General features: G+C 49.7%; 2 protein-coding genes and 1 pseudogene across 18 annotated transcripts in view; 1 reads left to right on the forward strand and 2 right to left on the reverse strand.

Moving 5' to 3' along the window:
* Positions 1–15,243, forward strand: part of PPEF1 (protein phosphatase with EF-hand domain 1) — a 123,899-nt gene extending 108,656 nt beyond the window's left edge. For all 10 annotated transcript variants that reach the window (XM_051826962.2, XM_008272402.4, XM_070067280.1 and 7 more), the window contains 4 exons: positions 7,244–7,350; positions 11,957–12,120; positions 13,427–13,511; positions 14,374–15,243. In XM_051826962.2, coding sequence (XP_051682922.1) covers positions 7,244–7,350; positions 11,957–12,120; positions 13,427–13,511; positions 14,374–14,561 — 544 coding nt within the window. In that variant the 3' untranslated portion in view covers positions 14,562–15,243. The remainder of the gene's footprint in view (positions 1–7,243; positions 7,351–11,956; positions 12,121–13,426; positions 13,512–14,373) is intronic.
* Positions 1,096–1,218, reverse strand: LOC127485082 (U2 spliceosomal RNA; annotated as a pseudogene).
* A 34,695-nt stretch (positions 15,244–49,938) lies between the features above and the next one.
* PHKA2 (phosphorylase kinase regulatory subunit alpha 2) lies at positions 49,939–121,563 on the reverse strand. Of its 8 annotated transcripts, NM_001135681.1 has the most exon segments (36): positions 49,939–50,368; positions 50,371–50,541; positions 51,131–51,331; positions 51,937–51,990; positions 53,503–53,673; positions 55,218–55,268; positions 56,607–56,636; positions 57,295–57,413; positions 60,028–60,129; positions 60,664–60,793; positions 60,886–60,964; positions 61,153–61,232; positions 61,997–62,153; positions 62,845–62,959; positions 62,961–62,967; positions 62,969–62,980; positions 64,333–64,418; positions 68,461–68,640; positions 70,802–70,971; positions 73,539–73,617; positions 73,828–73,972; positions 74,968–75,077; positions 75,730–75,864; positions 78,262–78,340; positions 78,891–78,998; positions 82,695–82,790; positions 85,830–85,952; positions 86,508–86,561; positions 88,617–88,763; positions 89,614–89,712; positions 90,993–91,073; positions 93,010–93,092; positions 95,125–95,293; positions 96,115–96,162; positions 98,596–98,754; positions 121,085–121,239. In NM_001135681.1, coding segments are annotated over 35 exon segments (3,708 nt in total). In that variant the 5' UTR covers positions 121,163–121,239; the 3' UTR covers positions 49,939–50,368.
* Between the last annotated feature and the right edge of the window lie 333 nt (positions 121,564–121,896).

The following is a 121,896-nucleotide window of genomic DNA, read 5'->3' on the forward strand; positions in this document are numbered from 1 at the left end:
AGACAAGCAGTTATTCATTTATTGAAGGAATAATTCACTTATTTTGAGCACCTACTATGTGTCAAACACTGTTCTGGGCACAGCTTTCTGTATCACAATACACAATCACAATAGGCAAAAACCCCTTCATCACACACACATCTCAGTGTGAGGAGGACATGCGCACCATATGTAAGGAACTCATACAGCTACTCAATAGCAAAAAAGGCAAATATGCCAATTTACCAAATGGGCAAAGGGCCTGCATAGATATTTTTTCCAAAGAAGCCATTCAAATGGTCACTATGTATGAAAAGATGTCCAGTATCACTAATCATCAAGGAAATGCAAGTATACAGCAAGTGGTATATAAAGTTGACCCACTTAAAGTATGTAATTCAATGATATTTAGTGGATTTAGAGTTGTACAGCCATCACCTGTATGTAATTTTTAAAGTGTTATTTATTTGAAAGGAAGAGTGATGGAGGACGGTAGGGGAGAGAGAAAGAGAGAGGGAGAAAGAGAGAGAGGGAGAGAGGAGGAGAATCTACCATCCACTGGTTCACTCCCCAAATGTCAACAACAGCTGGGTCTGAGCCAGATCAAAGCCAGGGGCTAGGAACTCCATCTAGGTCGTCCATGTGGGTAGCAGGACCCCAAGCACTTGAGCCATCTCCTGCTGCTTCCGAGGGTGCTCATCATCAGGAAGCTGGATAGGAAGCAGAGGCGGGACTCAACCCCAGGCACTCCAGAATGCCCCCCACCACCACCTTTATGTAATTATTAAACACTTGTACTACTCAGTGAGAAAACTCATGCCCATTAGGGGTCACTTGCCAGTCACCTCCTCCCATCAAAGCTCCAGGCAACTACTAATCTATCTTCTCTCTATGGATTTGTTTATTCTGAACATTACTTATAATTAGGACCACTCAGTTTGTGGTCTTTTGTGGCTGATTTCTTTCTCTCAACACAATGGTTTTGAGGTTCATTCTGACATGTTGTCACATGTGTCAGCCCTTCATTTACTATGGCCAAATAATATCACATTTCCTGAGTGGATCACATTTCGTTGATAATTCATCAGCTGATAGACATTTGGATTGTTTCCGGTTGGAGGCTGTTACGAATAATGCTGTTACGAACATTCATGGACCACTTTTTATGTATATGTATATTTTTTAAACTGATAAGAACAGATATTACACTTGATCTTAGTCAAAAGGCCGAGAAGCAATGTGCATAGGTATGTTTTTTTTTTTTTTTTTTTTGACAGGCAGAGTAGACAGTGAGAGAGAGAGACAGAGAGGAAGGTCTTCCTTTTCCCGTTGGTTCACCCTCCAATGGCCGCCACGGCTGGCGCGCTGTGGCCAGCGCACCGCGCTGATCCGATGGCAGGAGCCAGGTACTTCTCCTGGTCTCCCATGGGGTGCAGGGCCCAAGCACCTGGGCCATCCTCCACTGCACTCCCTGGCCACAGCAGAGGGCTGGCCTGGAAGAGGGGCAACCGGGACAGAATCCGGCACCCCGACCGGGACTAGAACCCGGTGTGCCGGCGCCACCAGGCGGAGGATTAGCCTAGTGAGCCGCGGCGCCGGCCCATAGGTATGTTTTTATTTCTCTTGGGTATATACTTGAATCGCTAGGTTTTATAGTAACTCTATGTGTAACATTTTGAGGAACTTTTAAACTGTTTCTCTAAGGGATTGCACAGATTTCCATTCCTGCCATCAGTTTGTGAGGATTCCAGTTTCCCTGCATTCCTGACGACCTTTGTTACTGTCTGTCGTTTTGAGTACAGTCAGCTTAGTGGGTGTGAAGTAGAGTCACACTGGATCTTGATTTACACTTCCTTAGTGATACATGATGCTGAACATCTCCGTATGTGCTTATTAAAATATTGATATATCTCCTTTGGAGAGATGTGTATTTTACATTCTTTTTACATGTTATTACTCTTTTCTTATAAGAGTTCTTTGTGTAGTCTAAGTACATGTCACCTATTAGATATATAATTTGCAAATATTTGCTCCCATTCTTCGGGAGTCTTTTAACTTTCCTGATGGTGTTATTTGTAGCACAAAAAAAAATATTCATTTTGATGAATTCCAACTTGTTGCTTGTCCTTTCAGTGTTTTATCTAAAAAGTTATTGCCAGGGCCGGTGTCATGGCTCAGTTGGTCAATCCTCCGCCTGCGGCGCCGGCATCCCATATGGGCGCCGGGTTCTAGTCCCGGTTGCTCCTCTTCCAGTCCAGCTCTCTGCTATGGCCCGGGAGTGCAGTGGAGGATGGCACAAGTGCTTGGGCCCCTGCACCCGCATGGGAGACCAGCAGGAAGCACCTGGCTCCTGGCTTCGGATTAGTGTAGCTCCGGCCATAGCGGCCATTTGGGGGGTGAACCAACGGAAGGAAGACCTTTCTCTCTGTCTCTCTCTCTCACTGTCTAACTCTGTCAAATAATAATAATTAAAAAAAAGCTATTGCCTAACCCAAAGTCATAAGGATTTATTACTGCCTTTTTTCCTAAGAGTTTGATAGGTTTAGCTCTTATATTTAGCTCTGACCCATTTTGAGTTAATTTTTGTGTATAGTGTGAGGTAGGGGTCCAGCTTTATTATCTTACATGTGGATAGCCAGTTGTCCTAATAACATAGTTGAAAAGAGTATCCTTTTCCTATTTACCCATCTTGACACTTTGGTCACACATCAACTGACCATAAATGTAAGGGTTTATTTCTGGATTTTAAATGGTGCTCTATAGATCTCTATGTCTATCCTAAGGTAGGGACTACAGTATCCTGATTACTGTAGCTTTATATGAGTTGAGCATTCCTAATCTGAAAACCTGAAATCCAGAACACTTTCCATGCCAGCAAAATCTATACAAATATTCTAAAATCTGAGCAGCTTTGAAATCTGAAACCCTTTTGATCCCAAACATTTTACATAAGGGATACTCAACTTTCAGTAAGTTTTAAAACTGGAAAATGTGAACTGAACTTTGTGCTTTTTAAAAATATTTATTTATTTGAAAGGCAGAATAACAGAAACAGAGAGGAGAGAGAGAGAGAGAGAGAGAGAGAGAGAGAGAGACAGAGAGAGAGATCCTATTCCCTGGAAATGGTTTCACTTCTTTTCTAATCTGCATGCATTTCTTTCTTTCCCGTGCCTAATTGCCATGGCTAGAACTTGCAGTACAACGTTGAATAAAACTGGCGGAAGCAGATATCCTTGTCTTGTTCCTGATCTTGAGGGGAATGCATTCAGTCTTGGACTATTAAGTATGGGGTTAGCTGTGTGGGGTTTTTTTTTTTTTTTTTGGTTGATAACCTTTATTAGGTTGAGGAAATTCCTTTCTATGCTTAATTTGTAGAAAGTTTCTATCATGAGAGGGACGAATTTTGATAAATACCTTTTAATGCATCTATTGGGATGATCATGTGGTTTTTGTCTTTTATTCAGAAACCCTGATTGATTTCAGATATTACCTAAAATGTGCATTCCTAGAATAAATCCTGTTGCTGATGGTGTGTAATGCTTTTAATATGTTCTTCGATACAGTGTTATAATTTATTGAGGATTTTACAACTTTATTCATAATTAAATTCATATATTTGTAAGAGATATAGGTCTGAGTTTTCTTGTGATCTTTGTCTGATTTTAGCATCAGGGTAAAACTGGCTTCTCATCAGTATTCCCACCTGTGGGGAGCAACTGGGAGCAACTCGGACTAGACTAAGTTACTGGAATTAAGACTTATTCTATGCATCTGCTCTCCCACAATATGGCGCTGGGAGAGGAGGAAACAGCTTCTACACAGCTGCCTCCAGTTCAACCAATAAACTGTAGGACCTGCTCCTGATTGGAGGAGAGCAGCGTACTCGGCGTGTGGGTAGCAGAGTTGGGATTGGTGGAAGAGGACTATAAAGGAGGAGAGAGACAACATGCACCAGGAACATCTATCTGAAGGAACACCTGTGCAGCCCCCGAGAGAGCCGGCCAGTGGTGTGCCGCTCCCCCACGGAAGTGGGGAAAGTGGCTAGGGGGAACCGCCCTTCCATGGAGGTGGAAGGGACGGTAGCCAACCCGGGAAGAACCAGCAGCAAACCTGGGGAGGGCCGAGCAGACGAAAGAACAACGCAGGGTCCTGTGTTGTTCCTCCACGAAGAGGGGGAGCGACACCCACCTCTTTTATTTCTTAGAAGAATTAAATGTTTAATAGAATTCCCCAGTGAAGCCATCTAGCCTTAGGCTTTGCTTTGTGGGTTGCTTGATTACCTATTCAATCTTTTTACTTGTTACAGGCATGCTCAGTTTTTCTATTTTTTCTTAAATAAATCATGGTCATTTGTGTTTATCTGGGAATTTGTCCATTTCATATGGATTACCTAATTTGTTAGTGTACAATCATTCATAATATTCCCTTATAGTCTTCCTTACATTACTGGACAGCAGTGATGTCCCCTCTTTCATTCCTGATTTTAGACATTGGGTGTTAGACATTGAGTCATCTCTCGCTTGCTCGCTCTCTTTTTTTTTTTTTTTTTGGCCTGTCTAAAGCTTTGTCAATTTTTTTATCCTTTCAAAGAACCAATTTTTGGTTTTGTTGATTTTTCTGTATTGTTTTTCTATTGTGTTTTCATTTCTTTCTGTTTTATTATTTTCTTCCTTCTGCTTACATTGGGTTTAGTCTACTCTTTGTCCAGTTTCAAAGTAGATTATGTTGTTATTTTGAGATCTTGAAAGTTTTTTTCATTTTATCTGAAAGGCAGAAAGAAAGGGAGGAGGGAATCTGGGCCAGGCCAAAGCCAGGAGCTGAATCTGCGTCTCCACACGGGTGGTAGGGACCCAAGTACCTGAGCCATCATCTGCTGCCCCCCAGGGTGCGCTAGAATCGGAAGCAGAAGAGCTGGCACTCGAACCAGGCACTCCAGTATGGGATGCTGGCATCCCAAGTGGTGTCTTAACTGCCGCACCAAATGCTTACATCCCTCACCCCTTGTCTGTCTGTCTGTCTTCTTAAATTTTCCTGAAGTCTATTTTGTCTACTATTAATGTGGCCATTCTAGCTGTCATTTTTGTTACTTGCCTGGTATTTGGGTTTTTTTTTTTTTTTGTCCTTTCCTTTTGTATCTCTTTGTATCTTTGAAACTAAAATGTGTTTCCTGTAGAAAACATAATTGGAAGGCCGGCGCCGTGGTTCAATAGGCTAATCCTCCACCTTGCGGCGCCGGCACACCGGGTTCTAGTCCCGGTCGGGGCGCCGGATTCTGTCCCGGTTGCCCCTCTTCCAGGCCAGCTCTCTGCTATGGCCAGGGAGTGCAGTGGAGGATGGCCCAGGTGCTTGGGCCCTGCACCCCATGGGAGACCAGGAAAAGCACCTGGCTCCTGGCTCCTGCCATCGGATCAGCGCGGTGCGCCGGCTGCAGCGGCGGCCATTGGAGGGTGAACCAACGGCAAAGGAAGACCTCTCTCTCTGTCTCTCTCTCTCACTGTCCACTCTGCCTGTCAAAAAAAAAAAAAAAAAAAAAAAAAAGAAAACATAATTGGAAGTTGTTTTGTATTTGCACAATGTCACAATCTCTACCTTGTGATTTGCTTATTTTAATCTATTTGCATATCATGTTATTGTTGATATGGTTGGATTTACATCTGCCATTTTGATTCATGTATATACATGTACACACACATATATACATATATATACATATATGTACACACATATATATCATATATATGACATATAATATATATGATATATGATTAGCCCTCCATATCCACAGGTTATGCATCTGTAGATTTAACTGACAACAGATAGAAAGCACTTTAAAAAATTGTGTTTCAGGGGCTGGTGCTGTGGCATAGCAGGCAAAGCCACTGCCTGCAGTGCCGGCCTCTCATATGGGCTCTGGTTCAAGACCCGGCTGCTCCACTTCTGATCCAGCTCTCTGCTATGGCCTGGGAAAGCAGTAAAAGATGAGACTGCACCCGTGTGGGATACCTGGAAGAAGCTCTTGGCTTTGGATCAGTGCAGCTCTGGCCATTGTGGCTATCTGGGGAGTGAACCAGTGGATAGAAGACCTCTCTCTCTCTCTGCCTCTTCCTCTCTGTAACTCTGACTTTCAAATAAATAAATTTAAAAATTAATAAGTAAATCTTTTTTAAAAATTGTGTCTGTACTCACCATCTCAGTTTTTGTCTTTTCATTATTCCACAAACAATACAGGATAATAACTATTTTTTTAAATATTTATTTTATTTATTTGAAAGAGGTAGAGACAGAGAGAGAGGTCTTCCATCTGCTGGTTCACTCCCCAGATGGCTGCAACGGCCGGAGCTGCGCTGAAGCCAGGAGCCACGGGTGCCACATGGGTGCAGAGGCCCAAGGACTTGGGCCATTTTCTACTGCTTTCCCAGGCCATGGCAGAGAGCTGGATGGGAAGAGGAGCAGCCGGGACTAGAACCAGTGCCCATATGGGATGCCGGCGCTTCAGGATGGGGCTTTAACCCACTGCATCACAGTGCCTGCCCTGATAATAACTGTTTATATAGCATTTAAAGATGATTGAAATCACATGGGACAGTGTCCACAGGCTATATGCAAATACTAGGCCATTTTATAGGAAGGACTTGAGCACATGTGCATTTTGGTGACCTTGGGACATCCCGGTGTGCATCACCTGTGGATCCTGAGTGGTGACTGTGTATCTCACCACTATTTTGTTCCTCTGTTCCTCCTTCATTTCAAATTGGGTTTTGTAAATAGTCTGAGGCAGATGTTAAGTCCAGCTGATTAGCTAACTATGTTAGCACTATTTGTAAAAATTATTCCTTTCTATTTGCTTGTAATACCACTGTTGTCATGTGTGTTGTTCCCATACATCACTGGACATATTTATGAAACTTCCGTTCTGCCTGTACATCAGTCTTCTCGTGTCAATACCTGTTACTTTGTTTCAGTAACTTAATGATAAATTTCAATATCTGGTATAGCAAGTCCCTCTTTATTTTCCTTCATTTTCAAATAATTGTTCTTGTGAATCTTCAAAATCCAAAAGAAAACACTATTTGTCACCCTTTTAAAATTTCACAGAATGCATACATGCGTATGTATATACATATGTGTATGTTCTTTAGTTAATAACATGGCATGTGTGAAGCTAGGCAAATCATTTAAAGTAGAAACTGGTAAGCACATTAAAATGGATCAGGACAGGATGGCTGGTATAACTTTCACCTCATGATTTGTTGTCTTAACACAGGGTGAATACTATTGAAAGCAGTGCCATTAAGATATTAAAAGAGAGGATAATTGGACGAAAAACTGACCTCATCCGTGCCTTCCAGCTTCAAGACCATAGTCGATCAGGTAATATAACTCTGTAACGTGCACCGCTTATTGACACAGCATGTCACCTCCAGATCGGTGTTCCTTTGCTTTGTTTCCTTAGGATATCAGTTCTCCATTTTTGCTGGAAAAGAAATGATAGTGATAAAAATAAAATGTAATTCATTATTTGCTCAAGAAAAGGGCATTTTTCTCCTTTTTAGATAGCATCTTTCAACTCAGAAAACCAACAGTAGCCCTGAATTAGACTTCTATTCTGATAGTGTGTCAGACCAGATACTCTGGAGGGCCCTCCTGTTAAGCAGGTGGGTTCGGGAGGATGTGTAATTTGAAAGCATGTGTCAACCTCACAGCAAGGTAGATCTCTTAGCTGTACATCTACTCCCCGCAAAAGGTGAGTTGAAAGCACGTGTGGAGGCCGGCGCCGCGGCTCACAAGGCTAATCCTCCGCCTAGCGGCACCGGCACACCGGGTTCTAGTCCCAGTTGGGGCGCCGGATTCTGTCCCGGTTGCCCCTCTTCCAGGCCAGCCCTCTGCTGTGGCCAGGGAGTGCAGTGGAGGATGGCCCAAGTGTTGGGCCCTGCACCCCATGGGAGACCAGGAGAAGCACCTGGCTCCTGCCATCAGATCAGCACGGTGCGCTGTCCGCAGCGCGCCAACCGCAGCGGCCATTGGAGGGTGAACCAACGGCAAAAGGAAGACCTTTCTCTCTGTCTCTCTCTCTCACTGTCCACGCTGCCTGTCAAAAAAATAAAAGCCGGCGCCGCGGCTCACTAGGCTAATCCTCCCACCGGGTTCTAGTCCCGGTCGGGGCGCCGGATTCTGTCCTGGTTGCCCCTCTTCCAGGCCAGCTCTCTGCTGTGGCCAGGGAGTGCAGTGGAGGATGGCCCAGGTGCTTGGGCCCTGCACCCCATGGGAGACCAGGAAAAGCACCTGGCTCCTGGCTCCTGCCATCGGATCAGCACGGTGCGCTGGCCGCAGCGCGCCGGCCGCGGTGGCCATTGGAGGGTGAACCAACGGCAAAGGAAGACCTTTCTCTCTGTCTCTCTCTCTCTCACTGTCCACTCTGCCTGTCAAAAAAAAAAAAAAAAAAAAAGAAAAAGAAAAAGAAAGAAAAAAGAAAGCACGTGTGGGAGCAAGGTGCACCAGGCAAGCACCAAGGGCTGCACTGTCCCAGGAGCAAACTCTAGTATCGGGCAGTCCTGAGACTAAACTGGTGTGGTAGAAAGGGAAGCCGAATGTGTGGCTTCCACTTTAAACCTGGACCCGCAAAGTGGCTAAAATGGTACCAATCTGTAATGCTCCCTGACCCTGACGAGCAAATGCCAAGCCATCTTCGAGGGAAATATCCCAAATTTGACCCCTAGTATAGCTGAGATAAGATCAGCCAACATGAGCTACAAACAAGGAGACAGACTACCATGAATGAAAGTCAGCAGAAATAACAAACAATATATTTAGTTCCCCAAGGGACCAGATATTACAGTTATTGAATGTAAAATAAGTAAGAAATGTTTAAAAAATAAGATGGAACCACAAACAGGCATTGGAAAATGATTTGAGGAGGAACCAAATGGATATGAAAATATATTGGCTGAAGAAGAAGCATAATAGATGGGCTACAAAGAGGCTTAAACACTGCTCAAAAAAGAATAGATTGAGTTACGAACAGTAAACTGAGAATATTTAATGTATATTTCATCAGAGTATGAGGAAGAGAGAATATGAGAGGCCATATTTGACAGGATAACGACTGAGACTTTTCCAGAACTGATGGAAGACTCCAATTCATAAGTAAGGAGGAGAATGATTCCCAGGCAGGATCAATAAGATTCAGTACGCACTTGTCACACGCTTGTGAAACCGCAGAGCACCAGTAGCCAAGCAGGCCGAGAGGAAACACACACCACTCCAAAGACACGACAATGAGACTGATGGTTTCTCAACAGTTGGGAAAGCAGCCAGTGCAGTGGATTTACACACACCAAACACTGAAAGCTACATTTAGAAAAAGACGGATCACGAAAACATTAGCAAAAACAAAGCTTGACGAGCGCTAACAATAGCAAAGTAGCCTCTGAGGGCAGGTAAGAGGGTACTTCTAAAAGTTCATGGAAAATAGAATTAAAAGCTATGTTAGTTTGGTGCAAAAATATTGTGAAATCCGTGCAGTCTTTTCATAATACATTTTTTTTTTTTGTCTTGAGTTTTTAAAGACTCCTCGGACATTGCAGTCAGCTCTCCATATTCGTGGGTTCTGTATCAGGGATTCCAGCAACTGTGAATTCCTGAAAATATTTGTGAAAAGACAGTTGCGTCTGCACTGGATATGTGGAGACGTCTGGGGAGTCATTTCCCCTAAATGAACTGCATGACCGATTTACATAATATTTTCATTGTATTAGCTATTGTAAGTAATTTAGAACTGAGGTAAAGTGTGTAGGAGGATATGAGGTGCTATGCAAATACTACCACATTTTCTAGAAGAGACTTGAGCATCCATGGATTTTGGTTGTGTTTCCTGGAACCAGTTTCCCACCAATTCAGCGGATACCAAGGCTGTCAATATCAAAAAAATCTTACAAATCTTGAGACCCTTTGATCTTGCAGTACCACTTCTGGGAATGATCCTAAGGAAATAATGGAATAGTACCATACCCATTAAAATGACGCTGTAGGGGTGGGCATTGTGGTGCAGCAGCTGAAACTGCCACTTGGGCCACCTGCATCGCTTATCCCAGGGCCTGGGGTGGAGTCCTGCCTCAACCTTCCTGTCCAGCTCCCTGCTAATGCACCTAGGGGGCAGCAGATGATGGCTCAAGCACTTGAGTCCCTGCCACCTCTGTGAGACACTCAGATAGAATTCCTGGCCTGATGGAAAGCCAAGACACTGTGACAAAAAATGACCTACATGAAAGATCTCTGTGAGTGAGATCCTGGTGGAAAGAACGGGCCATCAAAGAAGGAGGTACCATTCTCTGAAGGGAGGAGAGAGCTTCCACTTTGATTATGGCCTTGTCTAAATATGATCGGAGTTGGCAAACTCAAGAGGCTTCCATAGCCTTGGCAGCTTGTGACAAGAGCCTAGGGAGATTACTGATGCCATAAATAAGAGTGTCAGTTGTTAAATCAACAATAGGAGTCACTGTGCACTTGCTCCCCATGTAGGACCTCTGTCCTTGATAAGTTGTACTATGAGAATTAACAGTAAAACTGGTCTTCAAACAATACTTTATACTTTGTGTGTCTGTGTGGGTGCAAACTGTTGAAATCTTTACTTAGTATATACTAAGTTGATCTTCTGTATATAAAGATAATTAAAAATGAATCTTAATGAAGAATGGGATGGGAGAGGGAGTAGGAGGTAGGATGGTTTGGGGATGGGAGGGCGGGTATGGGGAGAAGAACTGCTATAATCCAAAAGCTGTACCTATGAAATTTATATTTATTAAATAAAAGCTTTCTATTAAAAAAAAAAAAAAGAATTCCTGGCCTGGCCTAGCCCTGGCTGTTACAGGCATTTGTGGAATGAACAGTGGATAGAAGCACTCTATCTCTGTTACTCTGCCTTTCAAATAAATAAAAATGAATGAACATGTTTTTTTAAATGTGATTTGAGTTAAAAATATAAAGATAATATAGATCTATGTTTATTAGCATGGATGGCTATCCATGACTTATTGATTGAAAAAAACAGGTTAGAGTAAATGTATATGTGTGTATACACATGTATTTTGTCATATCAATACATGTATATAAAACATGAACAGTGTATACTTAATTTCAAGAAAATATATAGACATTTACATATGTATATGTTTATATACATAGAAAAAACTAGAAGTAATATTGTTTTCTATGTATTCAGAATCATTTAAAATGAGCATATGTAAATAATCAGAAAAAATAAATATATTTGTATTTTGGAAAACTAGAAAATGTTATGGGGAAAGGGATATTAGCTGAGAAAATGGCAGGTGAGAAATTTAGCAAAATATTAAAAACAAAAGTAAATCTTTTGCGCTTTGTATTATTTTCTGTTTTCAAATCATCTATAATAAGCACACCTTATTTTGTTCATCAGAAAAGACGAAAACATGTAGCATCCAAAGTCTAATTTATTCTGTGTGACAGCCAAAGCAAGATGTACGGCATACTGAAGAGGTTGTAGTTATTTCTCCCTCAGGGTAGTGGGGCCTGCTAGGATACCCTAGGCCACCCACTGTTGCTGCCAAGGAGCTTGTGTTATTTTAAAAATCAAATTATAGGGGCCAGTGTTGTGTTGTAGTGGTGTTGCCACCTGCAACACCAACATCCCACATGGGTGCTGGTTCAAGTCCAGCTGTTCCACTTCTCATCCGGCTCCCTGCTAATGCTCCTGGGAAAGCAGTGCAAGATGGCCCATGTGCTTAGGTTCCTGCCACACACATGAGAGACTCGGATAAAGCTCCTGGCTCCTGGCTTCAGCCTGGCCCAGCCCTGGCCTTTGCAGGCATTTGGGGAGTGAACCAGCAGACAGTTCACATTATCTCTCCCTCTCTCTCTCTAACCCCGTCTTTCAAATAAATAAATCTTTTTTTTAATTCAAATTATAAACAAACAATATGGGCTTATTTGTTGTTGTTAGGAAAAATTTCAACGACCCAGTGGGCTTTTTCCATGGAGAACGTTTTGGGGCTGAACTTACCATGGAGATCCCTGAGTTCCCACCTAGTAAATACAGACAAAAATGGAGACATTGACTATATGTCCAGCTTCCAGGATATCCACATTGAAAAACCTGTGAAAGAGGTGAGTGAGATAAAGTCCCAGGTGAAGCCTTGCTGGGGCCGAACACCTTTGCACAAGCTGCAAGAGTGACTTAATCCTTCGAAAAGCTGGTAGTGGTCTGTTCAGCAAATTTGGGCATACTAAGGATAAGCCAAAAGAATATAAAAGAAAATGTTTCAGCAAGCGAAACTACATCAGAGATAGGATTCCAATGCTAAGTACAGTCTAGTGGACATCCATTCTTTCCCAGAACACACCATTTAAAATACTTAGTGTTCTGTATTAAACTGTGAGTGTATAGACTTGCTAACATGATTCAGAGAGTGCCTTAAAGATTTTTAAAATGCAAAATCCTGGGGCTGGCTTTGTGGCATAGCAGGTTAAACCACTGCCTGAGACATCCGTGTCCCATATGAGCACTGGTTTGTGTCTCAGCTGTTCCACTTCTGATCCAGCTCCCTGCTGATGCGCCTCCTGGGAAAGCAGCAGAAGGTGGCCCAGGTGCTTAGACCCCTGCTACCCTTGTGGCAGTTCTGGTCTTGTGGCTTCAGCCTGGCCCAGCCCTGGCCATTTCAGCCATTTGGGGAGTGAACAGCAGATGAGAGATTGATCTCTTCCTGTCTCTTCTTCTCTCCCTGTAACTCTGCCTTTCAAATACATACATAAATCTTTTAAAGAAACACAGAATCCTTTACTAAAAAGGAAGAGTTATCAGATCCCAGTACTTGTTACTTAACAACTCATCAGTGTGAGTAAGGACATTGAGCCTAGTGGAATGAGGCTGTGAGTGGCTATTTGCCGGGAAGGGCAGAGCAGAGACAGAGAAGTCGTTGTCGGTGTTGGAGACTAAAATATCCATGGCAAGGAGGCTTTGGACTTCAGAGGCAGTTTACTGTGGCGACTAAGGTCATAGGCCTGGGCTTCCCAGCACTGAAACTCAAGTCCCACTTACCAGCTGTGAGACCCCCTGAGAAAGTTACTTTGTCTCCCTGTTTTCTAAAGGATAGAATGGTAGGTGTGTTCCTGTCCTTTCTGATTGCAGAGGACCGAAGGAAGTCATCCCCAAGCTCTCCGTGAATGTGGGCAGGTGTTAGTGACTGCGGCCCTGCGGCCCTGTTCACAGCAGCCCACCCCCGAGAGGCACACAGAGCGCAGTCTGTTTTCTGGTCAAGGAGGGTCGGGCCTCCAGGGCCAGGCGTACCTTCTCAGATTTCTATTTAAACCACATAATTTGAATTGGTGATGATGTTTCGTGTTGGTACTTTTGTTAAAATTGATCTGTGTCATTAATTCTATGTTTAACACTTCAAAAAAATCTTTATTTTAGGCTCAGTCTACTGTCATTGAAACTTTGTACCGATATCGATCTGACCTGCAAATCATATTTAATATCATTGATTCTGATCACTCAGGTAAATGAACTTGGTTCAGTAGTAGTAGAAGGCAGAGGCTAGTTTGTCTCCCTGAAATCAGAACTCTGTTTTTACCCATTTCATCCTTCACCCAAACTTGAAGAAACTCAAGGGAAAATAAATAAACTTGTGTTTCATATTATTGTTATTTTAGCTTGGCCATAAACTCTACATTCAAGACTAGAGAGTCCTACAGAGCTGTAGGTCAAACTGAAAGAACACCTTTTATAAGTCACCAGCACAAATACAAAGATAATTTACTGATAGGTTCATTATTTTAGTTACTGTTGCCAATCAAAATCATTTCTAGAGTTCTGATGGTTTGGGGAATTAAGGACTATGAAAACTCAGTTTTTGTTTAGCTTTGATGCACAATTACTTTCATGCTTAAAAAATGTCATCGCCTAACCCCCTACTGCAGAGACCTTTGAACACCAAAAAATTAATCACTGATTCATGAATGTGCATTGTTGGCTATAAGAAGGCAGTGCCCTTGTCTGTCACCCCCTTAGGGCCCCGCATTGCCTGCTGCCTTTGCTGTTCTGTGAGTCTCTGTTGTGGCCTCCTGCCATGGCCCTCACGCTCAGATTTTAGCTCTGGTGATTCCCACAGTCCACGATCCCCTCCCCGTTCCTGCACTGTTGACTCGTTCTGGCTCTGGAACAATCGCAAATCACTGAGCAATCAGAAGTGACACGCGCTTCTTCTCTTCATGATCTCGCTCCCCGCTTCCTTCAGTGTCCTGATGCTCAGGCTTGCTAGTGAGCTGCTAACGGGGGCGATCCACTCAGTGTGCGCTCCCGCGCTTCCCTTAGGCGAGTCTTCAGGTGAACACTCACAGCTTTCTCCTGTCTTCTTTTAGGTCTGATCTCCATGGAAGAATTCCGGGCCATGTGGAACCTTTTCAGTTCTCACTACAACGTTCATATTGATGATTTCCAGGTTAACGAGCTCGCCAACACAATGGACTTAAACAAGGATGGGAGCATTGACTTCAATGAGTTTTTAAAGGCTTTCTATGTAGTGCATAAGTTCGATAAGAAAAATTAGACACCGAGTTTGCTAAAGCCTCCTGAGGGATTCCCTTAGTCTCTTTACAAACAGCTGGGCCCAAACAACAGACACAATCTTTTCCAAGACCCTGAAAATCCATAGTCAACAGTAGAGGAAAGTAGCCCCCAATTCACAGCAAGCAGACGCACAGTACGGATGGGTACTGGGAGTGCCTGGCAAGCTGTTAGCTGTAAGACTAGGTTAAATGTCAGCAGCTAGGATTTGGCTCCAGGTTAGAGCCCACACAGTGCCAGTGAGAAACTGGGTTCCAGCCTAGTGTTTGTCTCCTGGATGCGACCTAACCAGGAGACCACAGTGATTTCCAAACCTACTGAAAGGAACCCATAGCGCTTCAGACAAAACTGCTGGGAGCAACATCGGGAGTGAAGGCTGGGAGGATTACCAAACGATGAGTGCAATAAACCAGTCCCACCTTTCAGCTGCAGTCCTCTGTGCGGATTCCTTACGCCAGTGATCCTCAGCTGTCGGGCAGTGGCCTTCAGGGATAGGCGCCTCGTCACGTCCTGGGGCAGCGGTGGGAGCGCAGTGTTAGGAAAAGCCTCGTGGTCTCGTGTCTGTTGCGGACGTGCATCCTCATTGCTGTGTGGGGTCTCGGTGGTGCATACACTGTGCAATGCTTGCATATCAAAGACAACAAGAAATTTCTGTTTAAAGGTAAGATAGATTTCAGAGTTTTTTTTTTTCTTTTAAGTTTGAATACTTCACAATCTAGCAATGAGCCAGATTAGATAGCCTACGGGCCTGCCTGTTACAAGCACCAGAAATAATGGACAAAATATGACAGATCTTTAAATTTTCAATTCTTTTATTAAACTTTTAATATACAGAAAAAGAACATAATTAAAAATGTAACAATATTAAAATCAGGATAGATTTTAAGTCAAAGAAGTATCATTAGGAATGTTAAAAGGAATAATTTACCAGGAAGATATACTAATTACAAACATATACCTATAACAAAGCTTCAAAATTTATATTGCAAAAAGTGATATAACTACCAGGCTAAATTGATAGAAGATTTTTACAACTCTGTCAGTAATTGATCATGTATATTAAAAATTAGTGTATAGACTACTGGACAACCTACTCAGTCCACCTGATGGGATATCTATTTGTATATTGGAGAGAACTTCAAAACGGTTATGGGCTTTTCAGCCAGATCCGAGTGCCTTTAGGGCTGATTCTGAGGCCAGAGTGCTATTTAGGACATCCGCCATTCTATGAGTCTGCTGAGCATCTCACTTCCCATGCTGGACCACTCTCCCCTTTATCCATTCTATCGGTTGGTGTCAGCAGATACTAGACTTGCCCATGTGCTCCCCTTGACTCTCAGTCCTTTCATTATGATCAATTGTGAACTGAAATTGATCACCTGGAATAGCGAGATGGCATTGGCACATGCCACCTTGATGGGATTGAATTGGAATCCCCTGGTATGTTTTCAACTCTACCAATTGGGGCAAGTCAGCCCGAGCATGCCCCAAATTACACATCTCTTCCCTCTCTTATTCCCACTCTTACGTTCAACAGGGATCATATTTCAGTTAATTTTCAACACTCAAGAATAACTGTGTGATAATTACAGAATTAAACCAGTCATATCAAGTAGAACAGACAAAAAAAATACTATGAGGGATAATGTATTAAGTTGTCCATCAGCAGTCAGGGCTATGCTGATCAAGTCACCATTTCTCATAGTGTCCACCTCACTTCAGGAGGTTTCCCCTTTGGTGTTCAGTCAGTTGTCACCGAAAAGCCCATGAGAGTATTTCAGGCATGGAAAGCCAAGACACTCTGGCAAAAAGATCTCTGTGAGTGAGATCCCAGTGGAAAGAACAGGTCTTCAAAGAGGGAGGTGCCTTTCTCTGAAGGGAGGAGAGAACCTCCACTTTGACTATGACCGTGTCTAAACAAGATAAGAGTCGGAGAACTCAGGGGGTTTCCATAGCCTTGGAAACTCATAACTGGTGCATAGGGAGATTACTGATGCCATAAACAGGAGTGTCAATTTGTGAAGTCAACGGCAGGAGTCACTGTGCACTTACTCCTCATGTAGGATCTCTGTCCTTAACGTGCTGTACACTGAGGCTTAATGCTATAACGAGTACTCAAACAGTATATTTCACTTTGTGTTTCTATGGGGGTGCAAACGATTGAAATCTTTACTTAATGTACACTAAACTGATCTTCTGTAAAAAAAAAAAATTATCAATTCCCAACTTGACTCTCACTGGGATTAAACATGACAATAGGTCTGATCTGATTTCATCATCATTTAAAAAAAATCATCTATTATTTTTCACTTTATGTTTCTGTGTGGGAGCAAACTGTTGAAATACTTACTTAAGGTATGCTAGGCTGATCTTCTGTATATTAAGATAATCGAAAATGAATCTTGACGTGAATGGAGGGGGAGAGGGAGTGGGAAGGGGGGGGTTGTGGGTGGGAGGGACGGTATGGGGGGGGAAGCCATTGTAACACATGAGTCGTACTTTGGAAATTTATATTCATTAAATAAAAGATAAAAAAAAAAAGCAAATCAGAAAAAAAAAAGTAAATAAAAAAAAAACCGGTTATGGAAAATGCAATTAAAAATCTATTTTGGTGAAAAATGTTTTGACCATGCTTGTGAAGAAAATGAATGTTAGGAAAATCATGCATAGATTTCAAAATCTTTATACCAAAATAGGTTTATTGTTTAATTCATTTTTCCACCAACTTTTTGAAGTATCGTCAATACATACATATGGGTGTATGTGTGTATCTGTAACTGTGTTTAGATATGTGTATGTGTGTATGGGTACTCATATACAGACCTTTAATTTTAGAAAATGCACATCATTTTCAAGCACACATGGAACATTTATAAAAATTGATCATGTATTAGACCACAAAACATCTCAAATACTAAATTAAATTAGAAGCCAGAATAAAAAAGATAACTGTATTAAAATGAATAAAAAAGAGATAATAACTAGATCTACAAGAGAATGGTAAGAAAAACATTGACAAGAATACCATGAAGAATTTTATGCCAATAATTTTAAAAACTAGGTGAATGGACAATTTCCTAGGGGAAAATATAACTTACTAAAGCTAAGTGAAGAGTGACAGGAGAGTGCAGAGACATCCAACCATTAAAGAATGTGATGGCTTCGTAATGGGTCAGTTGGCTAGGCTGTGGCTCCTGGCTTTGGATCAGCTCAGTTCCAACCATTGTGGCCATTTGGGGAGTGAACCAGCGGGTGGAAGACCTCTCCCTCTGTCTCTCCCTCTCGCTCTCTGTAACTCTACCTCTCAAATAAATAAACAAATCCTCTGCGTCAGCGTCTCTCACTTCTGGGCTGTGTTTAGCTCCATGACGCGGGCACCTGGTCACTGAAGCCCGAGACAATAAGAAGGGCTCCAGGCTCCAGTTTGTCCTCAGGAGGTGCCAGCTGGTGCTTGTGGCTTTCAGCCTGCTTGTGATTCTCCTTCCTGACTGCCTGCTCTGTGGACGTAGAGCCCCAGCATCGGCCGTGGAGCCCCCAGCCTTCCAGAGCCTGCTGGACCAGCTCCCTCATTTGCTAAGTCTCTTCTCCTGGTTGTCCTGGCTCTGCCTCGGGTGCAACTGTGACTGATAGAGCTTTCGATACGGAGTGGTTCCAGAGGAACAGAATCTTACACACGAGTGCTCTGAGTGCCCTGGGGGGTGGGGGGAGGGGTGGTTCTGGAGTTGCTTTCCTAGTCCGTGCACCTACTTTCCTTTTTGAAAACTTTTTAAAATTTACTTTTATTTATTTGAAAGGCAGAGTGACAGAAAGAGACACAGAGAGCGCGCGATCATACCTGCACGGATCCACTCCCCAAATGTCTGCCCAGCCAAGACTGGGCCAGGATGAAACCAGCAGCCCAGAACTGGATCTGGGTCTCCCACGTAGGGGGCAGGGAGTCAAGTACGTGGGCCACCGCCTGCTGCCTCCCACGGTGTACAGTAGCAGGAAGCGTGGTTGGACGAAACGCTGGGACTGAAACCCAGGCACTCGAGTATGGGATGTGGATGTCTCAAGCGGCACTGCAGTGCCTGCCCCGATGAGCCTGCTCTCTGCAGATAGACTTGCCTTTTCCGAATACTTCACACGAATGGAATTCCCTGATATGTCACCCCGCACGTCTGGCTTCCTTCACCGAACTCAATGTTGTTGAGGGTCATCTGTGTGGAGCGTGTACCCACAGTTCATCCCTTCTCGTTGTTGACTAGTATTCCATTGTATCGAAATAGAACATCTCCTTTACCTGTTCATTGCAAGATAGCATTTAGCTTCCTATTTTTCACTATCAGAGCAAGGCTGCTAAGAACATTCATACCCAAGTCTGGGTATGGCATGGTTTCCTTGCTGTTGTCCTACACTTTCCTCTTTAGTTTCAACTTCATTTTTATTGCATTTATTCCATGCTTTGTAATTTTAAGATCGTCTTTCCTTTCTTCAGCTTCTTTATTGGCTTCTTAGCGACTTCAGAAGGAAACTCAAATCCCTTAGTGTGGTCAGAGAGGGAACCTTCCCCCCTGCTCACCCTTATCTCTTAGCCACTCCCTTTTTGAAGAGAAGTACTTCAAGGTATATCACTTACAAAGTGAAGGGACGTCAAGACAAAGAAAGAAAGAATTGCCAGGCAATGTTCTAATGTCACTTATTGCCAATCACCCACATTGGGTCATCTTTACTAAGGAGAGAATATTCTTGATTTGCTATAGTAGCCAAAAGACCATTTTGGATAGTGCCTAGTGGATGGTGGGGTCCTAATATTGATTAAATATTTATCCAAATTAATTCTGATGAATAGCAGCAAGCATTGATATGAGTACGATAAGAAGACTGACATTAATTCCCCTTTATGATTATGTTCACAGCCTAGACCAGAACTAACGAAAATTAGGAAGGGGACGCCTGTGGCTTCATGGCCACCAATCCCTTGTCCAAGGCATGGAGAACAGAACTGCAGTCTCCCATTGCTATGATTCTTTGGCAGGAAAAGCCAGAGAGGCAGTCACTCCTGCTGCTGCTGCTGCTGCTGTCAAGATCCAAGCCCATGTTTCAGGAAAGCCGCAGCTGTGGGAAAAACTGGAGCCTTGGACGTGATGTGTACAGAACTCTCCACCAGTTCATCACCTCACAACCTACCGAGAATCCTGGCTTAGTGCTTCTGAGAAACAGCCAGTCCCTCAGGCAGGCCCTCGCGGCTCTTTTTGGTCGCTTCCTGAATAGCATTTGGCTGTTTTTTCTGAGGGTTCTTTCTGGAACTCTCATTTTCTCCAGAATTAATTATATGCCTTTGTTGGAAATGTCACCTAAAAATGGACTTTGATTTCCCCAATGATTGTCAATTCGTATCACCCAGCTTCTGTGTGACACATGAGTTGTGCCTAACCACACTTCAGTCTTGCAGTGCCTCTGTATGTTTATCTCATTTTCCATTTTTTATTGCAAATTAGATTGAGCATTTTTATTAGCTGATCAGCCAGCCTGTTTTCTTTATCTGTAAAGTGCATGTTCTTAGCCTCTGCTCATTTTGTCTGGGGGCTGGGTGCACCGCTCTTACTGATTTCTGGGAATTTTAAAGCTCTTCTTGATACTAATCCTCTATCCTCTCTCTCTCTCTTTTTTTTTTTTTTTGACAGGCAGAGTGGACAGTGAGAGAGAGAGACAGAGAGAAAGGTCTTCCTTTGCCGTTGGTTCACCCTCCAATGGCCGCCACGGCCGGCGCGCTGCGGCCAGCGCACCGCGCTGATCCGATGGCAGGAGCCAGGTACTTATCCTGGTCTCCCATGGGGTGCAGGGCCCAAGCACTTGGGCCATCCTCCACTGCACTCCCTGGCCACAGCAGAGAGCTGGCCTGGAAGAGGGGCAACCGGGACAGAATCCGGCACCCCGACCGGGACTAGAACCTGGTGTGCCGGTGCCGCAAGGCGGAGGATTAGCCTAGTGAGCCACGGTGCCGGCCTCTCTATCCTCCCTTCGTGAAGCAGATATTACCTCCCAGTCTGGGACCTGATTTTTTCACTTTCTGGCATCTATTTTAAAGCAGGAGATTTAAATTTTTATTTGTCCAATTTGTCAGTCTCCTTCATAATTTGTGCTATTTCTGTCTTGTCTACTCCAAAAAATTATGTCCAACCCCAGAAATGCCATAAAGAAATTCTTAGTATTCAGATTGTATATTTGCAAATTCACCTACAAAATTTATTTGTAACCCCCAATCAGTATCAACAGGCTGGGTTTGTGGCATAGCAGTTAAGATGCCACTTGGGACCCCCACATCCCATATCAGGGTAGCTGGGTTTGAGTTCCACACTCGGCTTCCAGCTTTCTCCTAATGTGCACCCTGGGAGGCAGCAGTGATGGTTCAAGGATTTGGGTCCCCACCATCCATGTGGAAAACCAACATTAAGTTCCAGGCTCCTAGCTTCAGTCTAGCCTAGTCCCAATTGTTGCAGGCATTTGGGAGTGAATCAATGCAAGGAAAATCCATTCTCATTCCTCCCTCTCTCCCTCCCTCCCTCCCTCCCTCCCTCCCTCTCTCCCTCTCTCCCTCTCTTTCAAATAAGATGAAAAAAAAAAAAAGTCAGTATTTGCAGGGGCCATGTGCAAAGGTAGTGAAAGCTCTGTCATGCACATCCCCAGCTGAGGTGGGACAAGGTGACACTCTGGCATCTTCTTTCAGACCTTGGACTGTAAACAAGTGTCCTTGAGACACATTTAGTGCCGCCTTTTCCACATCTGAGTGCTTTTCGCTGCTGTAAAATGGCTCCCAAGCACAGTGTTCTGAGTGCAAGGAGGCTGTGGTGCGCCTTGTGGAGCAAACACGGGTCTGGGATGAGCAGGTGTTCAGCTGACAGCTCGGCTGGCCATGAGTTCAGTGTTAATGCCTCAGCAAGGGGACTTCAAAACTTTCCTGGCAAACGGAATTAAAAAATAAGTTTCTTTGGTGCAAAACAGTTTTGAAATCCATTCATCATTTATCCATAACATACCATCTCCATTAACTTTTCAAAGACCTCTTGTGAACATGAAATAAAATGTCTTTAAACAGAAGCACACATAAAACAAGGCTATGTATGGATCAGCTGATGAAAATGTGACCACAGGCTGACAGGAACCCAAAGGAGTTTTTACAATTTTGCTTGTCAGGAGCACTAGCGCTCTCAGCTCTTTTTTATTTTATTTTTATTTTTGACAGGCAGAGTGGACAGTGAGAGAGAGAGACAGAGAGAAAGGTCTTCCTTTTTGCCATTGGTTCACCCTTCAATGGCCGCCGCGGCCGGTGCACTGCGGCCGGCGCACCGCGCTGATCCGATGGCAGGAGCCAGGTACTTATCCTGGTCTCCCATGGGGTGCAGGGCCCAAGCACTTGGGCCATCCTCCACTGCACTCCCGGGCCACAGCAGAGAGCTGGCCTGGAAGAGGGGCAACCGGGACAGAATCCGGCACCCCGACTGGGACTAGAACCTGGTGTGCCGGCACCGCTAGGTGGAGAATTAGCCTATTGAGCCGCGACGCCGGCCGCTCTCAGCTCTTGGAAATGAATCTCAGGTATGATGGAGGAGCATTAGCTGTCAAATGGCTCATTCTCTTCCACTCATTTGGAATGCCACCTCGGTTGTCTAGAAAGAACCCATGAATACATGGGCTTGTGATCTGTTGGTCTCTGTCCTCCCACTAATAGCTCATGTATTAAATATTACAGGTTTATAATAGTGTGGTTTCTCCATCTACCATCTTTATTCTTGAAAATTCATTTAGCTCTTCTGTCCTTGGTATACATTTTAGAATCAGCTTGCCAAGCCTATAAAATCCCCTGTTGGATTCTGAAAGGAATTGCCATCCTTACTATATTGAGTTTTCCCATTCATGAACATGGTACACTCTCTTAGTTACTTTAGTCCCCCATAATGTCTTTAAAAAAGAGAAAAAGACGTATTGGGAGCCAGCATTGTGGTGCAGTGGGTTATGCCCACATCCCATATCAGAGGGCCTGGTTCAAGTCCTGGCTAATCCATGCCTCCTGTCTAGCAGCCTGCTAATGTGGCTAGGAGGCAGTAGATGATGGCCCAGGCTGCATCCCATGTGGGAGACCCAGATGGAGCTTCTGGTTCTTGGTTTTGAAGCCTGGCTCAGCTCTGGCTGTTGCAGGTATTTGGGGGAATGAACCAACAGATGGAAAATCTTTAAAAATAAATGAATAAGGCTGGAGCCGCAGCTCAATAGGCTAATCCTCTGCCTGCAGCGCCAGCACACTGGGTTCTAGTCCTGGTCGGGGTGCCGGATTCTGTCCTGGTTGCCCCTCTTCCAGGCCAGCTCTCTGCTATGGCCCGGGAGTGCAGTGGAGGATGGCCCAAGTCCTTGGGCCCTGCACCCGCATGGGAGACCAGGAGAAGCACCTTGCTCCTGGCTTCGGATCAGCACGATGCACCGGCCACAGTGTGCCGGCCATGGCGGCCATTGGAGGGTGAACCAATGGCAAAAAGGAAGACCTCTCTCTCTCTCTCTCTCTCTCACTATCCACTCTGCCTGTCGAAAAAAATAAAAATAAAAATAGAATAAATGAATAGGGGCCAGTGCTTTGGTGTAGCAGCTAAAGCTGTCACCTGCAGTGCCAGCATCTATGAACACTGGTTCAAGTCCCGCCTGTTCCACTTCCAATCCAGCTCCCTGCTAATGCAACTGGGAAAGCAGCAGAAGATGGCCCAAGTGTGTATGCCTCTGCACACACGTGGGAGACCCGGAGGAAGCCCCAGGCTCCTGGCTTTGGATCGGCCCAGCTCCGGCCTTGGCAGCCATTTAGGGAGTGAACCAGTGGATGGTAGATCTTTCTCTCTCGCTCCCACTCTCTCTCTCTGCCTCTGCCTCTTTGTAACTCAGCCTTAAATAAGTATTTTTTAAAAGATAAAAGTAAAATTTTTGAAGATTTATTTATTTGAAAGGCAGAGTGGTTCACTCTGCAACAGCCAGCTCTGGGCCAGGACGAAGCCAGGAAATGGAAACTCCATACAGGCCTCCCCATGGCTGGCTGGAACCCAAGCCTCTGGGCCATGATCCACTGCCTCCCAGGCCCGTTAGTTGTAAGCTGTTATCAGAAGCGTGGACTAGCCAGGGCTCAAACCAGGCACCCTGATTTGGGACACAGGAGTGCCAATCAATGGCCTAACCCACAACGGCAGCCCCTAATGAATGTATGATCATTCCTAGAATTTTTTAGAAAAATTTACTTCAAGATGCATTATGGTTTTTTTGTTGTTCTATTTGGATTTTTCGTTTGTTTTGTTTTCAGTTCAGCCTGTTTTATTTTTTCCTAGGGTTCAGTTCTATTCCTAGGATTTGATTGCTTTTTTCCTAGCCTTTGGTAATATTGAATGCATTTCTTTTTTTAAAAACTCTGCTTCTGGTTCTCTCTGTATTTCGAGGTTGCGGGGAGTAGAGTCGTGGCGGCCCGTTGGTCAGGTTGGATTGTTCACGCGTGGTTGTGTGTGCACATTTCCTGGTCTTCGCCAGGTGCGAGCTCCTCTTCAGAGAAGGGTTTTGTTTGCTTCTGCTTTGTAGCCCCGGAGGACCCGTTCTTGAGGGATCCGTCTTGTGTTACTCGCTAGGCTGGAGCTCTGAACCGTGTGGGTAGAGTGCAAACAGCGGGAACGGGGTCCTGTGGCTTTGAATTCTCAGAGAGCTTTTGTTTGTTTCCCAGCCAGAGTCCTGTGTCCCGGAGTCTCTCTTGTTTACCGGTGCTTTCCTTTGAGGGTCCTGGCTTTACTCAAAGTTCTTGGTTCAGTCCTGCGCCTCCCCCAAGCCCAAGGGCTCATTTCCTGGCCCTGTGTGGGCACTAAATCCCCAACTCCTGGGTCCTGGAGACAAATACCCCCGTGGGCTCCAGCACTCACCTCTCTGCTTTTTCACTTCCCTCTTTGTTTCTGGCACCTGGGGATCTGCTTTGATTATTTGTGAGCTGTACATTGAACATAAATCTGTTGCATTTTACCCAGCATTTCTAGGTGATTAAATAGTAAAAGGCTTTTCAGACTGAGTCCACCATGTTTCCAGCAGCAGATAAATAGGCCCTTTTGTAGCCTTTGCTTTTTGTTAAGCATGTACGGACTCCATGCTTTTCGAAACCCAGAGAGTGAGCGAATGCCCCATGTGCCCTGTGTGCTAGCATGCCGGCTCTGAGTGCTTCTCAATGTCTCTAAGACCGTAAGTGGAATCAGGTTGCACATTCCTTAGAAACAGGGCACATTTTCCCTCTCAACTTCCCCCCTCCAACATCAGCATGGCCCTCAGGGGCCCTCTGTTAGCTGGGGAAAGCTGCGTTAACCTGCTGCTGACCTCGCACAGTGCTGTTTGCCGTGAATCCTGTACAAAGCCAGGGACAGCCTCCCAGATGAGCACACTTGCACACACAGCGTGGAAATGGCGTCATTCCACACAGCACTTTCTGCATCCGGCTCTCCTCCCCTAACTCTTACCTAACTCTCCTCCCCTAACTCTTACCTAACTGCAACTCCTGCCAGCTGTTGCGGCTGGAACTCTTTGCGTTCTGGAACTTTACATGTTGGAAACTTGATCGCAAACTTCCTGTGTCAATTTCCGGGGGGAGCTGGGACCTCTGGCAGACACTTGGGATGCGATGAGGTCAGGAGGCAGAGCCCCCGCCTGTCCCGCCAGGCGATGCCTGCACCATGCTGCGCAGCGCAGCAAGGTCTCACCAGATGCCAGCCCCGCCCTCTGCGACTCCCCAGCCTCCCGAACCGTGAGCCAGGGAAGCGTTCGTTCTTCAGCCATTGCTCTGGCTCGGCTATTTTGTTATTGCAACAGAGGACAGGTGAAGATACATGCACATACCCCTAGTGTACTGCTTAACGAATTGCCACAACGAATGCACCAGGATCACTAAACTTCCCCTCCCCCAGCCCGCGCCACTATCATTTCCCTCCCACCCCCCAAGCCGAGTCACCAAACTGAGGCGGAACAACACAGGTTTCTTTGGCCTGTTCTGCGCTCTATAGAAAAGAAACTATTCGCTTTCTGCTCTCTCGTACAACATTCTGTTTATGACATTCATAGTGTTAGCACATGTAGTTAGAGTTTGTTCATTCCGGTAGCTGTGTGTTAGCCCAGTGACTATAGCAGACTCTTATCTGTCCTACTACTGACAGGCATGGCGGTTATTATGGACAGTGCTGGCTGCTGTGAACACAGTTCTTTTTCATGGCTGTATAATATTCAGTGCTAAGCAGTTCACCTTTCATGTAGCCACTCTGTTTTAATTAGGTATTTGTTTCCCATTCTTGACCATTAAGGCCAAGCTGCAATAAGTATTGACTGTGTGTCCCCACTTAGAATCACTAAGCTACCCCTACGAATGCAATGGATTGCCAGATGTCAAATTGCTGGTTAGTGTAGTAATTCTCTTTGAAAATTAAGAGCTATTTCTTGATTATCTTAAACAAAACTGTAGCAATGCCCTTACCACAAGCCATATATGAAAATCCCTTTTCCCTAATCTCAACCGGAGTTGGATGTTATGGATCTATGTTTCATGAATCTGATAACTATAAAATGCTATCTCATTAGTATGCTATGTACCCTGCTAGAGAATTTGTGCATCTTTTCACAAGTTTCTATGTGCTTTTCGGTAGATTGCATATTCAATATTTGTGATTTTTTTCTCCTTTTTGGCCATATATCTTTTTCTCATCAAGTGATAAGTTTTTTTTTTAAGAAAAGTTTGTTTATTTTTATTTGAAAGGCAGAGTGATGGGGGTGGGGGGAACAGATCTTCCATTCACTGGTTCACTCCCCCAAATGCCTGTAATAGCCAGGGCTGGGCCAAGCTGAAGCCAGGAGCTCCATCCAGGTCTCCCAGGTGGGTGGCAGGAACCTAAGCACTTGGACCACCGCTGCTGCCTTGCCCGGGGAATTAGCAGGAAGCTAGCTCAGAAGCAGAGGAGCTGGGACTCAAACTAAGGGCTCCAATTTGGGATGCGGGCGCCCCAAGCAGCTCCGCCCCTGTGCCACCTGCCGGCCTCTGCACGGAATGTTCCTGGCCTTCTGACTTACAGCAGGCCCGCCCACGTCTCCACAAGCCGCATTTACTCTCTTGGGTTTTCTTGCAAGGTTTTTATTTTTTTGCTTTTAAGTCTTCCCATCCAAGAATTTATTTTTATGTAGTATAATATGTGGTTTATTTTTATATTATTCCATATGGATACCCTGTCATGCCAGCCTCATTTATTGAATAGTCCATGCTTTTCTTCCTGAATTGAATGACCACATTTGTTATATACTAATTTCTCAAATGTATCAGTATTTAATTCTATATTTTCTAATGATTCCATACATTTTGTCTATTTTTATACCAATATTACATGGATTTGATTTTAGTGGTTTTATAGCATTTCCAGATCTTTAGTAAGGCAATTTTTTTTAAAGGACTTATTTATTTATTTGAACGGGAGAGTTACAGGGAGAGAGAGAGGGAGAGACAGAGATCTTCCATCTGCTATTTCCCTCCCTAAATGGCCGCTATGGTCAGGGCTGGGCCGGGCCAGGCCGGGCTGGGCCGGACCGAAGCCAGGAGCCAGGAAGTCCATCCAGGTCTCCCGTATGGCCACCCTCCACTGCTTTCCCAGGCACCTGAGCAGGGGGAGCTGGATCAGAAGTGGAGCGCTACCCGCATGGGGTGGCTGCTTCCCCCGCTGCACCGCAATGGCAACCCCACTAGGAAGGCAACTCTTACTCCACTGCTCCACTGTTCTTTTAAATTTTTTTTATTTTATTTTATTTTTTGACAGGCAGAGTGGACAGTGAGAGAGAGAGACAGAGAGAAAGGTCTTCCTTTGCCGTTGGTTCACCTTCCAATGGCCACCGCGGCCGGCGCGCTGCGGCCGGTGCACCGCGCTGATCCGATGGCAGGAGCCAGGAGCCAGGTGCGTTTCCTGGTCTCCCATGGGGTGCAGGGCCCAAGCACCTGGGCCGTCCTCCACTGCACTCCCTGGCCACAGCAGAGAGCTGGCCTGGAAGAGGGGCAACCGGGACAGAATCCGGCACCCCAACCGGGACTAGAACCTGGTGTGCCGGTGCCGCTAGGCGGAGGATTAGCCTAGTGAGCCGCGGCGCCGGCCTGCTCCACTGTTCTTTTCATACTTTTCTCAGCTATTCTCACACGTTTATTTTTCTGTAGGAACTTTGAGATAATTAATGAAATTCCGAGAAAACCTTGTTAAGATTCTAATTGAATTACATTTAAGGTATTATAGGTTTCCTTTTATGGATCTTATGTCTCTCATTAACTTCATTCCTAAATGTTTTGTACTTTTTTCGCCTATTACAAATGAAAGGCGTATCTCCATTTGTCGTTCTAGGTACTTCTTACCAGAGTAAAAGGCACACTGTTGACTTCTGTGTCAATTCTGTTACCCAAACTCCTTACTAGATATCATCATTGTGAATTCTATACATTTTCTTAATAAGACCTCTTGGATTTTCAAGGTAGACAACTATAACCGGCAAATAGAGTTAATTTATATCTCTTCTGTTAGGGTTGCTAGATTTAGCAAACAAAAATACAGAATGCCCAGTTAAATATGCAATTCAGATAAACAGTCCTTTTTTTAGTGTTATGTGTGTCCCAAATATTGCATGGGACATGCTTTATATTAAAAACAGTGCTCACTGTTTGTTTGAAATTGAGTTTAACCGGGTGTTCTGTATTTTGTCTGCCATCTGCACTTCTTTCCCAATGATGAGTCCTGCTGTTTTCTTTTCTTTTCATGTTGCATTTGCTGTAGCCTTTAAGACCATGGTTCTCACCCCAGGCTACACATTAGTATCAGCCAGGAAGCTTTTGAAAAAAGTCCCAATGCCAGGCCCTCGGGCTCGGAGAGTTAATTGGCAGACAGTCTTTAAAAGCTTCCCAGATGATTCTAATGGACATGGGGTTTCCGAGTCTTGTTCCTGATCTTAATTAAATCCTTTCAGTGTTTTGACATTTACCGTCATATTTGTGTTGGTTTTTAATAAGTATCCCTAGTTTTGTTCACATGGTTTCAGCCTAGTTCTAGTTCTCAAAGTTTTTATTAGAGATGGTAGCTTTGATTCCATGGTTTCCTGCTTTAGTATGTATGTGTGTGTGTATATATTTATATAGACACTCCTATTGCTAGATTGCTTTATATTGAAAAACTTTCTGTTAGTAAGTAGAGTAAGTTCGCTGCTCGAAGCACAAGAATCCAAATTGCCACCCATCTTCAAGAGAAGAAAGGCTCGGCCAGTGTTAGGGTGCAGCGGGCTAAACCACTGTGTGCGGCATCCCACACAGTGCGAGGGTTCAAGTCCCAGCTGTTCCGCTTCCAATCCAGCTCCCTGCTAATGCACCTGAGAAAGCTCCAAGTGCTTGGGTCCCCGCCACCCACGTGAGAGACCTCGATGAAGCTCCTGGCTTCCACCTGGCCCAGCGCCAGCTATTGCAGCCATCTGGGGAGTGAACCAACAGATGGAAGATTCTCCTCTCTCTCTTTTACTTTCTGTTTTTTAAGAAATTATTTATTTATTTGAAAGTCAGACTTAAAGAGGCAGAGAGAGAGAAAGGTCTTGCATCTGCTGGTTCACTCCCCAAACGGCTGCAATGTCCGGAGCTGCACTGATCTGAAGCCAGGAGCCAGGAGCTTCCTCCAGGTCTCCCACGTGGGTGCAGGGGCCCAAGGACTTGGGCCATCTTCTACTGCTTTCCCAGGCCACAGTGGAGAGTGGGATCAGAAGAGGAGCAGCCGGGACTCGAACTGGCGCCCATATGGGATTCCTAGCTATACCACATCGCTGGTCCCTTACTTTGTTTTTTAAAAGATTTATTTACTTGAAATGCAGAGAGAGAGACCGAGAGACCAAGAGACTGAGACCAGCACGGAGACAGGAATAAAACCAAATCTGCTTTTGCAATCGAGAGACTATAGAATGTTTTATGGGGTTGATGTTGGAAGCAAAGGAGCTAGCAGCTGTCACGGTTTTGCTGCTTAGGAACCACGAACCACGAACCTGCCCCAGCTAACAAACATCTAAGACAGCTGACCTTTAGCCTGCTGCAATGTCATTATGATCCAATTACCCTGGTCACCACGCCCACTTCCGAGACTCCCAAAAAAGGGCAAGGAAATGGGCGGTAGTGGAGGCCTGCTCCCCCCAAACTCCGCCCCTGAGGAGTCCATTAAGCGGCGCCCCAGATCATATAAGAGGACCTCCGAAGTCTGGCGGCTGCTCCTTTGTCTCTCTTTCGCTGTGAGCGAGCCTTGTTCGCCTCACTTTTCATTTTGTCTCCTCATTGAATTCCTTCTGTAAGAGAGTCTAGAAACTGAGCCCTGCCTAGCCTAGGGCTACCCCGCAGCAGGGTCAGAAGAGGTCGGGAGGTGGGCGCGGGGCAATCTGATTGGTGGGGGCCCCCTGGGCTCCGCACGAGGACGCATCCTGTCCAAGTCCTCAGACCTCTCTCTTCCTAAAGCTGTCTGGGTCTTGTTTCCACTCCTTTTCTCTACCAGTAGGCTCTGTCCCCCAAGGGTCATGCTACTAAAGGCCTGGGGTGGGAAGGTTTGGGGGAGAAGGGGAAACCAGCAAGGAGCTACTGAGCTTCAGGGGTTGTCCACGAAACCCTACTAGGGGCAACAACCAGTTTCAGTCCTTTGTTCTGTGTCCAAGTACTTGCTACCGCTTGGGGTTCACGCTGATGTTTATAGTTAAGGATCTGCTGTTGGCGTTAGCTTTGGTATTAAGTCAACGCTGGCTTTGTAAACTCGGTCACTGTCTCCTACTCTGTGAAGTAGTTGAAATCCAAGCGGCCTCTAGCAGCAGCAGCAACAGCAGCGTGTGCTCACCTGGAACCTGCTAGAAGTGCAGTCTAGGGTCTACCTGCTCCTTTGAATCCAGATCTGACTTCTAACGAGAGTAGCCAGCTAGGAGTGGACAGGTTCGGTTGAAAAGCAGGTACAAGTAACAAGTGGACTTGTGCACTAATGGCTGTATGGGAGGCCGGCCAGAATCTAGCCCTGCTGTATCACACTGGAGCAGCGAAAATTTGCAAGGCCCACAGCAAGGGACCATAGGCAACTGACTTTTCCTCAGGCTCCCCAAGGGGTTCGGGCAGAAAGGTGGGTACACATAGAAGGTAGGGTTAAAAGGTGGCAGGTGCTCAGGTCCCTGGCTGGTCTGTAATGCCCGTGGCCTCTATCAATTAGCGGTATTGGGTTCTCCTGTGGACTCCGGCAAAGTTGGCTTCAGTCCGTCAGGGCCTGGGATTCCTGGAAAAACCCTCGAGATGGCGAACACTAAGACGTCACCCACAGGGGAGACGAGTGAGCTCATGAGTCTGATCAGGGGGCCTGTGAGACCTGAGCCACTCTGAATTTAGAGAGTGTCAGTAAGAGGTGGGCTTGCAAAGCAACCTGGAGAGACTGTGGGATCTTGGTATCTACACCAAGGGCACGGTGTGGGATGGTTTCCTTAGATAAAACTCAGCTGTGGGCCCATGTGGTCCTGGTACCTTCCTCCTGGTCAGTTGCTACTTTGTTTCCAATCCCTGGTAAAATGATCTGCTTAAGGTGGCAACTCAATTTTGGTAGCTTTAATTTTGCAAAGAAACTATCTGTTCTAAGTCAAACTGGACTCTGAGGCGTCAAAGTGCCTAAACCTGTTCTGTCACGTCTCCGTCCTGGGTGACCTCGTCTCCATGTGCGTTGCTAGGGGTGTGCGCGCATTGGTAGTCTTTAAGTATCGGCTTTGGTATTAGCCTTTGCGCTACTTCAGGGAAGTTTCAGATTTTCTCTAGACCAATTGTTCTTCTCTGCTGGCTTGCTATCTTGCTGGGCTTTTTCCTAACTTAAGACTGCTTAGGTCCTTAATTTTTAGACACCCTTTAAAAACGAAAGTTCATGAGCTTTCCTTGAAGCCCTGCTCTTCTGTGTGCTGTCAGTGGGGCCGCCAATAAAACCCCAAGTTTCTGGATAGTTCGGAAAGGGCCCCTTGCCACACGCTGTGGCCTGTAGACCCGTGTGTATCCCTTTGTGATACAACTTAATGCAAACCAGTAAATACACTTTCCGCAGTGCCGGGAGCCACTCCAGCAAATGAAACCAGCTTCGAAACACAGGTGAAACCCCACAGGGCAAAGCACGGGGCTCAGCGGAGGACACAGCCCTCAGGCCGTGAGCCGGCCCTGTGCCCAGGTGGATGCTGTTGGAGTTAGGGCCCGCCTAACTGCTACCTGCTGCAGCCTTGCTGGCTTTGGCGTGTGGGCAGAGACCCTGTGTACTTGGTCACGCAAGTTTTCTGCGCTGAGAGGAGTAGGAGAAACTGCGTTAGCCTTACAGTGCGGCGAAAGCAAACTTGCTCTTTGTATTTTACACCAAATTCTTGGGTTGTATCAATCACTTTGTCTATGCCTTTTCCTTATTAGGTGTTTCCAGTTGGGAAAGTGAATTGAAACACTTTGTCAGAACTGAACTTTGATTATGATGATAGTATTTCTGCAGTTTGTTTCCTACATCTGTGTCTAGTGCAAGTTAGCAATGGTTCATGCTCTTGGCTGCATATTTTTATCCTAGTCTTTGTCCTTGATCCTGTTTGGCGTTTTGTGCCTTCTTGCCACTGCTGTTCTTGCTTCCTCCTTATTGGCATTTTTCTGATGTTTTTGGCTTTCTACTTTCAGCCTTTCTTCACTCTTAGGTGTTTCTCCAAGTAGCATGTACCTGGATTTCCATTTTTAACTGACAATCTGTTTTCATTGGGTGAATTAGGCTTAGTTGCCTTTGGTAAATTGACCCGTATACTTGATTTTATTTTTATTCATACATCAGTTTTCTGGCTGGATTAAATTGCCATTCCATATTCCCCCTTATTAATATTTACTTGAGATAAATAGACGTCTAACAACACTCACAGGCATGTAGGGTTTTTAAGTCTCACAGGAGATTTTAAGTGAAGTAACAGACAAATGGAGTTGAAAGTCAAACTAAGTGATCTTTGCAAAATACCAAGGATTCAGAACAAAGGCGAGCCTCTGACAGAAGAACCCTGGCGCATGCTCAGTCCAGGGTTACGGCTGGGATCGTTCCTCTGGGCAGCCACGGAGGGTCTGTCTCTCCTGGGCCACACTCCGCTGGGGAGGCCTGAGCCTTGGTCCTGTGGCTTCATGAGCCCGATGTGGCCGGCATTGCGGGCTTGTCCGGGGGTGTTTCTCATGAGTTGCTTCCGGAGGGCCCTGGACCTCCTGCCCTCCCAGGATCCTGTCCTGGAAGGCGGCCCAGCCTTGGATTCTTCGTGCAAGGGCGGAGCTTTCGGCCCTGTGTCCAGAGGTCCGGGAAGGCGGCATCCTTGGGGGGGCCCCTGTGGCTTTTGGAGGTTGCCACCAAGGGAAGGAGGCCCTGAGTAGGTCGTCAGTAAGAGTAGTGCCTGTCCTGGCACAGGCTCTGCACCCCGTTTCCAGAGCCAACTATCCGGTCCCTTCTGCTCCTGCACTGCTGATCAGCCCAAGGAGGCCTAGACTGCCAGGTGGAACTTGGCTCCCCCGTAACTCGCCTCCCTGGGGCCTCTGGGCCTCTAGGGAAGGGGGGTCGTCTTTCCTGGCTTCTGTCAAGTATCTGGGCTTGTCACAGTGCATGGCGCTTCGGGTAAGGTCTCCTGGGCTAATGAAAATGTCCCATCTCTTGGATCTTGGCGGGAATCCCAGCTTCTCAGCTTGGGAGCACCGTCTATTTCACGCTGGATGGAGACTTCATTTGGCCATTATGTTCATCTCCAATTAATAAAATGCAGCAGAACAAATTAACTTATCACTTGCAGCTTGGTAGATAAAAATCTCTCAAAGCACAGGGAATCTGGGGGATGATGTAGAGATCTCTGCTGGAAAAAGGGGCTCCTAACCCACTTACGTGTGGGGGCTCAGTGATTCAGTACCTGGCAAATAGCTCACGGCGATCCACAATAGGACCAGGGCACCCCAACCCCTCCACTGGCCTCCTAAAATGGGTGTGAGGACCCAAAGGAGGAGACGACGTGTATGTGCTGAGTCATGAGGGGGCACTGCCTGCTCAGCCCTGGTGTGGCTCGAAATGGCAGTCCCCTGTCACTGCCCCTGCTGCTGACAGCATCCAGCGAAATCGAAAGGGAGAAACCTCCCCTGTCCCTGAGTGTCCGTGCCACAGGCCCCTAGGGGACCCTGGGAAAGCCGGGTGGGGGCGGGGCCAGAAGACTGCGGGACTTGGGGCTTGCCTCCCGGGGCCTGCCTCCACAGCGCCCGCCCGTACAGCCCAGCGGCTCCACTGCTTGCAAAGCCTGCCGGTGGGTGGGAAGCGAGCGGAGCCGGCTCCCGCGGTGGGTCTCGGGGGCGGCCCCGGGAAGTCCCCTGCGGGGCAGTACTTGGATTCTCACGCAGGCCAGGCCACTTGCCGCAGCGGCTGGGCTGGAGCCCCCGCTTGCGTGGTACCTGCCCGGGAGCGGGCAACCCAAAGCCAAGCGCACATCACGAGGCTTCCTTGCGGGCTCCTCCCTGCCACCAAATTTCACATTAAGGTCGAATACTAACAAAGCGGCCAGATGCCGCCTCCTTTCACGCCCTCCCCACCCCGTGGCTCGGGGACCTCCTTGGGGGGCTGAGGGGCTCCAGCTGCACTCTAGCCATTCCGGGCTAGAGCTTGTCCCCAAGAAGGGGAATAAATGGGAGGGGGTCAAAAATCCCGAGCGATGGCATAAAGACCCCCAATTGAGCAAGTAGCAATGGCAGCTCCGAGGCCGGGTGATTCCTCTCGGCAACGTGACTCGTGCTCGGCTGAGGCTGCGGTGAGCGATCTGTCTGTCCACCGTCGGATTTAATTACAGCCTAGACTCGTGTGGCCGCGGGCAGCGCGTGCCCAGCGGGGCTAACTGCCCAGCATGCTGGCGCTGGCCAGGGCTCCCCGCAGGTGCCACTTGTCACCGGGGCCCCTCAGCCCGAGTCGGGGAGAGCGGCAAGGCAGCGCTGGGGGCACGCCGGGCTGGCTGGGCCCCCGGGCTTCCCCCGGTGCAGAGGCTAGAGCCGAGATCCGCCGCGCGGGGGTGTTCGCAGTGATCGATGGCGAGAAAGAAATCGGATTTAGTCAGAGCTCTGGAGCGAGGGTGGAGGGAACCCCGAGGCTGCCTGCCAAGCGCGGGGGCGGCTCTCGCCGGGACCTGAAGAACGCGGTACCGAGAACGTACAGTTCCTCCTGGGCTCCGCAGTCTGAGCACGCCTTGTAAGTGGTCACGAGGCCACGTCTAAACCCTTGTAATGGGACAGTTCCCCACCCCCCCGCAAAGGCAAGCGTTAGCGTATCCTTCAATTTCAAAGAATGCCCCCCCCCCCCAATCACCACAATCCGGCTTTAAATGCAATTCCCATCCCTAGGCAGCATCAGAGTTACCAGGTAAATACAGGATCCTGGTAAACTTGCATTGCAGAAAAATAAGACACTAGGTAGACAAGAGTGCTCTCTCCCAACTTGCAGCTTCACTCTCCCGGTGGCTGCAATGGCTGCGGCTGGGCTGGAACCAAAGCTGGGAGCCAGCAACTCGATCTGGTTTTCCCACGTGGGTGGCAGAAATGGAATTTGCGCTCTGCCTTCTGTCTCCCAGGGTCTGTATTAACAGGAAGCTGGAGATGGGAGCCAGAGCCCAGTATCCTATCCAGGTGCTCCAAAGTGGGAAGCAGATGTCTTAGCCTCCTAACAGCTGGGCCAAACGCCCGCCCCATGACACCCCCTATTTTAGTACAAGCGTGTGCCCGATATCATACTAAAAACACATTCACTGTTCTGAAATCCAAAGTTAACTTGGCTGTCCTGTATCTGTAGTTCTGGCAACTGTACATGGGCTTGGAAGTCCCACAGCTTTGGAAATCTCCACTTGTCCTGCGAGCTGAGGGTTGGAACTGCAGCCATGTCCGGGGACCACAGCAGAGAGAATACACACTCGTGGGGAGGGGCAGGAACTACTTCCGGCAGCATCTGTTGCCGGCCTGGCTGGGTCTGTTGGCTGGCGTGCCTGTGCGCTCGTGCACAGTAGTGCAGTGACACCCTCGTCTGCCTCTGCTACTTCATGCTCTGTTGGCTCTAACAAAACGCCTGAGGCTGGCTCCTTAAAAAGGCTGTTTGAGCTCACCGTCTTGGAGGCCAAGTGTAAGGTCAGCCTCTGGCGGGTGCCCCCTGGCCGCATCATAGCACGGCAGAGAAGCAGGGAAGTAGGTGTGTGCGGAAAAGCAGCCAAGTGTGCGGGCTGGCCTCCCTTTATAGCAAGCCGCTCCTCTGAGAACAGCATCCATTCTCTCCACCACCTCGACCTTGCCACCCCAAGGACCAAGCTTCCAGCACCAGAACCACATCCCAACCGAAGCACTGCTAGATGGCTCTAGGCTGGTAGGAGGCCCCTGATGGGAAGGTCACGGCCCCTCATCAGTAGCCACCGACCAGCTGTGTGGGCGGCACACTGCCTGTCCCCCTGTGCAATGGGGATGCTGGCTGGGCTCCACTTGCGTCCCCATCCTGTCCATGCCCACTGCTTCCTTGCAGGTTTCTCCTAGGAGCACTGTCACCAGCAGCAGACACTAGGGTCACCGCTGTGCACGGTGCTGGCTTCGCACATTCGCATCAGCACGGGTGCACTCGGTGCTGGGGGCCCTAGCATATCTTGGGCCTCAAGAACTAGGGCGAGTCAGGGGCACGCGGGGCTTGGGCCTGGGTATGTTGCTGGGGGTGCAGATAAGGGACTTGTGTTCCCGGGGAAGTTGGAAATGGAGTGTGTGGAAGATGATGGCTAGGGCTGCCTCAGCCATTGAGTGCGCTCTGCTGAGTGAGACACATGTGGGCAGGGCCAAGGAGGTCTGCGTCGGCAGCCATGGTAGCCCCAGTTGGGCAGCATCTGGGGGAAATGGTCAGGATCCAACTGAACTCAGAAAAGTGACCTAAGCGAGGGGCCCACTGCGTGACGCCATGGCTCTGTCTCCACCGTGCCGACGTGCTCTGCCTGCTGCAAGGCATTGCTTTAAGAAGCAGCTGCAGGGCAGGGTTGCGGTGGGAGCAGGTAAAGCTACCTGCAGAGCCGCCATCTCCTATGGGCATGGTTCGAGTCCCAGCTGCTCCACTTCTGATCCAGCTCCCTGCTAATGTCAGGGAGGGTGGCCCAAGTGCTTGGGCCCATGCACCCGTGTAGGAGATCTGGATGAAGTTCTTGGCTCCTGGCTTCATCCCTGCCTCCCTGAGAGGTGGAGATTCGGATGGAAAACTGGTTTGCCTCCAGTACAGGCACTGCTGGCTGGCTTTGCTACTCTATTTCAATCTGAATTTCAAAAGCTAACAACAAGGCCAGACACCTAAAGAGAAGACCACTAGAAAAGGAACTTAATTTTGATATCTGAAATGTAACTCCGCTCATAATACAGTCCCTTACATTTCAACAGCCCGGATGAAGGCGTTGACTAACGCTACAGAGCTTCAGTGGCCGCGGAGAGCTTTGGGATTCCGCAGATGCTGCAGGCAGCCAGTCTGGGGTGGCTGACCTTGGACACCTGCTGTCACTTCTCCCTGGGGAAAGGTCACAGCGCTCAGCCCCCTCCAGGGTTGTCCTCAAGCACCTCCACGACTGCTTCCTCGCCCTCTTTGAGAGGCTGAGAGAGGGAGTGAATGTGAATCGCCCATCTGCTGGCTCACTTCCCCGATGCTCACCTTGGCCAGGGCTGAGCCAGGCAGAATCCAGGAGCCCAGAACTCTACCCAGGGCTCCTGCGTGGGTGTGAGGGGCCCAAGTACTCCGGCCATCGCCTGCTGCCTCTCGGGCAGGAAGTGGTGGAGCTGAGACGCCAACCGGGCGCTCCACTGTGGGATGTGGGCAGCTCATTGGATGTGCCAGACGCCTGCTCTGTCCCAGCACCTCTGCCGAAGGTTGCGGAATCGCGGCATACTGTCGGGTTATTACTAGCAGTCTCTTAAGACCGCTTTTTGTGTCATGTCTCCCTTCTCACAGTATTGTTTTGGTTTCTTCTGTCCTCTTTAAGCTTCTGTCAAAGTTCCATTTTTTTTTTCCCAAAGAATCAGCTTTGCATTTGGTTGCTCTCCTGTATCTTTGTCTATTTCAATAACTTGTGCCTTTTTAAAAGATTGATTTATTTTGAAAGCATTACACAGAAGGAGAGGCAGAGAGGGAGGTCTTCATCCGCTGGTTCACTCCCCAATTGGCCACAATGGCCGGAGCTGAGCCGATCCAAAGCGATGAGCCAGGAGCTGCTTCCAGGTCTCCCACGCAAGTGCAAGGCCCCAAGGACTTGGGCCATCTTCTACTGCTTTCCCAGGCCATGGCAGAGAGCTGGATGGGAAGTGGAGCAGCCGGGACTAGAACCAGTGCCCATATGGGATGCCAGCACTGCAGGTGGTGGCTTTACCTGCTTTGCCACAGCACCGGTCCCTTGGGCCCTTTTTTATTCCTGTTTTTCCTCTAATTTCTTAAATACTTCATTAATCTTGAGGCTCTGTTCTTTCCTACTATAATTACCAAAGGCTATACTTCCCTTGAAATTGCTGTTCTTCCTGCATCACAAGCCTTGATAATGCAGCATTTGACTTTCATTCACTAGTGGATATTTTGAAAGTCTCATAAGATTTTGTTTCATGCACACATTAGGCAATTTTTCAAAAACCAAATATAGTTTACTTCTTAAAAGTTCGATCATGGGCTGCATGATGACTTAAACATCGAATTCCTTTTGACTGTTTTTAATGCTCCAGGTATGCTTGGGGAATGCAAATGTGTAGTCTCGTCTGCGCCCTAATGGGTCAAGGTTGCTGACTGCATCAAGCAGATTCTCTGCCCTGGGTGATGTTTTGATGAACTGATCAGTCAAGAGATGGGTTAACCTGCCGCTGTGATGGTGGATTCTCCATAGAGAAATGGGCATCTGTCAAGGTTGCCTTCATTCATGTGTAAAATGGAAACTTCTCCTTGGCAAGTCGCATCTTGTGTCCTCTTTCAGCCCTAGCATCACGTGGGGTGGGGTGTGTGTGCGGAGGACACAGCCACTCGTGAGTCTAATGCGAATAGGCAACCCTCAATGCCAGAGTTCTCACCCAGGCCCAGAAACGCCGTTCACTGTGTGCCGGCCGCCGGCTCGGGCCCCTCACTGCCCTGGCAAGGCCTGCCACAGAACTCTGGCCATGGTGGGCGGCCGGCAGCTGTAGCACATGTGCCCAGGCCTGTGCCCAGCCCCTCGCCCCCTGGTGGCAGAAAAGGAGATGAAGGTGGGAAACCTGGCCTCCCCCAAAGTGCACAGGATTGCATCCTTTGGGGGGGGGGGCGGTGCCAGGGAGGGGTTCCGCTCACGAGGGGACCTCACTGGCCAGTTAACCCACAGCACCTGCAGATGCCCCTTCCCTCTTTGGGCTTTTGCCGGGCTCATCGGGAAGCAAGGCTGATGCCAACAGCGCCCCCTAGTGCTGAAAGGTCTGAGGTGCCAGGACAGCAATCCCTTCCCTTAGGCCGGAACGCGGCGGATTCGACCAACTGAGGATGGAAAATATCTGGGGAAGAAAACTGCACCTGGACACATAGGCTTCTTGTCCCTATTCCCTAGACACAGCGTAACTATCGGACCGGCATTCCCATCGCGTTCTGCGTCATAAGTAACGTCAGGGTGAAGTATCCCCGCACCCCCGGTGCTCTGCATCGTCTGGATCGGTACGGAGCCGTGGGACCTTAACCCAGGAGTGCACCGGCACTAGACACGGCACTGATTGGGAGCCCCGTCCCCGCGGCCCACCTTCGACCCACAGTAGTTCCGGGTCCATCCTGTTCTTCCTGCCTTGGTCAGTGATAACACCCGTGCCACTCTGTCCTGGGCAGTCAAAATGAAGGGGAAGTGTGTGTGCCAGGCAGCTTCCGCGAAGGCCCTCCCTGTGTGGTGTGGGCTGGGGGCGGGAGAGAGAAGCTTGCCGCCCGAGCCCTTGAGAGCTGGGATGACTACTGGGTTAGGCCTTGGGTGTGGTCCTGCCTATCCGAGTTGAGCAGGCAGGTGGAGAAGGTGGGCCCCGGCCTGCGCTCGGGCAGAGAGGAAGCGCCCTTTGCGCATCTTGCCTGTTATCTCCCCATCAGCGACAAGCTCTAAGTCCAGACTTCACAAGCTACACCTCTCGCTGAGATGCACGTGTGAAGGGTGCGAAGCAAACACCCTGGGAGGGCTGCCAATGACCCGGGCCCTGGTTTCCTGCCTCTGACGCCTCAGCAGGGATGGCGGGGGAGACGGGGCACCCAGGGGCTACTTTAAAATCGTTCTAGAATCACCTACTGGTAAAGGCGGAGCGATGGGGGTTGGGGAGAGTGGTGGTGGAGATCTTTTGTCTGCTGGGTTGGTCACAACAGCTGGGGCTGGGCCAGGCTAACGCCAGGAGCTGGGTGTCCCATTGAGTGGAAGCGGACCCAAGCACTTGAGCCATTGTCAGCTCCCCAGGGCGGCATCAGGAAGAAGCTGGAATTGGAAGCCGAGCCAGCACTTGGACCCAGGCACTTGGGTATAGAGTGAAGGCGTGCCAATCGGCATCTTAACTGCTGCACCAAATGCCTACCCCATACGGGGCGCCCCCCCCCCCGATCCATCTTATTTAAAAGACCAAGCTATTTTTCCATCCACTGGTTCACTTCCCAAATGGCCACAACAGCTAAGGCTGGGCGGATCCAAAGCCAGGACTTTCTTCCAGGTCTCCCACACGGGTGCAGGAGCCCAAGTGCTTGAGCCATCTTCTGCTTTCCCAGGCGCATTAGCAGGGAGCTGGGTTGGAAGTGGAGCAGCCGGGACATGAACCAGTGCCTGTATGGGATGCCGGCATTGCAGGCTGGGGCTTTAACTTGCTGCACCACAGCACTAGCCTTGGGGTGCAGGTGGGAACTTTCGAGATGTTTTTATTTGAAATGCCAGGGTTAGATAGGAGAAATTGTTTACTCTCCAAATAGCTGCTGGGGCTGGGCCAGGTTGAAGCCAGGCGCTTCTTCAGGGTCTCCCATGTGAGTGCAGGAGCCCAAGGACTTGGGCCACCTTCCGCTGCTCTGCCACACACCAGCAGGGAGCTGAAGTAGAGCAGCTGGGTCTCAAACTGGTGTCCATATGCGGTGCTGGCGCTGCAGGCGGAGGCTTAACCTTCTACGCCACAACACTGGTGCGGGCTATCTTTAAAGGGGGAATTCATGGAATGTTTGCCAGGCTCCTGGAGCCCTTACCCCCAGGATTGATTGGGGCAGGCCTGCACTACCCCAGAAGCAGGGCTGGGACCACCACGGCGCCAGGCAGCTCTTGCACATTTGGGAGCCGGTTCCCGGCAAAGCGGTGCAGCTTGATGCTGGCCCCCTGGCTGCCTGCCCTGCTGGGTTGGGCTGGACATGCTCCCCTCTTCTCGGGAGGGGAGAAGGGAGGATCTAGTGCCTTGGAGGCCTCAGGTCTCTTCGTATTGGCCGGTTTTAATGGCCTTGCCCAGCCTTCTCCACTGGGTGCTGCCAACCCCATCTGACTGGTTAGGAAGCGAGGCAGAAAGAGTGACAGGACCTCCCAGAGCACCCCAGGCTGCCTCACGGTGCTCAGGGGCCTGTGCCGCTTATGCGGTTCTGTGACATGGGTATCCATTACTGTCACTACTACAAGCATTGTCTAGTTAACCTCCGGGGGCTCTAAGCAGAGACACTTCATGTAATCACTGTCCCATTTCAGAGGAAGAAACTGAGGCACTATCTAACCGAAAGGTGCCCAGCTCTAGGCAGCATGGGGATTGGATTCCAGGCCTTGTCCAAGTGCAGGGCACTGGTGGAGATGGGGCCAGGGGCCAGGCGGTGGAGGAACGAGGGCTGAGCCCTTGAACCAAACACTGGCTCTGATATGCTTGGGCCCAAGGCTTGACTGTGTGGTCCAGGTCTGTGGGGTGGCTGTGCCCACATGAAAGTGGAGACCCTGGGGGCTGGCACTGGTGTAGAAGGATAATTGTCCACCTGCTGTGCCAGCATCCCTCATGGACGCCAGTTCAAGTCCTGGCTGCTCTGTTTCGATCTGGCTCCCCGCTATGGCCTGGGAAAGCATTGGAAGATGGACCAAGTCCTTGGGCCCCTGCACCTGCGTGGGAGACCCGGAAGAAGCTCCTGGCTTTGGATCAGTTGAACTCTGGCAGTTGCAGCCATCTGGGGAGTGAACCAGTAGATGGAAGAAAGCTCGCTCGCTTGCTGACACTGCGCCAGGGTCTCCAAGGTTTTATTTACTTGAAAGGCAGAGCCTCGCAGTTCCCACAACATCGACCCGTGTTTCTTCTGACCTTGAAGCAGACTTTGAGGCCAACTGGGCCCTGGTCTCCAGTCCGATCGCTGGATGATGGACTGGGAGGAGCCAGGGGCAGGCTTCAGGCCTGCCCTGCTGGCACCAGTGCCCCCCCCCCCCCCCGCTGCCGGCATAGTGGTGGTGGGGGAGCAATGTACCAGGTCCCACTGTGCTGCCGCTTGGCAAGCCTGTCTTGCATCCACCTGTTAAGGCTTGCTAGGCTGCTGGGACACAAATAGTTCACACCTGGCAAACGGAGCCCCACTTAAGCACAAGGAACTTTATGGGCTAAGACGCTGCAGGCTCTGGCTCTGTCAGCTTGCCAGGGACATCCCGAGCTGACAGGAACATACGTTATCAAGTGTTGACTGCGAAATCCCTATAAAGGGGGCTTCCTGCCTGCCCAGATCCGTCTTCCGGCAAAACGTGGGTTTCCGCACGCAGGCCCGCCCCCTTTCCCAGGCCAGGGGTACACAAAGACGACTGCCATCACGCAGGGGAGCTGAGCTGCTTTCCGACCCCCACTTGCCCCATGAGTGTGATCTGTGGCGCCTCTGCAGTGATCTGCGCTCGGTGCGTTTTCTCTGACCTTGACCGCACCATGGCCGGGTGTGGCTTTGTAAGCCCGTGAACTAAACTGGCCAGGTTCTCGAAAACCAAGATCGGGAGCGGCTCCTGTGAGGTTCATCAGCAGCCATGGGTGGTCTTTGGCCAGCTCTATGTAAAGGGGGGGCGGGGCCTGCGGGAACTGGCTGCCGTCCTGATCCCCTACAGAGCCTGTTTGCCCATCTGCAGTCCTGTCGTCCTGGTGACGGGGTGCTCTTTGCCAATGCCGTACTCCAACACGCGCCAGGCTGCTGGTCCGAGCCCCTGGGGCACAGTCCCTCCAGGTGCCCTCAGACCCAGCGCTCTGGACCTCCACACAGCCCTGGAATGTTCCCTGGAGCCCCCACCCCCACCCCCACCCCCAGCAGGGAGCACCGCCCTCCTCCCGTGGGTGACTCACTATGTTTCTTGCTTTTTGCGATTGTGCTTTTTTTAAGTTTAAAAAAAGAAACGTGTCCAACTTAAAGCACAGCCCAGCACATCTATTTAAAGCGCAGAGGAAGCCGCCTTTGAGCAAGTTTGCAGAGTGGGAAAGTTTGGGGCTGAGGCCTTCTGCTGGTTCCTGGGTCCGACCTTTGCAAGGTCCCGACTTGCACAGGTGGGCGCTTGGGGGCGTCAGATGCAGCCGGACACCTACGGGTTTTGTCCCCAGAAAGCACTTGGGTGTGAGCAGGATGCAGACAGTCAGGCACTGTTCTGCAGGAGCTATGGCCGAAGGCCACAGGGCGGGCAGGTGTGTGTGGGTGGCTGCGTGTCTGCGCATGCGCCTCCTGTGCTGGTGCATACGCATACGGGAGTGTTGCTTGAAGATGCTGTAAAGACCTAGGGGTGTGTTGGCCTGAGACCGAGGAGGCGGCTCCAGGGGGAACGGAAATAGCTTCTCCCCCTCTTTCCTTCTGTCATTCAGTCGCCGCCATTTTCCAGCTCCCAGATTCTTGCCCCAAAATAGCAAAGCTCAGGCTGCTATGAGGTGGTCGGCTTCTCCGAGCCCTGCCAGGAAGTGAAGTCGCTTCAAGAGCCGTCTCACAAAGGCAGTCCCTGCAAACCTGCCGGAACCACGGGAAACTGCCCTGCTGCCCCAGCCCGGCACTATTTCCCTTGAAAGCCCATCTCCGGGAAGGCTTGGCAGTAATCCTCGACTCTAAGCCTCCCAGTGGCTGGGGCCGGCGCCTGGCGTGGTAGGTTAATCCTCCGCCTGCAGTGTGGGCATCCCATATGGGCGCCGGTTCTAGTCCCAGCTGCTCCTCTTCCATCCAGCATTCTGCTGTGGCCTGGGAAAAAGGTAGAAGGGGGGTGGGGCAAGGACTTGAGCCCCTGCACCCACGTGGGCGACCCGGAGAAAGCTCCTGGTTCCTGGCTTTGGATCAGCACAGCTCTGGCTGTTGCGGCCATTTGGGGAGTAAACTAGCAGATGGAAGCTCACTCTGCCTCTCAAAGTCTTTTGGAAAAAAAAAAAAAACCTCCCAGTGACTTGAGACAAAAGCAGGTCTGATTACAGGCCACCTCTTGGGAGATCTTCACCAGTTATCTCGCCCAACAGTCCCTCCCTCCCTCCCTGCCCCGTTCACTCTCCCTTATTCGTGTCTATGAATCTAGCTGGCCTGACACCTGCGTGTCCCTGCTCCTTCAGCCGTCGGCCAGGGCAGGCAGAGGGCAGGAGGGTCCAGTTGCTTTCTCAGCTCCCTTGTTTGAGCAACAGGGAGCTCCAGAGATGGCCTTGGCCTTGCCAGCTGTCATCTCCACCCCAGCCCAGTGCTTTGGCATCCGTGGGACCGCCCCCAACATGCAGACTGTGTCCTTGAGCAGCTCCTGCCCCGTGGCCCTGCTGCTTGTGATTTTTTTCCCCCTCGGCCTGGACCAGGAAGGGGAGGGGCCCATCAGAACATGGAGGGGGAGGGTCGGGGTCGGAAGAATCGGTATGCTCGCCTTGTAACCTGGGTTTTTCTCCTAGGCATGTAGTCATTTGCACCGCAGCCAGCCAAGCCCAACGCTGGCCACATACACACGTGTTGGCAGCGCCCAGGTGATGTGTAGTCTCCCCGGGGCTTGGGACAGAAGCGCACCTGCTGCGGGCTGGCAGTGCCACCCATCACCCACGGCTGGCCCGGTGCGCTCACCGCTTTGGGGTCAGTAAGCCTGGAGCCCTTGCCCCCAATGTTCCAGCCCCTAGGGCAGCGTGAACTCTGGTGCCTCTGGCTGCAGGGGGCCGCTTGGCATGGCTGCTTCATCCTCTGGTGCGAGAGGCCGCCTTCCCTGGCTGCCTGCTCTCGGAAGCTTTGTGGCTAATGAGGGAGAGAACTGCAGGACGGGAGCCCTCGCCTGCCTCCCCAGGGGGAGGGGGAGGGTGGCAGAGGCTGAGAGTCTGCTTTGCCTCCCCTGGAACCAGCGTGCTGCCACACGTACCAGCATCCAGGCAGCGATCTCTGTGACAGCTGGGGCGAATTATTCCCACTGTCAGGGGAGCGGCTGATAACACAAGTCGGTTTCAATTCCTTATTTTTAAATCCCTCAGCTGGCTGCAGACTTGGGAGATGTGACAATCCTTTGCATCTCGTCGCAGATGGGCTGTCACTTGGGGTCCAGGAGCGGCTAATCGGGCTGGGCTAGTGGCTGCACGGCAATGCCCCCGGCCCCAGGCTTGGTGGGGGTTGTGACAGCTCCCCAGGAGCTGAGTGGACTGTGGTCCCCAGCAGGAGCAGCCACCCAGCCACTGGAGCTTGGTGGCACCTCTACGCAAAGACGGCACAACCACCCTGCCTGGAGCCCAGAGGTGGGCACCACGTGACTTACCCGTACTTGGGGTTCCTCTTCCTGCCTGCCCCCTCCCCAGGGCAAGTATGACTCAGTGCTCGGCTCCCGGAATGGACAGAGGGCGGTGGGTGGCAGAAGAGTAAAGACCCAAAGTCCTGGCTGGAGGGGACAGTTTGGGATGTTTAGCATGTGACCCCCCCCCCGGGACCTGGGGGCTCCCCATGTTCTGAGGCAGACGCCGCCCCCAACTTGAGAAGGTGGAACTGTCCACCACTGGCACATTCTACCTGCCCTTGGCTGACACAGCACACCTGCCCGACATGGAATTGGCAGCCTCTCTGGTGACAGGTGGCAGCTTCTGTAGTCGGTTTCCAAAAGAGCTGAGGCAGTGGCCCTGGTGATGGTGCCCAGCACCGGAAGCACATGTGGTGCCCACCCAGCACGTGAATCTGGGAGTAGCTGGGCAGTGATACCAGCACTTGCACCTGGCTAGGAGGCCTCCAAACGTGGGAAATTTGAGGCTTGGCCACCATTCCTGACCACGCATCTTCAGCTTAACCTGACCTGAGTTGGTTTGTTATTTGCAAGATAAAACCCAGTTGGCAAAGGGTAGCCTGGTGATCCGTACCAGTTACTGGGCTCTATCCTGGGTCAGTACATCCTGTTTGTATCTAGAAAGATCTAAAATGGAGATGTAGAAGCATAAGCAGCTTTGCCCTTCACGAAGGCTGCCACCGTGGCCGCACCAGCAGGAGGTAGAAGGGGCTGGCAGCCACCTGCTGAGACAGCCAAAGCCGCAAAGGGTTTAGGCTCCAGATCTGCACAGCCTGCCGGACCCGGTGCCTCTGTAAGCAGCGCGAAGACTGCTTCCCTCGGCGGCAGATGGAATGCCCTTCCTCAGTGGGCCTCGCGAATGGATGAGGGTGCTGGTGTCTGGCCTAGCAGTTAGGATGCCCGTGTCCCACGGGTGGGAGTACCTGGGTTTGAGTCCCAGCTCGATGTCCTGACTCCAGCCTCCTGTCGATGCAGACTTGGGAGGCAGCAAGTGCCAGCTGAATTGCTTGGGTTCCTGCTACCCATGTGGGAAACCCAGACGGAGTTCTGGGCTCCTGTCTTCAGTCTGGCCCAGCCCTAGCCATTGAAGACCTTTTGGGGGGTGGGCTCACAGGTGGGAAGTCTTCCCCCCGCATCACCCCGCCAACAGAAAGTGACAGCAACAGCATCGTTAAGGAAACGAGGAAAGAACGAGACGCTCCTCCCATTCCTCGCCACTCGGGTCCCCGTTCCTGTGTGCGAAGCTAAGCCTGGCCTAGCGGGCACGCGGTAGATGCTTCTGTTGGTCACGTTCCAGAATAGGTCACCAGATTTCATAGGAGGCAGAGGGGCAAACCCCATGAACTTGGAGTTCACTGCTTTCCCATTATTCCAGTACTTCCAAGAAAGCGTTTTTGCCAAAACTGCACGTCTGTTCCTTTAAAAAGCCCACAATGGTCTTTTAAAAGATTTTTCCCACTCCCACAGCATCCTCCAACCTGCGGGGCCCCGCCCTGCCGAAGTGGCCCTCCCCCGCCTCAGGACTCTGGGTCCCTTAGGCCTGGGCTTCCCCTAAATGGCTTTCCAGAGACAAGGGGCAAGGAGGCTCTAAGAGGGTCACAGCACTGCTTTCTTGTCCCCTCACAGATGGAGCAATCCATGGCCATGGCCAGGAAGACCAAGGCATTCTGGGAACATGGTGCTCTCATGTCCTGTGATGTGCAGAGCCACACAGAGCAGAGGGCAGGCGGAAGAGTCACCTTGAAAGATGGCACAGAGGGAGGGGGGTGGGTGGCTTCTGTGCCCTGAACAAGGAAGCGGAGAAGACAAAGCTGTTCGCCAGGCTTGTGCGCCAGTCAACAGCACCGAGCTGGTGCCGCTGTAACTTACATTAAGGGAGGCCAAGTGTCCTGTCTCCTGCCCAGAGGTCAAGGACATCAAACACAAGGAACACCGGATCCTCTCTGTACAGGCAACTGATGCTAACGATCCCTCCTTCCCTGCCCCGCTCAGAGCTGCAGGCCCGTCGCTGAGCTGATGAATCTGCCGCCCAAGAGACCTCGGCAGGACTGAGCGCCTCCACCGTCTCTCCTCCCAGGACTCGGGTGGCCGTCGGCCATACCTGGTCTGCGCTAAAGAGGAAGCCCTGGCCGCCAGGTGCCAGAGGCTGGTGACGTGGGGCACTTCATCTACACTTAGTCCTCTGTCACTCTAAGCCTCGTACTTGTGTGTTTAGATTGAGAGGCAGAGTCGCAGACAGGGAGGACAGAGGTCTCCCAGCCTCTGGTCCACTCCCCAAATGGCTGCAACTGCCAGAGCTGAGCCAATCCAGAGCCAGGAGCTTCTTCCAGGTCTCCCGTGTGTGCAGCAGCCTAGGCATTTGGCCCACCCTCCAGTGCTTTCCCAGGCCATTAGCCGGGAGCTGGATTGGAAGTGGAGCAGCCAGAACTTGAACCGGTGCCTACATGGGATGCCAGCACCCTAGGTGGAGGCTTTACCTGCTACACCACAGCGCTGCCCCCAGCTTCATACACTTTCTGCAGACAGGCAAACTGAAGCATGCAGAGGTCAGCTTACTCGCCCAAGTTCACAGAGCTGTTCGTGTCAGTGCTGTGGTGACAAACTCGCCCCTGGTCAGAGCCAGAGCTGCCGACGGGCCAGCCAGTGGTTTCCAACTGAAGCTGTTTAAAGAATTGTTTGTCCCTGGCTCCATGGGCTCGTCCTGTGAGATAGAACTTTATAACTCCTGTCCCAGCCAAGTCCCAAACGAGTGTCTTGGCTCTAAGCAAGGAGCCAGGAAACGGGTCCTCCCTACCCCCTGGCCACCTGCCACCCTTGGGTGTTAGGAAGGAGCAAGCCCCACTCCGGGTTCCAGCGGCTGCCTGGCCCACTCCGAACAAGCAAGGAACCCGAGTCCCCCAGGCGAGCATGGTGTCGGAGCAGGACCCCCGCCAGCACGTCAAACATCTATCCACAGCCTGGGCCTCAGCTGCTCGCTAAAGGGATCAGGCCTCGGAAGCCTGCTCTCCCTCTTTGAAGCTGACAGCTTGATGCCTGTGGAAATGCAGGCCTATTCCAGGATCTCATTTCAAAGAAGTTTCAAAAGAGCGGCTCTTGGGCCCGGGGCATTGCTTATCACGGGGCCCTCCCTCCTGCCTGCGCCCGCCCGCCTGAGGCCCCGCACACAGCAGCTGGGGCTGCTGCATGTTCTCGCCACCAGGCGCGTTCATGCGCAGGGCTGTCCGAGCAGCAGCAGGCGCTTCCGTAGCCTGCACCCGTGCTGTACTATCTGACACGACCCACCGAGGACCTGTGGGCAGAATCGCACAGCCCTGTGACTCTTGTTAGTCAGCCTCCTTTTAAAGACTCCCCTAAACATCAACAAAAGGCTAAAGAAATGCTGACTTCAAACCCAGGAGCTGTGACCCCCCGGAGTGTTGGGTGATGAGCAGCTCTGGTCCATGGCGTCACCCTACAGCCCCGTAGCCAGCAGGGCCCCTGAGCTAAGACCTCGAGCTTCCTGGCCAGCTGGAGAGCTCCCAGGAAGATGCTGGGGAGGCCTGGCCACGCCCATGCACGTATCCTGGGCTGCCTCATGGTTCTGGAATGTGCCTCCAAGTGCAGGGTCTGCCCAGGTCCAAAGTAGCAGAAAGTATGAGACTCCGGGGGACCTCGGGCAAGGACGCTGTTGTAGTTGGGGGGAAAGGGATGGGGGCGATGCGGCGAGGTCCCATGTGGATGGTGCCTGCACGCCCCCTGTCCTCGAGCACCTGGCCCATGGGAAGGCAGGGCGGGCCACCCTCCTCCTGTCAGTCGTCAGTCGGTGCTGCAGCTTGACCGGGGGGCGCCAGTCACAACCATGGCCCCCCTCTCCAGCTCCATGTCTGCTTCCCAGGAAAACATGCAGGTGCCACAGACCAGCCCCTCGCCCTGAACCAGGCAACCAGGCCTTTAGCTTCCAGGTCTAAAATCGGTCTTGAGGCTCATTCTCCATGCAAAACCGGGTCTCCTGGGCTTGTTCACTCCCACAAGGGCGACACTGCCTGGCCAGAAACCCCAGTCACCAGGATTCCAGCAAGAGACTGGCCAGACCCTGTCGGGACCGTGCATCCTGCTGCACAACCCGTGCCTCCAAGCACACCGCCCCGGCAGCCTGGTGGTGAGAGGGGCTGCCTTCTGGGGCTGCCTCTGGTTTCCTTGGAAGCGGTGTCTGCGGGAACACACCACTCATCCCCAGAGCGTCTCCACCGTGTGCTTCTTGCCACGTGGATTGCCCAGAGCCCGGGAGGAGGTGCCCCCTGCCAGCCCGCTCACCCCAGGCCTTCCCGGGGGACTCCCTACATGCTCTGGCCCTAAAATCGGTTTGCCTGGCTGTAAGAAGGGTGGGCGCCTTGCCTGCCTTTGGTTTTCACCTGTGCCACATTACAGAAGGCGTGGGACTTTGCCTACAGGAGGAGCGAGCCCCAGGTCACAGGCAGCCAGCGCTATAATCCTCAATGTCTGTGACCTGACGTTACCTGGGAACAATCTTCTAAATCTCAGCAAAACAGACCTCTGATGCAGTGGAATGAGAGGCTAAGAAAGCAAGGCACAGGGAGAGCACAATGCCACAGAGCCGAGCAGTTCTATTTGGTAAGCCGCGTGGTCCGCAGACGGACTGCACCCTGTGAAGGTGAGCCCTCTGTCGGTCTCTCTCTGCTTGTCTTGCTCTTGCCGCTGGAAGGATCCCTCCATCTTGGATGTCGCTAGCTCACAGCCTATTTCTGTACCTCTGCTACAGCCGATTGCCAATTCCTCCTCAGTCCATGAGACCAGATGCTGTGACAAATGTTGCCGCGAAACAAACCCAGAACACCCAGCCCAGGGCGCTCCTCTGCGGGGAGCCCAGGAGTGCTCTGTGCTCTGGGCGCCCTGCTCGTGCACTGGCCTAGGTGGAGGGCTGCCGTCGCCTTCCAGCGTTTGTTTCTGATGGGGCATGCTTCTGTGGTGGCCCAGGGGGTCTTGGGACAAGTGACAGGGTGGCCACCTTCACAAGTGAGGCCTTACTGCGTCTGGCAGCCCGAGCTGGGCAGCAGCTCCTGCAGGTGAGAAGCCACCGCTCTCGTTAGGTAGGTCATCGTGCCGTAAGCCCCGCTCGGGGCACTGTCGTAAAAGAAGTGGCAGATCCCTGTGGCTTGGTCTTTCTCCAGGGTGTCCGTGGCTCCGGTGGATATCTGCACGAAAAGACGGGGTGGAAGAATGAGCAGATTTGCTCCACCACCACCAGCCTTGTGTCGGAGGCGGTCAGCACAGCATAGAGGTGGAGGTTGCCAGGGGCCTGGGCCATGAGCTCTGATTCCAGGGTGGGGGCGCGGAGCTGCCTGGGTGACATTCTGCCCCCCCCCCCCCCCCCCGCACTGGGCTGTGTTTTCACAGGCCTGTGCTGACTACAAAGAGAGAGCTCAGCACTGACTACAATGAGAGAGCTTCACCTGATTTGATTTTTTGCATACGGGGTAAATGGTTTCCTCAGGGCACCATGCCCATAGCAAGTGGTGGTGGTGGCACTGAAACCCATACTGCGACAGGCCTGTCCATCCCCAAAGGTCTCCAGGGTTCCCAAGTGGCTGCTGTGCCATTTTCTAACCAAATGGTTGACATTTTTTCGCCATCTGTGATGACATTTTCCTCATTCGAGTGTATTCGTCCCCATTGGACGCAGAATCTCCAGCCTCAACAGAAATGCCAGCCAGCCTGGCGAGCCTGCCTGTGCACACTCACGCCTTGGCCTTGAGGTGAGTGGGCGGGTCTGGGTGCGCCCACCTGCTCCTGCAGGAACAGCTGATTGGCCATCTGCACGATCTGGTCCACGTGGATGATGCCCCCGATGCTCTCCATCTCTGTGTCTGAGAGCAGTGTCAGCACCATGATGGCTTCCACTAGCAGCTGCCGGTACTCGGGCTGGGACACGCGGTTCAGCACCGACTCCACATGGACAGCAAACTTGATCTCCTGTGGGGTCATCTGCCAAAGGGAGATGGGTGGGCAGCCAGCAGTGAGACAGTGGATGGAGCCTGTGACTGGCGCTGAGCAGCACTGTGTGGGGCCTGCGCTCGGCCCAAACGCTGCCCCTTTGGCCGCTTCGCTAACTCTGCTGGCAGCGGGTGGGGCACACTCCCCCCTGGGAGTTAGCTGGCCTTGCCCTAGCCTACCTGATCCACTCCACTGGACTGTGACTTTCAGTGAGCAGGAAGCATTTCTTAGCCCTTGTGGCATAAAGAAAGGTGCCTTGGGCTGGGTGAAACTTTGATTTGAAAAATCCGTTTCTAAAACGGGGGAGGCAAATAAGGCAGGGAAGATGAGTGCCTCAGCTGGGAAAAGGGGCCCGAGGGGGCGGGCTGCGTGTGGGCCTAGCAGGCGCTGCTTAGAGCGTGCCTTTCTCAGTGGGGCAGTCGGGTCTCGGGCAAACCTAAAGCTCCTGATACTCCACAAATGCCATCTCTCGGGTGGAGAAGGCGGAAAAGGTGAAGCTAGATGAGACCTTAGAAGCCGCTGTGCACGAGCCTGCGGGTCGGGGCAGGACACACAGCACCAGGGTCAGCCCAGGGTTTGGGTTTTTCCCATCATACCTCTCGGGTTGTTGAGGATGGGAGGACATAGCCATCGATGGAGAGACCGTGGCACTGGAGGCAGAACAGAGCTCAGTCAGATTGCAGAACGTGGTCACAAGTGTGCACATGTGTGTACACTCAGGCGCACACGTGTGCACACACCCAATTCTCCCTGCCCTGGAAACCTGCACGAGGGCTGGAACACACCAGACTGTCGGCGTTATTTTTAGAGCGCTTGTTCTCACGGCCCACAGGCTGTGTTTTCCACGGAACAATTCTAGGGAAGCAGCAGGCATCTTAGAGATCGCGCAGTGAACAATGCCCCAGGGAGCTGCCGAGCCCTCCCCGGAGGCTCTGCCTTCGCTTGGCAACCAGGCCCCGGCGGCTGCCAGGTCCCCTTCGGTGCCATAACGAAGGGAGACTTCCATGCCTCCTGCTGGCGAAGTGCTGCTTCTGTGCCTTTGCAGGCATCTATTTTTACGGTTTCTATAATAAGCACCAATCACAAAAGACGCGCGCACGCACACAGACCCGCTCCTGCGCCCGCACTGCCATGCGCATTGATCCGGCTCAACACAAAGCGCTGCTTTTTCATCACAAAGCGTCTTGGTACTGAGCCAGTGCAAGGCTGGGCGGAAACGTGACGGCCCAGGAAGAGCAGGGAGGTCTTCTAGGAGCACTTTGTTCCGGTCTAATTGGCCACCTTGGAACCCTCAGTGGCCTGGCCGGCAGTGGCCTCCGTGGGCCCCAGGAGTCCGGCTGCCCCGTGGGCATGGCCTGCTCTGGAGAGGCGTGAGGAAGGGCTCGGGTCCCACAAGGCAGAGCGGCCACAGGCTCCAGGCCAGCCCACTGCCCCTGTGCGCGGTGCCGGGGGAAGGAGTAGGTAGAAGGCGCTCATTTGATACCGCGTTCTCTCTCCTCTCCCGTGACATGAGTTAAGAGTTCAGAGGCAAAAACCTGTCTTGAGGTGCAGAGCTTTTAACGGGGACATAGTATCCCTCCACACAGGAGGTGAGATGAGCTCTGCTGGGGCCCAGGGAGAGGCGCGGATGGTCTGGGGCTGATGGGACATCTCCTACGCTGTCTGCTCCTGGTGACAGGTGCTCAGGTGTGTGCTGTGCAGTCTGGCTGTGCCACCTCACATCAGGGCCCATGATGACCTCTGGTAAGAGGAATGGCCTCCAGGCCAATGGGAAACACAGCCCTATCTGGCCCTAGGAGCAGTGGGCGGCTGGCTACAGGGAGTGGGGCCCAGGCTGGGGAGCAGAGGTGGCCCAGGGCTGAGAGGCTGTGCCTTCAGGGCACCAGGGACCCTGGGCTGATGGGAAACCCTTGTATCTGTGTTCTCGGGCCCAGCAGGGGCCTGATCATGCGCATGTGGATGCCACAGCTGTCTCTCTCTCTGTGTGTGTGTGTGTGTGTGTGTGTGTGTGTGTGTGTGTGTGTGTGTGTCAGCCATTGTTCCGAGCCGCTCGAGGCTACAGGCTGCCTGTAAGTGCTCCTTCTGTGGCCGGGTGCTGCCTGCTACCTGGGTGCCGCCACCTCGCAGGGGCAGGGAGCGGGGAGGGGGCGTCGCGCGCTCACCTTCTGAAGGATCTTCCACACCCTCTGGTAGAAGCCCACGGGGACCCTATTGATGGCTCCGTCCAGCCGCCGCCTGCGCAGCCACTGGCCCTGCTGCTCCCCCCAGCCGATGTGATGTCCTCCCGAGTCTGACGAGGACGTGCCCGTGGGTGAGGATGGGGTGCTGGACCTCTGCAAGACAGACGGCACGTGGCCTGCAGCAGCCTCTCAGGCCTGCTGGCCACACTCGGCAGTGCCCCAGGGGATGGGTGGCCAGTGGAAGTGTTGGGGCCCATGGCCCCAAGAGGAGTGTGACTCCATCTGGGCCCTTTCTGGACGCTGGCTGAACCTCTCGGGCTGCAGTTGGCTACCTGACTTCCTGCATGTGTTCCTCCTCATCCCCAGAGGTGCCACAGCAGCAAAAGGAGTCCGGCTGCCGGGGACGGGGCCGAGCGGGTGAGGGCGTGGCTCTGGGGCCAGAGTGCTGCTGTGTCCAACTTGAGACTGGCTGCCGATGACCTCAGGGCAGCCTGTGTAGCCTCTATCCTAATTTGGCCTAGCCTTGGGATCGCAGGTGCAAGCAGCCTGTGAGTCCTCGCCAAACGAAGGAGCACCACCCCGAGAGCATGCCGGGCTGTGCCCAGTGCTCCTGAGGCAGCCACCTCTGTGCCGGCTGCCCCGCTGCAGGAGAGCTCGGGGTGACACCAGGCCCTGGGGGGGGGGTGTGAACCTCTGCAGAGCACTCGCAGCCCAGGAGAGGTGGCACAGTGCCCACCCATGCAGGATCATGGAGAAGTGACAGTCCCCTCTCTGGGGCACAGGTGCCACAGAATGCAACACCCCCAGGAGTAGGGAGCTGAAGCCAAGGGCACACGGAATGGTGAGGAGTCGCAGTGTGGCCACCCACCCTTTCCAATCCTGCTTTCCTGGTGCCGGGCTTTATCCTGCTGGGGGTGGTCGGGGGCCCTGGCTGCCTCCAGGCTGGGAACAGGGGCTTTGAGAAGTGACGGAGGAAGGCATCGTCTTTCCTTCTACCTCCTCACCCTTCTGGCCTGCGCGCGGGAGCTACTGCAAGGCAGCTCAGATGCCCAGTGGGGTCTGGAGACTGGGTCAGGAAGTGGGGCTCTCCCTGGGTCCCCTCAAGCCTGCTGTCTTGCCCTAGATGGCTCCCCTTCATCCGTACACGTATCTTTGTTCTGGGCTATTTGGCACTCAAAGCAAGTATCAAAGGTCTGAACACGGAACGGAAACCCAGAAACCCGAGGCACACCAGCAGGGCAGGCGGCAGGCGTCCTCTGCATGCATTTGGGCTTCCAGAGATCTTATTTTGAAAAGGCAGTTAGGCTGCATTATTCCACTGGGCTCATTACTGCCATTTAAATAAGGCAACAATTAGATCCAAATAAAAGTAATTACAGCCACACTCATCAATGACTCAGCTGATCTCTCCTCCTCGTTTGGAAGAGGCAGATTCGCCTGCGCACCACACAAAGGCACAGAACCACTCCTGGGGCTTCTGCGCTGAGCAGCGAGGAACCGATAGCTTGGCGGGGACAGCGCAGCTCGACTCAAGGGTTTTCGGGTCCTATTTCTCGACTCTTAGGCTACAGGCGTCAGAGGAAAACGCCCTAACCCTGCTCCGATCCTCTGTGGCTCGGGAGGTGGGGGGCCACTGTGGCACTCAGGCGGTCCCAGCAGGGGCCAGGGAGACGCAAGGGTTCCGGCAAGCGGTTTACCACAGACTTGGCGTATGCGCTGCTAGATACCGTCTGGCTCACAGGAAAGAACTAGGAAAGAAAAAGAAAGGACTCGGTCATGTGCAGTGACACGGAGGGGCGTGAGCAGAAAGGAACAGCCACAGCAAACACGCAGCGGAAGGGGGCGGGCACACGCCAGTTCCCGCCCCGAACCGGCAAACCCAGCCTTGAGGGCAGCTGCAGCAGAGCCCTGGGCTTCCCCGGGTCGAGTGTGTCCTCAGCCAGTCAACGTCACGAGACCCCGGCGGTACATGAGGGCATTTCGTCATGTCGGGACGCTATCTTCCAAAGGCCCCAAACGCTAGCATCTTGGTGCTGAGGTGAGCATCTACAGACGACTAAAGTATCCGTATCTGGCCCTGACACCTGGCACCTGGCAGGCATTTGATAGATTTTATATAACGAACACAAGTGACTGGGCTGATACCCTCCAGCCGGATGTCTCCTCATCAAAAACCTAGAATGTTTCCTTAACTTGCATGGGGCTAATGCCCTATAGACAGGGTATTTCTGTAAAAACGAGGAGCAACTTAAAATGCTGTGGCACCCATTACATTTTCAGCAGAGAATAATGTCTCCTTGACATAAGTGGCCAAATACAGAACTTGTACTGGCTGATCGAATGCAAACCCATCAAAGAAAGGTGATCATTCTGTCCCCACAGCGCACAGGCACAGCATGAAGGAGGCAAAAGGAGCCACCCGTGTTCAGCCCCGGGCAGGCTCTTGGGATGTGGGTAACCAGAGTGACGGTGCCACCGAGTGGCTGGCATAGGAAGATGTTTACACAGTCAGTTTCTTGTAAAGAGCATGAATTAGCATGAGAGCAGGTATGGTTTCCTCTTGGACAACTTGTGAAATCTGCAGGACAGGTCATCACGGGGCGTCAACTCATTAGCAGTGTGACCCCAAGTTTCTGGAGGGAGGATGAGGATGTGACGAGGTGAGAGAAGAGAAAAAAGGTATCCTAGGGCTTTTTCCTTTGCATGGTTAAGCTTGCCACGCCATCTGTGGACGAGAGGAGTTGACCACAGCCCCCCCTGCTAACTGTCCTAGTTAGCTCTTTTAAAAACACTCCCACTGGGGCAGAGCCTGGAACAGCTCTTTGGCAAAATATCCTACAAAAGCCCAAGAGTTGGCTTAGTGGACTTTGTTTTTAAGGGAAGGGACAAGGTCATTGCTCCTGTCTTGGAGTCCGGCTCTCTGCTGCAGCCTGTGGAGCACCCCACCCCCCTTCCCCACCAGTCCAATGAGAGCCTTCCCCAACACTTTCATGTTCTGCACATGCACAGCCTTGCTTTCCACATCCAATGCAGAAAGAACAGGAAGCACACACAGCAAAGGACAAAACAAGGCAAAAACATTTCACCTGTTCATCAGCACTAAATCGCCTGGTCATCTGAAAGTGGAAAAATCAGGAAATGAACAAAAACCAGCTCTGAGTCAAGGACACTCTATTTCTGTCGGCCTCTAACAGTGCAGGACAGTGTTAGTCACACGGCAGGGGGTGACCCATTAGCGCTCTGCAGACTGCAGCTAGTGGGTCCTGACCAGCACACTAGAAATGGAGGAGGAAGTCGAAGGGCATTTCTCGCTGTAGGGCACAAGAAGGGAACTGTTTCCCACCGTGGCTCATGATCAAGTCCTAGCACAGTACCTGGCATGCTAACGCTGCAAAGATGTTGAGTGGTAGTGCTGTGGGGTCAGCTCCAAAGGACTTTTGTGAATCAAACATAGAAAAGAGGCCTGTAGGTGGTGGAGGATCCAGCCATTGCCGGCATTCCAGCCTACTTCAGAGCCTGTTAGCCATTGCATTGGAGGGACATATTTGAGAGCAAGGTGATTCAGTTGCTTTTTGTATGACTACTTTGAAGTGGTAGAGAGGCCAACACAGACAAGGGGATGTTCTAGAACATTCCCATAACATGACATTAAGGTCAAAGATGCATGGGTGCAGGTGCACACCAGTGGCTCTGGGATGCCTATGTGGGTACCAGGTGTGTTCTTGTGCCAGGGCAGAAGGGACAACCCCCCCCCCCCCCAGGTGCTTTCCTTACCTGTTTCATCTCGCTCCTCAGCCTGTTAATGCCACTCCTCTCTGTTTTGGTGACTCCAGTATGTCCTACCTCGTGGATGGAGATGGCAGGGCTGGATGCAGAGGAGTGGATAGGACGCACTGGAGGGAAACACACACACATACACACACGTGGGCCAGCCTTTGGAACCAGAGGCTGCTCGCTCCGAGGCAGGAAAGATGGCACTGGTTTGGGATCTGCATCTGTCTCATACACTCGATCAAGAACGCCAGGTCAGGGCCTTGCCGGCACGGGCTCGCCCTGTGGCTCTTGATGGCATGAAAGTGAAAGTCACCACAGTAGCACGCACAGAGGCCAGAGATCCCTTAATGAGATTTGATAGGCTTTTTAAAAAACATTTTACTTATCCAAAAGCACACCTTTCTTGTGGAAAGCCTAGACCACCTCACTAAGGAAACCAGAGCTAATCTGTTTTCCCAGCTTGTTCTGACTCTACGTTTCTGACCTTAAACAGAACTGCTGCATATGGATGTACATGTCCCAGCTATGTGCCTAGCCTGTGTCTAGAAATAAATCTGTGGGCTCCTGTGACCTGGCTTTCTGCACTTCACAAGTCACGAGTGTCTGTGGCACTAAATATTCTATCACGTTGTGTCCTAACGACTGCATGGTGTTTCATATGACTTAATACACTCAATCTTACTAGGAATTTTCAAGAGGGTTGGTCATGACTAAGATGTAGGACCCCACGCCAAGCTTGTTGGGTTCTGACCCAGCGCCATGTGACTCAGGGAATGAGCTTCCAACTCGGGCACCACGGGCTGCAATCGTGGGCCGAGTGAAAGGCTTGGTGCCCGGGGCCAACAGGCGCAGAACTCCGTGCTGGAGCAGTGCGGGGAGGAGAGGCTGCCCAGGCCCGAGGGCGGAGGTATGACATGACACGGAGGTAGAGGGGCATTTGGTATGATGGAGAGCCTGGGGCTGGAGAAGGATGTGAAGGGAGAGCCAGACGGCCAGAGCTGGACGCAGGGCAGGCGGCTGGTGCTGCTGCTGACCCAGCAGGACAAGGAAGCTCTCCCCCACCACCCCGGGACACCACCCCCTTGCTTCCTAGGGATACTCGCCGGTCTCCGGTCCAACCCCCCGTGAGCAGGCATCTCTATTAGGGTCACAGTGATCATTCTTAAAAGGCAGGGGTGACCATGTCACTGCTCACTGGGAATCCTCCCAGGCCTAGCTGTGTCTTCAGGGTAAAGCCCAACAGTCCCCCTGGAGCCACGTGAAGCTCCACTGGCTGGAGCCTTACCTGCACTTCTTAGCTCCACTTCCAGGCCAGCTGCACCATGTAGGCACTTGCTGTTCCTGGCTGTCCTGGCTCCTCCCCTTGGAAGGCCCAGCTTGAAGGCCACTTCCCGCCATACCCTACTGAAACCCTGAGAGTAGATAGCATGGCCCAGGGGAGGTAGTGACAAGTATGGAACCCAGGGACACCAACATTGAAGACAATGGAGGAGGAGGAACCCACAAAGGGGGCAGGACAGTTGGCCCTGGAGGGAGAGGGGACAGCAGAAAAGTGGAAAGCGGAACTCCAACGGGGTCTGGGACACCCCAGGAGGGCCTGCTTGGGCTGGGCACTCGCTGGGAATATGTCTCTTCTGCATCTACGTGTTTCATCTGCATTCTAAGTCTATTTGACTTAGGAAAACTGAACAGTCGCAAAGGACAACTATGAAATGTTGGATCTTAAAGACGCATGTCTCCTGTCCTTATTCGTAATCAGACCCAGTTCAGGCTTCCCAATGACGAGACTCGGTTGAGTCCCATTTTCCGAGGCAGCTGCAGCGTTCCAGCTACTGACAAACTCTTGGTATGCGTGGTTTGACACAGATAATTACCATCACGATCAGCAGCACACATGAAATATTTAACTCGTCTATTTCCATTTCAAGGAGTGTGCACTGGAGAGAACTGGGAATTACTTTTGGAAAGTGGCCGCAGTGCCGCTCCCTCAGCAAAAGACAAGCGCCAGGCACATCTGATTGCACGGCACTGGCTGTTTGTGGCTGGCACACTGGGGGAAAATACTGTGGACCCGATGTCCTTATTAAAGGAATGACACCCCCTGCGGCCAGTGCGTCCCTTTGGCTTGCTGAAATGAATTCACCCATGTGTTTGCAAATCATTGAGCCTTTTTAGGAGGAAGAGAAATGATCATTGCTTCAGTTATAATCGGGGAGCATCTGAGAACAAGAATCACGCCTAGGCCTCGGTGATCGATTTGCTAGCACTGAGCAGGGCTCTGGTGCTGAGGCGAAGCTGAGCGAGCAACCCTGGGCAGAAGTAAAGGAACTTGGCTCAAGGCTTTGACTCAAAGCCAAGGGCAGGCCACTTGGGTGATTTGGAAGGATGGCCCTTAGGTCCTGACACTCCAGGTGACCCCTGCTTCCAACACACATACACACACACACACCCCCACATACATGACACCTGTGCATGGGTGATGGTGCTTGGTACTTAGGGCCAGAGGGAGAGCAAGGTGTGCACAGGGTGCCTGTGTGCCACTCCACCTCGTGGAAGCAACGCTTGCCCAGCAAACCTGTGCTGGCCATCTCAAAGCCCCAGAAGTGGACACCTTGAGCCTGGCCCCTAGCCCTCCGAGTCACATCGGAACCTCTCACTCGCACACTGTACCTCACGGCTCTAGTTTACATGCTGATCTGCAGGCAGGAGGCAGAGGGAACAGCATCTACTCACTGCTTCTTTCGACGCCAAACTCTTTGCCACTAAGGATGTGGTGCAGGAGGTTTTTCATATCGAAAGGGCTGAGGTTCATCAAACTTTCAGAGGCTTCTTCTCCTAAAGAAAAACATCTCGTGAGCTTCCCAGCCAGTCACTGGGGGAGGCAGCTTCGGGGGCCAGAGGCGGGGTGACAGGGTGCTGTGTCCTTCACCTCGGCCTTGAGGCTGACACGCACTGACCCTCAGACTCCAAGCGCTTGATACCTAACTTTCCCATGCTGCCAACGCCCGATGTTGTGATGCATCTTGCAACTGACTTTTCTACTTAAACTGGTTGTTTCTTCCAGGGGAGGTATTATAAATGGGGTAAGGCATCTCGCAGCAAGGACAATCGGGAGTAAGGAGCTGGAATACCAGGTGCGAGGTTCGCTCTTGAGTCCTGGAGGAATCACTAGTGCTGTGTCCTCCCTGACAGTGAACTTCACCCTAAGCCGCATGGCCTGATGGGGAGCTACAGCTCCATGAAAGCAGCTGGGGAAGCCCGAGCTCGCCGAAGGGGGGGAAGCCTGGTTCTGAAAACACTAGCAGGGCTTCCCGAATGAGCGAGTGTGCACCACGGCTGCTGGGGCCAGGGGGAGCCGCTGCTTCTCACCTGAGCAGTTGAGGCTCCTCGCCAGCTCCGTGGCCATCACCTGAATGATCAGTCCAATCCGGAGTCTGAGCATCTCCACGAAGAGGCTGGGCTGGGCCCTGACGTACATGGCCAGGTAAACCACAATCTCCTGCCGCGGGCACACAGGAGCACAGAGCTTCAGCCACCCAGTGGGGCTGAGGCCCTGGCCGTGCCCCCACCCCTCCCACGCAGGCCCCTGACCTGGGTGAGGACCGCGATGCTGATGTCTTCCCCGCTGGCCTCGTAGATGAGCTGTGTGAGCTCCTCTGGGGGAAGGGGCCTAGGAAGGAGGGTGGGGTCGCAGACACGGAGGAGGTGCCTCGGGCGGTGCCTCCTCAGCCTCCATGGGAGAGTCTCACTTTCTGTGCCCACGTGACAACTTTCAGGAGCCCCTCCTGGACAGCAGAGAGCACCGAGGAGGTCCCACGGCTCCCCCCAGAACCTGACATCCCAGGGCGGGGCACTTACGCAGAGATGGTCTTCTCGCGGGGCTCGGGCGGCAGGCCCACTGTGAGCTGCTTCTGGTGGGAGAGCAGGTCTGCACAGGCCTGCATGTTTGGGGGGAGCGGTGGGGGAGATGCAAAGTTGATGAGGGAAGGTGGGTCATGGCCAACAAGCTCCTAAGTCTGCCTTCATGAATGCCATGGCTCATCTGGCCCTTTATTTCAAAATCCACACCTAGACCTTGCACTGAGCAGCCCAGGCAGGGCTGGGTGCCTGCAATCTCTGTATCTCCCTGTGGAGTCCTATGGGCTCTGCAGAGCCCAATAGTAGGCCACTTACTGCCCATGCATTGGAGCTACCATGGAGGACCCCTTGATACTCAACAAGGCCAGGGGTGTGTCCAAGACAGCGATGGCGAGAGTTAACGGCCACGTCCTATTCCTAAGTCGCCATCTTCGCCATTGATCACGTGATGAGATACCATCACACTGGACCTGTCTTAGACAGTGGTGTGAATTTTGCAGGGCCTCAGGGCTGTGAATATTAATGATCATTGTGCTGTGCAAGTGCAAAAATAAGAACTAAGAGGATGCCAGGCCCCAGTGTGCTTTCATTTGATTTCTGTTGAAGCTTCCTTCTCCAGCTAGGGAGGACTAAAATAATCAACTTGAGTTTTCTTCCCTGTGTTCACCTTCCCAAAGCAGTGGGAGGTCAGCAGAGGCCTTGCACCAGCTCTAGATGAAATAATTGCTTCCCTTACAAACAAGAGGCGCTTGCCTTGAGTTCCAGTGACCAGAAGGTTGGAAGTAGGAGGGGACATGGGGCTAGGGAGGACAAACGGACAGCCCGGCTGGCACCACTGCTCTACCTCAGCCAGAACCTCCACTTTCTTCCTGAGCAGGCCCGAGATGTAGCGAATCAGACCCCACTCCTGGTTCAAGCCAGCTTTCCCGTAGAGCTCACTGAGGAGGTTGTGAACGGTGACCCCGTGCTGTCCGGAGAGAGCTGTGTCCCAGCTTGGACCCCTGTCAGGAGGAAAGACACCTGGACATTGGGCCTGGAGTGTTTAAAGGCAGGGAGAAGGATGGATCACTGTCCAAGGCCTTAGCCACTCCAGAGCCTGTGAGTCTCAGGGTTAGAGCCTACCGAAGCATCCCATCCCTAGGTCTTTAGACGTGGAGGTTTAATAATGGGACACTAGGGTCCTGGCCTTCCCTAGCCTTCTCATCCCGGGAGGCCGGTGTCAGCCATGGAGGAGGGGGTGGAGGCCTTGCTAGTGGTGGGCCTGGCTAATCTGGGTGACGATCATCCTAACCAAGGCTTGCTAGAATGCCAACAAGCCCGTGGAAGACTCGAGACTTGGAAGCTGGGCCCGGGGAAGGCCGTCAACTTACTGCTGCAGCCTGGATGCCTCTGCTCCCCTGCAGCTCCTATGTCAATCCCAACCCCCGAGGTAGTGGTATTAGGTGGCAGGGCCTCCAGGAAGTGGTGAGGTCACGGGGCAGAGCCCTCATGAGTGGGATTTGTGCCTTTAGAAAAGAAGCCCCAAAGGGCTGAGCTCACCCGCCCCACTGTGTGAGGACATGGCTGGAGGGCACTGCCGATGAGAAAGTGGGCCCTCGAGACACCGAGTCTGCCTGGATGCTGGATTTCCCAGCGCCCAGGACTGAGGCCGTTGCGGGGTTGGTTAGCCAGCCTGAAGGGATCGAGACTCACTTGAGCACATACAGGATGTACAAGATGTCTGCCTGGTCCTGTAGGGTGCAGCAGTCCTTCAGCTGCTCCACCAGCTTCTCGCAGTCCACGTCGCCTCGCTCGTCTTTGGGCCAGTGGCAGTCGCCTTCAGGATCCTGGCCACACAGTGGAAAAGCAGGGGAGGGAGCTGAGCACGGGAAGGAACTTTGAAAGCCAGCCCGCTCCTCTGAACTTGTGCTGTGCTCCAGTTTGTCAGTGACTCTCTTGTCCCTTTTTATTTATAGGCTGTTTTTTGACCAGTGAATCACTGTGTTGGACAGAGTTCACAAGAGATGGGACTAAACAGGTTCACATTTATGTGAAGTTAAACAAGGCTAACCTCTGTCAGAAATCCTACCGCAGTTATCTTTGGACAGGATGGGGGTCGGGGCAGAGGGTGGGAGGGGAGGAAGGATGGATCCCTGTGTATTTTGCCAAAGCCTTGGGTGCTCCTGGCACCTCCTGAGCCTCATCAGGAGGGTTCAGTCCTTCCAAAGCATCCCTGTGTCTCTTACGGTGGAAGCCTCCCGTCTGGAAGCTGTGGGATCCTGGCCTGCCCTGGCCCTCCTGTCTCTGGAAGGCCAGCATCAGTAGGAAGAGCCAGCGCTGCGTGTCCCCTATCTACACGTGTGTACTGGCTCAGTGCTAATTCCCTGCTCTCTGTACTTCACATGCCTTTCTTAGGTTACACTCAACTACTACTTGTAGGTAAAGTAAACAAAGTACATTTTACATACCCTACAATGGAGGTACGTTAAAGTGTTCTCCAAGACACTGGATCTTTCTATTCGGGTGGGGTAAATCGGGGGAGACTTATGGATAAGAAATGATAACAAATGGGAATACCCACCCAGAGATTGCATCCCCCTGAGGAATCCATAACTGGTTTTTATTACACTAAGATGTCAGAGTTCATGTCCTGTGTTGCAAGCAGTCCTACCTCGGCTGGTGGACGGGGTGAGGCAGTGAGCTGGTTTATTTCCTCTAGGGCTGGGGCACCTTTTTTCTGACAAGGGCCACAGGGATGTTCCTAACGCTACTTCTGGGCCATACAAAATGACCAACTTGAAAACTAGCCTGCTAGCGACTCGATGAGTTGCCAGTCCTGCCTATGGCTGCCTCAGCAGGGCTAGACCAAATGAGTTTTGTGGGCCTCGTTTGCCCGGCGGCCAGACATTCCCTACACCTGCCGGTGTTAGGTTGATTCTGATGAAGGCAGGAAGGCAAGAGCCTTTTCCTATAAGCAAAATACAGAAGTTGGCATCAAATTCGGTGAACACACTGATGCCCATCGGCCTGCAGACAGTCTAGTAACTGGTGTCCTAGCCAAACCTAGAACTGCTGAAGGGAAACCTCTTTGAGATTGAGAAATGGGCTCGCTCTTGTGAGCGCAACCACTGAAGAGTTCTTGGGACTGATCAGCATCACAGAGCATTATTTTTCTTAGTGTTATCCCAGACAGTTTACCTTTTTAAGGAGTGGCTGCGGAGAGTCGACAAGATTCAGCGACTTACGGTGGACGCTGAGCGCTTTGGTTGGCAAAGTCATGGGGGCAACTAGGAAACAGAACAGCAGAGGTCTCCTGAGGAGGGAGAAGATTAAACCTTTCCTTGGGCCGAGCCCCGGCTGTTGCTTAACAGGAGCCAACTGAGGGAATGGTTACTTCTTGCATTTAGATTTTTCCCAAGAAGTTACTGTGTAGCCACTGGGAAGGAGAAAAGCGGGACAAGGGTCTTGCACTGAAGAGCTGAACTCCGCGTTTTCCCTCGTGGAATTCAAGGAAAAGCAGGCAGCCCTTTAGGACTGCAAGGTGCCTTAGAAGCGACTGAGCCTGGTTTCCTTTCAGAGAAGGAAACCGACACCCAGGGAGGGGGACTGTTTGCCCAGGGTCCCTGGGGGCTCCCACAGTCACACTGTCCGGGCCTCCTGGTTCACTCCGAGGCTGTCGGGTGTTAGGGCTTATGTTTGAACCACCTTTGCATGTCACGTTGCCAAGATTTGCTCGCTAAGCCGTCTCTCTTCCAAGCTATATGGGAGACTAGGAAGCTTTCAACGTGAAGTGGATGCATCCTTACAAGGTATTTATAGGCCCCAGGTTATACTAGTGTCTATAACACACATCGTCACTTTAATTCCCCCTTCTAAATCCTGCCCAACACTACAGAAAGTATTTTTTTCCAAAGAGACAAATCTTGAACAGGAAAAAGCAGGAGAGAAACAGGAACAAAATCTCGGCCACCGCAAGCTGATGGATAAAGGACAAGTGCTCTCACACACACCAGGTTACCAGATCCTGGGTCTGCAGTGGGGGAAACTCGGACCAGTCAGATGGACGTCAGAGTCCGCGGAAGTCTCGGGACCCCCGGGAACATGCTGCACTGTGGGCCTCTGGAGCTGCGAGTCCACAGGGGTGTACAAGAAACAACTGGGAGAAGCGGCGCACTCCTAGCTGCCGCCCTCCACCGCACACGGCTCAGCGGCCACCTCACTTGCTCCACCAAAGATCTGATGTCTGTGAAGCTGGGTGCGGGGGCAGGGTGTCTCTGGGTAGAGTGGGGCTGATCAGCAGGGCTGGAGGCCTGAATACCTCCCCTAGGGAGATTAAGTGCCTGCCTGTGCAGGTCCAGGCAGCCAGACCTTTACTCTTTAAATAAGAGATGGAATAAAAGCTCTGAATATCTGACCAGCCTACATCCATATAACCCTGACTCAATAAGCCCCACCCTAGGGGAAGGCCTTGTGGCCATAATAAACAACGCATCAGATTGTGACTGCACATATGAGACAAGGATGGATGCCATTTGGGGAACAAAGATGTAAAACATGACAGCAAAGTGAAGAGTCAACTTGGCGGGGGGTGGGGTGGGGGTACAACACCAAGCTTAGGCAACTGCCCTCGAAAGAGGCAAAGAGATAAAGACAAATGATGCAAACTTTTCCAGGAAGCCAACCTTGGAATCGCAGAAGGACTGGAACGAACGTGGGGAACGAAACAGGGCAAGGTTTTCAGAAAAACTTCAGATGGAAAACCATAAAACTGCAGGTTGGAAAGGCCCCCTGAGCTCCCAACAGAATGGGTGAGAACGCACCCAGGTCAAAGGCTGTAACTGAAGTCTGAGAGCGTGAGAGCAGAGAAGGCCCCAGAAACTCGAAGAGAACAAATTTGTCTGAAGGATTGAAAATGGGAGAAGGTTTAGATTTCTCAGTGGCAACAGTGACGCCAAGAAAACAATGTTGCTTCCAAAAACACCTCTACGGAGGTGGAGGGATCGGCAGCCAACCTGGGAAGGACCAGCAGCAAGCCCGGAAAGGGCCGAGCAGACGAAAGAACAGCGCAGGGTCCTGTGTCGTTCCTCCGTGAAGAGGGGGAGCGACATAATGGTGCCGTGACTCGGATGTGAAACCTAGGAGGGAAGAAGTGGGAAAGTACCGGAGAGAGACTAGGGAAGAGCCTAGGGAAAAGCCGGATGGAAAAAGTGCCAGGAGAAGTCTAGGGGTGAAAGTGAAAGCAAGAAGAAACATAGACTCGGATACGGACTACGGGGGGAAGCTGGGAGAAATCTAAGATTAAAAGTGAACGTGAAAGCTACGGACTGTGGGGAGAAGCCAGGAGAAATGAGAAATATTGTTGGAAGAAAGTTAGGAAATATACCGGGTAAAGAAAAATATTAGTTAGGGAAAATGAAGCCGCGGGGGTAGGCCGAAGTGGAGACGTAAGCTAGGTTGGGATTCGTCAAGTCAGCCCAGGAAACAAAAGGCGAAAAACTAAAACCAGAGGCGGAGACGTGTGAGCTAGGTTGGAATCCGTCAGATTAGCCCGGGGAGCAAAAGACGGGAAGCCAAACCGAAAAGCGGAGACGTAAGCTAGGTTGGATTTCGTCAGGTTAGCCCGCGGAACTTAGACTGAAAACTAACCGGTAGCGGAAACGTGAGCTAGGCTGTGATTCGCGGAAGCTGCCACGCGCAGAGAAAGTGCACAGGGCGCGAGTAGATAGGGAGTGTGCGCGAAGCCCGGAAGCCGCGCAGGTGAGAAGTGCAGGCTGAAGCCGCGCAGAGCGGGGAAGCCACCGTGGGGCAAGGTGCCGAGAAACCGCCTCGGGCGGGTGCCGGGAAGCCGCAGGGATAAGAGAAACAGAAGTATAGAAGTAAAATGAGAGAAATAGGAATGCTGGCAGATAGAAGTAAAATAAGAGAAATAGGAATGCCCAGAGATAGAGAAATAGAGAAAAATAAGGCCTCCCCACAACATGACAATGAGAGGGCTTGGATTCGGTCCACCTGATTAGGCGATAAGCACCAGCAGGCAGCTCGACCAGAGTATGAGCCGCAGGTCACCGAAGACAGGCACGTTATCAACACCAATAAGTCTCCCCACAAGACGGCAATGAGAGGGCTCGGATTCAGTCTGCCTGATTAAGGCGATAAGCACTTGCAGGCAGCTCGAGCAGAGCATGCGCTGCAGGGCACCGAACACAGGCACGCATCAGCGCCTAAAAACCTCACAACATGGTGAAGAGAGGACCCGGATTTGGTTTGCCTGATTAGTAGGGCTTGTAAGCACCTGTGGGCAACTCTAGCAAGCAGAGCAGTGCGCCGCGGGGCACCGAAGACAGGCACGTATCAACGCCAAAGAATAAAAAGAAAGGGGGAACTGTGGGGAGCAACTGGGACTAGGCTAAGTTACTGGAATTAAGACTTATTCTATGCATCTGCTCTCCCACAATATGGCGCTGGGAGAGGAGTAAACAACTTCACAGCTGCCTCCAGTTTGACCAATAACCTGCAGGAGCTGATCCTGCTCCTGATTGGAGGAGAGCAGCGTGCTCGGCGTGTGGGTAGCAGAGTTGGGATTGGTGGAAGAGGACTATAAAGGAGGAGAGACAACATGCACCTGGAACATCTGAGGGGAACATCCGGATGGCATCTGAGCAGCCCCCGAGAGCCGGCCAGCGGTGTGCTGCTCCTCCGCGGAGGTGGGGAGGGTGGCGGGGGGAGCCGCCCTTCCACGGAGGTGGAGGGATCGGCAGCCAACCCGGGAAGGACCAGCAGCAAGCCCGGAAAGGGCCGAGCAGACGAAAGAACAGCGCAGGGTCCTGTGTCTTCCTCCGTGAAGAGGAGGAGCGGCACCTGGCTCCTGCCTTCAGATCAGCGCGGTGCGCCGGCCACAGCGCACCAGCCGTGGCGGCCATTGGAGGGTGAACCAACGGCAAAGGAAGACCTTTCTCTCTCTCTCTCTCTCTCCCTCTCACTGTCCACTCTGCCTGTCAAAGTGAATACTGATTCAATTAAACTTACAATTACCTTGGTTAGGGGAAGTGAAGTAGAATGATGACTTAAAATCGCTAAATCCTGCCCCACACAACAGCAAGTCAGTAGGTACTAAAACAAATGACTGCACTAAGACAATAGTATACACACTTAGAAACGCAGAGCTGTGAAAATGCCAGAAGCAGCAGCTAAGAGGGTGAAAGTAGTCTCCTCTCCATAGGAGGGCAAGGCATTTCGTTGCCGTTTATGATTCTTGGACTTTTAAGTTGTGTCCATGCGTTACTTTGAAAGCAGGTATGTTAACAGTCAGAAAAAGGTTTAATAACATACATGGAACTTCCAGACCCTTTGCTTTTGCCATCATGGAAAGTATGTCCCGAGTGGAGTGGATGGCACTGAAAACATTGTGGTCTTCCATCTTCTTACACAGAGGAGGCAGATGGCACTTTGAGTAGGTGCTTTGCAGAAGGTGGTTGATGTACTTGTCAAGTTCATCTTGGCTTTCTGTAACTGGACAAGACAAAGAGCCGCTGAGAAGAAGCCGTAGAAATAACCAAATACTTAATGGTGACTGTGTTTAACATGCAGCACTGAGTGGATTCAGTGAAAGACAACATCTAGATATAGATGTTTGTGCCCCACACACTCAGTAAAAAGCGATTTAGAGAATGCCTGTGTGCATGAACTCATATGGAGAAACTTCATTCCAGGATAAGAAAATACATGCCAAAATTCGTGTTACATCACATCGTAAGATGAACTGAATAATACATAAGACAACCTGAAGGATGGCAGTCGCTGTCCAGTACTTTTGTCACGAGGGAGCTAACCCAGCTACTATTAAAGTTAAAAACAGGTCACTTGGACTCGAGCTTGTTCAGAATTGGGAAATGTTATGTTCAAAGGGCTTAATGCAATCAAACTTAGATCCTTCTATTCCTTTGAAAAATTCCAGCAATATAATTCTGTCTTCAGACTATCTTGTGAAAAGTTCTCCTTTCTGAAACTCCTTGTCCCTCTGGGTTTTTTAAAGTGCCACTTTTAAGGCCATAACTTGGAGTTTAGGTTTTTGTTTTTAAATTTTATTCATTTGTGGGGCTGGCGCTGTGGGTGTAGTAAGTTAAGCTGCCACCTCTAGGGCATCCCATATGGGCGCCGGTTCGAGTCCCAACTGCTCCACTTCCAATCCAGCTCTCTACTGTGGCCTGGGAAAGCAGTGGAAGATGGCCCAAGTCCTTGGGCCCCTACACCCACGTGGGAGACCCGGAAGCAGCTCCTGGCTTCAGATTGGCACAGCTCTGGCCAGTTGGAGAGTGAACTAGTGGATGGAAGACCTCTCTGCCTCTTCTCTCTGTACAACTGACTTTAAATAAATCTTTAAAGAATTTTCTTTATTCATTTTGAAAGGCTGCTTGAAACAGGTCTTCCATTAGCTCACTTCCTAAATGCCTACAATAGCCGGCTCTGGGCCAGGTCAAAATCTGGAGTCAAACTCCATCTGGGTATCCCACATGGGTGGCCAGAGACCCAAGTACTTGGACCACCATCTGCTGCCCCTCGGAGTGTGCGTTAGCAGGGAGCTGGAGCGGAAGCAGAAACAGGACTTGATCCCAGGCACCTCTATATGAGAAATGGGTGTCCCAAGTGGCAGCTTAACCCACTGAACTATAACACCCACCCCAAGTTGAGGCATTTAAACTGTATGTCATTTTGATATACAAGTTTCAGAAAGTTCTTTGTTTTGGTTTCAGTTTAATTACCAATCACTTTCTGGGCCTGAGTCTGACAGTTTTTTCAAAATGGGTTTAAATTCATTGAACCACCCTGAAAAGCATTCCGAGAGGATTGTATTGTGACACAGCAGATTAAGATGCACTTGCAGGGGCTGAAGCTGTGGTGCGGTGGGTCTAAGCCATCCCTTGGGATAACGGGTATCTCCTATGGGAGCCTTGGTTTGAGTCCTAGCTGCTACATCTCCAGTCCAGCTTCCTACTAATACTGCTGGGAAGTCAGTGGAGGATGATCCAGGTACTGGAGCCCCTGCCACACACTGGACAGACACCTGGATGAAGTCTGGCTTCAGCCTGGCCCAGCCCTGGCTGCTGTGACCTTTTGGGGAGTGAGCCAGCAGATGAAAGATTTCCCTCTGCATCTCTCTCCCTGTCACTCTGCCTTTGAGATAATCTTAAACACCACTTGCAATGCCAGTATCCCATCTTGGGGTGCTCGTTTGGGTCCCTACTACGGTATTTCCAATCCAGCTTCCTGGTAGGAGTGGGGAACATCTGGCCCATGGGCCATGTAAGGCCCACAGAGTCATTTGGTCTGACCCTGGCAAGGCAGCCTGTAGGCAGGACTTGAAATTTAACAAACCTATAGCAGGCTAACTTTTAGGCTGATCATTTTGTATGGCCCACAAGCAATGTTATAAACACCCACATGGCCCTTGGCAGAGAAAAGGTCCCCACCCCTGAGCGCCTAGGAAGGTAGCAGAGTCAGGCAGCTTGGGTCCCTGCCACCCATGTGGGAGATGCAGATGGAGTTTGACTTCTGGCTTTGGCCTGGCTCAGCCCTAGCATTTGCAGGCATTTGGGGAGTGAACCAGCAATGGAAGATCTGTCCTTCTGCCTTGCAAACAAACAAGTAAAACTTGGAGCATTCTGAGCCATACCTTGATTATAAGTTTCTTCTAAATATCCTCCTAAATCCGAATCGCTATCAGGACTGAAGCTTCCTTCGCTGGCATCATCGAACAACTTCTCATCACAGTCTGGATCCAGGAAGGTCAGATATGTGTAGAATGATGTGGTGAGAAATTCCGAAAGGTTCCCTAACTGGACTCTGCCGAGAGAACACTATGTTAACGATACCAGCGGTGCGCTGACCGACTTCTGTTCCCTCCAAGCATGGAGAGACTTCTCAATGACCAGGCGGTGCCCGAGTCAGATCAATAAATTGCTTCACAGACTGCTCCAGAGGAGTTGTCGGCCAAGAGATTCAAATAAAAATTCAACAGTAAATAGGAAGTGAAGGCAAGTGAGTCGTGCTGCACTCCTACTCCCAAACCCAACACAGATACAAATCTATTTTACCAAACCAACCAGAAGCTTGACAAGTTATTATGCAAACAGCTTCTAACCAGAAGCAACCCTGAAGCAATGCTTCCATGAGCTTGTGTCATTATTTGAGTCCTTCCTACAAGGTGTGCTCACACCCACCGGCACAGGGGAGTTATGATGGCAGAGGTTCATCTCGAAGCCAAGGTTCTCTAGAAGGAATGCTATGGGCGGGCCATTCCCAGATGGGAGCACACACCCTGAGTGGCCCTGTGACATCAGGCTGGGAAAAGTTCCACCGAAAACTGGGAGCTGGGTTTGGCAGTCTGTGGTCCTGACAGAGGCAGCAGCCTCCAAGTTGTGCAGGTCCACCCCCAGCTTCTGGCAGGGTAAGGGATTTGCCACCCTACAGAAACATTCTTAAGAAGTTAGATCAGAGAGCAGGATCCAAGGGATCCCTCTGAGCTATGCGCAAGAGACTCTGATGGTTCAAATGGCCGAGAGGCACATCTTGGAAGGGAATTGAAGCAGGCAATGCAAATACATTGCTAGCGCTGGTGCTTCTGTGGGCTGGGCTTCGTTGGGCAAATGGGCTTCAGAGATGGCCTGAGGGAAAGACGGTCCCCCCGGGCCCCAGGGCAGTTCTAAGACTTGCCTCTGGTTGGGAAAGAGAAAGGGAGGCGACTGGAGGGTACAAACAGGTGGAGGAAAGTTCTTCGCTGAAGGTGGAAGGCAGTCTGTCTTATCAGGCTAAAGACCGCTCAAAGGTGTGGAAAGGCAGCTTTTTAAAAAGGCTTCGGACAGAAAGCGACTCGTGCGGGGGAGGCCCAACATGTAGGGCGAGTTTGGCTTTTGAAAAATCCTCAGACCTAGGGCAAAAGCCAAAATGGGACTGAACCTTAATCATGGGAGAAATGGATAGGACAGGTAGCGAGGGAGCTTTAGGTCTTCCTGTCTGCCCTGTGCTTCTCTGACTCATCGGCCATGCCCCATGCCCGCCTGCTGCCCCGAGCTCTCATCCAGCGTGCCACGGGGATTGGAGGCCAAGGTCTGGGTTTACATGGAGCTTCTGCACCTACTCGACTTGAGCCCTGGCTCTGGTCCACAGTTCCTTGCCCATGAATGGGGGTACGGCCCCATCCGCTCCATCCCATGAAGATCAAACGAGACAACACATAGAACATACTGCAAAAGTGCTCCATTTGCCATACACAATATCCTTTAATCATCAGATTTCCATAAAAGAATTTGTTTTGTTAATTATGGGCCCGCGGTATCTGCTTTTGGTTATGAAGCCATACCCTAAGTGGAAACTTATCCAAATTGGAGGCAAAATGTACCCCAGAGTAGATGTCGACTGCAGTTATGGCACAGGCCCTGGAAATGTAGACAACAAACTGCTGAGGACAATCTGCCTCCCTTCTAAGGGAGTGGCCACTTCAAGGCAAAACCCACAGCCAGCTCTGGGTGGGGTGCCAGCCATAGCAGGTTGCCAGTTCCCTAAGGCCAGAGTTAGAAATAAAGATGTGACCTTCAGGACATGATGCTAGGTTGCAACAAGCCAGTCACAAGACAAACGCTATATGACTCCACTTACATGTGCTATCGGGAGCCATCAAAAATCGGGTAGAATGGTGGGGGCTGCGTGAAGGGGAATTGTTCAGTGGGTCACAGGTCTCATTTTATAAGATGCTAAAGTTCTGGGGGTCTGCCACGCAGCAGTGTGCATGGACTTGATGCTGCTGAACTATACACTTAGAAATGGGTTAAGACGATAATGTTACACTGTTTTTCATTGCAATTTTGAAACATGGTGGTGACTTTGCAGTAGCAAGGTCCCTTGGGCAGAAGGCTGTGAGAAGGGGGAACATTAACTCCCAAACACTCCTAGTGACTGGCAGCCCATCGGGGATCAAACGGGAGCCACCCCAGCCCAGCAGAGGTCACGCCGGGGCAAGGTTGCACAGTGACTTTCCCTTGGGCCCTCCCAGCAGACCCCAGGGAGCGGCTCTCCTGGAGGGCCAACCTCCTCTCTCGAGGTGAATTGAGGCCTGAAGTATGACACCTGGAGCGCCCTCCTACCCTGGGCCTGTAAATCAGAATGGAGCTCATTCCACCGAGGCTGGGGGTGGGGGGAGCAGAGGCCCTGCAGATGTTTGAAGCATCTGAGTGCTGTTTGAAGGGATTTGAGTTTCACACGGGAGACAGATTGGCTAAGTCCTAACTTCCTTTACACTCTAGAACCCAAGGCTACTAGGAGCAGCAATCGATAGGAGAAATGGGAGGAGGGCAGCAGGAGCATTTTTTTAAAAGAAAAATGTTACTTTCATCTATTTTAAAGTCACAAATTACCTAGCTCCTCCAAAATATCCATCCTCGAGCTTCCGAATTGTTGAAAGAACCGCAGAGTGAATGTCCGAGCCGTCATTTGCTAAGGAGAATGAAAGTGACAAAGTAGTTTACTGAACGGAAAAGAGGCGATTTCATCAATACAATCTAAGATATTTAGGGAATAGAAGAGTCCCAAGCTAAGAAACCAAATCACTAAGAGCCCCTTTCAGTATTTGGCTCTGTCCACGGGAGCCTCCTACAACTTGGGAAGAGGGCACTAACGGCCACGGGGTGGGATTGGAGGAGTTACTGAGCATGGTGTGAGTGATGGGGAAGGTGAGCGTGGGCCTGCCAGTCATCCGCCAGCACGTGCACAGGTAAGCCAGCTCGATCCTCAGCATCTCCACGATCATCTCATTGTCCAGGGCCAGGTAGAAGTGATGCTGGTCGGTGAACTGGAAGTCGGAAGAGACCACGTTAACGATGGCCCTTCACTGAGCTCAAACACGCATGCATGCACACACCCCACTGTCATTCAGGGCAGAGCGACTCGGACTTCTGTCTCCTGCGAAGGTGCTCTGAGCTGGGCTGTTCCCCTTCAGATGAGGCCAATTGATCTGTGGCCCAGGAGCCACTGTGACCTTGATCTATTCTCAGCTCCTCGCCACTGCTGTCCCTGAAAGCACATCGAGCAAAGGAGTCGCTGCTTCATTCCTATCCTTCCCTGGTGACTGGGTCTGGAGCTGCTGCCCAAGGGAAGGCACTGGGAGCGGGCGCCCTGCCTGATGGCCTGGCTAATGGCTCCTAAAGGCACTGTTGTCTGTTGATGAAAATCCCATTGTTCTCTTGGCCTCTGGGCTAGTGCACACTCAGCTCTGCACTGAAGTTTGTTCTGAAGGCAAATAACTCGCACGCTTTGAGTGAGTAGTATGGACCAGGCTAAAAGAAGCTTGGGGCTACTGACCCCAGACTCCACAGCAGATGGATGAAAACCACTTAGCATGTGCTTCCACGGGGCTAGCTTGCTTCGGAAACGAACTCTGAAGACGAGCTCCAGGACGTTCAGTATCGTGCTAAGGAGCTGCACGCCTGCCAATCGGACTGGCTGTGTTCTACACAGAGGAGCCAGTGACGGCCGCCACAGGGGTTAGGGACTGCTGTGACGGGGGGCATGAGAGCTGCGAGTCGAGTGACGGGTCCCTAGCAGATCTGTAAAGCCGTGAATTTTGCTAATATCCGTGACTGGAAGTGATGGCACAACTCGCTTCAATCAGATCAGCATCTCTCGAGCCACCTACTAAGGAGCAAAGAATTGTACTGGGTGTCCTTTCCACTTCTCTGAGCTAGGCATGCACAACTCTGCCATATTCAAAGCACAGATGCTTACCAGACAGGAAAGAGAACCTAATAAAGGATGCTTGTTGGTTTGCTATTGGCTTCTTGTTCTTACCTGGGGTGTGAAAGTAAAGATTTGGTTCCTAATCACATATAGTTTGGAGGTTCCAAGGACGCCAATGTGCCGATATGGTCGCCCACTCAATTTCATGTTCTTATTCCGTCCTATTAGAACAATTGAGAGAAAATGGGGTTAAAGAAAATACACTGACCAACTAATCCTGGTGACTTTGACTAAGGCTAGGCTTAATTTTAAGTCTGACAAACCACTGTAGGTTTTGGTTCTTCCCATACCATCATCCCTCTTTAAAATGAGAGGAGGCTGGATGTAAGAACAAATCCCGGCCCTGTTCTGCTCATGCAAGCCTGTGAATAGCACCTGGTTTGATCTGTATTGGCGTAAGTCTACTAGAAGGACTTTATTAATGCTTACTCCTAACTGACTTGATTTTGAGCCATAATGGTAAAGTCATTCTAGAAAAAAACCCTCCACCCATCTTTATGGGTGTGTGATCCCGTCCTGCAGATCAACATCAGAAGCATCGCCAGGATACAAATGACCATTCCAATTGGGAATGTTCAAGTGCAGCTCCTTGCTTCCATGGGAGCTGGCAAGTGGTCCGGCCAGCCTGTGGCACGATCTACTGACGAGGCGCGAGGAGAGCGTGCTGCTTTGCCCATCCCCCTTCAGTAGAACCCAGGCTGCAGTGCTGTGCCTGATTCTTTGGCACTCACATGCATCACCGTCCCCCTCAAATCCCGAAGCTAGACCAGAGATGCCTCGGCCGCAAATGCCCTGATGTTCCCCCCAACCTACCGAGTTTGGCGTATATGTGACTAAGGATCCGGCCTGGCTGGACTCGGATTGGATAGATGTCAGCAATGCTCTGGACGTCTACGCCGTGTTTCCTCAACAATTCCTTAATGTGACTGTTCTCTGCCAGAACGGTGACTGTGAATGAACAACATGCAGTCCGCATGAGTTCCTGCCTCTTGTGTCCCTGTGTTGCCATGAGTGGTTTGTTGCCTTCTCGTTTGTCTTACGACACACAGATTAGCATGCTCTCCTCGTCCTGTCGGTTTGGGAAGTGACAGCATGTGTCCTGCTGCTCTTCGGGCTCCCTCTGTCCTTGCCACCTCCTAACATCGATGATGCTTATTAAATACCCTTAATGAGTAAGACAGTCTGATAGACCCTAGAAACAAAGGGTCTTCCATAGGTCCCAAGCCAAATGACGTCATCTCCAATAATGTCTTGGCCTTCCTCTGGGTCTATATTTTATTCTAAACCTGTCTCGTGCCTTTTCACATAGGGTCAGGCATGGAAAGTGCTCTGCTGCAGAGGTGAGAAGAGGCCTGTGGCCTTGCTCCCAAAGGCCAGGGAAAACGAGCAGCGTGGGGGAGTCTGCTCCGATGGGGGTAAGGGGTATCACTCCACAGAGAAAGCGGAGTGGACCTGGTAGTGGGGCAGCCTGGCCCACCTGGAATCGGCACAGGGCCCCAGTGGTGGGGAAGAGTCCCCGGAGCTGGCCCAGGCCCCATCTGTGCTCCATCTCTGGGCAAGGCTGGGCACAAAACTGGCCGGCAGGCAGGGGGTTTTGAGTGCCTGGAAGCTGGGGGTGTGTTGGAGTGTCAGACCCTCACTTGAGGTCACATCGGGGGTCGGCGAGGCTGCACAGTTATTGACGGCCTTTATGAGGAGGGGGTAGTGTGGTGGCAAAAGGCAAGAGTCCTAGGCAGGGGATGGGGAAGGGCAGATACATGTCAGGGACACATCCAGCTGCAGCAGAACACCCTGGGGCTGCACGTGCATTGGCTGCTGCTCGGGTGCACGGCTGCTATGAAGGTAGCTCGTGATTCCTCCCGTTGTCCCCGCAGGCAGACTACATACAAACACCGTTGAAAAGTGAATGTCATCTGCTTAGTTACATAGCACTTGATGCTTTTAGAAGTATTCTAGTATCTATCATCTCATCCAGGCTTTACAACAAGCCCTGGACCAAGCTTGCATGCTTAACTGGCCAGTTAGAGCTGAAGCAGGAAGGACAGCTAATCCCCCAGGTCCCAAGCAGAAGGAACAGCAGCCACCTGGACCTGGAAGGATAGCTTCCCTTACTGCCTGTCTCTTCTGGAGCCTGCAATGGCACGTGCTCCACACTGACCAAAGCCACATGGTGATCGGCCCCTGCAGGAGTTTTTCTCACAGCAGTGCTTTTGACCTGGACCGGGAGGCCTCGTGATCCAACACAGCTGTATATGGGTAAGCTGTGGAGACTACACTCCCCCTGCTCCATGCCAGACCCTCGGATCCTTTCTACTCTGCTCTATCCCAGCGTGTTAAAACACGTGCTCGGCACCCATCAACGTGGCCCAGTCTGGCAGATCTGGGAGACTGATAACCCGAGCACATCATGCTGGTTAAACTGTAGGGGCCGTGGAGTCCAGCTCGAGCCACCCACCTGGAAGGCAGAATTGCATTTGCAGGTCTAGTGGTCAAGCGGTGAGACCTCGAGGGTGTGAGATGCACACGATAATCATCGCTGTCGCAACTTGTACCGAATCGGAATGCTGGGACAGTTGGCTGGGTCTCACACTGGGACTAACATTTGCTATCGCCTGGGCAATTAGCTTGCTCATAGTACTGTGAGCGCACACAGAGATGTGTGCCAGTGGCCAGGGAGAGGAATGCTTTTCATTTTGTCTCATCCTTGTTTTCAACACATGTGTGTTTTCCAAGCAACACAGGAGCTAGAATAGGATGGGCCATGCCCCATACAGTCTAAGCTAGGGACAGTAAGGTGTGTACACAACATGCTAGAGGGCACACAGTGCTCTGTGAGGCGGGAAAAGTGAGTGAGCCACATGGAGGTCCTGCGTTAGGAAGGTGTGAAGAGGACCTGTGGCTCCCAGGCTCATCCCATGGCCCAGCCAGGCAGCTTTCTCCTCCCAGCCGTTGGGAGAAGAGCTGGCTACAGAGGAGGGAAGCCAGGTGGAGACAGCTGGAAAGAATCGGAAGCCCAGGAGGGGAATGAATGACCTTCACTTGGGTTCTGAGGTTTCCCCTGGGCTCATGCTCTGTACTTCAAAGAATAACAGTTCTGAAAAATGATGCTCGATGAGTCACTCGTGCCCCAGTTGCCATCAAGGTTTCCATTCAAGAAAACAACGGCTTTGCTGAAAGTGACTTTGTGGTTGGAAAGAATCCTATTGCCTTTTGGGGGGCTATGGTGTTGTAAAGGCTTCTCACAGAGCTGCCATATGCAAAGGTATATGCATATGCCAGAATGATGGGAACTACAAATAAAATGGGTTTTACAGAGTTAGATGGAAATAGCAAACACTCACAAACCTTGCACGACAACGTCGGGTTTGACGGAAGTGGAAAATCTTCTATTTAAGGGATCAATCTCGCCAGTGGCAAGGAATCCCTGTGGAAAGAGAAGCAGTACGACTATGAAATATTGATTAAAATTTCCCCCTAAAAGTTTGATCTCCAAAATAGTTCCCTTCTCAAAATACTCAGGACTTTTTTTTTTCTCTACAGTCTTTGAGTCGATGGCTTATTTTCTCAAAGACAAAAAGTACCATTGGAAATGGCCACTCAACGTGTCGTACTCTGGGCACCCAGCTGTGCAGGGCTAGTAGACCCACCACCAGCCTGTGTGGTAGCTAACACTTCCTGAGCCCGCTGAGCCCCTGCACGGGCACTGCATTCAGGCTCGCTGACAGCCGGGTACTATCGTCTCCACCGTTTTACAGGTGAGGAGACAGAGGGAGCACTTCCAAGAAATAGAGAAGGCTGGCCCAGGACTATTCTAAAACACAAGCCCCCACACCCACCTCCATCCACCTTGTGAAGTGTGCTATTTGAATAGGCATCTCCTTAACACTGCCAGCAAGCTATGGGAGCCCACGAGAGGGGAGCTCTGAGGAGGACCTGGCCCTAACGCTGGGCCCAGAGGCAGAGCAGGCCCCTACCTCTGCCAGCAGCGAGCTGAGGATGTACAAGGACTGACCCCACAGGTGGGGAAGCTTGCCCAGAGGAACTCTGTCCACGGTATGAGGATTCTTGTACTCTTCATCCACCTGGCAGAGAGAGAAGCCTGGTGAGAACATTGGAGGCCAGAGGCCCCCTCCCCTGGGGCATGCGCTGACGAGTCACAAGATGGGCCTATCCTCCAGTCCACTTCTGTGCCAGCACCGGACCTGGGGACAGGGCGCCAAAGGGGGCCTCCCTGGGGCCTCTAAGGCCAGAAGCAGCTTTCGGGGAACTCGATCTCGGCCTGGCTGTGGGCCACTGCTCTTCCTCCAGGTGTGTACCAGGCGACAGCACCGAAAGCCCGGCTGGCCGCCTCGGTGCGCAGCTCTGGGCAGTGAGTCGCCTCCAAGCTCGTGCTGGCACACAGCTGTCCTATGGGGACAGTGATCTAGAACGCTGGCTGGGGCAGCCCGGTACTGGACACCAAATTTCTTCTATGTTGCCATCCCCGGGGGTTTATAAAGCGTGTGCCTATGCAAGACAACTACCAGAAGGTGGCACTATGTAGCGAAGAAAAACTGTGCTGCTACAGCATGAACTTTCATCAAGGCCTGGAAAAGCAGAAACCTCATCAGATAAGCTCAGTACTCCTTTTTTGAGAGACAAAGAGGCTCCCATCTGCTGGTTTGCTCCCCAAATGCTCACGATGGTGGATGCTCGGCAGAGCCTGAAACAGAGCTGGGAATGAAATCCAGGTTTCCCATGTGGGCGGCAGGAACATTATTACCCGAACGTTCACCACTGCCTCCCGGGGCCTGCAGGGAGCTGGAGTTGGGAGCCAGAGCCGGGTGTCAAACCTGGGTACTCTGGCGTGGATGTGGGTATGTTAACTGCTGGCTGCGTGTCCATTTCTCAGTGCCCTTCTTGAGGGACAGGGCTGGCTACGTCCTAAGGCGGGCTGTAACTGTCTCCTCTTAAACTCCGGGCTGGCCTGTGAGTTTGCAGTCACTACAACATTGATTGGGGGTAACATCACTGACCACGTGTTTACTAAAGAAAGCATAGGTCAATCAAGGGAAAAAGGAAGCAGCCTTCCCCCAAGGGGCAATCCAGACCACTGGGACAGACATTCTGCTGTGGGCTTTCTAGTGAGCACTCCTATGTAGTGAAACCTAAATCTTCAGCAGTAGCAAACGCTGACAGAAGCTTCAGTGCATAAGCGGAAGGGACTCAAACTTGGCCCAAGCTAACAGGGTAGGGGAGATTCTCCATAGCGGCACAGTGGCTATGTTTGGGCACTAGGATTGGAGAAGCGGTTTTTTCTTTATGCAGAACCCTGAAGTTTTACAGTGTGCGAGATGACTTTCCTAGTTAGTATGTTAACACTTTGAAAGCTAAAGTAGCGTTAAAGGCCACAAAGATCTAGAATGAGAAATAGTTCATGCGAAGAACAGAAATTGGATAAAGTGTGCGGGTCAAAAGACAACCTTGCTCTGCCTCACCCCAACCATGGCCAGCCCCTGCCTCTGGGCGGAGGCCTCCCTCCCCCTCCCCCTCTTCCACTCTGTTCCCTCTGAACTGCTTGCAGGGCCTCAGGGGCACCAAGCCCTTGGGCTGCACCCCTGACTGCCCTCTAGTTCACAGCCTAGTTCCCTGAACCTCTACAAGCTTGCCGAGACACAGCTGGTGTGGTAGCTACCTTTGGGGGCCAGCCCCTAGCCTGGCGCAAAGCAGCCGCCCGGTGCACGCCTGCTGGGCTCACTCCGGTCTCCTGTCCAACAGAGGGTCCTGTGTACAGTGGTGCCCCATACAAGTGGATCCGCTGGAGTAAATGAGGGAAGCTGAAACACGAGCCATGTGCCACCCTGGCCAAGGGCTGTGGCCGCTCCAAGTGCAAGGCCCTCCTTCCAATTCGCACAAAAGTGCCACAAGGACCTGTGGTGGCCCTGTCTGCAGGAACCCTTCCCAGTGGTCCCTACATGCTAATGATGTGGTTGGGGAACCTTCCCAGCTGTCGCCTGCATACGGCTAAACACCAAACGCTGTCAATGTAAAACAGTGTCCCACACTGGTGCCTAGCACACAAGTGTAAGCACACTGAGTAGAGGCAGATGTTGTAATTACAAATGGAATCCTAGAGGTCGGTGTGGCGTTTAGAACAGAAAGCTGCAGAGTAACTTCAGTGTACTGCGAGCACTGCTCATCAGAACAGCACAGTTTATAACACCAGCATTTACTACAGTCCATAGAATGTGCCCCTCCAGAGCTCGGGGTTGGCGGTTCTCTACTAGAAAATGGGGAGAAGAGCCCTGAAGTCAACCATTTTTCCTTTGCTTGGCTTCCTGGTTCCCAACTGCCTCCATTACTAATTTTGTCAAGGGGTCTCACTACTGCAAGAGGAGCAACCTGATGAGAGATGGGCTGGGTTACTTCCCAGCAACTACATGCGCCAGGGCCACACATCCACATTGCACATGGTAATGAGTGTGCCCTGGCAGGAGGACTAGGCTTCGGACACTTGGGAAAAAGCCTTGGCAGGCTGCACACCATGATCTATATGGGGAAGGAAGGCCAGTTCCTGCTCAAGATCTCCCCTCTGGAACAAAACCAGTCCTCAGAGAGCTCGGATGTGTGAGCTGTCCATGCTAAGATGAGGGGCCACCAAGATTTGCGAGCTCAGGGCCAAGGGTCCAGGCTGGTGGGCTTTAGTGAGAAACCCTGCCTGCTCCCCCCCACCCCAGAGAAGGATATAACCACCTCAAGGGCCTACCTGGTGAAGCTCAGAGTGAACTAGCTGGCCAGATGGGCTATTATCGATGCAAAATAATTAAGTGCTCCTAGCAATGGACTACTTGTCCACAGAAACTCAATCCCTTCTGGAATTTCTCATTGGATTAATGGTTTCAGTGTTCTATAACACAAGATAGTTCCTTCTAGGTTAAATAAGGCCCAAAACGATCCACAGTGGCACCTTTTTCGCCATAAGAATTGAGCACTGGGCTGCATTGATATTTGCTTGCTATGCAAAAATAAGTCTGCTATACCACTGCTTGGGAAGGCGAGCAAGAGCATCTGTGCAGGTATTTGTGTTAGCTGGAAGCGGACTGGCCACTGGGAGGCAGTGTACATCCATGCGGAGGCCCTGAACCTGGAGTCTGGTCCCGGGAAAGAGCCCAGCACTGTCTGAGCTGAGCTAGGAGCCTGCAGAGGCCCCTGCCAGGGTCCTGACCACACACTTAAACCCCAGTTACTGCATGTCGGGTTTCCCCTGGGCTATTGTCTCCTCCAGGTCCTGTTGACTTGTGGGAAGACATGGTTCACTCTCCCAATTTAGGAAACTGGATACAATGAAACTGAGTATCTTCTTGGACCGGGACAGTTTGTCCCTCATGGACGCACAGTGGCTTCTAGCTGATCACTCACTCTAGCTAGGGAACTGCTTGAGTCCAAGGAAGAGATTCTCGGCTATCCCTATACGTCAGGTTTCTTCCGTGGAAACATGTAAGAACGTGGTGCACGCCAGTGTGTGCGCTCTGGAGTTCCTGTTGCCTGGGGGGGTGAGGGTAGGGGCGTGTCTCCTCTGAAGGCCTTCAACTGCCACCTCCCTAGGATACCCATGATCACAACTTCTGCGTGTTTCCCTAAAGCCTTGACTCCTGGTGATAAAGACCACCAAGAGCTTTAGACACCACTTCTAGAGAAAGTGCTTGTTAGGTCTAGAAGGGAGATGAAGAATCCCAAAGGCCAAGCAGCGACTCGCTTAGCTCTGGAAGAGTGGCACAGAGCCTGCGCCACCGGGTTACCTTGTTTGGTGGGATGGCGTAGAGTTCTGGCACCAGGCGGATCCCATCTTTGCCTCTGATTAATATTCCTTCTAGGGCTTCTTGGTACTCCTGGACCTGGAAAACAGCCCCTTTGCTTACCTCACCAAAGAGGTATGGTGGTTAATGCTGTGATGGCAATGTGGCATAGACACACAGCCATGTTGGCAACAAACAGATTAGGAGTGGGACACAGGGCAAAGAAGAGCACAGACAGCATCATTTCAAGGAGTGCAGGAGGGACTCTCGCAGACAGCAAATATTGGAGCTAAACGCCACTGCTCGTTACTCCCTTGACTGTAAGTTCTGCCCCAAGTCAAGCTGTCGGAAGGAGTCGGAGCAGCCCATCATGCAGAAGCTATTTCTTCCCTCAGAATCCCCACAGTGCTCACATCTACGCTATGTGCCACACACTGTTCCCATCCATGCTGTCTTCAGCCAATTAAGTATTTCACTTCTTAAATTCCTATTTATTTGAAAGGTAGACAGTAAGATCTTCCATCCATTGATTTGCCCCCTAAATGCCCACGACGGCTGAAGCTGGGCCAAGCCAAAGCCAGGAGCTGGGCACTCAACCTGAGTCTCCCATGGGTAGCAGGGACTCAACCACTTGAATCCTCGCCTGCTGCTCGGGATGTTCATCAGCAGGAGCCTAGAATCGGAAGCGGAGCTGGGGCTCCATCCCAGGCGCCCTGGACTATGGAATGCCGCTGTCTTAACCACTGCATCAAATATCCACCCCCAAACGCTGCACTCCTAACATCTTGCACGTAGAACTCGATTGCACGTAGGGCTGCTCTGTCTGAAGTAGCTTGTTCTTTGCTACTTTAATAAAACTCTTGCCTTTACTGTGCTGGCTTGCAGTTGACTTCTACTTCTTGCCCTGGATCCTCCTAATGCCATGAGGATCGCACATGGGCCTGGCTGTAAAGGTATCACTACCAGATTAGAATCATCTTTGGGGTGAAAGCTGTCTCTTGAGCGGCTCTTAAACATTTCCACCCATCGGTGGCTTTCTACTTAAGGCACTCAAACATTTATTGCAGCAGCAATCTTAGCTGAACAAATCCGATGGAAGAAAAAGGAAATGCATGTATTACCCATGTGCACTGACTCTTGGGATGTACTACTCGGTGTAATAAAAGCTGTTAAAGCTGACACCGCCACTAAATGAAAAAGCACCGATAAAAACCTATCTACTTAAAGGGAAAAGGGGGGGGGACATTCTTGCCAAGCCACCTGGCTACTGAACACATTGCCTTTGAGAGGATCGGTCCAGTCAAATGCTGTCCAGATCTCTAAACATGTTCACGTGTATCCTTTTTTCTTCCCCCAGTGGATAACTGGAAGAGACAGCATAAGACCTAGAGCAGTACGTTCTGTGAGGCTTACTAAGCATACTCATTTTCCTCCCTTAGCTTTTTATTATCCTTTATAATTGTCTGTTCACAATTGAAATTCAAAGTGAAGCCTTTCAAGATCTTTCAATTCTGGGATTAAAGACAGAAGACAAAAGACCCAAGACCATCAGGTAAGCTTAAGAGCAAGAATCGACAGAGAACATCAACATCTCGGTTTAAGGCCTCCGCATTCCAGAGCAGGACAGATTTTAAAAGCACAAAGGAATCTCGGCTCCCGTTGCCCCCCCCCCCCCCCCCCCCCGCAACGTGCTCATCCGAATAGGCTGAAAAGAGCCAAGTCTGCGTCATGCCCCCAAGCTTCTCAAGCACAGGTCTGTGCTGCTCCACAGAGGACAAGAAGTCCTCAAACCGTTCATGAAAAATGTAGATTATGAAAAAGCGATGCGTGCGTTTCACAATGGTTTCAGTACCCAAACAAACATTTGATTCCACTTTTCCGAAAACTTTGAAGTTCCTTTGTATGCTCCAGGCCTCAGCACAGGGTGTGGTATCAAGTAGATATTGAACTGTCTTGAACAAATACGGTGTTAACCAATACTTAGCACTAGGCATGGGGAGTAAATCGTGACCTGGATGGAGACAGCCTCCACCAGGGTCCCTGCACAGAGAAGTGGGAGATGACACCTAGTGTGACTTGTGACTTGTGCTGCTACAGGCGATGTAGGGCATGGAAAAGGGGCACCCTTATGGGGCTCCTAGGGTCAGAGAGCTTTCTGAAAGAAAAGCCGCACTGGCAAGGAATCAAGAGAAAGGAGAGGAGGGGCCGGTAGGTAGGTATGGAAAGAATGTCCCGGACTCCAGAGCGCGGGGGGGGGGGGGGGGGGCCTGCTTGGATCACCAAGCTCCAGAAAGGAAGCAAGCAGTAAGAAATCCGGCTGATGAAGTGAGGAGAGACGCAGATAATATGGGTCCCCACAAAACACATGAAGGAGGTGTGTGTACAAAAGCAATCTAAAAGCCACTCAAAGCTTTTCAGCAAGGCACTAACATAATCTAACTTGCCTTTTTAAATAAGGTCACTCTGGCACAGGCATATGAAGAATGGAAACAGCAGGAGCGAGGCTGAAGAGGGGAGACCAGTCACATTCGACAGGATGCTACGTGACCGCACAGCCACTGGCTGACCAAGTAAGAGCAATAGCAACAACGGGGACAGACTTGAACCATGTCTCCTAGTTACCCTTGCCCTTGTCTAGCCCCCTTCACCTTTTGACTATGGGATGACCCCTTAACCAACAGAATGCCAGGACTCTGCTAGTTCCAGGCCCAAGCCTTAAGCTCTGATAGTTTCTGCTGTTGCTTTCTGGGAAAAGGCAACCACCCCCTAAAAAGTCTTAACAGCCCAGAGACTACAGTGCTTTGGAGAAGCCAAAGCTGGCCAGATAGCTATGCAGAGGAGAACCAAGTGCACCTGCTGACAGCCAGCATCAACTCGCCAGCAAGGTGAGCAAGGCCATCTCAGAAGCATATCTTCTAGCTCCCTGTGGAACCCCAGCTGGCCAACAGCAATTTGTTCCTGCTGGGCCCTGAAGTAAGCAAAATGCCTGGCACTTTAATTTACTAAGCTTTAGAAAAGTTTATGTGGCAACAGATAGCAGATACAGTGGCCTGAATCCTTGCATAACCCTATGATCTAATAATTGGCACACTAGTGGAATGAAAACACTCATCAACACAACATACAGCATGTTCTCACCTGGAGAGCGTCACCGTTGAAGATTCCATCTATTATGAAATAGGTCCAGAACACAGGCCACTCACATTCAATGTTCTCAAAGAGCTTGAGTTCAGCAGGGTCATAATGCAACCGGTTTGGGTCCTGGAATTGGACGTGTAGAACTTTCTAAAGGTGAAGTTGGATGCCATACATTACTGTGTCTCCCTGGCTTTCCCTTGCTTGCCTGATTTGATGCAGCTTTGAGATTGCTATGATTAGGAGTCTACTATAAAAGAGCTGCTGTTTTTGGCAATTTTTCCATGGTAAAACTTCAGAAAGTAAGAAATATATACAAGACTCCTTGGTAGTTTTATACTAAAGTTTCTATATCTCAAATAGCAATTTGCCTGTTACAGTGCTTGGGAGACAATGTTTTATTTCTATCATTCTTAGCCACTCTGGCAAAGAAACCCAAGGAAGAGGCCACGGTAGGTCTTGAAGACATGTATGCACTTCAGACCCGGTGGCCCTTGTCTGCAGCTTGCTTTTCTTCCTGATCTTACTACTTGGCTGCCTAACTCCAGGCTTGCTGACTCCAAATTGAATATTTCCCTTTCCAATATTCCAACCTACAATTATAATCAATAGAAGGAGAATACAATGGCAACTTAGATATGAAGCAGTTAAGGAACCATAAGAAACAATATTTAATACAACCTCTCTTGGGGTTTTATAACCATCTCGAAGGAAACGACAGCATCCATAACGCCCCTAATAAGACAAAAGAAAACACATTGGATGAAAATGTAAGAATGTCTTTGCCCTTTCATTTTAATTCAAGTCAGCTCTGTATCCTCTTTCCCATGAATCTTTTCAGTAAAGAAATGGACACCAAGTGCTCTTTGCTATCAGTATAGCTATTTTTTGAAAGACTTATTTGAAGGGCAGAGTTGGAGTGGTAGGGGGAGACCTTCCATCTGCTGGTTCACTCCCCAAGTGGCTGCAATGGCCAGGGCTGTGCCAGGACAAGGCCAGGAACTTCTTCCAGGTCTTGTAGGGGAGTGGCAGAGGCCCAGTGCTTGGGCCATCTTTTTCCAGGGCATCAGCAGGGAGTTGGCTCAAAAGTGGAGCAGCTGGGACACGAACTGGTGCCCACATGGGATACTGGTGTTGCGGGTGGCAGCACAACCTGCTGTGCCACAATGCCAGCCTAAAGACGTATTTTTAAGTAATGAGCAAAGTAAATTCAGGCTTGATTAGTACTTGAATGGGAATGCCAGGCATTCCACAGGTGTATCGGGGCTACCAGAGTAATTACAGAAAGTTCAGTGAATGACCATACTTCCATTCTGACTTTGTCACCCAAAGCTGCAAAGGGACCCTTGCTGTTTGGAGAAGCCACCAGGTGGACCCTCGATTGGTTGCTCCTGCTTGGAAGACTAGAAAGCTCAAGGGTCAATCCCCAGGCTTCTGGCTGCGAGGCTTCAGGTGCAGGGGCCATTCTACCATCAGATGGGGGCCTGCAAGGCTTGGCACAGAGCAAGGCAAGGAGGGGGGGCTCCCTGCACTTGGGACCTGTGGTTTCCCTGCTGCAGGCCCTAAGGTTCCTCTCTAGCTTCCTGGGTGCCAAGAAAGGGCAGGTGCAGCACTCTCTCAACCTGATGACCTGATCTCTGGAGAGCAGTGTTGGGTGTCCGTTCTTGATCGCTTCAGTGTGCGGAGGTTGCTCTGCTGGTCTGGCAGGCAGCCATCCCCCTAGCAGCCAGCTCTGCCTTGTTCTAGAAGCCTGCCCTGGGGCCTCAGCATAGAACCTGCTCCCCTAGCAAACGCTTTAGTCCCTGCATTGATTGCACTCCCACCTTTAGTGACCTAGAGGTTCTTTTTGCTCCCTGGAATCCTGACTGCTATAGCTGCCTTCTCTTGGGAATATGATTATAGACCCTTTAACCCTTTTGTTTCCAAGGGACAAAAGAATTTTCCCCTGAATCTAAGAAGGACTCGACACGTAGATCTTCGCTTTGGAAACTTAGGTTCTTTAATTCTAACAGCTTCAGAGTTATGGTATAAAGTCTCATTATGGCATAAAGTTTCATAGCTACTGCACTTCGCCTCAGAACAGGAATTGTTTTTATCTCCATCTAATTTAGGGATCTCCCTTGAAATAGTGTATAAAGTTGGAGACTACTGGGACATGGGCATGGTTTTTTTTCCAGTGTCCCTCTAGCTTTGAAGAGATTCTCAGGAGCCTGCCTTTGACTGCTGAGGGGTTAATTATGCCTGCCTTAGAAGCAGTTTGTAGGGGCCAGCATTATGGGCACTCCATATGGGTGCTGGTTCCACTTCCAATCCAGCTCCCTGCTAATGGCCTGCATTGGGGGTGCGCAGTAGTACAGTGGACAATGGTCAAGTGCTTGGGCCCCTACACCTCTGGGAGACCTGGAGGAAGCTCCTTGCTCCTGGCTTTGGATCGGCCCAGCTCTGGCCATTATAGCCATTTGGGGAGTGAACCAGCAAATAGAGGACCTCTGTGTGTGTGTGTGTCCCTCTAACTTCCTCTCCTATCCTTAAAAAAAAAAATAGCTTTGGGTACCATTAATTGGGGTTCAAAGGTGACCGGGTGCAAGCGCTGTTACTTAAGGAGAAAACCAAGTGGTCTAATCCCTGTGAGACTTCATCTTGTCTATGGATTCCACTTTGAACATGTAATTCTAATTCCATGCAGATAAAGCCATTAACCTCGCAGACAGGGCATGGGCGGGCTGCTCCATGTGCAAGTAGTACTGAGTACAGTACAGGCTGAAGGACGCCAGTGTGACCAACACTTACCTGTAGCTTGGAAATAATTTCACTCTTGGTCACATTTACGAGGTTCGCATCTTCCACTGCAAAGGCGGGAAAAGAAATGATGGAAAGAAGTCCCGCATCAATCTCTTTGGATGTTGATGCTCTTGGCAGCATGGAGAACAGAATTGACTGAGTGAAAAGCAAAAAGGTGATTTAGCCTCAAGAAGCACTAGTGGATACAGAATCCATAGACCATTACCTTAGTCCCAAGGGAATATTGGAGTGAGTTTGTCAATTTGGAGTAGAGCTTTGTCCTAACATGGCCCCAGCTGGCCAACCTGGCCTACCTAGCTGGTGCTTCATGCTCCGTGGTGGAGAAGCAGGCGGTTGGGGACAATGTGGTACTGCCTGGAGCCTGTGCTGAGCCCCACTTGCCTCCCTACCTTCCATGGCCGCCGCCTCTTGGTCAAACCTTCAGGACATGCCAGGGAGCATCCCTAAGTACAATGCTACCTGTGGCAGCAAGCTTCATTAACTTGCCATCTCTTCCCATCTCTCCTGCTTTCCACTGTACATTCTACCCATCCCCAACTGCCCCAAATAAACTAGTGCTAATCATTCAATTTGGGGGTATCATGAAACCTGAGAGAACCACCTATGTGCTCAAAACACATGAAACAGATTTTGCCTCTAGCAAAACAAGGTCGCTTTGATTTTTGGACTATAACCCATAAAGAACTATGCAAATGTAAGACACAATGATGAATAAATACATACATTACTCATCTATATATATGTAATATATGCAAAGTGCTCACACAAACTGTCTTAAGTTGATGTACTCTGATCCTTTCTCTTGCCTTCCATTGTGAGACAGGAGAGGGAACTGGTATGCCCATTTTACTGATGAGGAAACGACAGCTCAACAAAGTCCAATACCAGCAAGCTAGACAGTTGGGGAATCTGAACTGGAGCCCAGGCCTCCCACTCCAGGATCCTCTACCTCATCTCTCCGGAATGCAAGAGGCCGCATTGTTACCTGGCAGTGCTCGACCTCGTCGGGCAGAACGTGGATCACTGACTTGCGTCCTCCGTGGGCTCCAAAAAGGTCGAGTTCATCAATGGCCTCAAGTGCTGCCTACAAACATAGGCTTGAGTTATGTCTCCTAATAAACATACCCTCTGACATCTGGCAGTGTTCCTTCATTAAGCAACCTGGCATATATGTGTTCCCAAAGGCGTGATGAAACATGTTTTTAAAAGTACAGCTGAAGAGTCTCATAGTCATGTTACACTGATTTTTCTTTTTTCAGGGGATCTGAGATAACCTGTACAAGTGTGCTTCAAAAAGTTCATGGGAAATGAAATTAAAAGATAAATGTGTGTTGAGGCAAAAAAAGCCACGCAGTTTTTCTCATGTACTGTCATGAATTTTTTTAAAGACTCCTATGCATTGCCTTTAAGATTTTTTTGGAACCAAAATCTTTCAGTTCCATTTTTCCATGAACTTTTTGAAGTACCTTTTATGTTGCTGCTCATTACAGGAACAAAGAAAACGGGAGAAAACAAAACATGTCCCAAAATCAAATGGGGTATTCTACCAAAACAAAACATTAGCAAATGCATAACCTGGTATGTGTGGCATTAGCCTTATGATCATCCTTCCCCTCACCTATTCTCGTGGTGAATGTCTAACATCAGCACAGCTGGGGCTCCCAAAGTGAATTCTTTCAGTAACAAGTATACTTCCCGTCAATCTACCTTAAGAGACATTTATTAATTGAACTCAGCCTCTGGAGCCTTGACTCTGTCCACCCTCCTTCAGTCTCGAGGAGGGGGAGGAGACACACGCTAAGTGTTGATGGCGAGAGAAGCTGGTGGCCGCAGAGAATTTGCCGCCAATGGGTGCTTTGCTCAGCTTGAAGTGTATTTTTAAATGAGTTGGGAAAGCTCCTGGTGTCTATCTGGCCAGTGTCACTTGCTACTGTGAGCTTGCGTGACCTTTTAGACTTCGGAACTTGTGAGCCTGACCTATGAAGCGGTCATCTTCAGCCCTCTCGAGGAGCCAAAAAGGAAGATGGGATATCATGCATGCAGCTACTTAAACAACAGTAGGAGCTGCTGGGTGATGAGAATGGAGAATAAGGACAAGGTGACTTAGTTTCTGCCACATGCAGATCTCGGGACAGGAAACCTACTTTCTTGACCTATAATCCCAGTTGGCTGGGGTACATGTGCCACTTGAATTTCACATTTGCTACTGCCTCTTGAAAAATGGGCTAGCTATTGGTCTTTCTCCACCTGTCTCTCTGCCTCTCAAATCTTTAAAAAAGAAAAATGGCTAATCTGATTAAATCCAAACTTTCAGTGAAGAAAACCCAAACAAAGCAGTGAACTAAAAACAAACAGGATTGTCACCTTGGCCATTCCTACAGAGCTTGCGTTCAATTCCGGAATGCCCTGATTAGTCTTATCTCCACGCTCCCACATCCCATAATCCTGCAGGAGAAAGAGGCGTATGAGAAACTCTATGGAAAAATAATTTCTTCACCTTACCACGGGCATAAGGAAACACAAGCATCTCTTGAAGGCTCCCAAATTCACAGCTTTATATACTCACATACTGTTCTTAATTTCAGTTCATGTGACCTCTGTGTTGAATTTTAGAACAAAATGCCCAACTGGAACAATAAGGGCATGCAAAAACTCTTAATTCTAAAACGTATCAGTTTGTATGACACTCTGGATTTGTAGAGAACAAAGTATTTATCTTAAAATGATGTCCCTCTATCTACCCAATGCCTTTGAACGTACATTAAACTGTAAGATTTGAATGAAGAAACCTTAACACATGAGTTGTAACAAGTCGAAGCCACCAAAACCATTTAAAAAAAAAATTAAGATGTAGCTCGAGCATTGTTCTAGGGAAAATTGGCTCAGCAAGCAACTGGAGCCAAAGTTAAACCTGAGGCTCGGAACACTGAACTTCATGGAAGTTTAAAACCAATGAATATGAATTGACTTTTGAACACTGTCACCCAGAGGATGTGATTTACAAACCCAAGAACTGGACACTGTTCTGAAATAATACTGTGTGCACTACTGACTGCGCACAACCCAGCGAGGACGAGGCCAGTGCCAGAATGTCAGTTTTTCTTTATCTCCAAAGAAAATTTTCAAAAGTGTGAACATTGCATCTTCGATTCTTCTCTGCTGGGCACGCCTTGTAGCTGAGCCCAGCCACTCCTTCCTGTGGCCGTCCTCACAGCTGGGCTGGCCTTCCCTCCAACCCACCTTCGCTGCAACCTGGAGCCAAGTGACTTGTCCTCAAACTCTTTGATCAGTTCACTTCCTGGCTTCAGAGATGAAAATGACAGTTTCTCCCCTAGTGGATCACATTCCCATCTCTGGACAGCCATCCCCTCCATGATCTGGCCTGCACCCCTGCACTCCCTTGAGTTGACTGGATCTTCCATTTCCAATGTCAACTTTCACCCGAAGTCCGCCCCTTTACTCTGCACCCTTTTGCCCAGGCATCCCCCTAACCCTGTGACTGCTCCCTCCCTGCTACTTATCTGCACCTGACTCCTTCAAGGTCCAGCTAAAGGCCCACTGTCCCCACAGAGGCTTCTCGAGTTTCTTTAAGCCCGGGTTTTTCAGCCTTGGCCTGACCGCGATCTTGAGTGAGGTGGGGACAGTGCTATGCCCTGGAGGATGCAGCCCCCACCACAAACACCTCCCCAGGCTGCCATGTGCCCTCTGGGAGGAACAATCTGAGAATTGCTGCTTTAGACCTGACACTAGGAAACCACAGCTCTTGGCCCAAACCTGGCTGACCGCTGATTTTTGTCAAGTCCATCTGGGATATGGCCTCACTCGTGTGTTTACCTGCCATCTCCGGTGGCTTGCTGACTACAGGGGGCAGTGTAGAGGAGGTGGAAGACAGACAGTAGGGCTGCAGTTTCCTTGTTGTCTAGAGGGACGCTGGGCTCTGCCCTCCAGGCAGAAGCCTGGAAGGAGCGGGGGTTACACTTACACCCACACACATGGGGCCCAGGTCGGGATTTGCCTGGCTCAGGCCCCGCTACTTGTGGGCCAGCTGGAGCCCATGGTACCCCAGCTCCCACCAAACTGCTCAAGCTGCCACCTCTTGATCCCTGACTCAGGCTGGCCTGTGTGTATCTCAAAGGACATGTGGGTTCTTATTCAAAACAAGCATACTGGATTCCCACACTGCTTTTGTGGCAGTCCAAAACGCAAACTTGCAACTGTACACCAGAAGAAAACTGCATACTTCGCGTGGAAAGTTGATACCATTGTCAAGCTCCAGGCTCACTAACCTTCAGGTCAGCCCCCAAACAGCCTGGCTCTCAGAACTGTATGATTTGTATGGCTTTGGGATATACCTGAAAAGACTGTCAGGGTTGATACTTACAGCAACTTTATACGCAGCTTCTATGTAAAAAACGAGATTCTGTATAAAGGCCACCTCGTCGAGGGTGAAAATAATACGCAAGCCTAGGAAAGACGAACAATGAGGTTACGAAGCTATGCTGTAAAGGGGGACCCCACCAGTTCGATGGTATCACATTAGGAGCTAGATCCTTTTACCCTCACTTTCATTTTCTTTACAGGGCATCAAAAATTAAGTCTAAGTCCTAACAATGTCTAACCTTGGAAAGAGAAAAGAATGGATGGGTAGATGGGAGGTAGCGGGGCAGGCAGGCTCCACTTTCACACATGTGCCTACAGGTTTAAAGCATTCAGATAAGGTGTTGGGGCTCAGTTCATGTTGGATTTGTACAACGAAAATGCCAATAAATGGGATTTTAGCCCAGAAGAACCCAAGATACTGTCCTTATGCTTGAGTGAGTGAAAGGGAAGGGCGAGCCCGCCTTCTCAGTGACAGAGAGAGGGAAAGTAGGCTCCCCGGCATCAGGAACTGGCCGTCCCACCCAGAAAGCCCGGCTCCTAGGATCTGCCCACTGTTTGCTCGGGCCCTCAAAAATCCAACTGGTTATGGCAAACATGCGATGAACAGATAAGCTTCCCTCACGATGTCAGAATGCCTAACTAGTAAGCTAGACTAGAAGTAAGATGAACTTCTAACTACAGCCTTTGAATGACAACTTTCACAAGGAGGTAAGTAGAGACGAGGTCAAATGATGTTGCAACATTAGCCATCACAGAGGGAAAGCAGGCATAGTCCAATCATGAAATACCCATTGATAGTCATTAGGGCAATGCTTATCAGGAACTTAAAGATCATGGGAGAAATAAGTTATCCTGCTACATAACTGAAGGGCTGTTTATATATTATGACCTTAAATATGTCTTTAAAATTGCAGAGAAAAGACTTGGAAGAAACAATTGGCAGTGGATTTTTTTCTGCATTTTTTTCCCCAAATAGCTACAACTGAGCTCATACTTAACTCATAACCAAAAATATCTTTCTAACGTAAGTGTGTGGTTTATTCACAAAGCTGTAACGATCATGCTTCCTGATTTCCGGGATGTTTAGAGTTTCCCACTTGTAGTGTGAACTCAATGGGAAGCTTCAGTCGACTGGGCTGGTGACACACACTCCGAGATGAGCAGCCAAGTGCCTATCCGTAGCAGATGCCATCGTGAGAGACAAAGACACTTGTGCAAAGCTGAGGCTCAGCAGGCCTCGCGCCCAAGCTAACAGAAGCCAACAGTTCCAGCTTCAACAGCAACAATGCATGCTGTGTGCGAGCTGGGGGCTGCCTCGGCACGGGTGCTACAGGTCGGGCGGCCCACTCTGGGCTCACTGCAGAGCCATGGAAAGGACGTGGTTGAAGGGCAACCTGCATACACAAGGTTGTGTCTGGAAGAAGGCGACAAGGGTGGTGAGAGCTGGAGGGACAGGGTGCTGCTCCTGTGAGAAATCTCAGGGCAGGCGTGAGACTGTCTGTAGGTAGGTGAATGCAAAAGTGAGGGCCTGTGCCTGGGCCGCTCCAGAAACTAGGTGCGGGTGACAGGGAGGAAGCTGTGGGCTCCGCAGAAAGAAGCTAACGGACCTGGCTCAGAGTCCTCATCCTCCAAGTACCCAGGTAAGGGCTGACTGTCCTGCCCTGGGTCCCAGGCAGGATCCCTGCAGCCTTGCTCTATCACAGCAATTGCTTATTTAAAACGTCGGAACCGTGGTGATCAGTATCTGTCCAATGCTCAGCTGTTGCCATGCGAGCATAGGAAGAGGTGGGGTCTTTAACCGGTGATCAGGCCATGAGAGTGCGTGTCTTTAACGGGACTGTGGCCTTTGTAAAGGAGACTTTGCAAAGTGGTGAGTTCTCGTGCCCTCCTGCCATGTGAGAGGAGAGCCCTCGCTAGACAGCTGAACCTCTAGGTGCCCTGTTCTTGCACTTCCCAAACTCTAGAACCATGAGAAAACTTCTGCTCTTCATAAATTGTCTCGTGTCTTGATAAAGCAGCACAAGTGGGTCAAGATGCGGATCAACGCTCGGCCCCTCCCCACCCCCTCTCCGGATCGTCACTCCTTATACCATGGCTTCAAACGGCTCTGGCTCACCTGAGGCAGTCATCTGAGCCAGGAACAGGAGAAAGAGGGAGGTGGCATCCACCTGGAGGTGGCCCCATTGGTCATCGCCCACCACGGTGCTGCAGGTGGCAGTGTTGTACTTGGCGTGCAGGCTGTCCTTGGTACTCTGAGTGTACTTGAACTTCTCCACTTTGTCCACCTGAGGGAGAGGGTACGCTGGCTCCACGTAGCTGCAAGGCTTCATGTCTGGTAGGGGTCAGTCAGCGGGATCTAAATCTCTTATCTGCTACGTCTGGGAGCCAGAGGGTTGGAAAACAGCCATGGGGAGCACCAGGGAGGGGCTGTGCTGGGGATTCTTCCTGCCCACCCACTGGAAATGTCCCAGTCCAGGGAGTCTTCAACAAGCTCTGCTGGGGTGTGGGGTCATAGGGTGGCCTTGCCTGCATAGCCCCAACTGTGACATATGGTGGGCTCTTCCAAGAGAGGAAAGGAAGACCTGTTTAAATGTCCATTTCTCATCTCCTAATACGGAAGGGAAAAGAGCGAGTGTCTCTGAGCTGAGGGAGGGGCTGCATCGCAGCCAGCTTTGAACTTGTACAGATCCTACTATCACGCTCTGTATACAGTATGTGATCAGTGTGTTCTTTGCCCCTCAAAGAAGTTAGCTGAAATAGAAATATGGAGCTATAAAAGCTCGAGCATTTCGTCTCGAATGAAAATACATTCTTTTCTACCCTGATAGAATAAACAATAGTACATGGCTTTCAAAACTGCTTGCTTCCTCATTTAAGAGAAGGAATGTTCTTCTTTTACACATATAAACTCTCGGGAAGAAACTCTCTAGACGGAGTCCCCGAGACTGTGACCCTCTATTATAATAAATTATTGGGGGTAACTTAAAAAAGCAAAAATGGCCTCACTTCCTCTAGACACAAAGTTGAGAGCCCCTTAAGCACGTGGTCAGGGTTCAGGTGACAAGCGCCCCCACCCACCCACCCAGTGCTCTGCAGACATGCCCACCTGCCTCATCATGCACTGGAGAAGACCTCGCATCAGCTTCACCACGTTCTGCAGAGAGAGAATGCAGTGAGAGGTGAGACTGTGCAGCCCCGAGCCTCCAGGAGCCTCTTCAGTGTTTGGGTTGTCGACATTTCTGCACTCCGTCACAGGGAAAGAAAAACCTTAACGTGATGCGACTTAGCTCACCTAAAGGGCTTCGGTGAGATGGTATCGCCTGGCGCTGATACTCGGCGACTCTGCTGACACTGGTGCTCTGCAGTGTTGTCGCATTTCTTAGTAATTTATTTTTGTTACACTAAGGGTGAATTCGGTCCCCCACGCCTGCCCAAAAGCAATGTTTTACCAAAACAGCCGTTTGTGGCGGCATAACTGGACTATTGAAGTGAAATCCTTACACAATGCAAGTGGCAGCCAAGGTTTCTTAATAGGATGTTGCAACCAATTACTACTGTCCTCACCATAAACAACAATGGTAACTGTTAACCACACAGCGCACCTAGGTATTGTGGAAAACACAACCTGGATTAGCTCCGGTGAACTCCTGCACCAGCCCGCCGGGCTGGGTGGTCTCATTGCTGCACTGCGTAGATGAGAAACTAAGGTTGAGGGGAGGAGGTGATATGGCTCAAGTCTCCCAGCTGGCATGGGGTGGAGCTGCCAGCCTGAGCTCCTTACTTGGACAGCACATTACTTCCCGTGTCCTGCACGTGCCGGGCCCATTTAAAGGCTACTCTTCCCAGGGCCTGTTAACAGCTCCAGGAAGCTGCTTCACCAGGGGCTGGAGAAGGGGAGGTTCTGCAGCCCCACGTAGCCCGGCTCAAAGCAGTTCCCACGCAGGGGCTTGTCAGTTTCCTCTCGCAGAACCTGCATGGTTTGCAGGGCAGGACAGGAGCGAAGGGCCCCGAAAAAGTTCCTCACCAGCGAAGACTCCGGAATGGGTCATCTTCAGGGCCTTCTGCCTCTCAAACTCTGGGACTACAGACTATCATCCCGCTTTATGTCATAAACTCGACTGGGATGGAAAATGTTACCTCCTCGTTACAGAAAGTTCATAAAAAGTTCATATGCAAATGAACAACCAAGACACAGCAGTGTTCCTGTGGGGGGTCACTGGGAGATGGCCATGTCCCCTCCCATAAGCAGGTGAGGTGTTCGTTTTGGTTATTAAACACACTCATCACACAGTCAAAGGCGTGAGGAAACTATTCCTGTCTCGCCCCTGTCAGAGTAGACATCTAATCAACCTTCATCCAGGCCAGGAAGGGTGTGTGTGTGTACAGGCACTGCTTTACTTTGATTTGTTGCCTCAAAGGGGGATGGGAAATGCGCCCCAATTACTTGATGTTGAATTATTATCCCAGTAAATGAAGCACTTGTGTAAAAGCCATTCAGCTTCTCAGAGAAGTATTTTATGCTTGCTGCATGCAACTTCTAAGACTATCCATGTCGCTCTACCCCCGAGGTTTGGGGGTTTCGTCTCATGCTCGGGCATGCCTCACCAAGTCCAGTCCTTGCTGCCACCCCAATGAGCGGCTTTTCTTAGCTTCCCCGTGGCTGGCAAGGTTTCCCTCCTGCTGCCTCTCCCTCATGCCCACTTTGGTTGCTACAGACAAGCACCTGTGGGTTGGAAGAACTCTTCCTAGACCTGATAACCCCCACTGACTGTGTAGGCCACCAAGGAATGTATAAGCGAAAGACAAATCTGAAAGGCGCTTTCATGCCAAGACAACTATACTTTGATATTTCGAGGCTCCCTACTTCAACACCATCACTTGGAACTCCTGGAAAATGTCTTCTGTGCTCAGAAGATTCTCTTACAAGTTGAAGGCCCACAGATCTTTGCTTTGGTGGGAATCTTGGCTTCTGATGTTGGAAAACAGGAGAAGACTTCATTGTGCTGTATGTAACATAGGCATGCAAACTGCAATACCAATTTGGTTCTAAACTGAAGAATGACTATGAATTAACAAGACTGCTTTCCTGGAATGGCTCAGACTAGACAGATATTTTTAAGGGATGTTTTTAAAATATTCTAAGCAGTGGCAACAGTGTTTGGATAAATGTTCTTTCAATGTCAGTATTCTGAAGAGTACACAATTTGGAACGTGTGGCTGTGGTGTGCTGACATTTTAAAAGCAATCACATTAGCTTATAATGACATCTCATCTATAAATATGTATAAAGTTGGTAAAGCATGGTATGAGAAATGTAGCTTGTTATGCAAAGCAATATTTTGCAGTTAGAAATTTGGATGCTTTTGTTTCCTCTTTGTAGTTTTTGATGTTGTCATTGTTTAATGGAGGAGAAAAATCTCACAATTTGAGGTTGACCATGTAAGCGCCTCCCCAGAATATTCTATAGTAGAAATGGAGGCGAGGCCTGCATCCAATCTGTTGTGCACACACAACTACTTCCTTGTACATTGATCAAGTCGAGGGAAAGTTGCTGAGCAGCCAAGATGGGGCCGCCAGTCATCATTACCTGCTCCAGCTCGTAGGCCTTGGCCTTGTCCTCATCGCGATCGGCATTCTTGCGGTAGGCCATGCCCAGGCCCCACACGGCCAGGATGCTGTAGATGTTGTCTCGCACCCAGGCATCCTTCTGCTCGTGGCTGGCAGAGAGCAGCCCTGTGACAGGGTTCTAGTTGAGAAAAGACATAACATTACTGGGCATCACCCATCATACAGCTCCTAGGTGATGAATGCGCATCCTAAGGTGGCAGACAAGGCCCTGGGATGAGGAGCAAGAGACAAGGGTTTAGTCCTTGCTCTGCCACTGACGGTGTGGTTTTGGGCGAGAAGTCGCATCACTTCCCTGTGCCTTAGTTTCTTCACCTAACAAGGAGATGAAAAAGATATATTTCTCATTTTATTTGAAAGGCAGAGTTACAGGAGAGGGAAAGAGGAGAGAGCTTCCATCTGCTGGTTCACTCCCCAAATGGTCCCAATGACCGGGATTGGGCCAGACTGGAGCCAGGAGCTCCATCCGAGTCCCCCGCATGGGTGCAGGGGCCTAAGAACTTGGGCCATATTTCATGGCTTTCCCAGGCATATTAGCAGGGAGCTGGGTCAGAAATGGAGCATCCAGGACCCCCGCTGCCTCCCACATGGGATGCTGGCGTTGCAGGTGGCCGCCAAGAACCTTCTAACTCTTGTGTGGTCTGGTCTGAAAGTCAAAGAACAACATAATAGAAGAAATAGCAAACGCCTGCAGAGCTTTGACATATCTGTGGGCTTTGGGTTCCTCTTGAGCCTTCATATTTCCCCATCAATGAGTAAAGCACTGAACCTGGAATCAAGAGACCTGGATGCAGGGCCCTACTCTGCTCTCTAGCTGTACAACCAGGGACGCCCCCCCCCCCCCTCCACACACACCCCGGGCCTCACTGGCCTCATCTGCAATCCAGCCACTTCACGGGCCTAGGCAGAAGGGACTGAGCAAGAGGACATCCGGGAGTCCTATTTAGCTCTGATCTCATGGGTATTTAAAAGAGCAGCAGGGTCACTAAAATGCCAGACCTTCACCCAAAACACTGTACACGAAGTTCAAAGCAACATTCCTAAAAACCAAGAAAGAAGAACAAGATAAATATCCACTGACTGATGAGTGGATAAACAAACTGCCCGATCCTAACAATGTTAGTCACTATGTGACTTGGCAGTAAAAACGAAGCACTGATGCAGTCTATGGCACAGATGAACCTGGAAAATATTATGCCAGGTGAAAGAAACCGCTCACAAAAGGCTGTATTTTATATAATTCCATTTGTATGAGATGTCCAGAACAGGCAAATCTATAAGAGCAGAAAGAAGATTCAAGGATGCTAGGACTGAGAATGGAGGTGGAGTGAATGATGGCTAATTTTTTTTCTCCTTTTGGAGGTGATGAAAATGTTCTAGAACTGATTGTGATGCTGCATTCATAATATGAAAATACTAAAAACCACTCAACTGTACACTTTAAGTGAATTGGATGGCAAGTAAATTATACCTCAATAAAGCTAAGTTTTTTAACTTAGAAATTTATTTTTATTTGAAAGGCAGAGTGACAGAAGGAAGGAGAAATCTTCCACTTGATGGTTTATTTCCCAAATATAGCCAACAACCAGAGCTGGGCTAGGCTGCAATCAGGAGCCAAGAATCCTAGCCAGGTCTCCCATGTGGGCGGCAGGAATCCAAGTATTTAGGCCATCATCTGCTGCCTCCCAGGCACATCAGTGGGAAGCTGGATTGGAAGCAAGGAGTAGCTGGGACTGGAATCCTGTACTCCGATATGGGATACAGGCGTCCCAAGCTAGGGCTTACCCTGTTTCAAAACGCCTGTCCCAAAGCTAGTAACATTTTAACAGCTGGTCCTAACAAACTCCATGCCTGGAAATAAAATGGATAAGACAAAGTATGTAAAGCCTCTGGACTCTTCCTGAAGCTATACGAAGAAATACAATGCATAACAATAGGAACCTTCAGCTTAGAAAACTCAGTTGGGTACTTTCTCTTTAGGATTTATGTTCACTTTTTTATTTGAAAGGCAGAAAGAGATCCTTCCATCTGCTGGTTCACTCCCCAGATGCCCGCAGCAGCCAGGGCTAGCCCAGGCACCCATAATCCAATGTGGGTGGCAAGAACCCAAGTACTTGAGTCGCCATCTGCCTCCCAGGGTGCACATTAGCAGGAAGCTGGGTTGGAAGCAAAGTGGGAACTCGAACCCAGGCACCCCAATCTGGGATGCAGGCATCCCAAGTGGCAGCATAACCACTGCAACAAATACCTGTCCCCAGCTGGGTACTTTCAAAGTGGTACTGTGAGGTTATTAACCATAAAACACTGACCCCGTTTCACATGGTCCAACTTAAGGAATTGCCTATTTGACTTTCTCCTAACCTATACACTTGAGAAAAACATTTAAACTCAACTGATATTAACCCCAGGGGCAACAGTGTTCAGTGCATTGACAGTTTTACTGCCAACAACTATGAAGCAATGATATCTAAGCCAACTGGAATCAGTCTAGGAATAGCTGAGGCAAAATACAAGTCATGTTCCCGATAGTGGACTAATGATCTTTTTAAAAAATCACTATGCACTGACAATGTACAAGAGAAGCACCTTGATGTTCTGAGCCCTGGGACTGGAAATCATCAGGAGATCCGGAATCAGGACTTGACCCCTTTCTGCTGTCCCCACCACCTGTGAGCCCATTAAGACAACCTTCTGAGGCCACAGCAGTGACCGCTTATACCAAGCATCTAGTGTGGGTTGCATTATGAAATATCACCATCCTGTTAACTGAAAGTCATTTCTTTAGTTTGTGCTTAACTGTTAGAAGGGCTTAGTTCAATAGCACCCAAGGCTAGACTGTCCCCCTCTTTCAACTACAGAGAAGTACTCTGGGTATTTAGGGGATGCCCATATCCTAAACTCGATGCATACACAAGCCATACAAAATTGGAGTGTTATTGCACTTAGCAAATCAAATACTTCGATTTCTCTCTCCAAGGCCATAAAGAAGAATACATTGTGTTGGATCTGGGTTTGCTGTCCCTTGTAGTAAGGATGAACCAGTGGTTCTGAGTTACTGCCCTACTTGGAGATTAGTGCTGTGTCGCACAGTCTGGCTCGCTGTACCCTGTGAACAATCCAAACAGGCCTATCTCTTCATCTTTAGGGTCCTTGGGTTACATTAGGTATGGGAATGGAAGGGGGAACAGAAGCCTACCATTTCTAGTTTGCAAGCTAAACATGAACATAGGCAAATGCAAGCCACAGGAAGAAGGTGGGTAGACTTGTCCAGGCTGAGCCTATGGATTTAGATATGATATTGTAACCATATGCTGCTTTCTAATCTTTAAAAATGATGGAGTTCTGTCCATGCCCACATATAACATTGTAGAAATGTTTAACCTCTATGATTATCTTTTTCAGCTGTTGTTTTTTTCCCTTGGCTTCTGTCCCCACGCCCCATCAGCAATTCCATAAACAGTCTATATGACAATCTTGTTTTTTCCCTCTATGCTACCAAAATCTGATATACATGATATATAAACTTGGATTTAATATATATGCTTATGTATAAATTCCTGTTCATATACAGACATCTTGGGAGTGGGATTTCTTAATTTTTGAAAGAGTTGCAGAGAGAGGGTAAGAGACAAAGAGTGAGTTCCATCTGCTGGTTCACTCCTCAAATGGCTACAATGGGCAGGGCTGGGCCAGGCTGAAGCCCAAGAACCTGGAACTCCATCCAGGTCTCCCACGTGGGTGGCAGGAGCCCAGGTACTTGGGCTATCTCCCACTGCTTTTCTAGACACATCAGTAGGGAGCTGGATTGGAAGTGGAGCAGCTGGGTCTCAAACCAGCACTCATATGAAATGCGGGCATTGTAGGAGCAGCTTAACCAGCTGTACCACACAATGCCGGCCCCAGAGGTTATTGTTTTTAATGGATGGGATCATCAAGCCATATACCCTGCTGTACCTTGCATTTCTCATTCAGCAGAACCCTATGAGATCCTCCAAATCATCTGGAGGATGACTTAACAGACTCATGAACATGAGTTTTTGAGCCTGCACAATACTCCATGGCAGGTACACATAATAATGCAGCTAATCATGTATTACGGGTATTCACTGCTTGCCAGGTGATTTTTTTTTTCTGGGCATGATTATTTTTGCCACTTAAAACTGCAAAAAATACCCTGGTATGTTCTTTTCAACAGTGCTTTTTTCTATGGAATAGAAACTCATAAATGTGACTGCTGGCTTAAGAGGCTGTATGTATATGCACTTTTAACTTTAGTATTCTCCATCCCTACTAGCAACTTATCAATATTAATTTCTTTTCAGTTTCGGTTGGTGTAAAGTGATTCTTATCACTTTATTTTTAAGATGTTTATTTCTCTGACTACCGATCAATTTAAGCATTTGTTCATTTTGTTTTTTTTTGGGGGGGGTGGTCACTAGATTTGCTCTTTCATGAGTTGGCTTTTAGTTTCTTTTAACCTGGTATTTCAACCATTTCTACCTACAAAGACGACCTTCTGTGTATCTTGTTTAACAGTGCAGGTTCTGGAATTGGACTGCCCACGTTCAAAGCTCTCAGCCCACAATCCAGCTGTGATTTTGAGCAAATGTCTTCAGTGTCTCCATCTGAAATGGGGATTATAACAGTGCCTGTACCTCATATGGCTGTTTGTAAAGATTAAATGAGTTAACTCATGTCAAGCATTTTGGATTGTGTCTGGCACATGTAAGTGCTTAATAACTGCTGATTATTTGATATTATTTAACCAGCTTTCATTCATATTTCTTTTTAAAATATTCAAATCAGATGGCATGTGACTAGGAGAACAATCTACCAATGAGCTCAAAATAACCATTTTTATTAGGAAGAAAGTCTGGGGTGCCCTCTTGCTGTAGGGGTGGGCATTTGACACAGGGGTTATGGTACCACAGGTATGCTGGCATCCCACGTCGGAATGCCTGGTTAGAGTCCCAGCTCCACTTCTGCTCCAGCTTCCTGATGATGCACATACTGGGAGGCAACAGTGATGACTTGGGCACTTGGGTGCCTGCCGCCCATGTAGGAGACTTGGATGGAGTTCTGGCTCCTGGCTTTGATCTGCCTCAGCCCTGGCTGTTGTGGGCATTTGGGGCGTGAACCAGCAGATGGAAGAATTCTATCTCTGCCTTTCAAATAGAATGAAAACTTTAATAATGGCACCATTACTATAAATATTGCTAGTGCAGGTACTTTCTTTGTCTGATAGTTTTGAAACATGTCAACTCTGCATTCTCTCTATATCCAGGTCTTGCTTTTTCCCTTCAGACTGTGCTCATCTGTACAAATCTGCTTTACTAAATCTTATATACCTTTGCCTGAAAAAGAATACTATAGATTCAATGGCTGAACCTAGAATAATATGCACTCTCCTCAATAGCTATTTCCTAAAGTGATCAGATGTGGAGTCATGAAGAACATGGATGGAACAGATCTCAAAATGGTGCTACGCAGTCAGCTAAGAAAATACATGGTGGGCATCACAGTACAGTCCTAGTGGAGACAGCACAGCCTTGTGCTGAGACTCGGTGCCCTGCTGCAGGCCAACCTGACAGCAAAGCCTTAAACCCTAGAAGACATGGCTGAGACAGACGAGCCTACTGTAAGCTGTTTGAGCCAGGGCAAGTGGCCAACAGCTGGACAGGACTGTAGTCTAACTCCAGCCATTTGCCCCTCTCGCCTTCTCTACCTCCTCTCAGTTTCTGATACAGAAAGCACCCTTGTTGGCTACCATTTGGGGTCGGGGGGGGGGGGTGGGAAGGGAAGGGCAGAGCCCTAAGTTCCAAAGTGGACTGGGCCCAGGGCTTGGCTGCTATGCTCTGGTAAGAAACAATACTTAAAATCTCCAGTAGCTTATTACAACAAACATTGTCATTCATGCCTCACGTCCATTCCTGGTCAGTTGTGGTTCTGTTTCATGTTCTCTCTTGGAACCAGGCTATCAGATCAACCTGTATCCAAAACACTGCCCATCTTGTGACAAGAAAGACACAGCAAACCATGCTGGTTGATTCACCATGAAGAATTAACAATCCTTAATGTGTGTAAACTGAACAAGGGGGAAAGAACAGAATAGAGAATCTATGGATAAATCTACATGAAAAATGGTAAAACGATTTCTGACAAAGGTCTAAAGAGAATTCAATGGAGGCAGAGCCTGTTTAACAAGCGCTGTTGGTACAACTGGACATACATATGCAAGAAAATGAACTTCATGTTAAATCTCTCACCTACAGGCCAGTTTAGGGAATATTGCCATCTCAACTCTATTGGGTCTTTTGATCCAGGAACATGGGCTACCTTTCAGGCATGATTTTTTTTTTTTTGAAGATTTACTTACTTGAAAGAGTTCCACAGAGAGGAGAAGAGAGAGATCATATTCTGTCTGCTGGTTTCCTTCCCAGATGGCTGCAACAGCCAGGGCTGAGCCAGGCTGGAGCCAAGAGCTTCATCCGGGTTTCCCACATGGGTAGCAGGGGCCCAAATCCTCGGGCCATCTTCTACTTTTACCAGGCCACTGGCAAGGAGCTGAATCAGAAGCAGAGCAGCCGAGACACAAACTCATGCCCCTGTGGAATGTTGGTGTTGCAGGTGGTGGCCTAATCCACTGCACCACAACATCAGCCCCCTCTGGCACAATGTTAAACGGTGTTCCCATGGTATAAGTTTCCCATGTGCAAAGTGCATATTTTTGTTTACCATTTTAAACCAAGGCCCTATAGTTAGGTACTGAATAAATAAATGTATGATAAAGGCTATTTATACTGATTTAGTGTCTGAAATATTTTTTCAAAGACAAAACTGTAGATGTTTATATTTGTACAATGCACAGTTAATGCAAGTTACTTGCCACTTAAGAGGGCTCATTTTATTATATATTCTTTTCAGTGTTTGTTCAGAAAACCTTGAAGCAAATCAGACAGTCATAGCACGGACCTTGGAAATGATTCAAGAGATGATGCCTCATTTTTGCTTTAAAAGTAGGAAAGTGGGCAAAACAGGGGAGTTGCTTCATACACAGGAAACAGTTTATTGCTAATCCCAGATGAGATGGGGAAGATAAAGAACGGTAACCTCACAGGATAGAGGTGAAATTTGTGGCAGAAATTTGGGCAGTGAACTTCAGTGAGGGCAGGGGTACTGTGGTGGAGAGTGATCAGAGGACAGGGTACACGACTCCCTAAGGGGCTGTGTGTGTAGTTTAAAAACAAATGCAGGGCCGGCACCGCGGCTCACTAGGCTAATCCTCTGCCTGTGGCACCCGCACCCCAGGTTCTAGTCCCGGTCTGGGTGCCAGATTCTGTCCCGGTTGCTCCTCTTCCAGTCCAGCTCTCTGCTGTGGCCCGGAGAAGCAGTGGAGGATGGCCCAGGTCCTTGGGCCCTGCACCCACATGGGAGACCAGGAGAAGCACCTGGCTCCTGGCTTCAGATCAGCGCAGTGTGCCGGCTGCAGTGTGCTGGCCGCAGCAGCTATTGGGGGGTGAACCAATGGCAAAGGAAGACCTTTCTGTCTCTGTCCACTCTGCCTGTTTTTGGAAACAAAAAGCTGAAGCCTTCCTCATGCAAGCTCAAGAAAACGCTTACACAACCTTCTTGGCTGATCCTCAGAGCAAGCAGGGGATGGGGTAGATCTTAACAACACAGAGAAGATGTTGAAATGGTGCCACACACTGCTCCTTAGCATGTGAGGGGAAGGGCAGGGAAGGACTGCCAAGTGGCAAACGGAGCCAACACTGAAGAAGCAAAATGCGAATGGATCTGGACAACAGACAGAAACATACTAGCTGGAAATCAACAAGCACTTATTGGGCTCTCCTGTTTAATAAATGGTTGCTGACCTGATTTTACCAGCCACCTTGCCCACTTTGAATCAACTCAAGTCGGTTTACACATACAACCGCATCCACAGGACCACAATGCTACCTTTCACAGAGCCTCTGCCCCCTTTTGTAAAGCAGCCCCCAAGCCCAGCAGTTACCCTGTAACTCAGTCCAGCTTGCCCCCAACACTTGGGCATGAGAAAATTCAATTGCACAGCACTGAGCAGCCTGCCAACTGCATATGAGAGCCACATGCCACACAGCCAGTAGCATGTAGAGCAAAGGGAATAGTCTCGCTAAACTGGCCACCGGTGAGCACACCTGGGGTATTTTGTCACCTCCAGACACCAGTTTTAAAAGGGCCAGCTACTACCTAGAGCACACTCACGGAATGAGTGAGTGATGAGGAGGTCCAAAGCTACATGTCGCGGCAACAGAAGAACAAGACAGGCATGTGGGGCTCTGTGGCTGGTGTCCTCTGGGTCCATCCCTCACACGAGGCTTGGTGGACAACATAGTGGTTGAGGGTATAGACTCTGCTCCATGTAAGACGCCCCTGGATTTGGATCTCTGCTCTGCCACTTCCTAGCCTTGTGCTCTTGAGTAAGTTAACTTCTCTAGGATGGGATTTCCCTTTGGATCAGAGTTCAGAGCACGTGTCCTTTCACTTCAGCCCCATCCTGCAGGGACTGGTGCTGCCTGACACCTGCTTCCCCTTTTCTGTTCATGGTCTATAATTTGCCCTGCCCTGACTCAGTGTGGTTCTGCTGAGGCTGACCCCACCTGGCCTCTGTCCTGGCCCTGGCCCCAGCTGTGGGGAAGGACATGTGAGCCAAGCTGGCCAATCTGGAATGCGGTTCAAGGATAGGCAGGCATATGACCCAAGCCAGACCAACTGAGAGCCACACTCGGTCAGGATTTCTGTTGGAGCCACCACAGAAAAAGCTCTTGGTGTGCAGCCCACCACTCTGGACGATTGTAACTCACAACTGCCAAGGGGCCACCTCTGCCGCTGTGAGATGAGCCTGCTGGGGAATAAAATGGCCCACTCAAACAGGGCCAAGCGATGTACACTTGGCCATCTGAGCTCCTAGATCTGGAACAGCCTCCTGGACTTCTCAGCAATTTATTGAACAATAAATTCTCGTTTGTGCTAGAAGACCATTTGAGGTGAGATTGTCATTTACAACTGAAAGAAAACTGACAAATATAACCATGGGTGCTTATATGGCCACAGTGAGCAAGGTGGCATCAAAACAAGTATCTGATGCTATTAAACATGGGCAAAATTGAGATACTACTAAGGCAAAGGACGTAGGCTTGCCCGTGGCAGCCAGACTGCTCTCATTGAACAGTTTGCCATTCACTTTCTATCCGGAAGGTGGAGATGACTGCTATCATCCACGCACCAGAACAGGTGCAGCACACACATTTCTTCTCCCCCACGTCTGTGGTCCCACAAGCAAACCGGACTAGCTCCATATAGATCTAGTCCATGCCCGCGCAAAGGGTGGTCGGAGCAAGACCTGGAATCTCAAGACTTCACTGCCTGGCTGAGAATTCTCCAGTGCCTACAAGACCATGTAAATCCCCTAGACTGCCATGTGAGACTCACATGCTGGCTCCTCTGCAGTCCAGCCTACCTGACACTTTCCTCCTCTAGCCCCCCAGGAAACCCACCACGCACGCACTCCTTGCCTTGTCTGTAGTGTCCTCTGGCGACCGACTCTCCCTCACGTCCCTCTCCAGAAGCCTTCTCTGTTCCTCCCCCAGGCAGTTCCCTTCACTCCACTCCACGGCACAGGCTTCGGAGGCCTCTGGGCCAACCCCTACCTCCTACTTCCATCTTTTCCCTCTTCATATTAAGAATCCTCCTTAGTCAGTTCCAAAGGAGGAAAGTGCAGTTCAACTATTCATATGAAATACCCACAAGACTAGGGTAAATGCAAAAAATACATGATTGTTTACCACTACTCCCTGTTTTGGTGATGCAAAAAATTATTGTAGCAAGTATTAGAAAAATTCCAAAGATGTATTAATACTAAATTCATTTGTTCTGAAATTTCATTCTAGCAGCTACCTTTTAGATATTAAAGGGGAGGGGCAAATGCTTGGCACAGTGGTTAAGATCCTGCCTGGGACACCTGGATTCTATATCATAGCACCTGGGTTGGGGACCCTGCTTTGCTTCTGATCCAGTTTCTTGCCAATGTGTACCCTGGGAGGAGGCAGGCGATGGCTTAAGTACTGGGTCCCTGACACCCACATGGGAGACCTGGATTGAATCCCAGGCTCCTGGCTTTGGCCTGGAACAGCCCTAGCTGTTGGGGGCATTTAGGGAGTGAACCAGTAGATGATCTCTTTGTTGATCTGCCTTTCTAATACAGAAAAATAAATCATATGTAATATAAATATGGAGTAGGGAAGGGCAATGCTTTGGACTTGATGTGTTTTAAGGGGGAATTATAATAGCATTACTTAAAAATGATTGCATCATAACTGACTACCAGTTGTGTGGGTAATGCTTTTCACATCAGTTTAGAAGCCAGAGTTTGCACAATTTCATAGGTAAGCCTCAGGTGGCACAGAAAAATCTTGAACTGAGCTCTAAGGTGCAGTAGTCTCCTGCTTGCCCTCAGGGCATCACAGGTGGGCAGTTTTCATTTTCAAATGGTGTGTTTCTCTAAATTGCTGCTTATGAGCATTCCCTCTTTGGGTTGACAAACAGTACACAGGCTGCCTAGGCATTTGCACCCAGTGACGCCTTACAGGGAAATGGACTAGGTGGGGTGCCAAGCACTACTTCGGTCCGGCTTCCTTATAGATTCCAAGGCTCATCTTAGAACCTAGAGATTCACAGAAACTGCTGAGTACTTTAGCTACAATCGAAGATGCAAGTGACTATCGCTGTCCTTAAAAGACTTACATCTTTGCCTCTTTCTCCAATTCCTGCAGTGGGGTGGGGGGCGGGGTTACTGAGCTGTCAGTCCTTGGCCTGGTGCTGTGGAAACTACAGAATAAACTCGGGGGTGAGGGGCAGCTGTCGGTTCCCTCTGACCCATACCTGACATGTGAGATATTAATGGATTACTGGGTGCCACACTAGCAAACTGTCATCTGAACAGAAGAATTTCAGATGTTACTACTTGGAATTCTCAGTAAGGTTGATTTTTATTCCATGAATATTTCAGCTTTGGAACCCAGAGACATCACACACATTACTGGACATCTGGGCTCTGTGAGGAGCAGGCTTTGCAGGAGAGATGCCTGTAACCCATTTGATTATGAATCGCTTCTCAAAGCGTACTTGAACATGAATTATGTTCTTCCCAGACAGATGTGATGTTTATTTCATTAACAGTGATATTTAAATACAAACATAAGTGACAAAGATAATATGCCAGAATGTAACTTGACAGAATATTTAAAGCAACAGCCTATTCAAGTTTGTGGGCAGGGGAGAGACTTAGCGAAGAGAAGCTGAGGAGTGTCAACACCTGTGCTGCAGCCCCACATGCACGGCTTAAATCGAATCCCTTTTGGTGCAGACGGCAGCTGCGTGGTTTTTTAGAACAAGCACCAGCTACAAATATCCAATACAGCTGCTAGCTGCGTCCCTGAGATGAACCTTACTTAGTTCATTATAATAAAACTACCATGGTCCACGCTCCCATTCTCATCACACACAAGGAAATTGGTGGTACTCAACAGACGGCAGTCAAACCCTATCCCAAGCTCCGCCCTCTTTGAATATTCAATAAAGCTTCGCCCAGGAAGGCATTTTGCCCCCAGCTCATATAAAAGGACCACCAAAACCCTGTTAATTGTGGCTTTCTCTTTTGAGTGCACGTGGGTATTTGATATTTTCTGAAAAATGAACAGTGACCATTCCTTGAATATGTACTTCTGCTTTAAATAAACCTCACTCTCTGCTCACCCTTTATCTACATCTCTTCCTTAAATTTCTTCTTGTGCCGAGACAAGAACCCAGACCAAGTCTAGCCACGGGCTACCTCACAACAGGTTCACTAGTTTAGCACACAAAATAAAGACAAAGGGAAAACAACTTTACTCGCTCTTCACAGAAGTCTGGTGTATCTAAACTATTTCTCTCCACTGCTCTGGCCTGGTCCTAAGAAGACAGAACAATCTTCAGAGGCTGTCAGCTTCCTAGCAAATGACCTTGAAAAATGTCCCTTCGGTTCCCTCTGAGGCTCTTTAAGGACTAGTGATTTGATTAGACAATTTGCATCCCTGCAAAGCTGGAAAAAGATTGGAAATCTCACCCCTGGATGGGTTACTGCAATCCTCTACTGGCAAAGGGAAGCTCTACGAATTTTTTTGAACTGCTCAAATGTTTTTATGGGACACTAAAATATTTAAGGGCTGTCCTGAAAAAGGCACAGCAAAGCCTTCCTCCTTGCTGCACCCACACTGGAGAGCTGAAGGAGGATTATCCCAGGAGTTTTCCGGAGAAAATGCTTCCTATGGAGTGTTCTCCTTCCCAAATTGACACACAGATCAGACGACCATCTGTCACAGCCTCTCTCGCACCAGGGACTCAAAATGTCCTCTGTGCCCTACTTGGACCCAGGGCTGCCCAGAATGCTGGTGCTTGTCCCTGAAGAAGCCTACTTTGGCTGCACTGGGGAAAAATACCGGGAAGGGACTGAGTGGATACAGGAAGAAGGCAGATGGTGAGACCAGTGTAGGGTAGAGATGGGAGAGGCTGGCGGGAGATCAGGTTGATAGGAACAGAAGCAGATAGATTTGAGATGTTTAGGAGGAAAGATTGATGGTGTTTGATTGGGTTTTATTCAATTGAGAGGAAAAGAGCCTTAAACAAAAACTCCCAGGTCCTGGTGGTAGCCGGTGGTGCCCAGGTTTGTTGGGAAAGATCACAGGTTTGCTGCGGGCCTGAGAAGTTGGGTGTGGCTTTCTCTCATTTTTCTACCTGGTACCGCCCTAGAGAGAGACACCAAGTTTTCAAGCCAACTGAGCTTGTTAAGTGCTTGCCAGGACTCCAGGGCCCGGTGAGTGAGGGGAGGGTGCTGCAGTCGGCTTGCAGTCTGGCAGGTCACAGGAAGAACTCTGCATTTTATGCTAAGAGCCATCGCAGCCGTGGGAATGTTGTGAACAGGAAAGCAATGATGTAAGACCACTGACTGCTTTGGGTAAGAGAGGCCAAGAGTGGAAGCAGGGAATGAATTGGGAGGCTTGAGGAGGAATACATGCTTGGACTGGAGGGGACTGGAACACAGGCATGGACAGGAAGTGGGTGGATGGGGCCGGCACTGTGGCACAGCGGGTTAAAGCCCTGGCCTAAAGTACCGGCATCCCACATGGGTGCCGGTTCGAATCCTGGCTGCTCCACTTCCGATCCAGCTCTCTGCTGTGGCCTGGGATAGCAGTGGAGGCTGGCCCAAGTCCTTGGGCCCCTGCACCCACATGGGAGACCCTGAGGAGGCTCCTGGCTTCAGATCGGTGCAGCTCTGGCCGTTGCAGCCATCTGGGGAGTGAACCAGCGGAAGGAACACCTCTCTATCTCTACCTCTCTCTGTAACTCTTTCAAATAAATTAAAATAAATCTTAAAGCGGGTGGAGCTGAGATATATGTTGGTGATCTCCTCCATCAGCAAATTCTCTGCATTCTAGGTGGAAAATGGGGGAACAGAAGGAGTTAAAGCTGATTTCTAGATCACTCCAGGACCATGACTATGAATATGGTCTTGGTTTTTAAAAAAAATTATAAACCCTCAAACGCAGATAAGAGGAAAAATATGTCCAACGCCCATATTCCCATTACCCAGACCCAACCAATGAAAACAGTCTACCGGGACTGTGCCAGAGCGTCTCTCAGATCAGGCTGAAGACGTCTTCGTGGTCTTCCGCAGACAGCTCTCGAACTTCCCGGCTGGTCTGACTTTTTGGACCTCAGGACCCCCTTCATACTCGGGCCTCAGATTTTTTTGTTTATGTGAATTCTAGCTGTTGATGTTTACCATATTGGAAATTAAAACTGAGAAAATTTAAACTTACTAATTTATTAAATAAACCTATTGCACATTAACATATACAACATTTTAATGTTATTTGAAAACAAAACTTTTTCCAAAACTAAAAAGCAATGAGGGAGGTGGCAGTGTTTTACAAATCTTTTTAATGTCTGACTTACTAGAAGACAGCTACATTCTCATCTCTGCTTCTCTGTTAACTTTGTGGCCATGGTTACTTTAGTATGAGGTTCATGAAGAAAGTCCAGCCTTGCACAGATATGTAGTTCAAAAAGTGAAGATTATATTAAAAGTCTTTCTGGATAATTAAGAATATTCTTGGATATGATCAGAGCACTGATGGTTTCTTAATTAAGAACAACTAGTTGAGGCCGGCGCCATGGCTCAGTAGGCTAATCCTCCGCCTTGTGGCGCCAGCACCCCAGGTTCTAGTCCCGGTCGGGGGCGCCAGATTCTGTCCTGGTTGCTCCTCTTCCAGTCCAGCTCTCTGCTGTGGCCCAGGAGTGCAGCAGAGGATGGCCCAAGTGCTTGGGCCCTGCACCAGTGTGGGAGACCAGGAGAAGCACCTGGCTCCTGGCTTCGGTTCAGTGCAGTGTGCCGGCCACAGCAGCTGTTGGGGGGTGAACCAATGGAAAAAGAAGACCTTTCTCTCTCTCTCACTGTCCACTCTGGCTGTCAAAAAAAAAATAGTTGAATATGGAACCTGAAATCCTAACAATGAACTTTATGTACGCTGATATTTGAAAACTCATTGATCTGTCTTGCACTTTGAATGGATCATTTGCCTATGTGTGATTTCATAACATCAAGCATTGGTCATTTGGAAAATGTTGGTTTACTGAGTTATGCAGCTGTTTCAAATGGTGACACGTTCCATTAAACAATATTTTAAAAATCAAATTTGTTAATATCCCCACCAATCTCATCCAAAAAGTGTGAGTATCAAGAAATTGAACTCTGGAAGATACAAGTTTTCCCAGAATCTCATTTCAGTACAAAGTTCAAATTTTATCATTGGCAACAAATCTTGACAGTTTCCTTAAAGCAACAGGCTTACTTTGTTCATTTTTCAGAAAATGTGTGTTAAATACTCAAGTGTGAAGAACCATAGATCAATCTTGCAAGGAAAGATGGTGTTCCAAGAAAAAGCCTGCTAGTTCAGCTCACATCTTGGGCAACCATGCAAGTGATGGCTCAAGTGTGTGGGCCTCTGCTACCCATGTGAGAGACCTGAATGAAGCTCCTGGCTTCAGCCTAGCCACTGTGGTCATCTGGGGAGCGAACGAGCAGATGGAAGATCTGTCTCCCTCTCTCCCTCTCTATCACTCTGCCTTTCAAACTAATAATTCTTTGTGGGGAGAGCATGGTATGTATTTCCTTCTATTTAAGTATCTTATGTCCCTCCATGGAGCTTTATAACCTTCTCTGAGCATGTTTAGTCCTCCCATTAGATTTATTCAAAGATACTTCATGGTTTTGGCTGTTACTATGAAAGCTTTTACAAGAAATTGTAACACTTATGAATTAGTGGCTGGTATAAAGGGGTACCTTGATTATCACATATGGATCTTCTAGGACAGTAGCTCAAAAAGCTCATAGGAAAAATGTAATGAAAAGATAAGTATATTTTGGTATAAAGTCTTTGAAATTCGTGCAGTTCTTCATAAGATGCATTTTTCATGTACTTCATGTCTAATTATGAAAATCTTGTTCTAAGAATGGAGAGCAAAGAAATTTAAAATATTTTTCTCAAGATTTGAGGGGCTAGTGTTGTGGTGTAGTGGGTAAAGCTGCCACCTGCAGTGCCAGAATCCCATATGGATGCCAGTTCAAGTCCTGGCTGCTCCACTTCTGATCCAGCTCTCTGCTGTTGGCCTGGGGAAAGCAGTAGAAGATGGCCCAAGTTCTTGGGCTCGTGTACCCATGAGGAAAACCCGGAAGAAGCTCCTGGCTTCGGATCAGCCCAGCTCCAACCATTGTGGCCATTTTGGGTGGTGAACCAGTGGAGGGAAGACTCCCTTCTCCCCTCTCCCTTTCCCCCTTTCAAAAGATGTATTTGAAAGGCAAAGTGACAGAGGTAGATATTCCATCTGCTGGTTCACTCCCCAAATTCCCACGGTAGCCAGGGCTGGACCAGGGCAAAGTCGCTGAGGAACTCCATCTGTGCCTTCCATATGGATGACAGGAACTCAAGTACTTGAGCCACAATCTGTTGCCTCCTGGGTGCATCAACAGGAAGTTGGATTGGAAGGAGAGTAGCCAGGACTCGAACCAGGCACTCCAACATGGGATGCAGGTGTCCCAGGTGGTGGCTTAACCCACTGTGCCACAATGCCAACCCCAGTTTCAGGTTTTCTACAGCATTTATTTCTGCAAGTAATGATAATTTCTATGCCTCCTATTTTCTTTTAATGTCATTGCATGGGTCACAACTACAATGCTGAATAAAAGGAATGATAGTGGTGACCCTTTGTTTCTGACTTTAAAGATACTGCTCCCTTATTCTAAAGATTTATATATTTGAAAGAGGGGAGGGGAGTATGGGGGAGAGAGAGAGATCAAGATCTTTCGTCTGTTGGTTCTCCCCCAAATGGCTGCAAAAGTCAGGTCTGGGCCAGTCCAAAGCCAGGAGCCTCGAACTCCATCCAGGTCTCCCACATGAGTAGCAGACACTCGAGCCATCACCTGCTGTCTCCCAGGATGCATATTAACAGGACATTGGATTGGAAGCAGAGTAGCTGAGACTCAAACCAGGGACTCCATATGGGATGCAGATGACCCAAGCGGCTGCTTTTAACCCACTGTACCACAAGGCCTGCCCCAAAAGGTGCTTTTAAAATCATTAGTGGATGGTGAATTTTATCAAGTACCTTTCTGCATCTACTGAGATAATCATACTGCTTTTCTTTAACATACTGATGTGATAAATTACCCAAATACATTTTGTAGTAATTTTTATGTTCCTGGGATATAAACCATACTTGATGTGTGTATAAGTATTTTACTTTGTATTTTTTCACTAATATTCATAAGTGGATTTCCTGTTTTCTCATCCTGCCCTGTTGGACTGGGGTAGCACAGAGAATTGGCCATATAAAAGGAGTTGGGAGCTATCCCTCTCTCTCTTTTGAAATAGTTTATTTAAGGTAGGAATTACCTGTGAATCTCTTGCCTCTCTCTCACTTCAACATACTTGCCGGGCAAATCCCCAGCTCTGGTTAAATGTGAGTCTATGCCTACTCTGAAGGCACACATGTAGAAACACATTCAGCCATGCTGACTGAATTCCTCCTAAACAAATGACTTAGTGTTGCCCAACAATTATACCAGAAATCCCTGGTTCAAACTTTCCCATATTCTCCTAAAAGATTGTTCCATACTTTCTCTTCTCTCTGTCCTCACTCTCAGCTAATGATCAGGCCTCAGGTTTTGCTGAGAAGTAGAAATAATCCAAAGAGAACATGGTACCCTGCCTCCACACTTGGCACCTACCACAGGTAAGCTAATCCATCCCCTCTCATTCACATAAGGATTTTGCTTCACTAATTCTCACTCTTGAATTATCAGTTTATCCCTGCCTATTCATGTAGTACTATGTATATGGAGTATACTTAATCCAGTTCGTTTCTTACAGTGTTCCAATTTTCTATGACCTAATTCTTTCCCTTGATCTATTACTATCTGAGAGACGAGGTTTAAAAATTCTCACTTTTGGGATGGGGGGTGGTTTGTGGCACAGCAGGTTAAGCCACCAATTGGAATGTCCACATTCCCTTTCAGAGTACCTGGGATTGAGTTCCTCCTCTGCTTCCTATCTAGCTTCTTCCCAATGCATCTGGGAGGAAGCAAATAATGGCTCAAATACCTGAGCTCCTGCCATTCACAGGGCAATGTTTCCGTTTCCTGGCTTCGGCCTGGCCCAGCCCTGGCTGTGGCAGGCATTTGGGGAGTGAACCAGGGGATGGAAGATCTGTCTCTCCCTCTCTCTTTCAAATAAATAAAAATGAATAAACATTTAAAACAAATCCCCACAAGGATTATAGACTTGTCAAGTTTATATACTTTGAAGCTATGTTATCATTCATAAAATTGCTATATTTTTTTCATTGCTTCTCAGCCTTTTGGCTAATATCAAGTGTAAAATTGCTTTATTTTCTTGATTAATTACCATTCTGTCATCTAGTAATAACATTCTTTAATAATTTTGCTTTAAAATTTCAAAACCTGATTAGCATAATCACAGCAACTTCTTTGTGGCTAGTTTTTGCCTCATGTCTTATTCCATTAGCTTACTTTCAACCTTGCAGCAGCCTATGCTCTGGGTTCTGTCTCTCAGAAACCACATATCTCAAATCTAATAATTTCCATTATCCCGCTGACTTAAGCCTGTACGTTTATTCTGAGTACTAATACGGCTGGACTTACTGGCATCTTCTTTTGTCCTTTAAACTTAGCAAGCCTTTTTTTTTCTTTTTTTACTTTGCATCTTCCCCAAACACCTCCTTCCTTCTCCTCGAGTAATCAGACTTTGTTTATTCCTCTATTATTTAGATAGTCATGTATTCCGCTTATCTGTGGTAATGCTTAAACATAAACTCTTGGCTTAAAAGATGTACTACTTCTATCCTCCTCCTTAATGTTGATAGAATGCTTTAACTCCAGTCTCCTCCCATTCTTCTGCCATATTATTTTCCAGTACTTACATTCTTTTTAACCCTGTCCTAAATTGTTCTTCATTGCTGTTACTATTTGTTCTGTACTTCGTTTTATTTATTCCATTTTTATTTTAAATTTCATTGCCACCAGATAGTAGAGTGTTACTGTCCTGATCACTTAATAATTTGCTTTATTGTACCAAATAATCTGCGGTTGAAATAATCAAAGCAGTGTTTACTTCTTAAATATTTGAGAGCGAACATTCCCCCTTCTGCTGGTTTACTCCCCAACAGCCTGCAATAGCCAGGGTAGGAGCCAGAAGTTGGGAATCCAGATCTCCCCTGTGGATGGCAGGAACCCAATTACTTGAGCCATCACCACTGCCTCCCAGAGTCCACATTGGCAGGAAACCGGAGTCAGGAGTTGGAGGCAGGTATCAACCAGACACTCTGATGTGGATGCCTGCAGAGTAACTAGTGTCCTAACTACTGGGCCAAATACCCATGCCTGTTTTTTTCCTCTGATCCATATTCTCTTATCACTACTTCATACATGATACTTTAGTAATGCATCTTCATTCAGAGCTGCTATTGAAGAAACGTACCAAGTGAGTATTTCTTACCTGGGCCAAAATAATCTAGAAATCTATTTTTTAACGAATTTTTGACAATATTTTCCAGAGTGTATATTTACAAAATTCACAGGAGACTTACAAACATAGCTCTTTTTCTGCTTTGCCCTAAAGACTCAAATAACATTTAGTAGCAAGTGTATATGGCAAATAACTAGTGGGCAAAGTTCTTCTCTTTCAAAGATGCAGGAAACATGGTTGACATGTTAGCTGATAGAAACTATTACCTCTGATAGAAGAATGGTGATTAGGTTGACAGATATAACAGAATTTAACAAGTGGAACAAATTATCTCAAATACCTCAAGTTACCTCAATTTAGAAAGCAAATCTAAAGGGTTCCCATCTACCAGCTGAGGTTGAAAAACACCTTAATCATCTGTACATATCTCCAGAAGATGCGAAGATAGGACAGTAAATTTTAGAAACCACTGGTCTAGCTCATTTTTTTAGTGTGGTAAAATATACATAACAGAACTGCCCATTCACTTGTACAGTGTGAGTAGGTGAGCTGCTGAAGATCAGCCCTGCACGGGTTGGAGTTCTCTACGTGTGGGGAATACTTGTTGGGGCAGGGCTGGGTGAGAAGGCGTACAACTCTGCACTTGCAGACTCACGGGACTTCTCAGCGCTGTCGTGCTGTTGGGGTTAACCAGCAGAGCTCGACAATGCAGCTAGGAAGAGAAAAAGGATAAACACGAGGGCTTGTCACCTCTACCCCCAAAATAAATACAACTGAAGGCTCAGACAACTTTAATCATTAAAATGTTTGGGACAAAAGTCCAACCCAGTTCTTTTGCTCCTGAGGGAAGGCATGCCTGGACCAATAGCTGGGTCACTTGGACAGCTCAGAGTCTGCAGGAAGTATTTCATCAACAAGGAATTAAGGGAACCTTTCATATGCCTGGAGCTCTATCTGATACAAAAGAACGGAACTGATGAGATATCTGTACTTAGGGAGACGCTGTTATATTCTGGGACCAGAAAATGTATCAAGGACTTTGGGAAAGGGGAGCATTGTGGGTCAGATTTGTCACGTGTGAGAGAACCACTAGGGCTGGGTACTAACACGTGGCCTATATTAAGGTCATAATACCATCAAGAGAACCCACTACTTCCTCATTGCCCACCAGTTGCTAAGTGATGTATTGGACACTAATTTTTTTCTAGATAGTAACTCAATGGAAATAGCTGTTCTAACCCCCATTTTCAGATGAGGGCACAGATTCAGACAGAATGAGTAAAATCCTTTAAGGCAGAGCTTGGAATTCAAACTCGGGTCTAGGACTGAGAAGAATCGGGATTCATCAGTTCTCCTCACAGCCTCCTCCCCCCCCCCAGCCCCCCCGCCGCCATCATAGAAATTAAGAGAAAGACCTTGCAACCTGGATTTTTAAAACATGTAATAGATGGCATTATAAAATTTCAAGAAGAAAGGGACAAAATAACCATCCTTTGCTTCCTCCTCCTTTAGCTCTCAACTTGAATATCCTCTCTTCGAAGATCCCTCTCCCACCCCATCAAACTAGGTTAGGAGTACTTTCTTCAAGCTCCCCAAATAAGGACCACAGCCCTCCATGTATGAGCCAAAAAGCCATGCAGGCTCTGAAAACTGAGAACGTTCTCAAAGTTTGCAGCAAGCTTGTTTGGCAAGAGGTGAAATGAATTAATGTGAAACTCTCTTGGGGCCAGTGCTGTGGCATGGTGTAAAGCCACCGCCTCAGTGCCGGCATCCCATATTGGGTGCTGGTTTGAGTCCCGGCTGCTCCACTTCTGATCCGGTTCTCTGCTTATGGCCTGGGAAAGCAGTAGAAGATGGCCCAGGTCCTTGGGCCCCTGCACCTATGTGGGAGACCCAGAAGAGGCTCTTGGCTTCAGATCGGTGCATCTCTGGCCATTGTGGCCAGCTGGGGAGTTTATCAGCAGATGGAAGACCTCTCTCTCTGCCTCTTGTTCTAATTCTTTCAAATAAATAATCTTTTTTAAAAGCTTTTAGTTACCTTAGGCACAAATGTCACTGCTCTACAATGCTTCATTCTTTGGAAGCCGAGCACTTTTCAAGAGTCCCCTGCATGTAGCAGGTGCACAATAAATATTCCCTGAGAGGGCCGGCGCCATGGCTCACTTGGCTAATCCTCCACCTGCGGCACTGACAACCGAATTCTAGTCCCAGTTGGGGCGCTGCTCCTGTCCTGGTTCCTCCTCTTCCAGCCCAGCTCTCTGCTGTGGCTCGGGAAGGCAGTGGAGGATGGCCCAAAGGCTTGGGCCCTGCACCCCATGGGAGACCAGGAGGAGGCACCTGGCTCCTGGCTTTGGATCGGTGGAGTGTGTCGGCCATAGTGGCCATTAGGGGAGTGAACCAACTGTCTCTCTCACTGTCTAACTCTACCTGTCAAATAAAAAAAAATTATTTCCTGAGGGAAGGACCAAGGCTGAGAAATCGGCTAAGAAAGAAAAAGTCAGCAGCTTGGGGGTACCACGGCTCCCCACTTGCAGGCTGGGCCTCTAACCACCAAATACCACTCCCTTCTTTGACTCTGAAGGCCCTATAAATAGTTTCTGTTGATTGAAGGCAAGCAACACAACCCCTGTCTTCACTAGGAATAAAAATAGTTCAGTGGTCCTACAAGAGGGACCCACGCATAGCTTTGGACCAATAAAACAAAGCACAGTAGGCATATTCCTATTTCAGAGACCACATGGGTAGCTTCACAGGACCCCTGGAACTTGGGAACAGATGACATGCTTTTGGGCCTGACTCTGCTGCATCCAGTAACCTTGCTAGTCCTGCGGTTTTCTTATCTGTAAAACAACCTCTTGCGTAGGCCCCAAGGCCCTCACAGGTGGGTTGCTAACATGATAGCTCGTGGGAGGGACAGTAGCAGCTGGCCTACACCTCAGAACTGGCTACAAACCTCTGGAGCTCCTTCACTCCTGTCCTCATTTAGTGTACTCTGTCCAATCTGCACACACTTCTCATTGAAAAGGAGCACACTCAACACAAAGACATGTTGGGTACACAAGTCCCAGAAGGGGCTCCTGTCTTTAATCGTAAACAATGGTCAAAGAGCTCTAAGAAAAGTAGCCGAAGCAGCCGCTGGATCTCCTGACTTGTACAGACAAATGGGGTGGTAGTGGGGAGATAACCACTGGCTAGCAAAGACTGGATTCACATAGGGAATTGCTTCACTGCAAGGTCCCAGGTCAGGAGAGGGGACAGAAGAGGCCTGGGGAAAATGAGTGACGCGAGAGGACAGGACTGGCTCTTCCCGTGGGGCGGATGGTCCCTTCTTACCTGGTAACACAGGATGGTTTGCTGCACCAGCCGCGCGTACCCATCCAAGCGGACCCCGGAATTGCTCCTGCTCCGCATCTCCCGGACGCCCGATCTTAGTCTGCAGCCTCCGAGCGGGCCTGATCCCCGAACGCTGAGGCTCTGTCAGTTCTAGCGATGGGGCAGGGCGGGAGGAGGCCAGGACTTTTCAAAACCATAGAGCCAAAGCGTGATTGGAAAGCAAGCCAACCAGAGTTTGGCTCCGCTGGGAGGCGCGGGGGCGGAGATGGGGGCTGGCGCTATGGTGGCTCCGCCTTAGCCAGACCTGCCACGCTCTCGCAAGTCCTGAGTGGCCCCGGAATAAGCGAGGACCTAGGTTCCGGGCAAGGGGTGAGGATGCCTCTCCCGGGCCTCTTTTGTCCTTCGGTGGTCGGGAGGAGGGCCCTCGGGAGAAAAGCTGGCCGACCTGGGCCGCCCGGGAGCCCACCCAGGCCGGACTCGGCCCCGCCCCTTCCCCTTCGCAGGGTGGAACCCTCCAAGTAGCAGCCTGAGGGGGATGTAAAAGGGGCAGCCTGTGGGAACAGTGTCGAATCTAGCTCAGAGTGGGAATGAAGTTGCTTCCTTAAGCCCCTTCACTCCGCAGCTGGCTGCCAGCCCTAGCAAAGGCCAGAGAAGCAGGTCTTCGGCCGCGGCCAGCTGGGTGCTCTGGGCCTGCCCCCACCACGGAGCCCCGTCCTCGGAGGCCGGCCCGAGGGGCAACGGTAAGAAAGGAACCCAGCTAGAAGCCCCGCCCCTACGCTGTGACGAGCTCACGGCCCTGCCCTCAGCGCCGC

Source organism: Oryctolagus cuniculus, chromosome X, assembly GCF_964237555.1.
Source record: "Oryctolagus cuniculus chromosome X, mOryCun1.1, whole genome shotgun sequence".
NCBI classification, from domain to species: Eukaryota; Metazoa; Chordata; class Mammalia; order Lagomorpha; family Leporidae; genus Oryctolagus; species Oryctolagus cuniculus.

Coding starts and splice junctions, on each gene's coding strand:
- PHKA2 (XM_017349629.3), bottom strand. CDS start 121,162: ATGCGGAGCAGGAGCAATTCCGGGGTCCGCTTGGATGGGTACGCGCGG. Junction 78,341..78,890: donor TCAGCTCGCTGCTGGCAGAG/GTAGGGGCCTGC, acceptor CTCTTTCCACAG/GGATTCCTTGCCACTGGCGA. Junction 60,794..60,885: donor GCATCGCGGTCCTCACCCAG/GTCAGGGGCCTG, acceptor TGCCCGCGGCAG/GAGATTGTGGTTTACCTGGC.